We start from the raw sequence: 144,179 nt of genomic DNA on the forward strand, positions 1-144,179 counted from the left end.
TATTATAGCTTGTTGTCTTGAGTTCCCCCTTAAAAAAAAAAAAGTATCTGCAAGTGATCTTGTTCTTGATAGGTTCTTTTTCATGGTAGGTTCTTTTTTCTCTGGTTTGTTTGTCTTTTGAGCTTTTTGTTTTATTCTAGCTTGTTGTCTTGAGCTCCTCCTTTTTTTTCAAAATAAAGTATCTGCAAGTGATCTTGTTCTTGATATAAGCTTCAATATAAACTATCATTAAAAAATTACAATTTCCATTGATTTTTGTTAGCAGCAAGCTAACGTGGACACCATTTTTTAGAGTTCTCCTTGTAAAACAATTATTATTTTGAAAAATCGAGAATATTGTAACTCCTGTTTTCTTGATAAACCTTGTAATTAATGAGTCCGGGCTACAAGCTTCCAGATTGTATCAGCCATTCAATTCCCAGCTTTGGTAGAACTCAGATTATTACTTTTGACCACCCAAAAACCTTGGCTAAGGTATAAAAGCCAATTTTTGTAAGTTTTTTAGAAGTTTTTGGATAAGAAATACACATCGTGAACTGACGGCGCTCACTTCTCTCCTTCTCGTGCTTCCTACTCCCTCTCCGGTTAACACATTGCGAATGCGTTTGTTGCATTGCAACCGCAAGTAAGAGCTCTACGCATTGACTTAAGCCATTCATAGTATTTCGTAGCTTTTGGCATCGCCGACCGGCGGCCTAATTTCATCATAACTAGGAATTTACACTTTTAAAACGAAAACTAAGCATAGGCGGGGTATTGGGGCATCATTTGCTAAGCATTTAGATGCATTTTGGGTCGAAAACGACTAGGTAAAAAATTCACTACTGCTGTTAATAATCGTGATTTTGGAAATTGACCTAAAGTGGGGTTTGAGGCCATAGGCATGTGTGCTTAGGTCTTATAAACTTGTCCTAGAAGTTTCGTTATGTTTGGATGTCATTTGATGCTATAACGGATGTGATTTGCTTGCTGATGAGCGATTGGCTTTTGGTGATTTCAGTCACTTGAGTATAGCCCGAGTTAGATGCGAGTTGTTAGTTGTTTTCCAAGAGATTGACAACCTCTTGTAGCCTCTATGCACTAGTCGAGTCAGCTTCGTCTCATGGTTTGACAAATTAATCGTGGTTCTCACTAATACTGCAATAAGATAGGATGGTGATGTTAGACATGCGTCCCACATTTGGCGCCGCTGCCAGGGATTGAAGAGACCTAAATTAGGAAAAAATACGAGCGTCTTGTGTAATTGTCCTTTAACTTCCTCTAGGTTCGCCTAGAGTTCAAAACTCTCTTTTAGAAACCGCATAGCTTAAGATTGTCGTCTTTTGTTGTTTAGAGGTAGCTTGGAAGTAATCGTACTTGTTGAGTACCTTTAGGACTGTAGGATTGTAGATTTAGATTAGGATTTGGAGAATGATTGGTAGACGAGACAAGTTTTAAGATCAAGACTCTGAAAAACATAAAAAACACAAGAAAACGAGTGTTTGTGGACACTTTCCACAACCCCATTGCATGAGAAACTAGGAGTAGGGTAAGTAGGATCCGAGGTGGATTTCATAGCATTGCTCTCTTTGAAAGAATCAAGTGTGAGTTGTTATGTAAAGTTGCAAAATTTCAGGTCTACGGCTAGAAATTAGCACGAAAAGACTCGAATTCACTCAATCCAACTAGGGAGTAAGCCTAAGAGTTGTCCGAACCAGTGGGTAAGCTCAAGGACACTTCGAGGTAAAAATATCAAGAAGTTGACCAAAATTCAGATTATTTACTTTTTCTTGACATTTTAGGTCAAATTAAGTTTTGACTTGATTTATGGGCTTAAAAAACATCATAAAAGGACTGTCTTTGAGAAAATTGCAAAAAAGTGCTCATTTCAAGCCTCAAGATAATAATCGCGATTATTAACTTTTTGCTCTAAATTAGCTAAGACTCATATCATTGACTCATTGTATGTGTACAAACAACTTTTGTAAAGGCCCAAGAGATTTGGATCACTAAACTGACAAAAAACTGGGTGAAAACTAAAGTTTGTACTGACTTTTTGAATCTTGAGTGTGAATTGAGGAAAAATTTATCCAAACTTGTTGAAAATTGATTCATAGGCTTATATTGATGTGATAAACATGTGTATTTGCTGGATTGACCAAAAACTTGCAAAATTTTGACAAAAGTAAATAATCGCGATTATTTACTTCTGTCCTGTTTTTGAACTTTTTTGACCAAGTTGGCATACCACTAGCTTTACCATGTTGTAATAAGCCCACAAACCAAATTTGGTAAGATTTGGATCACTGGAGTGAAAACTGTGACAAAAATTGCAAAGTTAGTCTACGGACAGATAATTGATGACCATTTGACCAAAAATGTCCAAACTTGATGAAAATTGGCTAGTGACCTTAACATAAGGTGCTTAACAGATCTGTGTCAAAGTTGGGATAAAAATTTGCAAAAAAATTTCAAGAGTAATAATCGCGATTATTTACATTTGCTTCAAAACTTGGTGATTTTGCAAATTTGAGTATACCACAAGGTCAATCACATCAATTGGACCCCACAAATCAGTTTTGGTGAAATTTGGACCACAAAAGTGAGACTTAAGCCAGATTCTCGAAATCAGAGTCTGCGGACATGGAACAGCGGGTAATCTTGATCAAATTTTGTCCAAACTTGTTGAAACTTGCCCAAGGGCTATAACAAGTTATATACTTGCCAAACCAATCCAAAAAGTGGAAAAAAGTGACAAAAGTAAATAATTTTGATTATTTACTTCTGCCATCCAGAGACTTCAATTTTGACCTTTAGGCTTATACAATGTTAGACCAGCATAATATAAGGCCATAGGGAAATTTTGGGTTCAATCGGATCAAAATTGGTACAGATAAACTCAGTTTAGAGATTGCAGATTAGACCTTTGATTTTGCTAAGCTGAATCTGAAAGTCAAAATTTTGACTTACATAGCACGAATTGAAGTGAAATACAAAGACTAGTCTTTTGACTTCTCAAGAGCTCTACTGTCCTTATAGAAAAATAGCTAATTTGATAAATTTTGTACAGGAATCAGGTTGCAGATGAGGAATCAGTGGCTTGATAGAAAGTTGCAATTGAATCAAGTGGACATCGACGACAAGTCAATCCCAGGTGAGTACTCTATCCAGGGCTTCATACGTCTTTAGATCCGGTCCTGTAATAGGAAATCAAGGCCTATTCGGGGAAAACACCAGTAGAGTATTCACTGAAGAAAGCGTGAATTAAGGCAATTCCTTGCACACAATTCCTGAAGAAGTCTCGGACACTTTTTCAGATTCAACATCCGAAATGTCTTCTTACTCAACTCACTTGGAAATCGGAACGACAATGCGCTATAAGCATATACTCTCTTTTTACAAGACTAATCGTCATGGAGCCCAGGTTTACTTGGATCCTAACGAAGAGTATGCTATTCGCATTGATGATCATGGTATTGAGTTCGAAGAAGAGGTTAGGGCAAACAAACAAGGAAAAATGTACATGGATCGAAACGGAACTCAATATGTACAGGTTGAAAATCCTGATGTGATAGACAAATGGGGCTTAGAAGTAAACACTATAATCCCAGGTATGTCAGCAAAAGAAGAACCGCCAACTTTGGAATTCGAGGGATACAATCAAGTAGACTTGAAGCCTTTGAAATGGCTTAGTATGGATAATCCTAGGATCAGAGTCTATTGTTGGGAAGATAGAAACATAAAAGATCTTTTGTGGACTTCTCATGCTAGACCAGGGCAATTAACGGCCATGAAGATCATCTATATCTTCAAAATAAAAGATAAGGGATCTGCGGATCTACCAACTTACTTGTTTAGGGATTGTTATAACAACAATTTTGCTATGATGACTCCTGAGGAAGTAGAACAAACCAAATACCAGGGGTATTCCATACGGGATTAGATATTAGGTCACGGACTAGAAACCACTCCAAGAGACAAACATCGTGAGAGATCATCTGAGAGTAATGTGAAGTAACAGAAACACCTCATCACCTAGAAAAACGAGTGACACTAAGGCCAACCCAGGGCTACATGAGTCACTATTTTCGACAAACTGGTTTGAAGGACTCGGAACAGGACCAACTCCCAAAAGACTTGGAGTTGAACCGAATAGACGTGTCAGACCAGCTGATTTCCAAAAATGGGTCAGAAAATACAGTGGATCAGGAGATCCATATGACCACTTAGCAAGCTTCAAGCAAGTGCTAAGAGCAGAGCGTATATTCGACTTTCATACTCAATTCGAGGGGTTTGGAATGACATTAGAAGGAAAAGCTTTGACATGGTTCCAAAACATTCCACCAAGGTCAATCATGGATTTAAATACATTGGTTGAAGGATTTGTAGTTGCTTGTTCTAAAATGAGGATTAAACATAATACGGTAGCTCAAATCTACAGCTTCAAACAGAAACATGGTGAGTCTGTTAGGGATTGTGCAACTCGAATGAAACAATACATTGCCAGATGCCCAGAGATTGAGATACCTGCAGAGTAGCAACTTGTATCATTGTTTCTGGAGGGATTGCTAAACAAAGAACATTTATGCTATACTCTATAGTAAAAAGCATACAACCCTAGAGGCGTGTGTGTTTGATGCTATCGACCTAGGAGACAATTGTGAAATCTTTAATGAAGAGGATGTCCCTAAGTATAACCAAAGCGAGAAGACTGTATCCACAAAACCAGCACAAGTGGGAATGGCTGCTGCGGCACCACTCTCAACCATAGAAGATATGCTAAAAAGGATGAATGACATGATGAACAATATGCAAAAAGCACCTATGAGAGGACCAGGACAGGGGATATTCCCACAAGGACAACCAATTAGGCCACAAAAATGGTGTGCAATCGAGGGTAAATGGACCAACCACGAGACCCACGAGTGCTACTTCAGACCAAAGTATGATGGGAATGTTCAGTACTTGCCCATGAGGCCACTGGGACAACCCATGTACAGATATCAGCCTAATATGGCTCAAGTTCAAAGACCACCAATGGGTATGAGAGACCTTAATTTGTATTGGGACAACAATATCCTTATCCAGGACATAATGCGGTGCCTGTAAAGTACATGCACTCAGAAGGAGTCATAGATGAACAAGCATTAGTGCCTGTTACAACCTATGCAGAGTCTAGTCCATCTATAATAATGGTAGAGGGAGATTGGTATAGCCCACAACCACCACCAATGGAGGAAACCATGAATTATGCTCCACCAGAGCTCTCACCAATGTATTATGTAGCTAATCAAGGTGTCAGACCTCCCATGGGAAGACCCATGATGAAGCCCAGAACAGGAAACTGTCATAACTGTGGTGCTGATGACCATTGGAAGAACGAATGTCCAGAGGCTGACAAAAACTTCAAACCAATTGAAGCCTATTGCATACAATGTTGCAAAAAGGGAGGACACTTTCCGGAAGATTTTCCTAAGAATCCTTTGAACAAGGGAAAAACTGTAGTCAACGTAGTCCAAGTGATGCCTAGTAGCTCATCAGAGAGCGAACTGATTGTTCCAATCAAGGTAATCACTAGAGCCCAGGCAAAGAAAAAGAAACACAATTCCTCTGATTCGGAGAACACGAAAGTTTCTTATCAAAGAATCAAAAGGACCAGAAGCAAAAGATATGAGCAGAGAAAACAAAAACAACGGTTGAAAATGAAGAGAAAGCAAAAATTCTAGCCCAAGACAAGTTGAAAGAAACTGGCAGTGAATTCAAGGAAACAACCGTGAAATCTGGAGGATCAATTCTGGTTGATAAAATTTTTGAACCTATCAATGCTGCCTTGGAAGCCTACCAAAAGCAGGATTTAAAGCAAGCCAAAACATGGAAAACAAATGGAAAAACTATCCATCCCCAGACATGGAAGCAGCTAAGCTGGAAGCTTATCAAAATTTGATAAGAATCACACAGGAAATGCTGGATAAACAGAAACCCAAGCTTGAAAGTATTGCAAAACCAGAAGAGCTTGTGGTAGAAGAAACGAAAGCAAAATCCGAGGTGGTGGCAGAACCCCACCTTGAAACAAATGAACCAGAGCTCATAGTGCCGGACAGTGAAGATGCCTTAGACAGAATTCCATTCGTGGAGGAAGATTGACCAGGACACTCATGGGAAAAGGTAAGGGAGATCAATGATGGGAGCCTAACTTTAAAGTCGGCTCCTATAGAGGAAGTCTGGTTGGATAACCTACCATCTGATATAAACATGGATATACAATCCTTATACGGGGATTGCGGATCAGAGGCTTCAGGGATATCTAAACCAATGACATTAAAAACATTACCTTCTTACTTGGGAGATAACGAAGATGAATCTATCATTTGTAAAACCACTCAAGTCAAAAGAGCCAAACAGACCCTAGAAGTGGACAACATTCATGAAATCATGTCTACACCTATCCAATGTACTCTTACTTTGGGAGAACTGTTGAAACTTAGGCCATACTTATGGAATGATTTACAAAAAACCCTAGAAAAGGTGGGGATAATAGGGTTAATCTCTAAGAATCTGGAAAACTTGAAAAATGGAACAGAAAACAAAGATATATGATCAGTTCCAACGAACAAGGTCGGAGAATATTACGAAGGGGAAGAAGGAAACACTACCCTCCTAGTGAAATATAATGACATTGAAACCATGGCAATACTAGATAGTGGAGCGGGCATAGCCATAGCAACTAAAGTAGTACGAGAATCCTGGGGACAGCCAGCCCCATTAGACAAACGTGAATGAAATTACAGTTGGCTGATGGACACATTGAAAGACCATTAGGGCTACTAGAAAAAGTGATAGTCAACTCCTGTGGAATTGAATATCACCACACTTTTGCCATAGTAGACTTTGGGAAAAAAACTCAACTATGAAATCATATTGGGAAGACCTTTCATGCGACAGATACAACTTATCCAAGATTGGGGAAACGACTATCTGTACTTGAAGCAGGTGGGATCTATAACAAGAGTCAATCTAAAGGACCACACCTATAGAGACGTCTTGAAAACACCCATCCAAGAGTTTGATTCAGTCTCTTCGGTTGAAACTAAATTTCCATCTTGGCTAAACAAAGACACTCCTATTTGGATGTGCGGAGCTTCAAAAAATGGAAGCTTAAGATGAGAGGAATGTATCCTAGAAAGGGATTGTACAGACGAAGCCTACATACCAGAACCCTTTCCAGAACATTTATTTGAACCATTTGAGTGGACTCAAATCTTAGCGACAATGGATGTATGTGTGAATACGTCTATGCCTACTCAATTTTGCAATGAGGATGGCTATGACATAATTCCCATCCAAATGATGTCAGTCCTTAACATTGAACATAAGGATGAGGAAAAAAGGATTTGATAAAAGCTCAACAAGTCTTTTCCAATCTCTATTATGATGCAACTGATGAGTTGGATGAACACTCAGCTACCTCCGAAGATTCGGGATCCAAAAAAGAACATACGAGAGCTCAACTACTCTTAAGGGGAAGGGAGGAAAAGTTTTTTGACTTTCCAAACCAGAAATCAAGACGACAAAAATGGTATAGAAGAAAGAGGGACACTAAAATTGTGAAAGCACGACCTATGCCATCAGTCTCCAGTTAAACACAATTCCTGATGCAGATAGATGCTAATGATTGTGTTAAGGAAAAAATGACTAGCAGATATCCTTCAAACGGAGACTCAAAAATGTCTCAGACATCGAGAAAAACAAGGAAGGGTACTCAAGAAGAACATCAGGATAAAAAACCACTCATGACCAGAGTCGACGAGCGGAAAAAGAAATATCAAGAGTTGAAAAAAGATCTAAAGGAGATATACACCACCGAAATGGAAACCACGGAAGAGGATGGGAAGGATGTAATGTGTATTCCATCCCATTACAAAATGTATACTCTCCAAGATCGGAAAATCATAATCGAACAACCTGTTAGGGAACTACGGAAACAAGGCGAGTCTTACGAAGGACCCGAAAACGCTAAAAGGGTAGACTTGGTTGAACCAGGAGAAGAGCCTAGACCAGCTTACATTGCAAATGACCTAACAGAAGAAGAAGAAAATCTTTTACTAAGCTTGTTAAAGGAATACCATGATATCTTAATTGGTCTTACAAGGATCTCAAGGGTGTTGATCCAGAAATACCAAGCTTGTTAAAGAAATACCATGATATCTTGCTTGGTCTTACAAGGATCTCAAGGGTGTTGATCCAGAAACATACTATACCCATGAGAGATGATGCGAAACCAAGTAGACAGAGACCATACACTTATAACGAAACATTTTCCAGGAAGATCAAAGAAGAAATTGAAAAACTAAATAAAGCTGAATTCATTTACGAAATTGAACACACTGATTGGGTGTCCCCAATTGTGGTAGTACCTAAGAAGAATAGGAAATTACGAGTGTGCGTTAATCTCAAAAAAGTGAATGCAACTACCATTAGAGACAACTTTCTTCTTCCGATAACGGAGCACATTTTAGAATGAGTGGCAAGAAAAGAAGCTTACAGCTTCCTAGATGGTTTTTCGGGATACAATCAACTTTAGTTGACCCAAAAGATCAGCATAAAACTGCTTTTGCAATAGAATGGGGTATATTTGCCTATCGGGTTATGCCGTTTGGGTTAACTAATGCTCCAACCACATTTCAAAGATTGATGAGCCATGCTTTCAAAGAGTATCTTCAAAAATTCTTGGAGGTATACATGGATGATTTATGTGTACATTCGTCAATCTGAGCTGACGATTTTGAACACCTCAAAAAGGTATACGAGAAATGTAGACTTTACAGGATTTGCTTAAACCCTGAAAAGTGCAGTGTCATGGGAAGACAAGGAAAAATTCTTGGACATATAGTGTCTAAAAATGGCATAGCTACCGATATTGAAAAGATTCATGTCATTGCTAATTTGCCTAGACCAACAACAGTCAAAGGGATACAAGCCTTCATGGGAGATTGTGGATATTACCGACGGTTCATCTACATGTATGCCATAATTGCAAAATCCATGTATAGCTTGATTACGCACTTTGAATGGACTGAGGCATGTGAAGAATCCTTTATGAATCTTAAGCAAGCTCTCACCTCAGCTCCAATATTGGAGGCACCCGATTGGGATAAAGTTTTCCACGTGCACGTAGATGCTTCAAACTTTGCTATTGGTTGTATACTAGCCCAACCAGGAGATGGGAAAATTGACTTCCTTATTTCTTATGCTAGCCGACAATTAAATATGGCAGAAAAGAATTACACCATCACTGAAAGAGAAGGACTAGGAATGATCTATGCTGTTAAAAAGTATAGACATTACCTATTGGCCAACAAGTTTGTGTTCTTTGTGGACCACCAAGCTTTGTTATATTTGGTCAACAAACCATGCAGCACAGGGAGAATAGTGAGATGGTTCATCATTATTCTTGAATTTGATTTCACTGTGGTTGTTAAAAAAGGCACTACACATCAACGAGCATATCATTTGTCCAGGATTGTTTCGGGGGAATCGCCTAAAGGGGTAGATGATGATCTACCAGATGCCTGTTTGTTCTCCGTGGAAATGATACCAAGATGGTCAGAAAAAATTGTGTCATTAATGACGATAGCTCAAGTGGATTCACCACTTCCTATCACTTTTGATTTAATCGAGCAATCGGCTACGTATCAATTACTAGCTGGGAGGCTATATAAAAGAAATCAAGACGGGATATTACTTTTATGCATTAACCCTGAAGAAAGGGATTAGTACCTAAGTCAAGCACATGTTGCCATAGTAGGACTTCACTTTGCGGAAGACCAAACTATGCAACAAATCTTAAGACTTGGAGTATTTTGGCCGACTATGAGGAGAGATGTTCGATCTTTTGAAGAGATTGCCCTCAATGTCAAAAACAACAACCCATTCCTCATGTAACATTGTTTCAAATGTCACCTGTTCCTAAGTGGAGTAACTGTATGGTTACTTACTTATCAAGTCAAACATTTCCTGAGGATATGAGTAAACGCCATCAATTAGCAATTGAAACGGAAGCAAGAGACTATGCTCTTATTAGGAACCAATTATATCGGTGGGGTAAAGATCAACATTTGCGTCTTTGTGCAACTGAAAAAAAGTATATTCCAATTATAGAACAAGCACATGCTGGATTAGCTGGAGGTCACTTTTCTAGTGAGACCATCGCAAGAGCAATCTTGATGGCAGGCATATGGTGGCCAACACTTTTTGCAGATGCCAAAGAATATGTTTGAAGGTGTGATGCTTGTCAATGAGCAAAAATGCCAACACGAGTAGACAACATGCCCTTAAGACCAACGATGGGGGCCGGAGCCTTTGCAAAATGGGGTATAGATTTTGTGGGACCGACACAGCCACCTGCTTATAGAACCCAGGCTCAATATATCATTGTAGCTACGGACTATTTGACCAAATGGGTAGAGGCTAAAGTGACTCAAAAGAATGATGCCAGAACCATTGATGCATTCTTATAGGAGTATGTATTCATAAGGTATGGATTGCCAATAGAGATTGTCAGTGATCGGGGAACTCATTTCCTCAACGAGGTAATAGAGTATCTGCTAAATGAGTTTATGGTTATCCACCATAACAAATCAGCTCCCTATCACCCATAAGCAAACGGACAAGCTGAGCATACGAATAAAATTCTTAGCTCAGTACTGACCAAAGTGGTTAGTTTAGGAAGGACCGACTGGGAAATGAATCTCCATGCTGCTCTATGGGCTTATCGAGTTTCATTAAAAATAGCTTTAAATGCTACACCCTTTAATCTTGTTTATGGTCTTGATGCCATACTGCCAATAGAATTTCTATTTACGACATTAAGGGTAGCACAAACTCTTGAGTGGACTGGACATGAATTGTCAGAAAGACTTGAAGATTTGGAAAAGCTAGACGAGCAAAGGCTAACTGCTGTAGCTCATATCTATGCACAAAAGTGGAAACAAAAACAGTTTTTTGATTCCCACTTAATCACCAAAATTTTCAAGAAAGGGGACTTAGTTCTAGTCTATTCCCTTAAGTAACACATTCCCAAGTTTAAGAAAAAGGGAAATGGACCATTTATCATTGAAGATGTATCTCCAAGTGGAGCAGTAAAATTGTCAACCTTGGATGGTGAACCAATGGCTAATTGGATTAGTGGATGTCGTTTAAAGAAATACAATTTGCCACTAACCAATGAATTGCTAGAGAGAATGCATGCAACCAAATAAAGAAAGATCAAGCGACAGCAGGTTATTGATGAAGCCCAAGAGGAAGCTAGACTTCGGGTACTCAAGCGTAAAGCTGCTCTCAAGAATCAACAGATACCGATTCTTATCAACACTTTGGAACTAGATGATCGACAATGGGAATTACCTAAAGACGCAGTTTCAACAGATGACGACTGGCTAGATGGAATGGATCTGTGCATCAAAGTACATCTCAACAATCATAGCACCAATGCTTTGGTAGACACGGGAGCTAGAGCGAATGCAGTCAGTTATTCCACATACAAGAAAGCAACAAGTCAAGCATTGACCATAGGAATAATGACAATCAAAGGATGCAACAAGAATCCGACTCCAACATTGGGAGTGGTCAACTTGAACGTGGTAGTACATGGATGCTCATGTTCACATCAGTTTGTATGCTTGCTAGATGAACACATGAATGAGACTATGATTCTCGGTATTCCTTGGATGCCAACATACAAAGCAGTACCAGATTGGGATACAAATCGGCTAAAGCTATCACTTAAAGGAGGGCAACTCATTGTTCCCATTGCACCAAGTAGAGAAGAATGGAAAAGGTGCAATCAGAGGACTAGCCCACGAAGCAAATCTTATTCATCCCCTCGACAAACAAATGCTACAAGTAGCATGCAAGGAGTCAGAAAAATTTGGGTACCAAAAGCACACCTTGTGGATAAACCAAATCAGATCTGGGTACCTAAAACTTCACCAAAGAAACAAAAGACGGTTCCAAGGATTCGAGCACAAAATCAAGCATCTGTGAATAAGGAACCTAACATGAAAAAATTTTGGAAGAAAAAGGAGCACTTATCTCTCCCACACAACGCAAAACCAATCAAACAGTGGCGAGTTAAGTCTCAACAGACTCTCAAAAACCATGCACCAAGCAGATCGAGCTACCAATGGCGAGAAAAAGCTCAACAACCGTCTAAAGTGCTCCCAACAGCTCAAGCAATCATCGTGCTTAAACACCCTGATGGTACTATCAAACATAGAGCACAAAGGCTACAAGATTTTCTCTTTGGAAGATACCAACAGCAAACCTCGACATCGGAAACCCTTGAGTTATTAACTCAAGACCCAGCTTTTGCACAACATATTGAGTTGAATTGCATTGATCTTCATATCATGGTAGAGCCAATCACGGCTATGCATAACAGTTGTCTTGGAGAACGCCATCTAGGAGGGGTGGAAGGGTACTACTAAATACTAAGTAATTAAGGGCAATGTTTTAAGAGGGAGGAAAAAGTTCATGTTAACGTGTGATTTTTTGAAAAATTGCCTAATAATGCTCTTATAATTCATCAAAAAGGAAAAATTCACTGATAATATGTTTCCGATGAGTGTAAATAGTGTATATACTATCAAAAAATCATCAAAAATAGTCCTTTTTTGGGTATTTTTTACCATTTTTGTTGAAGAGGAGGCTTAGAAACAGAGAAATCCAACAAAAAACAATAAATCTGTGTTTTTCAAGGGATTTTCTTAATTATTGGATTTTCACTTTGCTTTTTTAGAGCACTTTTCTATTTTCTTTGATTTTTTCAAATCAAAAGGTCAAAAATTAATAATAAATAGCACGGAGGCTCAAATGGAAAAATGGAACACACGCTAGTGATCAGAAGGGCAAGGCGGATAAGCACAAAAAATTTCAATGAATTCAGAAGATGGAAGCGGGAAGCCCAAATTAAGCGGCCAAGCTTACTTTTGCAGAATTCTTGCAGAATGAGCTACAGGAATCCGATTTTGGAAATTTTTGAGCCTAACATAGATTTCATGGCCTAATAGGACTAACGGGGGAATCTGGGAAAAAATTGGTTCGACAAGTCCAGGTATGGATATCCAGCTTAGTCTAAAACCACCTCATTTCCACTTGGAGCTTTGCAGAGAGAGCATTTCGGCTTCTTTCGCGCGTCATTTTCGGAGCCCACAGTTGACCTTTTTCAGCGCCGTCTCACAAGAGACATGAGGGGTAAGCTCCTTACTAATCAATGATCCATTTTGTACGGCTGGTAGCTAGTTTAAAGCCCTAGAAAAAACCCTAGAAGCCGAGCAGTGCACGAAGACCTATGACCTAAAAGTGACCATAGCAGCCTGCCAGCTTGACCAAATCAGATGGGATTTGAACCATAGCATGCCCTAACATAATAGAACCATTCCATACCATCAGATGATCATTCGGCTGGGGTCAAGGGGGTCCTCAGTAGAGAATTAGGGTTTTTTGGGAAAGGCTAGAATTCCGACCTGACTCCATAGATGGCTTGCTAATGAGGTTCATATACAATGTATATGATTGGTTTGGAGACATCCATCAAGTAAAGCCCTCGAAAAGCGGAAAACGGCTCGAAGGTTACAAAGCATCAAATTCAACATACGAAGCCAAACTGACTCCAAATGAGCCAGAAGTGGACATGTAGCTTCACGATGATGTTACGGACAAGTTCAAAGCCTCAAAGTTGACCGACCAACCCAACAGACAAAGTAGTCACAAAAAACGGTGATTTCAGAGTCAACAGAGCACAAAGTGATGCCGGCATGACCAAACTTGACCAAATTCAATTTAGGACTTGTATTAGGTGTATGAAACATGTTTAGGTCAAAATTTATGTGAAATGCAAAGTTTTTGTCACTGTTGTAAATAATCGTGATTATTTACTTTTGCAATATTTTTGCATGGAAATTGTCAATTCACCTCACCTATCATGTGTACAAAAATCAAGTATGAGCCAAAATGACCACCCATTACTTGCAAAAATGCCAAAAAATGCAAAGAAGTCTGTGAAAGCCAAATTTTGAATTATGGACAACTTTTATTGATCCAAATCACCTCATATTTCATACTCAAGGTCTATACCATGCCTAGAACCAATCTATGCCAAAAAATGTCAATTTTGGAAGAAAAGTTAATAATCGTGATTATTTACTTTTTGGCCAAAAAATGGGGCAATTTGGAAAATCTGTCATCATATATCCAAAGAGCATGTTGAAATAAGCCCACTAACCAATTTTGAGTCAATTTGGATTTCAAAATCTCAAATTTTCTTTATATCTACTGTTTCAGAAACCTAAAGCCAAAATCTGGTACCATTTTCACCCTGTACATCCAAATGAGCCCATATTTCCCTCAAAGCATGTAATTGGCATATACTTCAAGCCTATAAAGCCAAGTTTGCAAAAAAGTTGAAATTTTTTCCCAGTTGTAAATAATCGCGATTATTTACTTTGGTTGCAAATTTTTGTTTTGACCATACAGTTTTGTTCCTTGCATGATTTTATGCATCTTTGCTTGTTCAAAAATTGATTTGAAGCAATTTGGACCAGATTATCGGCATTTCAGTTTAAAAGGACATTCTGGAGAAAAATCTGACAACTCAGCTAACTTTGCACTCTATTCACTGAATAGGAGCAATGCAAGTTGCGGAGAAGGCCAAGAAGAAGTTAAACCAAAAGGAGAAATTGCAAGAACTGCCCCCGTATCAACTGGACCCCAAGTCAGTAAAGGCATCTTACCTTTCTAAAGAGTAGTTAGAAGAACACCACACCACAGTCTTCAGTGGCAGGTTTAAGAGTGAAGAAGGGCATCCGATGGAGTTACAGCTCTTGCCTAAAGAGGTTTATGATGTCGCAGCAAAGACAGAAACCAAAGAGGCTAACCGCGGGTTGGGACTCCGCCACTTCTATGAAAAAGAGCCCTACGGAGTAGACTTTCAGAAAGCTTACGAGCTTCTGTCCACCATCAAGGAAGACGGAACTGCCCAAATCTCAAACAACCAAGGAAATAAGGTAGAGGTTGTAATTACAAAGGAAATAGTGGCAGAGGCACTTAGATTGCCCACTGAAGGGATAACCATGCGGGCAAGCAATAGGAAAATAGCCGGCACGTTTACAAAGGAAATAGCTACGGCACATTTGGCAATCTCATCCACAAGCAGGTGGAAGAGCCAGCCCATCTATACCACCAACATTTCCATTTCCTTGCGAAAAGGCCACCAAGGTACATGACACCAAATCACGCCGTGGCCACCACTTTTACACAAGTTCTGAAGTCAACCACCACCAGACAACCTGTGGACCACGCACAGTATGTGTTGACAACATTGAAGGCCACCAAGAAGGAGGGAAAGATAACATACTTGGGCACGCTGGAAAAATTCACTAGAATAGCATATCATGCCATCGGCATGGCCGACAACCTAGCGCCTGCCCCGGATCAGAACACATGGATCTTGGCAGCTCAACCCTCTCCGAGATCTACAAGATCTGGTAAGCGATCATTTAAATCAGGTGATGAATCCGATGACAGTTCATCAGAGCAGCATAACAGTGAAAGCTCTGACAACGAAGAAAAAAGAGCTAGGAGGGAAGAGATGAAGAGGAAAGAAGTGGTGGCTGCCCACCAAGAGGAGCCAGCTCAAAAGCAAGCGAGATTTGAAAGAGAAAAACAAGCGTATCAGTGCACTAGGCAAGCACAGGGAAAAGACTCAGAAAAGTGGGTATCTATTGGCTTGAAAGGACTTCGAATGAAACATCATTCAAGGAAAGAGGCCGAGGATCCCAAGGATCATTTAGAAAGAATGTACCAAGAGGCAAAGGCCTTGAAGCTGAAAGAGGTTGAAGAAGCGGCCAAGAAAGCTGAAGAAGCGGAAACTCAAGAGCAAGGCTAGGCATCTCCCCGACCCACCTCATCGCCGCCGGAACAACATGACACTCCACCATCATCACCGCCAGGCCAAGAGACCACTGAAGAGGCGGAGATCGACAAGGAAAAAGAGTCTGATTTCACCCACCAAACGGAAGCTACACAACAAAAGGACCACGCCGAGCAACATGAAGAAAAGGAAGCTGAACCAACACCAGAACAGACAGTCGAGGACACTCACAAGGAGGCGGATGAAACTAATAAAGACCTTGCAAGATATAGAAAAAGAGCAAACCACTACACATGAGGAAGAAACCGAGACTGAGAAGGCAGAAAGGCGTACAACTGAAGAAACTGTAAGGGTTGAGACCACACAGCTTGTTTCCACTCAGCCAGCAACTGCCGAGGTTTCAAAACCTCAGGATGGCCAAGGAAAAGCAACCATCTCTATAGAAACACCAACAATAACAGCACAGCACGAATCGACACAAGAGGCTGCCGGCACATTTCAAGTTTCAAGATAGGAGGAGTGGCAGTCCAATGATGAAGTCATTCTACAAGTGAACGAGTATGCAAGGCAGATGCAAATCATGACGAAGAAACTCCGCTCAGCAGCCTTTAACTACAGTACTAAAGCAAAAGAATTAGAAATGGTCATTGATGCTCTTCAAGGCAAGCTCGACGACCAAATGGCTACTATCACTGATCTACAAAGGCACTTAAGTACAAGAGCTAAAGACTGAAGCCGAACAACATCAGATAGCCAAGGACAACCAACAGAAGGAAATGGAAGAGTTGGACGACCTCCTGACTAAGTTATCTGATGCTTGCAAAGTGAAAGATGAGCAGTTGACAGAGGTGACAAATGAACTTCTTACCACCTCTCTGTCCGCTCAGAAGATTCAAGTACAATTCGATGTAGCAAACGCATCTCTGCAGTATTCGAAACAAAGAATTAATGATCAGACCACTTTCTTGTGGCAATTAAGAGAAAATTCAGTTGTGGCCTCGATCAAGGGAATAGATGAGGTTTATAAAGCACTTGAAAAGAAAAACAAAGAGTTAGAACTTGAGTTGAAGCTAGAGCAGTCACAACGCAGAGACCTGGCGCTCATGCGGGTCCAAAGAGAGGAGGAGCTCCTTAAAGAGATTGCAGAATTGAAAAGAGTGAACCAACTCATCAGAGATGGAAGGCCGGATATACAGGAAGAGGCAGGTACTTCAGAGCTACCTCAAGTGGAAATCCCCTCAGTCTCATTTGCTGACTTTGAGACGCAGTCTACAGCAGAGCCAAGTGAAAGAGAAGATTTTCAAGTCCAAATCACAGAGGAAGACAAAGTGCCGATAGTCCAGCAGTCAAAGGCTGAAGAAGATGCACTGAAGGAAAAGATCGCCTTGGAGGTAGATGAGCAGTGGAAGCCGGCTGTGGATTGGGAGTTGAGAGTTTTACACTCTGTCAACATCACATAGCTCACTCCCAATCAAATCAATGCTCAATGGCACCAACAATCCCTACCATACCCTCTCATCAAGGTTGAACTCTTACAGGTAAAGGAAAGATTATACAAGGATATGCAAGAAGATGGCGCGGATCAAGACCACCCGAAGTGGAGGCTCAGCTGGCTGAACAAGAATCCAAGATATTTGATTCTGTTCACAAGAGCACCTGCAACCATACAGAAAGATCCCACATTTTGTCCTGTATCGCAAGTAAGGACGTGGCAAGCACACGAAGCACTACAGAAGAAGAGGCCAACATGGCTGAATTTTCCTAAGCTTCCAGCTCCACAGAGAGGCCAAGCAACAGAAGAATACATGGTGAAAACCCTAACGAGCGCCATGACATTCTTCAAAAGTCTGTTAGATCTCTCCTGCACAATGCTATACAAAATCTTCCGGATGCTACTCACCTGCATACAAGTCTTCAATGATCCTGAGTAGAAAGGAGCCCCATGGATCTCATTTTTGGAAGGAAACAAAGGCCTCTGCTATGATCTAAGTGGGCAACCCTCGGAAGAAGTTCTTTATGGATTTTTCGCCCAATGCATGTTTCTGCCCGCGCACAATATGCTAGCTTTTGAGGAGGCATTTTACACTGGCTTCTTCACCTGGCGAACGAAGATATTTGCACCGATGATAAGCAACCTCACAAAAAGATTTGTAGGCTACTCGGCAGTAGAACTAAAAAACAAAGTCACCATGCAGTTTTTGCAAGTGCCAGACAAAGAATGCAAAATCAAATATGAAAAAGCACTGGAAGCACTAAAGGACCGCCTCGCCCACCGTCAACCCGAAGAATACTTCAACCCATAAAGCTGTGTCAAGGGACGACACAGGCGAGGAGGGGGGGAATGTTAGTAGCAAGCTAACGTGGACACCATTTTTCAGAGTTTCTCCTTGTAAAACAATTATTATTTTGATAAATCGAGAATATTGTAACTCCTGTTTTCTTAATAAACCTTGTAATTAAAGACTCGGGGCTACAAGCTTCCAGATTGTAGTAGCCATTCAATTCCCAGCTTTGGTAGAACTCCAGATTATTACTTTTGACCCCCCAAAAACCTTGGCTAAGGTATAAAAACCAAATTTTGTAAGTTTTTTAGAAGTTTTTGGATAAGAAATACACAGCGTGAGCTAACGGTGCTCACTTCTCTCCTTCTCGCACTTCCTACTCCCTCTCTGGTTAACACATTGTGAATGTGTTTGTTGCATTGCAACCGCAGATAAGAGCTCTACGCATTGACATAAGCCATTCACAGTATTTTGTAGCTTTTGGCGTCGCCGACCCGCGGCCTGACCCGCGGCCTAATTTCATCATAACTAGGAATTTACACTTTTAAAATGAAAACTAAGCATAGGCGGGGTATTAGGCATCATTGCTAAGCATTTAGATGCATTTTGGGTCGAAAACAACTAGGTCAAAAATCCACTGCTGTTAATAATCACGATTTTGGAACTTGACCTAAAGTGGGGTTTGAGGCCATAGGCATGTGTGCTTAGGTCTTATAAACTTGTCCTAGAAGTTTCGTTACGTTTGGATGTCATTTGATGCTGTAACGGATGTGATTTGCTTGCCGATGAGTGATTGGCTTTTGGTGATTTCAGTCACTTGAGTGTAGCCTGAGTTAGATGCGAGTTGTTAGTTGTATTCCAAGAGATTGACAACCTCTTGTAGCCTCTATGCACTAGTCGAATCAGCTTCGTCCCATGGTTTGACAAATTAATCGTGGTTCTCGCTAATACTGCAATAAGATAGGATGGTGAGGTTAGACATGCGTCCCACAATTTTTGACACAAATTTGTTTCTCTACACTTTAGTCTCTTGTTTCTTTCTTTACCTCTCTTGTTGCCTATATCATTGATTGAAAAAATCAAATCAATTTTCCTATCCTCCTTGTAACAGTGGCTTTGGTCTTGTGTGCTCTTTCTTTGATCCAAATTCTTCTGTCATAAGAGTTTCCTTTTATAAAATTTTTGTAGCATTGTCTAGGCCGCTTTCACTATCAGGTACTATGATTTTAAGTTTCCCATCTCTAGCTAAATATTTCCTCAATTCTTTAGTGTCCTTTATCTCGATTGATCTAGATTTCCAATTGTTTAAAGAAAATTTTCTCTAGCTTGATTTCACTATCAAGTATTATGATTTCAGGTTTTTCATCTCTGGCTAAAGATTTCATCATTTCTTTAGTGTCCTTTATCTCAATTGGTCCATATTTTATTTTATCTTTGGAGAATTTTTAATCGTTTCAACTTTTGGTTTTTTCACTTTAGGCATCATTTGTGCTATTCTTACTAGATTTTGATAGGCTTTTAATTTTGTTGCTTCCATATCAGGGGTTGGATAATTCTTTCATTTGGTTTCCATGGTTTGATCCGCTTTCAATTCCGCTTAAAAGGCTTTCAATGTTGCATTGATGGGTTCATAGATTTTTTCGCAAGTACTAAACCTCCTGATTTTGATGAACTTTGTCAAAGTTAACTTTATTCTTTCCTTGAACAACCTTTGAGCTTTCCCTTCTCCATATTTAGTTTCCTACACTTATAATGCTAACATGTGCTTCTCTTGAAATCTTTCGAGAATTTTCTACTGCTTTTTGACTCACTAGCATTGTTTTGCGTGTTCTTTTTGGCCCATACTCTCATAACTACTTTGACTGGAATTATTAGTTCACTGTCAAGGAGACTAGCTGGAAAGATGTTTGTTATGTTTATTGTCATTTCTCCTTTGTTTGTTGTATTCGTAGAGCAATCCTTGAGATTATGATCCCCTTTTTTGCCACATTGTATGCAATAAGCCTCAATTGAATTGCTATTTATATCAAGTTCTAGGAAATCATTTTGCCTCATCAAATCCACAATTATGGTAATTTTCTATCCTCATTTAAGGCATTGGTTTCACCATGGGTGGCCTAGCCCCTTGATTGGAAATGAAGTACACAGGTGTTGCCTTTCAAGGTGCTTGATAAACTGGTTCAACCATGGTAGTTTGTGGTTGATTATACTAATATTCTTTTGCTACCACAATAGATAAACTAGCTTCCTTATTATCCTGTAGGATGCATATACGTGACTGATATTGCATTGCTTTCTTGTAGTGGTGGTTGCACGAGGCAATCACTCATCAAAATCTCTCTATATCATTTGCATTCAAAATAATATTAATAATACCTCAATATATATGTATAAATATTATATATATATATATATATATTACTTTGAGTCTATTAAAAAAACCCCCATCTCCCTTTGATATATACATTTTGAATAATTAATAATGGAAAAATTTGTTAGCTCACATGATATCATACACATTTTAATAGTGAACGTCTGAGGGGTGATTGTTGACCTAGCACAGGTTGTGGTCTCTCCATAGCTATGGGTGGCTTTTGCATTTGGCCATGTTAGGTGGATACCTATACATAGGTTGTTGTTACAATCTCATTGGCATGTATTGAACATTTTTATCATACTTTGGTCGATAATAACACTCATTAGTCTCATGGTTTGTCCACTTGTCCTCAATAGCACACCATTTAGGTGGTCTCATCAGTCCTCTCATTGGCATTCTTTGCATGTTGCTCATCATGTCATTCATTTATTATAGCATATTCTCTACGAAACATTTACAGAAGCTACTATAGCCGACCTTACCTGTGATGGCTGGCATAATAGATGTAGTTTTCTTACTTTGAGTATCTCTCATAGTGGTCTCTTCATTGAAGATTTCACAATTATCCCCCAATTCTATTGCATCAAGAATGCATGCTTCCAAGGTGGTGTATTTCTTGCTATAAAGCATAGCATGCAAATTTTTAACCTTCAAAGAATAGTAAGACAAGTCTTTTCTCGATTAGGATTTTCAAATTTGGGCATCCATCAATGTATTGTCTCACACAAGACTTTCCTTGTTTTTGTTTAAAACTATAGATTTGTGCTACCATACTATGCTCTGATTTCCATTTTTAAACAAGCACAACAACAAAGCTCTTAGCCAATCTTGTTAAGTTTGTAATCAATCCAAGAGATATAGTTTGAAACCAAGTCAAAGCGTTACTCTCTAAAGTCATTTCAAATCCCGCAATTGAGTATGGAAATCAAAAATTCTTTTTGCCCTTAACACTTTTATAAAGCTTTCTACATGGTCATACAAATCTCCAGTTCCATTGTATTTTTTCGATCCATTCTTGAAAATCTGCTAGTTCGACTCTTTGATTATGATTGACATTTACTCTCTTAGTTAATGGTCCTCCATCTAAACCTTCTGTTAAGTATGGAGCCTGATTTACCCTTGTAATTTTCTGTGGTAAAAGCGCACATTTGTAAGGCCCCCATTATGAGGAGAAGCCATCGTGCATGAAGGAAAATCACTCACCGGAAACCAAAATTTTCACGGACAAGAATCAGGGGCAACTTTAAAGGCCTCGATACTTTTTTTTTTCGTCGGAATATTCTTTTTCGTTGGAATATTATGGCCGGACGGCGGCCGAAAAGTGGTCGGAAAACAACCGGTCGGTTGGCCGGTGGCCGGTAGTCAATGGCCAATGGCCGGTGGTCGGAAGTCAATGGCCGGTGGCCGGTGGTCGGAAGTCAATGGCCGGTGGCCGGTGGCTGAATTCAATGGCCGGTGGCCGAATTCAAAAGCGGACTTGTCTTCTCAAGGGCGGCCACACATGGGCGGATTGGAGGGTCCGATTTGGACTTATTCGCACAAGGGCAGCTACACATGGCTGTCTCTCATAAGAGAGGGCAACCCTTTTGGCCTATAAAAGGAGGCCATTTCTACACACATTATATAGTGTGAAGTTGATGCAACAAGGTGAGTGTGAGGTGGTGAGAGTGAAGCAAGGCGGGAGCTCCATTAAGGGTATAATCCCTTTGTAAATTACTTCTTGTTTTGAAGTACTAAAGCCATTGAGTGGGTGCTTTCCCGTGGATGTAGCCCACATTGGGTGAACCACGTATATCGTGCGTACTCTCTCTCTCTCTCTACTCTATAATCTCGTGTATATAAATCTGTCTCTCTCCATTAAGTAATCTACTCAATTATCTATTTAGCTACGTCTTATTTCCTAACAACTGGTATCAGAGCAAGGTTTGCTCGTAGCTAAATTATCTCAAGGAAAGGATTCCTTGAATTGAGTGGGAGTTATGGCGGAGGAAGGGAAGCTCAAGATTGAGAAGTTCAACGGCAAAAACTACCAACATTGGAAGATGCAGATTGAAGACTATCTCTACCAAAAGGACCTCTATTTGCTACTAGGCGGTCTTGCGAAGAAGCCCGCAACAATGGCAGATGAAGCATGGATTGTCCTTGATCGAAAGGCACTGGGAACAATTCGGTTAAGCTTGGCGTCAACGGTGGCCTTCAATGTTTTGGAGATGAAGACCACGGAGGACTTGATGAAGTCACTTGACGACTTCTACGAGAAACCATCGGCATCCAATAAGGTATTTCTTATGAAGCGCTTGTTCAATCTAAAGATGGCAGAGAATGGTTCAGTTGCAGAACACCTAAATGACTTTAACACAAATATAAGTCAACTTCGATCAGTGAAAATCAATTTCGATGACGAAGTGCGAGCTCTCCTTATACTATCATCTCTACCGGATAGTTGGGACAGCCTTGTGATGGCTGTAAGTAATTCTATCTCTGGCACAAATACTCTTAAGTTTGATGATGTTGTGGGTGTTCTCCTAAGCGAGGAAATGCGAAGGAGAAGCACAGGAGAATCATCAAGTGCTGCACTATCAGTGGAAACAAGAGGAAGGCTTAAGGAGAGGTTCAAAAACCAAAAGGGTTGTGATCGCTCAAGGCGGAGCAAGTCACGCACAAAGTCAGTTCTTGAATGTTGGAACTGCGGCAAGAAGGGCCACGTCAAGAAGGATTGATGGTCCAAGAAGAAGAAGGAGACAGAGTCTCAAGACAACAAGCCAACATCGGAGGCCAATGTGGAAGGTAAAGTAGAGCAAGATGCTCTAATTCTCTCATTAGATAATGTGTCTAATTCCTGGATAGTAGATTCCGGGGCTTCATTCCATGCGACACCACACAAGCAACATTTCCAAGACTACACCAAAGGTAATTTTGGGTATGTATACTTGGGAGATGATGAAGCTTGTGAGATTGTCGGCAAAGGTACAGTTTCTGTCAAAACTGCTAACGGAAATGAATGGAAGCTTAAAGATGTTAGGCATGTTCCTTCTCTCCGCAAAAATTTGATCTCTACAGGACAATTGGACGATGAAGGTCACAACATTGCATTCGGAAACAAACGGTGGAAGAACTCAAAGGGATCTTTGGTGGTTGCCAAGGGTGAAAAAGTCGGTACACTTTACTTGTGTACTGTTAGCACGCAACCTTCAGCTTGTGCAGCAACTACAGAAGTTGACAGTGCGGTGTGGCACTACCGACTTGGGCATATGAGTGCCAAAGGAATGCAAATCCTTCAAACAAAGAAGCTTCTACCAGGTTTGAAAGAAGTGGACTTAGAGTTCTGTGAAGATTGTGTTTATGGTAAACAAAAGTGGGTAAAATTTCAAAAATCAGGAAATGAAAGAAAAAATAAAAAACTTGAGTTGGTTCATTCTGATGTTTGGGGTCCTGCAAGTACACCATCACTTGGTGGCTCATTGTACTATGTAACATTTATAGACGATGCGACTAGAAAAACATGGATTTATGTCATGAAGAATAAATCTGATGTATTTTCCATATTTCAAAGGTGGAAAGCCTTTGTGGAGAATGAAACAGGTACCAAGGTTAAATGCCTCAGATCCGACAATGGAGGCGAATATTGCAGCCAAGCTTTTGAAAGCTTTTGTGCTAGCAATGGCATTCGGAGGCAAAGGACAACCCCAAGGACACCTCAACAAAATGGGATTTCGGAAAGGATGAACAGGACAATCATGGAACGAGCACGAAGCATGCGGCTACATGCAGGCCTACCACTTGAGCTTTGGGCGGAAGCTGTAAGTACGTCTGTGTACTTAATCAATCAGTCACCCTCAACGGCATTGGATGGGGGAGTTCTAGAAGAGGCATGGACACGTAAACCGGTGAATTATGCATTTTTCAAAGTGTTTGGGTGTGAGGCTTTCATGCACATAGATAGAAGCCTAAGATCAAAGTTAGATGCAAAGTCCAAAAAGTGTTTCTTCATTGGCTATGGAGAAGGAGACTTTGGGTATCGCCTATGGAATCCTGAAGATGGTAAAATCTTAAGGAGTAGGGATGTAATTTTTAACGAACAAAATATGTACAAAGATTACTTGGAAAGAAAACAAACAAAAGAAACAGGTGATGAGTACATGGAGCTTGAGGACGGTGAAGACTCAAGGACTGCAAACGGTGACAATGTGCAACAACGTCAACCAAATGAGGAGCCTCAACCTATTCCCCGAAGATCTACAAGAGCAAGTAGACCTCCAGAAAGGTTTGTTGCTTCCTTCAACCATCTCTTGATCTCAGATTCTGGAGAGCCGGAATCATATGAAGAAGCTATGCAACATGAATCCAAAGAAGAATGGACAAAGAGCATGCAAGTGGAGATGGACTCACTACATCGCAACCAAACATGTGAGTTGGTTGAGTTGCCTAAAGGTAAGCAGGCACTTCAAAACAAATGGGTGTACAAGCTAACGGAAGAAGAAGGTGGGAAGAAAAGGTACAAGTCTAGGCTTGTGGTAAAAGGTTTTTCTCAAAAGAAAGGTATTGACTTCAATGAAATATTTTCTCCTGTTGTAAAAATGAACTCAATTAGGCTTGTCTTAAGCCTTGTGGCTGCTCATGATCTAAATCTCAAGCAAATGGATGTAAATACGGCATTCCCTCACTGTGACTTAGAGGAGGAAATCTACATGCTTCAACCAAAGGGGTTTGAAGTAAAAGGTAAGGAGAAAATGGTTTGCAGATTAAAGAAGAGCTTGTATGGTTTAAAGCAAGCATCAAGACAATGGTACTTGAAGTTTGATCGATGGATGTTGGATCATGGATTCACAAGATGCAACTCAGATCACTGCGTCTACACGGAGAATTTGGGAGATGTGAAATTCATCATCCTAATGTTGTATGTATGTTGATGACATGTTGATTGCAAGTGCTAACATGCAGGACATCAAAGACCTAAAAGAGGAGCTGTCCAAATCTTTTTCAATGAAAGATTTAGGTGCTGCAAAGAGGATACTTGGTATGAAAATATCAAGGGACAGGACGAAGAAGACAATAAAGCTATCTCAAGAAGATTACATCAAGAAGGTACTAGAAAGGTTTGCAATGCAAAATGCAAAACCAGTTTCTACACCTTTGGCTGGTCATTTTAAACTAACGCAGGATATGTGTCCAAAGACACAAGAGGAGTTAGCCTATATGTCTAAAGTTCCATATGCTGCAGCGGTAGGTTCTCTAATGTATGCTATGGTCTGGACAAGGCCAGACATTGCACATGCAGTGGGAGTTGTGAGTAGGTTCATGGACAACCCAGGTAAAGAGCATTGGCAAGCTGTGAAGTGGATACTTAGGTATCTAAAAGGGACAACAACAAATGCTTTGTATTTTGGAGGAACTGATATTTTTCTAGAAGGGTATGCTGATGCAGATATGGTAGGTGACAAAGATACTCGAAGGAGCACTACTGGCTATGTGTTCACGGTTGGAGGCACAACAGTAAGCTGGGCTTCAAAGCTGCAGAAAGTGGTTTCACTTTCTACCACGGAAGCAGAGTATGTAGCAATGACGGAGGCAAGCAAAGAAATTCTGTGGCTTCACAGATTCTTAGAAGATCTTGGATTCAAACAAGACAATTATGTCTTGTACAGTGATAGCCAAAGCGCTATCCATCTTGCGAAGAACTCAGCCTTTCATTCAAGGACAAAGCACATTGAGGTGAGATATCACTTCATACGTACTCTTTTGGAAGAGGGACAACTAAAGCCGTGCATACAAGTGCATATTTCGCCGGAATATTCTTTTTCGCCGGAATATTATGGCCGGACGGCGGCCGGAAAGTGGTCGGAAAACAACCGGTCGGTTGGCCGGTGGTCGGAAGTCAATGGCCGGTGGCCAAATTCAAAAGCGGACTTGTCTTCTCAAGGGCGGCCACACATGGGCGGATTGGAGGGTCCGATTTGGACTTATTCGCACAAGGGCGGCTACACATGGCTGTCTCTCATAAGAGAGGGCAGCCCTTTTGGCCTATAAAAGGAGGCCATTTCTACACACATTATATAGTGTGAAGTTGATGCAACAAGGTGAGTGTGAGGTGGTGAGAGTGAAGCAAGGCGGGAGCTCCATTAAGGGTATAATCCCTTTGTAAACTACTTCTTGTTTTGAAGTACTAAAGCCATTGAGTGGGTGCTTTCCCGTGGATGTAGCCCACATTGGGTGAACCACGTATATCGTGTGTACTCTCTCTCTCTCTCTCTCTCTCTCTCTCTCTCTCTCTCTCTCTCTCTCTACTCTATAATCTCGTGTATATAAATCTGTCTCTCTCCATTAAGTAATCTACTCAATTATCTATTTAGCTACGTCTTATTTCCTAACACCTTCAAACAACTTGCTTGGTGGTGGTGACACATGTAGTCCTATTTTGGCTTTAGTGTCACACAATTTTTCTTTCTTTAAAGGTGATTTTTGCTCCTCTCACCCAATTTTTATCCCTAAGATGAGTTCCATGGGCCTTACTACCCCGTTGATTGGATATATTGCAAAAGATCTTTTCAGTGGCCCAACTCTTGATCTGTTTCAAGTTCCATTTTCATGATCATATCCCTAATTGAATGGACCTAATAGTTGGTTTGTTCTACCTCTCTTGGAGTCATCATATCAAATCTGTTGTTTAAACAAACTCTAAAGAGGTGTACGAAAAGGTTTGTTGCACCTTTCTCCCTAATCTTGAAAATATACATAATCTTCAAGGGTATTAAGTGTCTTGGTTTAGCATGTACTATCCACAACAAGTATCAAGAAGTATATTTCTCCCAACAATAAACTCCTGGTTGTGGATTATCATTTGGTATATACTTTAAAGGCTTCATATCAATCCGATCATAACCTTATAACTCTAGTACTGGTGGTCCCTCCTTATGTTAAGAATTAGTGTACTCAACTTCAAGTCTCCATTTGTTCACAATGTTAAGATTCATAATTTTCAAGTATTGTATTTTGTTTTGATCTGTGTAGAAGGTTTCTTGCTTTTTGATCATAAACTCATCTTCAAATTTCACACTATGGTCATCAACTCTAACCACATATTCCTCATTAAGATCCAGATAAAGAGATCCATGAGTATTGATCTCGTAAAAAGTCAATATATGCTTAAACCATAGCAAGATTACAAAACTCAAATGAGCGGAGAAGGAAGACATGTCTGAGGTTGATTTAGAGTAAGTGTCCAGCACTTTTTGAACTATAGTCCCCCCTTGATTGACACTCTCTTTAGTTGACACTCTACTCTCTATTTCTTAGTTGAAACCCCGATTTCCTAGTACACAACCAGATGCAAGGTACATAAAGGCCGACAATGCTTTAATGTAATCAAATACATGGTCTTTTGATTTAATATCAACCCGTTTTAGTTATCACAATTTTCCTTTTTAGAACTACCACTTAGTTTAAGTTTGATTTCACCAAGCCCTAAAAAAACCAAATAGTCTACTAGTTGCAAGTATGTACAGTAAATAGTAATGAGAAATAACTTATAGGACAAATAGACAAAGACCTCTAGTCAATTTTGGTCCAAAATGCACTTAGAAGCTTAGATTTGATGCCCCAATACCCCTCCTATAGCTAAAATGCTATTTTTATTCTTAAATCTTGAGTTATGGATTGACTAGTAAGAGGATTAACAACAAAAATCTCAAATAATCATCAAGAGAGACTTATATTGTAATATAGAGATTTCACCTACTATGAATGCATAGAAGCAGACGACACCTCAAACAGACAATCCACAAGGGAGATATGAGTATTTAGGGAGAATATATAGTGCTCAGAGAAAGTGATGTATGTTTCATTATCCAAAACCTTAAAAGGTTTTTATAAAAAATGTCTTTTATACTTCAGTCAAGGTCTAAAAAGGACCATCTGACTCAGATTGGGGTAGAATGAAACTAGAGATCACATCTGGGTAATATAACTACTTACAATCTTGAAGCTCATAGCCCCACCTACCAATTATACGTCTTTTAAAAAATAAAAGAAGAATTTGTTTTGAACTCAACGAGGTTTACATTTAGTAATAAAATGAACTCACAATCCTTGGGCTCAAAAAATGGTAGCTTTCTTAACTTGTTTCTAACAATTACAATGGGAAAGACAAGGGCATGAGCTATAATAGAAAGATGGAGAGAGTATATTTAACTAAGAAAACACACTCATTGTAATTGGGACTAAAGCCTCTAGCTTGGGTTTGGGGATCAATTGTTCAATCTCTCATAAAGTAACTATAGTGTGTATCATAGGTACTTTCATAGAACATGTCAAGTTACTCTAGTGTACCTTTTATAGACAAAAACATATATTGTAAAATACCTATTTGAGTACTTTAAGTAATTATATTGTATCCCATGGTAGTTCTCTGATCAATACAGCTTTTCATCACCTTATATGATTGTCTCTCTCATATTTGAGTTATCTTTTATCTCCTGTCCTCTTCTCATATATATCTTGACAAAAAATTCCAATTATTCAAATTATATTTGTTTCTTCGCACAAGGACCAAGAAAATATATCCCTATATTCCTTCAATAACTCCTCAAGATATGTTTTAAGCTTGTCATCCAAATCTACACTCATCCATACTGGCTTAGGATTCTTAGTTGTGCCAAGATTCAAGTTTATAGATTCTTCTTTCTTGACCCTTTTGTAGAGCTCCCATTCTCTTGGAAAATCTTTTTCCTTGGCTAATATCTTGTTCCACTCTCCGATCTTTGTATTAGAGGTTCTATGGATATCTGCTTCTTTAGTTGGTGTTGTGGCCCATAAGTTATCATTGAAAATGCTAGCCACACTAGCTTTGCATTGGACCAATCCTACAATTCTTTCTTCACCTTAGACTTATTTAAGTCATCATCTGGTTCATCTCATTTGTATGTAGATTATTGAGCATTGGACAAAGTGCCAAGTCTACCTTTCGTCGATGGGCTTGGCTCTTCCTTAGACATATCTCCATCCTTGGAAGCTACTTTCTATATTGGTAAATTCCCAAGACCCATTGTCATCCTCTATGTTATACTTATGCAATATTTGACAACATCCATTTCAAACAAGTCCATCAAGGCCAAGAGTACGTGTCTTGACCTATAACTTTCATGAAAGAGAATCAAAAGGCAAGGTGCACCCAAGGAAAAATACAACACCATTGTTTTCACTTCGCGAGAAATTGGAAAGAAATAAATATACCAAAATCATTAAGTGGAATGTGCCACATTTCCCTTAGATACAAAGGATCTTTCTTGTTCACAACATTGAGACAATCTTGAGGGACTGTTAATGAATGAACATAGCATCCACGTGAACTAAGCTAGGATGATGGAGACTTTCATGACATAGAAAATGAAGGAGCTTTACTCAGCTTCACGGGCCTTAATGGCAACAACAACATAAAGAGGGGGAAGGGTTGGCACTCACCAGCCTCTCAAGAATAAGGTAGTTCTCAACCCGTGCAAGAGAGAACTAACGAAGTCTTCAATGGCATCCGTGGAAATTGATGCCCTTGAATAAGAGCTTATTGAGTGAAGCATGTGTTGATGAGACACTTCCTACTCTTTGAGCACCAAGCTTATATTAAGACACACCGCGTTTTGTAAACTCGACTCTCCTGAAGAAGAGACAAAGGAAAGGGAGATTGTGCAACAAAAAATGTGAGAGAGAGATCCATGATCAAGGTAAAAATGAGGGGTCTGGGGCGTGAAGGAGATACAAAAGAGTAGTAGGTTGAGGTAAGAAGAAAGAGAGATCTTGTGGTGTGAAGTAGAAGCGACAGAGTCACGGGTTGAGGTAAGCAGTATGCCAATAGGGGTAAACTAAAGGTATGCTAATAGTGGAAAGTGCAATGATTAACATCATTAAACTGCAAGCTTAGTACAAAGAAAAATTGCAAAGTACAAAACTATCCACAAGGAAAAGGAGAGAGAGAGAGAGATTGCAACCCATCGAGGGTCTCATCAGGGCAAAAATTACAATCTCTACTCAAGTTTATATAGAGGGTATGGGATTGGGTGATGATATAACTATGGTTTGGTGAAGTGAGAATATCTATGTGAAGAGGCTAGGTACAAAGGGTAGCTTTCAAGTGTTTAATACGACCTCTAAGTAGGCCTTTCATACTCCATAGCTTGAGTATAAAAAGTCTATAGTTGACTTTTTCAAGATCAAAGCCTTTAAGAGACAATCAAGGGAGGCCTACTCCCAAATTTAAGAGTGATTAAGATGGGTACTACACTTTTGTAAGGGGAAGGGTTGGGTAGTGAGGGTAGGACCGTAACATTTAAAAGGAGGGTTGGGTAGCGAGTGTAGGACCACAAAATTTTAAAAAGGAGAAGGATTAAGTATAGAATGTTTCTATTGAGAGGGTGACACTTTTAATGCGGTGATAGATTTTGGTTAATGCAAAAAATATTCTGAGGGGTAGTAGGCTATAAGGACCAAAGCGAATTACAGTTAGTCATGAGGGATTGGTTGTATGGGTAGGGGACTTCTCAAAACTCGTGGCTTTATTAGGGAGTAAATCACAGTCAAACACCTTGGCATATTTAGTTCACCAAGACGATGTGTGGGTTAGGCATGGCAATAGTTCACAATCAAGGACTTTGGCACATTTGGTTCATCAACACAATGTGTGGGTTTGGTAAGCTAAATATGGGTAGCCTTGAAAGGATAAGGGATATGTTAAGGTAGAGAGAGTTAATGTAGTGCTGAGCTTAGCCTAATGTCTATAGAAAAAGACATTATCACAAGACTTGACTTAGGTTGAGGGAAAGTAAAATTGTTACTATAAGATGCTTCACTTTAAAAAGTTCTATCACTTGAGAAACCATGCAATAAAAGGTAGTAATGTGTTTGAGGAGTTAGCAATGGGGCACAACACCAACACTCCTAGTGACGTGCATTGGAACTGCCACCTTCTCTTTGGCCACTTTAGCCTTCAGATTCTCTAAACATTGTGCTACAGAGTGTTCATACTTTACACACGTGTAATAATTGAAAATTTCCCTAGAAAAGTTATTTTTTCTTCCTCGTCTAGAAAATTTTCGTACCTCCCTCTTTCAAACATCCTAGACGATCTATTCTCTACATTTTAAGATATCTTCAAGATCTCTTGCTTCCTCGTGTTGATCGTCGTACATGTATTGTGAAAGATTGATTAAGTCCACGTTCTAATTGGAAGATTCATTCTTGTCAAGGGCTTTAGCTCATCATAGTGATCACCCAAAATGGAATGAGCTAGATCACTTTGATAGCTATCCTCAAGGCTTCAGATGTTCAAATGATGGATTCATACTTAGAAAATGAGATGACAGATATAGACTTCATATCATATGTTCCAGACACAAAATAAATTTTAGATAACAGACCAAGAATTGAAAAGAAGAGATTCAGAGGATAGACAGATGGAATGAACAATTAGATGTGTATTTAGATTTAGATAGAACTTTGAAATACAAGAGCTCACAAAATATAGCACAGAATAATGTTTTGGTATATTGATTAATATGGGCATTACAATGATAGAAACGTTAGCACTGAGTGTTCCTGAGTGCCTAGCATATAGAGTTCCAAGATATATAAGAGTCAAAGTCCTCAAAATGAAATAAGTGGGTCCTAGTTATCAGTGTTCGCAATGAGGTTTGATTGGTTGCACAGTCACACAACATGGGATACTATCGATAACTTTTCCAAGTAGCTCATCCAAGTAAACCCTCATGCATGCACAACATTCCTAGAGCTGATTCCCACCTTCTACAATCCCCTCTTGCTCCCACTCTCCCAAGGGACATTTACTTGGAGATGATATCTCTATCAAGATGGACTCCACTTGGAGCTACCAACATAGGTGCTCGGTTAGATGGACACCATGGAGTCTCACACCCTTCTCTTCCAAGCCAAGAAGAGAGTACAAGTAGTAAGCCCTCACTCACCCTCTCTACTTCTCAATCTAGAAAAATTCAAAGAGATTTAGAAATAAATGTCGCGAGAAGATTTTGTAAAGCTCCTTGCTTTGTATTGATAAAAAACCTATTCTTTTCCTTGAGGCCCTTTAGTGCAAGGTCATCTCATGAACATAGAAGGAACTAGCACTAGGCTACAATTCAATAAGAGTGGTTGTAAAAAATATGTCTAGAATGCATATAATGTATTCTAAGAGTTCTATATAAAGATGCCTTTAATTTTTCTTCTACGTTACAATGAGGTTTTGTCTCAGAAACTTCCCAATCACAAACCTAACAGTTGGCATTTGTTGTATTAAGCATTATCTGTCCACTTTATTAATGTAAAGTTGCTTTCTAGAAAATCTTCACACTTAAGGCCAACAAAAATAAATTGGAATTCAATGATTGAATAAGGTTAATATTACAAGAAAACTCATAGAACAAAAGCTAAGAGGGATCCCCATAGACCTTCCAAATTAGAGGGCCATTGTAGGGGCCCTCTTATGATGGTAAAGCAGCCCTATATACCACCTACAAAGCATACACAATGGGTTGTATTTTCAAATATCAAGCTTGTAGGTAGAAGCAAGATTTGTTATGGACCATGGAAGGTCATAAAAAAAGCTAACTTGCCCACAATTTCCTTGGAGGGTAGGGGGTGGTTGAAAGAACCCTACATTAGAGATGTCACACTTTGAGAAAATGTTGCTTTATATATAACAAGCTTGTGTGGTGGGCCTTATTTGCTCTCATCACCGGGCCGCTTCGTAGCTCATTAACGGACATTTTGCGATGATCAATCTTATATAGTTTTTCAAGATCACACATGAGCACACATAGAAATGTACACACTATATCTCTCTCATTTCTATATTCTATCTTTTGAATCTATCTATATATGCATGCAAGTATGTATGCTTGTGTGTACGTTCAGAGGTGTGTGTGTGTGTGTATGTATATGACTACCGCCTTAGGTGAGAGAGAGAGAGAGAGAGAGAGAGAGAGAGAGAGAGAGAGAGAGCTTTTGGAGAGGGAGAATGAAGAACAAACAAGAGACAAAGAGGGAATAGAAGAGAGAAACTTAAAATTTTTGAAAATTAAAATGCTACTTTTGGGACAGAGTAGTTACAATCAGATCTAATAAAATTTTCATATACTTTGCAAGAAAAAAAGCAAAAGTATTTTTATATAGATATATCTAGGCTATCTATCCCACCATTCTAGCCTTTGGTCAAATCTTGATTAACTTTTAACTTTTTCCTTAAATTGCTAAATAAAGAGGCCTTGCTATACCCCATTCTCTTCCTAATGCCTCTACTCCAAATCCTGACTGATAAGAGATGCAAGCATCCTTTGTTCCCACCACTCATCCATGGACTTTTCCTTAGCCTTTCATACAACCCTTTTCGTTTCCCACTTATGAGCCTTTTTTCTTTGCTTCATTTGATTTGCATCCTCATATGGTAATTCTTTGATGACAACACCAACACTCTCCTCTTCCTTTCGAAGAGGTGTACTGCTTTTTAAATGATTTTATGAAATTGGTACGGCATAGCTCGTAATCTCAAGCTTTGGGCGTGTTACCCTCAACCTGTTGCCTATCTATCTACCATAGCCCGTGTGAGCCGATGGTAACTAGTTGCAACCGAATGCATTTCCAACAACCTGTTACCGACAACAACCTCTAGATATACCATAGCAAGAAGTTAGACAAAGGTTGCCAATCGTAATGCCACGAGAAAAGCAGAGGTGAAGTAATAAGGCTACGGATCAATGGCACGTTTGGAAGAGGAAGAGCTCATAGTCCACTGACGTCTCCTATTGATCATGCTGTAGGGATCGTAATCTCTCTGTCTCTCTCTCTCTCTCTCTCTCTCTCTCTCTCTCTCTCTCTCTCTCTCTCACACACACACACACACACACACACACAGATCACATGCAATATACCTGCAAGAAGGAAACGGTGGATAGAAATCCGTAGGACCAAGCTCACCTTGCATAGGTGTACTCCTCTCTCTCGAATCGCCCTTACCTAGAAGCTTGGTTTTTTTTCGTTCCTACCTTCTTCTTCTTCTTTTTATTAGTTTTTATATATTTTTTGCGTCTTTTTTTGTTATTTTCTCTCTTTCATTTTTTTTCATGTTTTCTTTCTCACCTAGTTCAAGCTTCACCCCTCAAAATCGAAAGCCTCTGGCACTCTTCAACCTCTTAGCAATGCTTCTTCCAAAACACTCACAGCACATACAATGAGAGAGAGAGAGAGAGAGAGAGAGAGAGAGAGAGAGAGAGAGAGAGAGAGAGAGAGAGAGAGAGAGAGAGAGAGAGATGTCATGTCGTTTTTAAAAAATTAAACTCTCCTTCGTCAACTTCAGCCAAAGAATACGGGAAACAGATAATGCAAGATTTGAGCAGGTGAAGGGGTCCAACTAGAGCGTCTGCAGTCGGTGGAGGCATAGGTGGAGCTAAAAAGAAGTTCTAGCCGGTTCAGAGCAAAGCTGAGACATAATTTTTTGAAACATTGAATGGACCCATAAAAAGTTCTTAAATGAAAGAACTATTTGAGTCTCTCACCTTGAGAAACCCTAGCGATGGGAAGTTAAGCCTGTGAAGATGTCAAAGTGACAAACTAGAGTAGGTGTTAGGGCGTGCCCTTTGAGGCCACGCCCCGTCCACTCATTATGCCAAGCTCACCCCTATTGAATGCACACCTATCCCCTAATGCATGGCACCCCGCGAATCTACTCCCTCATCGAACCCTCGTCCTCCCAAACTCTCCTTGCACAAGCAAAGCCCTTAAACTTTCCCTGTTCTAAGAAGTGTTGTAGGCGCTCCCCCAAGGCCTGACGTACAGGCTCAAAGCCACCATCACTGAAGGAAGAGATGGAACTCCCATGCCGTCCCTTCATCTCAAGACAACAGTAGAAGAGTGTGGCGAAGCTCATCTCTCAGGCCCCCACAAACAGAAAGATATATTGCCTGAGGACATTCTTGAGGAAGAAAGCCTTGGACCTGCTGCAAGAGGCCCTGTGCCAAGTCTCCGAAGTGAGCCCCGTGTCACACTCCTTGCTTCTCAAATTAGGAAAAAGCAGAAGGGTCTGGAAGAACATGCCCTAATCGGTTTGCGAGCTAGACCTCGCCCGCCGCCTATTGATATCTTCAGAAGCTGGATTAGAAACCAATGGGGTATCTTGGCTGCTGAGGTAGAAACTATTCAGGCTCTACCCAAGGGGCACTACCTATTTGTCTTCAAGACAACAAAGATGGCGTTCTCTGTCCTTAGTCATGGCCAATGGATAATAAGATCCTCTCCCTTGAGTCCGTTCTGCTGGAACAAGGATTTTAATCCTGACCGTTCTGCCTTAGTGAACTACCCTGTGTGGGTTGAGTTCCCTAACCTCCCGACGCACTATCACTCTCATCTAGCCGAAATAGGTTCTTCTCTGGGTAAAGTCCTAGAGGGGAGGCAGAAGACCAACTACATCCCATCCTGGCATCCTCAGGTCCTTATAGAAATGGACATTTCTGTTGACCTCCCCACCTCCATCGACATCTTCACTGATGATGGTGAACTCTTCGAACATGAGATACTCTACAAGTATCTTTCTAATACTTGCTTCCTTTGTGGAGCCAAATCTCACTTTGAGGAACTATGTGATAAAATTCCCCCCGACCCCTTATGAGTCAACGACATATAAAGCAAAACAAGGCAAAGAAGGAGAAACTGCGGGCTTCACTACGATAACCCACGCTAGAGGTAAAGCTGTTTTGCAGAATAATGAGAAGGGAAGGGATAACCGAGGGATAAAGGCAAGAACTGGCAGCCAAATCGTTTCGCTGTGCTTGCTTCGTTGACTGGCTTCGACGAGAACGACTTTCAAGAGTCAAAAAGTATCCAAATCAAATGCAGAAGAATCGTTGCCCACCAAACAGGAAACCCAGGTCAACAAAATGGATGCTGACATGATCATTGATATGAATCCAACCTCCCCCCTACCAGATATTGCCAACAAAGAGAATGCCCCCCCTCACCCCTCCCGACACCTATGGACATTCAAAAAGACAGCAAAAGGGCCCATGATCAAGCCTTGCAGAAGTCGACCAAGTCCCCGGATGGAAAAGACAAAAAGGACAAAAAGGTGCATAAATGAAAGTCTTAAATTGGAACATAAACGGTCTAACCGACCCCTGCAAGTCTCGCAAAATCAGAGCATGGGTGGCAGATAATCCAGTCGACATCATCTTGCTGCAGGAGATCAAGGTCAATGGAAATGATCTCGATAGGCGCTGAAGGACGTGTCGATGGCCCTCAGATGGTATGCCTCCTCCCACTCAAGGGGGTCCGGTGGCACAGCGATAGGCATCCCTATTGGGTGGCTCTCTCAGAATCCTAGCGTTCGGGTGGGGGAGCATTGGGTAGCAGTCCCCATCTCTGTTCCGTTTCCAGCCACACTAGTATCAATTCATGCTGCAGGTTCTTTAGCTCAAAGAACCAAGATGTGGACAGATGTCTCTCTCTCTCTCTCTCTCTCTCTCTCTCTCGCTCTCTCTCTCTCTCTCTCTCCTCTCTCTCTCTCTCTCTCTCTCTCTCTCTCTCTCTCTCTCTCTCTCTCTCTCTCTCTCTCTCTCTCTCTCTCTCTCTCTCTCTCTCTCTCTCTCTCTCTCTCTCTCTCTCTCTCTCTCTCTCTCTCTCTCTCTCTCTCTCAGGGGGGCATCATCTTAGTCGGTGCCTTCAATATGGTCGAAGACTCGCGTGACAGGTTTCTAGGCAAAGGTATAGTTATCAGTGGTGGAGAGAAGATGGCCTAGGATAGGATGAAGGACAACCTAGAGATGTGGGATAGTGGTGATTTAGGAGTTTTCTCATGGCAGAACTACTCTAGAGGGAGATTGTCAAGAAAAGCTAGATTGGACCGCTACTACATATCTCTTCCGTTGGCTAATTCCTTCAATACAATCAAATGTAGGATCAATTATAACTCATGTCTGTCGGATCACTACCTAGTGACCACTGTCATTGATAAGAAGGCGATTAAGATTAGGAACCAGTGGTTCCACACGGACCCTTCCCTATTTCACCTCTCTATTGTTCAAGAAACCATGGAAAGAATCTGGAAAGAACACTTTGCTAGAACAGTGAGTCCAGCTGCAGATTTTGGTCTTAGCCATCAAGGAAACTCAGAGCTGTCTGTCAAAATTTCGCAAGGAAATCTCACAGATACGTTGGAATCAGAGGGATCGAATCTACAACTCCCTCCTCCTCCTCGAATCAAGGCCACAATGTGAGACTACACAGGCCTCTATAACCGAACCACGAGCTAAACTTAAAAATGAAGAAGACATAGCCACTAAGCATGCCTCTATCTTCTTCATAGAGTGGTGGGCAGGTAAAATTGACAGGCCCTCTAAGCATATGTTTAAGATCCTTAAGAAAAAGCAAATTCAAGAATCCTCCCCGCTGTTTGTGGCATCTGATGGCTCTATTAAGAATGAAACTAAAAATCTTGAGTTCACTCCGGCCCACTTCGAAAAATTGTTCAGTCCCAAGAAATCAATCTCCCCCCAAGTGTTACAAGCTAGAGATGAAATTTGGAAATACAGGTAGAAGGTGGTCCTTGAAGAAGACAGCTTCTAAGTTGATCTCACTATTTCGATTTTCGAAATCAAGGCTGCAATTGAGTCACTAGCTCCTAACAAATCTCCTGGTATAAATGGCTTGCTTGCTGAATTCCTTCAAGTATTTAGTCACCCTTGCCCCCTGTCTCTTTAAAGTATGGGAGGAAGCAGTTCGGTTCCAGGAAATCCCTTTTTCTATAACATGTCACATTTAATGCACTAGTAACTTGTGTGTAGCGGAAATTGATAACATAGTGAGCATTTTATCAAGAAAAAGATCCTAATGAGCATAGAGAGAGTACTTAATTTGAGAAAGCAACATAGCAATTTACACCTAACTAATTTGGCATTGAAAATACTTGAAAAGAGAGACAAATAGAGCAATTGACAACAGGAGGACCGGATTTACATGGAGCTGGTCCCCCCTTCATAAAGGCTTTGTATTATAGCTTCTCCCATCAAAGGAGACTTTTGTACAATACAATTCTTGTGTTCCTTGACAAAACTCGTTGGTGCAATGAAGATGGAAGCTTCATACACCAAATTATGCTTGAAAAACACACCTAGTGTCCCTAGCCTCAGTCGCAAGACCTCACACACCTTAAAAAATGCTGAGAGCTAGCAGGGAATGAGGAAATATTGAGAGGAAGAAGGTGTATCTTATGAGAAAGAAGTATTCTCCTCACATTATCACTCTAATAGCATAGCTTAGCCTAGTAATTAGCATGGTAGAGGAGATGAGCATGTCATTGAAGCTTGGCTCTTGTTTGGATTTGCATTCTATAGCCAAGAGTTGTTGGTGTAGGCCTCTACTTCTCAATGTTTGGAGAAGGAGATGGAGTTCTTCTTGCACACATGAGTTGTGTGTGTGTGTGTGTGTGTGTGTAACATTGTGTTAGACTAAAATGCAGCCCTCTCTCTCTTCTTGGTCGACCCCTCTTACTAATTGCTCATGTTGGCCTCCCATTGGCTCTTGTAAAGCTTAGCCAATCACAAATTAGAAGCATAATTGATAGCCTTGTGACATGTGTCCCCCTTTCCCCTTTTGTGAGAGCTTTAGGTAATTAAATAATTCATTTAAACTCTCATTGGACCTTTAAGGCTTCTGGCCAATAGGAATCAAGCAAGCCATTGGGCTAATGGATGCTCATTGGACCCCTTGGTAGATTGTCCAATAGTCTTCTAGGGAGCTTAATTTCTATTGGTTCTTTTATCAATCATTTTTAAATTGATTAGACTAATTTTACTCTAGCCTAATTCTCATTGGTCCACCTCTATGGCCATCTAATAGGATTTGGGGGGAGATTGGGGGCAATTGGCCTAGGAGCCTAACATGTGTCCAGTATTCCCTTTGTGTAAAGGGGGAGATTTGGGGAGTGTGTGTGTGTTTCTCTCTCATCCCCTACTATTAGGGCTCGCTCCCTCCTTCCTAGGGATGTGGGAAGACTTTTTAGTCTTCCCATGACCATCCAATTTTCCCCTACTTTGGCCATTGGACAATTGAGTTAATTTTAGGAACTTTAGCCTATGGAAGTCTTAATGGAGCTGAACCTTACGTCTTTTAAGCCCCATTGAAGCACATTGCTCTTTTGCAGACTGTTCCCCTTTGGATCCCTATTTTTCCTCCTTTGGATCCCTGCAGAGACCGATATGGCAGCCTTACCAATATTCTAGCTTTTACTCCCCTGATACTTCTCCATATTAAATTATCAATTTAGCATGAGAAAATCATTTGGGAGAATAAGATATTAGTTTTTATGACATTACCTCTCTCCTGAAATCATAGTTGTCCTCGACTATGAGGTAGAGAAGATAAAGCCTAGTCATTAGTTCGCTGGCTAGCGGGTAAAGGATCCCTATTTTACCCTACGAGACCGTTCAAGATAGGATGACTAGGCCATTTGGTGCTTGAGAGCCTTAGCTGTCGCAAGCATGTCTGCACTTTAGTCCGAATGAATCTTCCATAGTAGAGTGACAAAACTCTACTTGGTGTTTGGAAGACATCGTCTCCACAAACATGATCCTAAGCATGCATACTTATTAACATTTGTGCACAATAAAGAAAAAGAGAATCTTATAAGACAAAAACTTTGTTCATTTAAATATATTTACAGTTGCTTACTCTAGGGAATCATTGTAAGTGTTGACAAGGTTTAGGTTATCCTTTAATTGTATGCCTTGCATCCATCTAGCATCTTTAAAAGGATAATTTTTCAAATTGATAAGGTATCGTCGGATAGTCTTACCGCCTCGTAATGCCTTGTCTTCATGTCGGACAATGGACTCAGGCTACAGCACCTCTTCTTGGTTCTCTATCTCCAGTGGGTCTTCAATAATTGCTTCTTGAGGTGCCTCTCTTTTGTAAGGATTTAGTAGGCTCACATGGAAAGCATTGTGTATGAGCCAATGGTTGGAAAACTTAATTTGATAGTTCATCTCATTGATGCCTAAGAATCTGAAAGGGACCATAGTACCTTTTTGCTAACTTAGCATAGTACTTTTGGTGTCCTGTAGGATTCTTGCCCGTTGTGTGCCTCAATCAAGCCTTGGGAAACTTAAGCAAGTCCCAATCATTTTGTTTATAGGCTAGGGCTCTTCTGTACTTATCAGAAACAACCTTTTTCCTTTGTTGAGAGATGGATATAGCATCCTTAATCTTTTGGAAAGATTCTTGCAGGTCTCGGCTATATTCATCTGCAGCAAAGATCTTCCCATGTACCTTGAGTAGCAGGGGACTTTTTGATCTTCCCTCTATCACCTCAAAAGGTTCTTTTTCCATGAAAGTATGTATAGTGTTATTTTACGCATACTCCACTAAGGGTAAGTACTTCTCCCATTGGGACTTTTGATCTACTTGTGTGACATAAGCTTTTAGTAGATCAAGAATGGTTAGGTTAGCTATTTCACTTTGGCCATCCGTTTGGGGAGGATAGGCCGAAGAGAAGTTTAGCCTTGTACCTAAATTCTCAAAGAGACCCTTCCAGAAATTACTAGTCATTCTAGGATCTCTATCCGGCACTATAGACATTGGCAAGACATGGTATTTGAAGATTTGTGATATAAAGAGGGTTGCCATTTGATGGGTCTTGATAGTCTTTTCGACAGGTATGAAATGTGCTTGTTTGCTAAACCTGTCTACTATCGTCCATATTCCTGTATTCCCATTAATAAACTTGAGCAATCCAAAGATAAAATCCATGGATATGCTCTCCCCATTGGTGAATCGGGGATTGGCAAAGGTTGAAGCAATCCAGGTTGCCTCCCTCTATCAAACTTTGTCTTTTGGCATACCACACATTTTGAAACATACTCTTGTATGTTTGCTCTCATGGAAGGCCAATAGAATTATGTTTCTATCCCTTTTAGGGTAGACTGAATCCCTCTATGCCCCGCATAAGGAGGAGCATGAGATTCATACATTACTTTCTCACATAGTGACTTGGTAACGCATAGTCTATTGCCGTATAGAAGATAACTATCTTGTAGATTTAAATGGTGCTTCCTTCTTCCCTAGTGCAAGGGCTGAAATCACATCTCTAAAATCGGGATCGATAGCGTACTTATCAATCATAGAAGATAGATCATTGTGAGTTGCTATGGATACTGCATTTACTTGTGGTCGTCTTGAGAGTGCATCGACCACTTGATTATGCTTGCCAGCAACGTGAGCAATATGAAAATGAAATTGCGAAAGAAAATTTGCCACCACCTCATTTGTTTGTCGAAGAGCTTGGTCTGCGTCATGAAGTACTTAACGCTTTGGTGATCCGTTCGCAGAATGAAAGGAGTCCCCAATAAATAGTGCTTCCACGAGTGTAGAGCATGTAGAACTGCTAAGAGTTCCTTCTCATATATGCCTAGATCTTGCTCAATAGGGTCGAGCCTTCAACTTTCGTAGGCTATGGCATGCCCTTCTTGGAGCAAAACAGCTCCAAGGTAATCACCACAAGCATCACATTGGACCTCAAATGGCTTTGAGAGATTCGGCAGTGTAAGCACAGGTTGAGAGATGAGATTCTCTTTCAACTTTTCGAAAGCATTGTTCTCCGTGGTGGACCATATATACCTAATTTTTTTCTTTGTAGATCATGTAATGGTCCTGCGATTTGTGAGAACTTTTTTATGAAGTTTCTATAGTATGCACACATACCTATAAAGCTTCTTAGTTCATGCAGATTCCTTGGATTAGGCCATCCTTATATTACCTCTAGCTTTGATGGATCCATTTGGATGCCATCTTAAGAGATAATGTGACCTAAATATTGAATCTCTTCTAATAAAAAATCACTTTTCTTTCGATTAATATAAAGTTTATTCTCTCGTAAAACTTGAAAATATACATAGAGGTGTGTTGCTTGCGTTCATCTAATGAATTAGAGTAGATGATTATATCATCAAAGAACACTCCAATAAAAGTTCGGTGAGGCCTGAATAGCTTCTCCATCAAGCGGTTAAATGTGGCTGGTGCATTGATCAAGCCAAAAGGCATACAATGTACTCATTAAGATCAAACGTAGTGTAAAATGCGATGTTTACAATTTCTTGATCAACTATCCTTATTATGGTAGCCACTTTTTAGGTCAATCCTACTGAAGTAGGTCGACCCCTGTAGCTTATCAAATAGGTCTTCTACCCGTGGAACGGGAAACCTATTCTTGATAGTGATCCTATTTAGTGCTCTATAGTCGACACACAATGGTATGTGTCGTCTTTCTTTTGCACTAATAACATTGGTGAACAAAATGGAGATGAGCTAGACCTAATCATGCCTTTCTCAACCAACTCATGCACTTGCCGCATAATCTCCTCTTGTTGAGCTTGAGAAACTTGATAAGGAGGTTTATTAGGCGGTGAGCTTCTTGGAATAATTTCAATTGCATGGTCGTCATAGCCTCATTTGGGAGGTAGTTCACAAGGGATATCGTCAATAAAAATATCTTGGAACCCCTTGAGGAAATTGGATAACTCTAATTCCGATTGTTTATAATTTCTTTTGCTAAAGAATTAGGTTCATTTTGGTTCTCTTTAACAAAAATCATGTACACAGAAATAGAGCTCTTTATTGACTTATTAAAATCCTGCTTATGTACAATGGGTATGGTACTACCCAACTCCTTAGCATTTATGTATTTATCTTTTTCCGTGAACCTAAAGTAGATTTGCCTTTCAAGGAATTTAACATTGGCAGCCATGCGATCAAACCATGGTGTCCCTAGGATTACATCCTCGTGCTTGAGAGGAGAGATGAAGAAATCCTCCTTGTCCACATAGCTTTGGACATTGAGCCTCAATTTTCCAATTAAGGGAGTGACTGAGGCTTTTTGCCTCTTGAAAGCACCATCGGCAAGTAGGACATCTCCCATCTCATAGGCTTGGATGCCTAGCTTGGTGGCCAACTCTCCGGATATGAAATTGTGAGTAGAACCAGGGTCAAAGAGAATAAAAGCATCATGTTCTCTTACCTTTCCCCAAGCATGACATAGAGGAGATCCTTTGTGATGAGCATCCTCTTCTTGAATTTCGACCAAGGTAGCTCTAGAAGGCTCATTACGTGTATTCTTGTGGGGGCAAGCATGAGAGAGTTTATTTTTGCCTTTATAAACTCCCTTCTCTTTAGCTTTGTTGTTGTTGGCGTTGCCTTTGGGAGACTTTTGGACATTTTCTTCCCCTTAGGCTCGTTATGGTCCTTGTTTTCCGTGGGCTTGAGATTTCTCTTAGCCCCTTGTTGGAAGTTAATTCTTGAAGCCACCATGGTATGGTGTATGACCGCAGATATGGTGCGTGGCCTTTGGGAGCTAGAATACTCCGCTATATCCTCAGTTAAACCCGCACAAAATTGTTGTTTTTGCTCTCCAAAATCCATCATTTTGAAGACAGTGGCTTTGATGTGTAAATCCCAAACTTGTCTACATATTTGTGGATAGATTCGTAGGGAGAGAGCTTCAAGATTCACCATTCAGTGAGTACTTTGTCTTTGGCATCGGTAGCCAAAACTGCTTCATGATGGAAGCTCTTAAATCTTTCCATGTTCGTGGAGCTTCATTGTTTGCTCATAGGCTAGACTACCATTGCCTGGAGGACTTTGGAAAATGTATAGCTACATACGTAACTTAAAGGACTCCATGAAGCCCTCATCTCCAAACACCGCATCAAATTGTTGGATAAAGGCCAAGATTTTGTCCATAGCACCAAATGTGCCATCGTAGGTAAGATGTTCTTTCCTCCCTCTTTGAACTTTTTGAGCTTGGACAATCTTTTCTAGGTGGCAGAGAATTTCCTATGGCCTCTTCTTTTGGGTGGTTCAAGAGCTGCACCATCACTTTCTTCAGAAGAGGAAGAGTATGAGGAGGATGGAGAAGAGGGTGACCTCTTTCTCGCCTTTTTCTTCCCTTGTCCCTCCTTGTGTGCACCATCACTTTCTTCAAAAGAGAAAGAGGATGAAGAAGATGGAGAAGAGGGTAACCTCTTTCTCGCCTTTTTCTTCTCTTTTTTTCTCTCTTCTGTCTTTGAATTATCTTGTAGAGAAGTATGCGATGGTCTTCTCCATTTAGGGGCTGTTGGAGAGCGTTTTTCATGGCGTATTCATGGAGCCATCTCCGCCGAGGTGGAAGGAGACTCACTTCTTTCTCGTTCTTTCGGTGGGGGCTCTACCGTTGAAACTTGGGTTCTCCTTTGGGAGAGAGATGCCTCATCGAATAGCAATTTTTTGAGCCCTTCGTACGGATCCTCCTCTTCTTCCTTATTAGAGAGATCCTCTTTTGAAGTTTCACTAGGAGGCTTCCTAAGTACTCTCTCTTCTTGGTGGGGAGTTTGGAGAATATCATGAGTGCGCAATTGCTGTAGCACTTCAACTTGGAGGGATGGATTGCCCAGAGCTTGTTGAAGCTTAGAAACAAGATATTTACAAGCATAGGGACATCATTAGTTTCTCTTTCATTAGCAAAATCAAAGCTATCAACATTCATTTCAATCTCTTTTCCCTTGTCAACCATACTAGCAAGTTTTATGTGTAAATTTTTGCTTGTACTTTGGCACTTCAAGCCCTAGTTGCTACTCTTCTTTACCTTCAAAGATAAGCACTCAAGCATTTATACTCATGGCTCGAATATTATTAATTGCAAGGGATAGAAGATAGGGTTCAACAGAGCCAAGACAGCACCGGTAATAGCTCAATAATGATTCAGCCATAGGCAAGCCCCGTAGGACTCCACTATTAAGACCATAGCTCTCGACGGTATCCGCGTTAACTACATAAAGCAAGCGCACTTCAAGAATGAAAAAATCCCTATTCTACGTACTCTTTTGCAATTAATAACACCAACCATTTGTAGCAAGCTTGAGGACCTCTCTTCCCTGAGCAAGAAAAGAGAAACCAATAGCTCTGATACCAATGTCACATTTAATGCACTAGTAACTTGTATGTAGCGGAAATTGATAGCATAGTGAGCATTTCATTAAGAAAAAGTTCCTAATGAGCATAGAGAGAGTGCTTAGTTGTTGGTGTAGGCCTCTAATTCTCAAAGTTTGGAGAAGGAGATGGAGTTGTTCTTGCATACATGAGTTGTTTGTGTGTGTGTGTGTGTGTGTGTGTGTGTGTGTGTGTGTGTGTGTGTAACATCCCTCTCTCTCTCTCTTCTTGGTTGACCCCTCTTACTAATTGCTCATGTTGGCCTCCCATTGGCTCTTGTAAAGCTTAGCCAATCACAAATAGAAGCATAATTGATAGCCTTTTGACGTGTGTCCCCCTTTCCCCTTTTGTGAGAGCTTTAGGTAATTAAATAATTTATTTAAACTCTCATTGGACCTTTTAGTCATCTGGCCAATAGGAATCAAGCAAGCCATTGACTGATGGATACTCATTGGACCCCTTGGTAGATTGTCCAATAGTCTTCTAGGGAGCTTAATTTCTATTGGTTCTTTTATCAAGCATTTTTAAATTGATTAGACTAATTTTACTCTAGCCTAATCTCATTGGTCCACCTCTATGGCCGTCCAATAGGATTTGGGGGAGATTGGGGGCAACTGGCCTAGGAGCCTAACATGTGTCCAGTATTCCCTTTATGTAAAGGGGGAGATTTGGAGAATGTGTGTGCGTTTCTCTCTCATCCCCTACTATTAGGGCTCGCTCCCTCCTTCCTAGGGATGTGGGAAGACTTTTTAGTCTTTCCATGACCATCCAATTTTCCCCTACTTTGGCCATTGGACAATTGAGTTAATTTTAGGAACTTTAGCCTATGGAAGTCTTAATGGAGCTGAACCTTACGTCTTTTAAGCCCCATTGAAACACATTGCTCTTTTGCAGACTGTCCCCTTTTGGAGCCTTATTTTCCCTCCTATGGATTTCTACAAAGACCGGTTTGGCAACCTTACCAATATTCTAGCTTTTACTCCCCTGGTACTTCCTCATATTAAATGATCAATTTAATATGAGAAAATCATTTGGGAGAATTAGATATTAGTTTTTATGACATTACCTCTCTCTTGAAATCATAGTCGTCCTCGACTATGAGGTAGAGAAGATAAAGCCTAATCATTAGTCCATTTGCTAGCGAGTAGAGGATCCCTATTTTACCCTACGACACCATCCCAGAATAGATGACTAGTCCATTTGGTGCTTGAGAGCCTTAGCTACCACAAGCATGTCTGCATTTTAGTTTTTTTTAATTTTAAAAAAAATGGAGTTTAACGATTCTTTGTTTGAGAGAGAGAGAGAGAGAGAGAGAGAGAGAGAGAGAGAGAGATGAAATAAAATTAAGATCTTCAAATTAAAACAATAGATTGGCCTTCTATCATATCAAAAAGGTACATCCATGTGTGTGTGTGTGTGTGTGTGTGTGTGTGTGTGTGTGTGTGTGTGTGTGTGTGTGTGTGTGTGTGTGTGAGAGAGAGAGAGAGAGAGAGAGAGAGAGAGAGAGAGAGATATGAAATGATATATTGACGTGTTCAAGAGGCCAAAATGACCAATGAGACCAAACTGTTACAAATCGATGAATCTGATACCATGCCTAGGGTAGCTGGAACTGTGTGGGGTTTGTGATAGAGATAGAGAGAAATTTAGCTAGAGGCAAATAGAGAGAGAGAGAGAGAGAGAGAGAGAGAGAGAGAGAGAGAGAGAGAGAGAGAATGAAATTAAAATGATAATAAGAGTCTTCAAAAGGCCAAAATGACCTATGAGACCAAACGGTTACAAACTGGCAAATCTGATACCGTCTTTGGGTACATAAAATAAAGTAAAATAAAATGAAAATAGAAGAACTACTAGGGTAATTGGAACTGTGTGGGGTTTGTGTTGTAAAAATATATATTGTTTGAAAAAAGACTCTTTATAATGTGCTTATGTTTACTCTCTCTCTCTCTCTCTCTCTCTCTCTCTCTCTCTCTCTCTCTCGGATTGAAGGTGAGGTAGGACAAATTGATTGCTAGGCCATTTTGGAACACCATGTATGTAGTAGATAATGGCTAGTTGGGAGGGCCTATGCCGTGGCAGGTTCCCATTCACCCCTCTCTCTTTCCAAAGGCTAAAATGACCTATGAGACCAAACGGTTACAAACTGGCGAATTTGATACCATATTTGGGTACATAAAATAAAGTAAAATAAAATGAAATAGAAGAACTACTAGGGTAGTTGGAATTGTGTGGGTTTGTGTTGTAAAAATATATATTGTTTGAAAAATGACTCTTTAATGTTGTGCTTATTTTTACTCTCTCTCTCTCACACACCCAAATGTGCAGATGCTCCCTCACCCTCAGTTTCTTCATGTGCATGAGTTTGTATCATTGGATTATTGTATTGGCTAGAGAGTCTCTAGTCAATGCCCCCCCCCTAGCTTGTCACTACAGCTTTCAGTCTAGTCTTTCTTTCATAGTTTTTTCATCTTTTCAGCTCTACAGACAGTGTATCAAATACACCATTTTGTTACCGTGATGGTCTCATAGGTCATTTTGGCCTTTTGTAAACGTAAATATATAATTTCATTTCAATTCATTTCTCTCTCTCTCTCTCTCTCTCTCTCTCTCTCTCTCTCTCTCTCTCTCTCTCTCTCTCATTGAAGGTGAGGTGGGACAAATTGATTGGTAGGCTATTTTGGAACACCATGTATGTAGCAGATAATGGCCAGTTGGGAGGGCCTTTGACCTGACAGGTTCCTGTTCACCTCTCTCTCTTTCCAAAGGCTAAGTCATACACCAATCAGTTATGGGTTTAGAAGCTCTAAACCCAAATATCACCTTATAAATACCATTTGTGTCATGCTAAGAGCGAGCGAGACTACACTTTCACCCTAATCTCATACGTGTGGTCTTGATAAATATACATACTAAAATTTCCAAGATTTGTTAGCTTTTTCACCTTCAACTTTATAAGAAAGGTGAATTTAAAGTTACCGAGGTGGGATTACACTAAACCTATGGCGAGAGGGGGGGAGGGGGGCGAGAGAGAGAGAGAGAGAGAGAGAGAGAGAGAGAGAGAGAGAGAACTTTTCTTGATATGCCTTTATGAAATTTGTCAAGAGCAAGGGGTTTGACGGTAAGAGGGACCATGCCGCTACCGAAAGCGACGTCGTTTTACTAGTAAATATATATATATATATATATATATATATATAAAATCAAATATCAATACCTCACATCAACCGTGAACTTTCCTTCTTCACTATGGCCTATTTTAGAAGGCCAAAAACAAAAATTATGCAAGAACCTCTAGAGATTCACTCACTTGCTCCTTTTTCTTGTCCTCAAATGGTTAACGACGCCAACCGGGGAAAATGCCCGCCGTGTTCCTTGATCACACCGCGGCCCGGGGCCAATGGTGGTGCACACTGCCAACCGTGCAATAGTTTTGAGAGTACGAACAATTGGCTCGACCTGTTGATAACTAGACGGCATGTGACCTGCGCAAGACCTATAACTATGAAGGGCTGTTGTATAGCTGTTCCACGGAGCGCCCTTTTCTTTTTTTTGAGGGGGGGCGCACGCAAAGGGATTCTTTCAACCTAGTGGATGCTAATGAATATGAATGATAGCTTTACTCCCAAGGGCTACAAACAGGATATGTTGCTATTGCTTATAATGGTCCCTATTGAGGAGCACGATATACGCTTTGCAGCTCTTCAAGCTGTCAACACGCATCTTCCTCTCTCTTTGCCTAAGTTACCATGTGCATGACAAGGTACAATGATGACAACTCACCCAGGAATGTGAGAATCACCTGTAAAGCAAGTATGGAGCATTTTCTTGCAATTAAAAAGTGTGCTTTCCACACTCGAGGTGCCAGGGGACCTTGAAAATGTGGCATGTGGGTGCTGATAATCATGGAAAAAAATCAGTCGTTTCTTGTGAATTATTCACACAATAAGTCTAGGATTACTGCCTAAATCCCAGTGTCTCACATTACACAGGTGTAATCACCCTCTTCTCCATCAGATCAAACAAAGCCGCACCACCCTGATGGCAACCAGGCATTTTCCCTGCCGCAATCGTTAAGTCTTCCTGCATAGCATTCAAACAGAACTTGAATTGGCTGGTTGAATTAAGAGGGGGGAAAGTGAGTAACGCGATACTTGACCTTGCTGATGCTAAGCAGTTGAGTTGACTCAAACTTGTGCTCTGCATGTTTGTAGAATTGCAGTATATCGGGTGATGATAGTGCGCACTTGACAAAAAAAAAGGCAGTGGGCCTGGCATTCAATACGCGACGAGAAACTCCAAGTAATAATGGCTTGCTCTACAACAACGTTAAATACAGTATTTAGTGAAGCTTAATGGAAATCTACAGCCTTATCTTTTCTGTGCAGATTGTAGCCATTTATGCAATAGGGAGATACTCACAAAACAGCAGCATACAAACCTTTTCACTCACCAAAACCTCGAGCTCGGAAATCGGCTGACGAAACCTCTCGAGACGAACTCTTTAAGATCCCAAAGAAGGGTGGTTTTTCAGCCAGCCCCTTCTAAAAAGCATGGGGAAGCTGTGGTGACTGAGCTTGAGCTACCCTGGGATGAGAGAACGCTGCCTTCATATGAGGCTTTCACTGCAGTGGTGAGGCATCACTCACTGATCCTATCCATCCTTGATGGAGACATGACGTGCTGTAGTCAGCTCTTGAGTTTTGGGGCTAAAAATCAGAGCCTTGACATGACATATTTTTGACACTATTTCAGCTTCATTTCCTATTTCACATCGATTTTAATTAAGTTCAGCTGGAGGCCAATGTCACCCCATACATGGGGTTTGGCATCATGCCTTGCATACCCCAAAAAATGTTCTGGCATGTATTGCTGGTTTCTAGGCGCATAACCAGCCATGCTTTGAAACACATATCCACCCCCGAAATACCTAGGATGAACCATAGGTGGTGGAAAAACCTGATGCATAGCTTGGAAATTTACTCCCTGTCCATTTAATCCAACATTTGTGCTCTAAAAGGTGGCTGGCTGAACTGGTAAAGCTTGTTGAATAGGCGTCCTACCACTTGTTTGTGGACAGAAGGAGTTTGTCTTGGAGCCCCAACTGACTCCGCAACATATGAGTGCTCCCTGTCTGCTGAGACACATAAGGAACCTGGGTTTGAGCCTCAACAGACTCTACTGCATGAGAAAGTTGCCTTGTTTGCTGTGACACTGGTGGAGCTTGCAGAAATTCCATAAACCTGGGATTCTCCACCAACCGAGAAAACACATTCACAACAGCAACCAACTGTGTCCTTAACGCATCCTTGTCTAGTTGCCCAGTCATAAACCCTTGAATTTGTGGAGCATTCACATCAACAAAAGGTACGGATAGGGGCGGCCGTTAACTCTCGCCAACCTCGAACACATTGGAGGAACAACCTATCTGTCCTGTGAAGAGGAACCCTCTTCCCTGGTGTCATTCGCTCTATCAGCCATAGTGTAATTCCAAGTTCCTGAGCTTGTGTCTTCGCCAAAAACCAACCAAGGCTCACTTCTTGAAGAAAAAATGATGATGTATTGGCGATGGAATCGTGTAACCGGCCGTAGACTCGCTAAAGGACGGTAGACTTAAGCTTTCAACCGATCTTTACACTAATTAACTTTATGACACAAAGGAACTGTGACTGGAATTCAACACTACAAACAAACCACAACTTGGTAGCTAGAGTGCTTCCAAGCAGATAGTGACACCGCATTGGCCCCAAAGGTTGGTGCCCCTTTTGGTATTTCTTTATCCAATTAAACTTTGGAGAAAATCTTGTAAGTTCCTATGAGCTATCCCACTTTTATTGGGCTGAAAATGACCTACTCTAGCCCAATTTCGGCAGCATAACCGCGGTAGGAGGTTTCACAGACAAAATTCCCATGCAAAAAGGTGATTTTCCGGGTGAATTTGAGCACTTTCCCAAACCTGCCCGCCAGTGAAGCAACAATTCCTTCCAGAGCTCCACCCCTGGAGGAGACCTCTGACATTGAGCTTCCCAAGGAGGGCTCTACTCCGCCGTGCTGGGTCAATGATCCCTAACCCTCCCTGAGAGCAAGGTAGAGTAAAGACCTGCCACGAAACTTTGGCTCGAGCAGACTATGTGTCTTGTCGTGACCACATAAAGTTCCTAATCAGCCTCTCCAAATGGTTGATGCAAGAATTCTAGAAGATCCAATAAGACGTGATGTACCACATAGTAGCCACAACATTGGTTGGCCACAAGAACCCTGCCAGCAAGAGAAAGACGTGTCGAGGTCCAATGGAGCAATTTCCTCCTGATGGAAGGAGGAGAGAAGCAGTTTGTTGCTCTGGTGACACATCCAAACCAACCTGATAGCCTGAGTATTGAATTGGTGTCCCTAGAGGGATCCACCTAAAGCCCTCTCCAGGCAACCAATCGGACATGGGAGCACTACTAACCCAGAGAGCCATTGTCTTCCGTGAATTAATCAATGCTTCGAACACTCAATAGAACACCTCAAGAGACTGCTCACACTTGTGAAAGCTGGCCTCCCGGCCCTCCAGAACCATGCCTGAGTCATCAGAAAAATCAATGTCCAAAAGCTCATCTCCCCGCAAACCAACCTCTTGTGAGGTCACTCATCGCCTTAACATAGGAAAGGATAGGAAGGGAGCAAGAGGGCAGCCCTGTTGTACAGACCGTGTGAGAATGAAACATTCCCCTCTTCCCCCTACCAACGGTGCCTGATTGTGTGCACACCTGTAAAGAGCTGACACTCCCCTAATCCAAGCATCTGAAAAGCCCATCCGATGCATACTACCCTCAAGGAAGCCCAAGTCAACTCTGCCCCAAAAGCATCAGGTCCAAAAGCATTCACACCCAAAAGCCCACGCAAATTCTGCTAAAATCTGCCAGCACAAAATGCGGAAATTCCTACAGTCAGCACGTCATCACTATTAATGCAATTTCGAAAATCGGCCCAGAGTTCAAGCTTTTTATATTTTTGGGTTTTAGGCCCCTCGGCCGGGGCTCCATAAGTTGGGTAGGGCTAGGTTTATAAAAACCATAACCCTTTCTGTTTAGGCCCCTTCCACACTTTTTGGGTTCAGTTCTTCAGGTTTCAATTCCTCATGTCCACCCGGCCATTTCTCTTCCAATGCTTCCACATCATGAGCATGAGTTTGATCGATGGCAAAGTCTTGTGTCTGCTCCTATAGCCATCCTTGAGGAAGTTCATCCTGAGCAGGAGTTTGATCGATGGGAAAGTCTTGTGTATGCTCTTGTAACCATCCGTGAGGAAGTTCATCCAGAGGCAAGTCATCTCTACTTTGCTTGGAATTGGTCTACCGACTCTCTGGTGGGGTGGGGTCAATCCTAGCCTTGCCCTTGGACTGGGGAGAATCAGTTGTGTCATGCTCTAAGTCCTCTTCTTGTTGCACCTGTAGGGGATACTTCTTACTGCGCCTATGATGAGTGATGGGCTCTCCTAGGCCATGAGACTCAGGGCAGAGCACATCATCACTTTGTGACACAAGGAAGCTACGCTCGTTAACAAAGCCCCTTTGTGCCTCATGTATGATGCTCTCAAGTAGCGGTTGAATTCTCCAACTCAGAGCCTTTGCTAGAATTTTGTAGGCTGAGATGAGGATGGGTCGCCACTACCGAATCTCGTCCAAAGAGCCCCCCTCCTTGGGGATAAGATAGATCAAACCCTCACTCATACTATGTGGCATCTCCCCAGTGTGAAAAATGTGATGGTATGCACTACATAGTTCTCAACCAAGAACCTCCCAATACTCCAAGAAGAAGCTCAAATTCAAGCCATCCTCACCTAGGCAGCTAACCCAGGGAAGTGCCTTGAGAGCCTCTTGAAGCTCTTTTGGCTTTGTCTCCTTAACTCGCAAACATTGGTATGTGAATGACGAGGATCCACCATCTCAAAGAGCTCACCAATAATCTTGTCTCCCACCTGAGTCCACTGAGATGCCTAAGGATGAAAGGAAAACTCGTGGCACCGCTCCTCAATGGTGATCATCTCTTTCCGAGTTTGTTGCATCTACTCCTCCATCCAAGGGCTACCCGGGTGATGCTCCTGCATCCGATGTAGGGAAGCAATGTCCCATTGGAGCCACTTTTCCTCTCGGGCCGCAACCAAGCAGGCCGCCGACTCTTGGAGGAAGAAACAACTAAGCCCCACCAGGCCAATGGCCGCGCTAGTAGCAGGATTCCCCTGTGTGTCCAGACTCACTGTCCAAAGCGCCACAACCTACTCTTTGAGCTCTGTATCCAACAAAATCCTTTGGAATGTGTAGCATGACATTGCCACTCATCTGTCTATCTCTGACAAAGCAGGAATCACTCGCACATGATTGGAAATGGTAGTCGCTGCCAAAATGCATCCTGAACCGCCTATGTCACAGATGTGGTCACTAGCGTAAAAGCGATCTATCCTGGATAGATTCACACCTCCTACCCTCCAGTTAGACCAAGAGAAAGAGAGGTTGTTTGAGGGCCGTGCAAAGCCTCCATGCTGTCATACATCCAAAATCCTCAGTCATACATAGGCGCTCCCAGAAGCCAACTCAGCCCCGTGTACACTAGCATGGCTGCCCCCGATTGTATCCAAGGGGAACTCAAGTATGTCCCCCCCAATGCACCACTGCTCTGCATGAGGCAAGGACTCCACAATATGTGACCAGAACTGTCACAAACGGCAGCGCACACAAGCAATTAACAAGCGGAAATAAATAGAATTTGACCAAAAGAGAGAAGGGAGAAGATCGCCACAGTGCTGGGACCAGAAGATCGGTTGTTCCCCTTAAAGAGAATCTTTATTATGGGGAGAATCTTTTTACAAGCACAAGAACCAGAGTAATAGATCTCAAACTTGATGGTCATTTCCTTTGCATTAGGGAACCTGAGAACTAGCTCTCAACTTAGATTCCTTCCAATTTGTACTCAAAGCGTCCAAGCTCTGCAAACCGTCCCGGATTCTGTTTTCGCAATCCCTGAGCATAGGCAGAAGCCTTCTTGCTCCTTCTCTGTAATGGAGTACCTGCAAAAAGCACAAACACAATGGCAAAAAAGCGTAGATCTTATGCACAACCAGTACCTATTGCTCCGAGCACAGAAAAACAAACCTCCGTACGCCAACTTGTCGCGATCACTTGCAGTTCTGTCACGACAGAGTCTCCTTGTCCTAGCGTTGGATTATCTGCTCAGAGTGGGGGGTGCTTTGTTGTTTTAACTTTTTATAGGCCTAGGGCGGTGGCAAGAATAGCAGAGAGGCTGTCGATTTTCTCTCCAGCAATAGCAAGAGAGGGGGACGCTAAAATAGCCACACACACACACACACACACACACTTTTTTTTTTGGTAAATCTGCTTTGATTAATTTACAAGTGGGAAACCTCAAAACGAGGAAAACCCACGAAAAGAAAGGGATACAAAACACGGAGCACTATGAGGCTCCGAAGGCTAGAAACAGTCAAAATAAATCCTGTAGGTATCAAGAGTGATGTCTCCAACGTCATAGGCAAAATACAGTGCTTGACCAAGAGATAATTTGAAATAGGGAAAGGGGTCAACAAGAGTGCCCTGGAACATTAAGGAGTTCCTATGATGCCAGATGGCCCACATAGTCCAAAATCTGACCCAGGTGAAGAACACCGCAAACTGAGATTGCTGTGACCGAAGCACCCCAAAAGGCAAAATCGTCTGTGAAAAGAGCCGGAAGGAAAACGCAGCCGAAGGGCAGTCGACACTTGCCGAATGAAGGCTCTGGAGTGACGACAACACCACAGTAAGACACACACACACACACACACACACACACACACACAGTTGGTGGTAGTTCTAGATAGAGAAAAGAGAGAGATAGCTGGTCGACTACTGTTTTTAGCCAGAAGGGGGCGCCATCTTTTTAAGTTGCTTTATTTTAATAAGTGGGTTGTCCACTTGACCGGTAGTCACTTATTAAAATAAGTGTGAGCCTGTTCAAAAACATAGTAAAAGACTTGTGAGCTGAAAACTAATGCTACACAACACTTCCTAGAAAAAGCACTCAAAAACATCCCGCTTTTAATCAAAGCTTCTCAAAACCCATCTGTATTCATGTGCTTGCATCCTTACGTGTAATTCTTATTGAGTTCGCATTTCCTCCCAAACCAGCAGGATATTCCCCATCCGATGCTCCCGTCACCCATCCTGTGACTCAGCACGAATATCTGTTTCCCAGTCTCTCCCACCAAACTTACGAGACAACTCCTTCGTGATGCTTAATGTCACCCTTCATATGACAATCCAAGAGACATCATATGACACCTGATGGATTTTATCAGTTCTTGTAGATCTATTGTTTCTAGCTAAACAGTTCAAGTGCACCCATTTGAATGTCCTAATTTTATTAAATAAAAATTACTAAAAATAAGGAAATAGTCAATTGAGCAACAAAAACTTAGTCGGGGCACTTGCATGGCGCACATAAATGTTTAAGAAACCCACAAGGCTACCTTGAACCTGCATAGTGACCCATTGGGCCTTGCCTAGCACAATAATACCTCTGCCCACAATTGCCTGCTGCCATGAGTCCGCAATAGTTAAACATACACCTCCCTGAATGCCTCGAGGCCCAAAACTAGTTGACCAAAATGTCTCATAGCGGCCATGCAAGATCTGTCCACAACACTGAATGCGGCTCTCACAAAAGTGATACTCATGAAGCATAAGAATATCTATCACGACACCCACAAGGCATCTCTGAAGCTCGTGTCTCAATCGAACCCTCTGGCATAAAAATTGGGGTCAACCAAGCCCCTTCTCATGAGATCAGTAAGAGGAAACCAATGTTGCTGCAACAACCAACCTCACAATCTTCAAAGTCGTCTTGGATGGGAGTAATCCGCATCCAAGCGACCCCGTTGCTGGCCTGTCATAGGTCAACCACCAGGGGGTCCTATATGGTAAGCTCTCTGACAGCGATGGCCATGTACCTACTACCAGCCATCAACTGACTGGCGCCCATTGCTAAGGAGGTGACAGCCTCTGCACCCCGGGTCTCTATCTGCTTTGCTTGCCAAGCCTTGGGAGGTTGAATGTGTGGCGCGGTCGAGTCCTCCTGTGAGGACATGCCTTCGCAAGATGGCCCACCTCTCTACATATGAAGCACTAGTTCAGGAGTCCTGAATACTCCACGCTCTGGCAGAACATCCACCACTCATGCTAATAAGCAAGACTACCTTTGGGAGAGAGTGGGTGTCCTGAACCAAAACCAATATTATAGGTATACATGTTGCAATGGCAACGGCTGAAGCTGCTATGCACGGGGTTTCCAAGATTGTCCTAATCTTGGAACCAATCCGGGATAGAAACAAGAGGTATTCTCTCCTTAGACCGAGGAAGTAGACCAAAATGGGAAAATCTACTTCCTCGACAAGAACATCAGAAGTTGGGTCGAAACCATGGCGCCACTGTAAAAAATGAGCCCTGACTGCTCGGATGGCTAGCAGGCTCATCGAATTGACCTTGGAAGCCATCTTGGGAGTCTCAAACTTAATCTCGTCGTAACCACGCCCGAGGAGTTATACATCGATGACCTTTCCCACCTCCACGAGAAGTCGGGCCTGGAGGAGATCGCGCACCTCGCGTCTACTAGGCCGGTGCGGATAATCTTGCAAATGACAGAGGTGGCTTGAAGGCGCTTCACCTCTGCTGCAAGGCTCACTTGCTCCGTAGGAGATAGAGCGAGTCGGATGGTGGGCTCTGCAGGGTACGGCGACGGGCATCATCTGACCTTGGAAGCCATCTTGGGAGTCTCAAACTTAATCTCGTCGTAACCACGCCCGAGAAGTTATACATCGATGACCTTTCCCACCTCCACGAGAAGTCGGGCCTGGAGGAGATCGCGCACCTCGCGTCTACTAGGCCGGTGCGGATAATCTTGCAAATGACAGAGGTGGCTTGAAGGCGCTTCACCTCTGCTGCAAGGCTCACTTGCTCCGTAGGAGATAGAGCGAGTCGGATGGTGGGCTCTGCAGGGTACGGCGACGGGCATCATCTGACCTTGGAAGCCATCTCGGGAGTCTCAAACTTAATCTCGTCGTAACCACGCCCGAGGAGTTATACATCGATGACCTTTCCCACCTCCACGAGAAGTCGGGCCTGGAGGAGATCGCGCACCTCGCGTCTACTAGGCCGGTGCGGATAATCTTGCAAATGACAGAGGTGGCTTGAAGGCGCTTCACCTCTGCTGCAAGGCTCACTTGCTCCGTAGGAGATAGAGCGAGTCGGATGGTGGGCTCTGCAGGGTACGGCGATGGGCATCATCTGAGTTCCTCTGGGGCCGAGTAGGAGCCTCCATTTGTCTCTGTTGTTATCGAAGAGAAAGAAGACGAATCGATGGCAAAGGGGTGAATCAAAGATAGCCCGAACGGTCAATGGGGGGGGGGGGGGGGGGGGAACTCAAAGGCGAGCAGGGTCACAGAAAAGCAGCACGGGAGGGAGGGAAGCTTGCGGATAGGCAAGAGGTAGGGGAGGTAGCGTGAGGAGGAAGGGGGGGGTGGTTGGTTGAAAGAGACAACGCGAGGGGGAAGGGGGAGAGGCGCACAGCAGCAGTGAGCTCCTCTACATTGGCAAACTTAAGTTTCAACTCTATGATAGCTTCACATCTCTTTTATCACATCAGTTGTTTACATCATTAAAGTTGTACTTGACAAAGAAAAGGTGCCAAGATAATTCTCTATCCTAAAGAATATCATAAACATCTGTAGCCTGAAGCACACATACACTTTCCTCTTTACCATGTGTTTTTGTGAAAGCTGGTACCAGGTTTATCCACGTGGAAATTGAAAAAAAAAAGCTATGATGCTGCTACAATGCTATGAACAGCACCTCCGTGAATGCTATTGACGTCTAAAAGTGGAAGAGAGGCCCGGGCCAAAGTGGGAAATGAACTGCTGCCTACGCCGGACCCAATAACCCCCTCAAACTAACACTAAAAAGTGTTTGAAACCGACTGAGAGAAGACACTGAGAGAGAGAGAGAGAGAGAGAGAGAGAGAGAGAGAGAGAGAGAGAGAGAAATGAAATGAAATGTTATATTAACGTCTTCAAAAGGCCAAAATGACCTATGAGACCAAACTGTTACAAAATTTTGAATCTGATACCATGTCTGGGTACAAAAAGACTAGAACAAAAATACTACTACTACTAGAATCCATCCTCATCTGCACTCTGGATGTTGAGAGAGTATGGCTCGAATCCTCTGCTGTAGTCTCCGTTGATGTTGTGTAGCCCCTCCCCTCAATCGTGGCCGTCTGGATTTCCATAGCTCCAGTGCTCGGTCGATGAGAGTGCTGGTAGTGGTCGAATAAGTGTGGGCCAAGCTCTGCAGATGGCTGCTCCTCTGGCTGTCCCATATCTAGTGAAAAGAAAACTGTAATCCATCTCTAGGACTATCTCTCTCTAGCTCTCCCCGGTAAAGTGTCTATATCTGTGTAACTCAAGTAGATATAGCCCAAGAAATCTCTGATCCTCATAACTCATGACCCTAGAGAAAGGACCGAAACCCTCTCTGAATAAGCAGTGGAAACGGCCCCGAATCTCATAGTACACTCTGCAATGACATTTGTAATGTAGCTCTCTCTCTCGCTCTAGCTGGCATAAGCGGAATATCCTGTTGTTTGTTGGTATCCCTCTGAATCTACCAGTCTCAATCTCCAGCTGATGTGAGGATGTGTGTATCTGACCAATGGCACACCGCAAACCATGAGACATATGTGTATGCATGTAGCTGGGTCGAATCACAAACCCATCTCCTGTGAGGTGAAGAAGATGCTCTCTATAGAAAACCATCTTCGTGCCCAACTCCTGTGGCGGCTATATCCATGTCCTCCTGGTATCCCAGTTGGATCAGGTCCTGACGAATGAGTCTAGTAATCTCCACCCGTGTAAGAGACATCGAGGGTGTGAAGAGAGTACTGGAAAGGGGGCAACCTGTCCATGGTGAATCCATGCATCTGAAACCATGATGTCATCTGTGCATACCAGCATGAAGTGTCCCCCTGAAGAGCTAACTGTTTGGAAGACTCAAGGGCCAGTCTAGCATATTTGTCTCTATTAGTATCCCACAAGCTATGCACAAAGGAAACTGATATGGTAAGTGCCTCAATCTCCTAGGAGGGGCAGCTAGCTCTGCTCGAATGATAGCATGGGGTACGGAGGCCTTGGCTCTGATCGGTCGAGAGATCATAGATACCAAGGGCCTCTCCATACGTCTCCAACCATCTTGGCCTACAGAAGGTCCCCATATCTGCATTGCATGCATCATAGCTGAGGCTACTAAAGTATCAAAGAGCCATAACTTTGTCCGAGGTTCCTAGAACTGAACCTGCTAACACATCCTCTCCAAGCCTCCCAAGGTTGCATAAGCTCTAGTCAGTCTAGTCTCTGCTGCTCTCCCCAAAGAAAACCTCGGCCCAGTGAAGACAACCCCAAGGTAAGTGTATGCATCTGTATACTCTACAATCTCCTGACCATATGTGAAAGTCGGTGCTGATCTCTTGATCCAGTGTGGTGTGGTGTTAAACACCATAACCTTGGTAAAACCAAGGTTTACAGACAATCCACTACTACTCTGCAAAACTGTGTAATGCATCCAACTGTCGCTCGTACCCTCCGGTGAGTCAAAGATCAACACAATATCATCAGCATATAACAACAATGGGATCCACGTCCCTGCCAGCTGGGCACCTCTATCACCCTCTCTATCAATGTAATCAGACACCTCATCAACATACATACCAAATAGAGTAGGAGACAATGGGCAACCCTATTTCACCCCAATGGTGGAGTGAACTAAATGAAAGAGAGAGAGAGAGAGAGAGAGAGAGAGAGAGAGAGAGATGAGATGACCTATGAAACCAAAAGTTACAACCAGAAGTGGGACATCATCTGAGATAAAGCATAATAGGAAACATCCTAGATCCTAAAACAATCCTAGCAAGAAAGGTAACAAAGTTGGTAGGCAAGTAGGATACAAACTCATGTTACAAATTGTAAAATGCGGATATGGCAATGAGGAAGACACACTAATAGGGAGGGGGGAAAATGATGAGCCCATGAACTCTTGCATAGGCCGTTGCAGCATCGCATCAATCTCCTTCATGGTGAAAATCCGGGGAGGTCTCACTCAGTCTCGAGCGATGATATCCTGTTTCCTCATGTATGCACACCACCTCTGCATAAATCTCCGAGGCCTTGAGCATCTCAAACGACCAAGCTAGACTGCTTGATCAAGCAATATACCCTGTTGAGGAGGTATATAGTACTGCTGCTCAACACCATCTTGAGTGGTGCTGGTGATAAGGTCCCTAATCTCTCTCTAGGCTGGATCTTTGTGTATCAACTTTCTGCTCCTTAAGAGTGTCTCTCTAAACTGGCAGATCTCTAGCAGAACGGGCCCCAAGCATCTCCAGTCCATGTAGTCGATGATCCAAGAAAGTGGTCCAAACCCCTCTTTAAAGAAACACTGAAATCGTCCTCGGATCTCATAATTAACAGTGCAACGGTATATGTACTACTACTCTGCCTCAGGCTCTTGCCGACATTTCTGACTTATCCGCTTCTCTTGAGGTGTACCTTTGTATCTTCTAGTCTCTATTTCTAGCTGATGTGAGGTCCGTTTTTCCAATGCACACAAACCATGTGAGAGATGGGTACACACACGCGCGCACACACACACACAGATGAAGTGAAATGAAATGTTTATATTAACATCTTCAAAAGGCCAAAATGACCTATGAGACCAATCTGTTACAAAATAGTAAATCTAATACCATGTTTGGGTACAGAAGAACTAGAACAAAGATACAACTACTAGAATCCATCTTCATCCTCAGTCTGGTTGTCGAGAGAGTATGGCTCGAATCCTCTGCTGTAGCCTCCATCGATGCTAGAGCAGAGCTCACGCTAGAGTGAACACAGAGCATGCTCAATCTGGTAAGCACTCACATGCATGTATCGAAGCCATGGTGCCACTGTCGAAAATGAATTATGACTACTTGGATGGCCAAGGGGCTCATTGCAATGACCTTGGACACCATCTCGAAGGTCTCAAACTCTATTTGATAGTAGCCACGCCCGAGAAACTGAACGCTAATGTTCTTTGCCACCTCTGCTAAAAGGCGGTCCTGGAGGAGGTTGCACACCTCTCCTCTGCTAGGTCGGGTACCAATTATCTTGCAGACAATAGAGGTGGCCTGAAGGCGCTCCACCTCTGCCTCTAAGCTCGCTTGCTCTGTCGGCGAAAGAACAAGTCGGATGGTGGGTTTTGTGGTGTCGAGTGAGGGGGCTTTTGTCGAGTCCCTCTGTGGCAGAGCAGAATCCTCCATCTGTGTCTGCTACTGTGACAGAGTATGAGGATGGGAAGAGCAGAGTTCTACTTACTACAAGCCCACCTAGGGGAGGTGGCCCAAGCAAGTAGGGATGGGGGAGGATGCGAAGATCAAGGGAGGAAAAAAGAAAGGGGGGGGGGGGGGGGGGGGGGGAGGGGGGTTAGGAGGTAGCAAGAGCAGGAACAGCAGCAGCGAGCACATACCAGATGATATGGTTGACAGTTTACCCGTATTTGACTTTCAAATGCAATTGTACCATTACTTGCACTCCATGTATAGCTGCCAATTGAATTGAACAGTTTCTCAAAGTAACTATGACTCACTAGTTCTATGTATGTGTCTGACGTACATGAAAGCACGTGAAGTATCAAGTTCTTTGAAAGCTGGGCTAAATTTTTTTGTATGTATGTAATCTTTACAGTGGTGTGTTGCCAGGACTTACTCCGTTGAAATTTTAATGCATACCCTATTCTATTGGAGCCTGGTACTACAGGATTGTGTACACCTCTGCTATATACATAATTTGCATTGTCTGGATCCATAGATCTTATGCTTCTCTACTTAGTAGCTTGGAACTAAGATAAAACATAGCATAACCTATCTGTTCTTGATTGTCAGCTTGCAAATGCTTGATGCACAAAATTCACTCAAAAAGAATTTAAAAAGATGTGAAGAGTTACCAAAAAGGTAGCTGGCACTCCTGTCTCCTCCACAATTTCTCGAACAATGCCACTATACATTTCATCAACTATCTTCACACTCAATTCAACATTATTGATAAGCTCATGATGACCAAGGATCCCTATTTCCTGAGGCTGCCAAGCAACAATAACATAGCAAACACCCTTTTCCAAGGCACAGAACACGACAAATCCACAACAAAAATGACAAACTTCTGAATGTCCTCCAGGAAACACAAGATGCCCAGGAAACTCTCCAACATGGTCACTTCTTTTGAGCACCAGGATGCTATTATCGTCAGTCTCCACAATAGCTCCATTACCAAGTGGGCTTGATGTATGTTTACATCTCTCAATGTCATCTGAAACAGCTTAAAAAAAAAGAGTGATCTTTACCTTGGTTTGCCTTTTGAAAATGCTAGCTACTTATTTTTGCAATCAAAAGAGGGATAAAATAGTGGATTCAAGCTATACTGACACATTCTTTCTTTGGCATGTGTTTCTTTTGCAAAACTTTGGAGAAGACAATAGACATTGCTTCATTATTTGCCCTCTTGCCAAGAAGATGTGGGCCTTTGTTTCATCCAACTGATTTCATGTTGCTGGTGAATCTTTTCCCCCTCGTGACTGGGCTTTCGGAAAGTGCTCTCATGCATGCCACCCTCAGCATTTTTAGCTGCTTTACGATATGCTCCGTTACTTGGCTTTCTGGCATGATTGGACCACGAGGAATGCCTTAATTCTTCAATCGTCCAAGGTGTTCAAAAGTTTCATTCCGGTTGAGAGGTATGCTGCTTTGGAATGTATCTTCGCTCACCATTGCTAGGGTCATTTCTGTGGCAAATGCACGACTCTCGAAGGATGGCATCTTGGTAGTAACATTCATTAATTGATTCTCTAGCATGACTGCCCTGCCATCTTGTGGGCTTTCCACGTTCATGTGCAATAATGGGTTTGTACATACTACATAGTTGTTGCACTGGTCGTTTAACGATGTACACTGCTTTTTGGTGATCAATATGATTACACATTTGGGGGGGGGAGGGAGAGAGAAATGAAATGTTATATAAATGTCTTCAAAAGGCCAAAATGACCTGAGAGAGAGAGAGAGAGAGAGAGAGAGAGAGAGAGAGAGAAATGAAATGTCATATTAACGTCTTCAAAAGGCCAAAGTGACCTATGAGACCAGAAAGTTACAATGCGGTGTATCTGATACAAAGTCAGATTAACAAAATAAATTAAACTAGGATAACAAAATATAAATACTGCGGGATCCTAAACTAAGCAGTACAATGTGAAGATAATATGGGAGGGGAGTAGAGATCCATCTTCATCTGCACTCTGGACGACGAAAGAGTATGGCTTGAATCCTTTGCCGTAGCCTCCTTCGAAACTGTGTAGCTCCTCTTCTCCATCGGGGTCGTCTAGATCTCCCTAGCTCCAATGCTCGGTCTATGAGAATGCCAATAGTGTGGGTAGACCTCTCCACCGTTGGCTGCTCCTCTGTCTGATCTTCTGGGTGTACAATATCTAGTGTAAAGAAATCTGTGATCTGTCTCTGGGGATGTCTCTCTTTAGCTCTCCTCGGTAAAGTTTCTCTATGCCTGTGTAACTCAAGTAGATATAGCCCAAGACATCTTTGATCCTCATAACTCATGACCCTAGATAGAGGCCCAAAACCTTCTCTAAATAGACAATGAAAACGGCTCGTATCTCATAGTACACTGTGCAATGACATATGTAATGTACTTCTGTCTCTAGCTCTAGATGGCATAAGCGGCATATCATGATATCTGTTGGTGTCCCTCTGAATCTGCCAGTCTCAATCTCGAGCTGATGTGAGGACGTGCGTATCTGGCCAATGGCACAGCGCAAACCATGCGAAAGATGCGTGTCCATATAGCTAGGTCGAATCACAAACCCATCCCCCGTGAGGTGGAGAAGATGCTCTCTATAGAAAGCAATCTTTGTGCCCAACTCCTGTAACGGCTCTATCCATGTCCTCCTCGTGTCCAACTGGATCAGATCCTAACGGATGAGTCTATTAATCTCTACCCATGTCAGAGACCTCAAGGGTGCCTGTAGAGAGTATTGAAAAGGAGGCAACCTGTCCATGGTGAAACCATGTGTCTGAAACCATGATGCCATCTGTGCATACCAGCATGATGTATTCCCATTAAGAGCTAATTGTCTGGAGGACTCTAGAGCCACCCTAGCATATCTGTCTTTGGTAGTATCCCACAGACTGTGTACAAAGGAGACTGATCTGGTAAGCGCCTCAATCTCCATAGGGGGGGCAGCTAATTCCGCTCGAATGATATCATGCGGTACGGAAACCTTGGCTCTAATCAGCCAAGAGATCATAGATACCAGGGGCTTCTCCATACGCCTCCAACCATCCTGGCCTATAGAAGGTCCCCAAACCTGCACCCCATATAACATAGTAGAGGCAACCAAAGTAGTTAGTCTAGTCTTTGCTGCTCTTCTCAAAGAAAATCTCAGCCCAGTAAAGACTACCCCCAGGTAAGTGTATGCATCTGTATACTCCACAATCTCCTGACCATATTTGAAAGTAGGTACTGATCTCCTGACCCATTGCGGTGTGGTGTTAAACACCATAACCTTGGTTTTACCTAGGTTTACACACAATCCACTATCCTCTGCAAAACTACGTAGTGTATCCAAATGTCATTGCATACCTTCTGGTGAGTCAGATATCAGCACAATATCATCAGCATATAGCAACAATGGGATCCACGTCCCTGCCAGCTGGGCACCCCTGTCACCCTTTCTGCCAATGTAATCAGACACCTCATCAACATACATACCAAATAGAGTAGGAGACATTGGGCAGCCCTGTTTTACTCCAATAGTATAGTGAACTAAATCACATACCCCTTCAATCGAGCTCTTGGTACCATGTCAAATGCTTTGCGAAAATCCACAAAGCTACAATAGATCCGTCTCCCATGTGCTCTGCCCTCCTCAATGATGGCCCTGAGTGTCAGAATATGATCAAGAGTGGAGAAACCCCTCCTGAAGCCGGCCTGACCCTTTGCTCGTACACCCTCGCCCTTTGCCCAATTACTCAAGTGTTGCTCCAGATTAGATGCATACAACCGTGCCAATGTGTGTCCAACCATAATAGTGCGGTAATTCCCAGGCTCTGTAGGGTCACCAGCCTTGAAGATGGGCACAATATTAGACAACCTCCCAAGTCTCAGGTAATCCCTCACACATGGCACGATTGAACAACACTGCGAGAACCTCCATCAGCATATCCTTGGCATGTATAAAGTGCTCCTCTACTAGACCATCATGATCATATGCCTTCCCGATCCTCATCCTGTCCGATGGCCCTTTGTACCATCTCAAGTGTAAAGAAAGTGCTCGTAGCTGGGCAAGGCTTGGTAGGGTCTAGAAGGGGTTCCTGTCCAGGAACCGTATATAATGATGTCGCATATTGGCCCCACACATCAGGTGAAGTAATCACTGGGGGAGGGGAGTGCTCATGGAAGAGTCCCCATGCCTCTCCTGAGTCCCTACTCAAGAACATCTGATATAAGTCTCGCTCCATCTGAGCTAGGTAAGCTCGCTTCTTCCGTCGCACAAGGCGTCCGAAAGCAATCCAAGACTGTCTGTAAGTGATGACTCCTAAAAGAAGATCCCTCTGAAGCTGGGTTCTCATCTCTCTGCACTCCTCATCATACCAACTATTCTGGGGCACGCTCCCAGAATGTCGTATCTTACCCGGATGAGTGTGTGGGTATGCCACTGATGCAGCCCCATGCAGTGTCTCAGTCAGTAGAGTGGTGCATTCCTCCACTGAGAGGCCTGTACCATTTGTGCCAGTTGTACCTTCCAATAGACGGTCCCAGATCTCCTCTGTATAAACGAAATCAATCTCTGGTGTAAATGTATAGTGGGTGTGTGACCTGCCTCCTGATGTCTGGGTTGTACTATACTGAAATTTAACGGACAGTGTCAAGAGAGCATGATCTACTGCTATGCCCACTGGCCTGGCTCCCACTGTGAAATCCTGAATGCAGGGGACAAAGCTCGGTTGTGTCATAACATAATCCACTGTAGTGGCCCCATGTTTGTGTGGAAAGCATGTGAAACCGGCTGCTTCGGGAAATCGCTGTAAGCCATTAAGTATGGCTAATCCATGTGTAGTCGTCATTTCCATGAGGTATCTCCCATACTCCGTCTGCTCTCTGTCATCTGAGCATCTGTCCAGTCCCAACTCACCCACATCCAGCTCTCTAAGCATCTCATCTGAAGTGTCGTACACGACTGTCTGCGAGTTGCCCGTTCGGGCATTGAAGTCCCCTAGGAGAATGATATCACCATACCTAGAAAACTCCCATATGTCATCATCTAGAATAGAGAAAGGTGACTGACCTCTGGATGCAGTACACGGATGTACTGGGAGGAAAGTAACATATGGCAATATATAGGAATCGACCAGTGTCAGCTCTCAGTCTCACCCACATATATCTAGCATGATCATCTCTTCGTACAATATGCAATGATGGTTGTAGTTCCTCTCTGAATAGCACTGCTACTCCTCCTGAACCTTTACTCCCATGCTCAGATCTCGCATTTGTCCTATGAGCTGTCTCCCATCTGTATCCCATCACATGTGGCATTACCTGTCCAAGGGCTTGATGAGTCTTTGAGAAGAATACAATATCCTTGTCTTTGAAACTGTCCTCAAATGCACCCACGTCCAACCTCATAGACCCATTACAATTCGAGGTAGCCATCTTCAGTGTGGTCCCATAGGCCTCGCACCATCATGCAGTGCGTCGCTCTAAAATCACCACCCGTCCATCTCTGTAAAAGGCTATCTTTCCCTTCTCCCTTACCGCTATAATCTTTGGCATTACCTCTCTCATATGTGCGAGCTGTGAGAGAGTCAGGTCATCCCCGAGGAAAATACCTGTCTTTTTGAGAGTAGGCCTCTTCCTCAAGAATTCCTTCTTCTCTTCCAACGAGTGGAAGCGTAGTATGAGAGCTCTCCCCTTTGAAGACTCTCCCGTGCCATCACTTTTCTTACCTACCCTCCATGCCTTTGTGTGCAAAGGCTTCTCCATCCCCATCATGGATGTAAGGCTTATGACCTCTTTCTCTACATTGTTCATGTCCTTGAGGCCGGTCACTCTCACATGCAGTGCTCGCATCCGCCTTCTTTGTTCCTCTTCGAGGGTAATGTTGATAAGCGTCGGTGTACAAGGAATTTCTTGACCTTTCCCTTTCTTGGCGACCTCAATCCATTTTTCGGCCTCGTCCGCCTTTTTCTGTGTCCTTGTTATCATCTCCGCCCATGAAGATGTCTTTGCCACACTCAGTTTCTCTTCCTTTGTGATCATCCTTACCTGTTCCTTGATTTCCTTGATTTCATCTATTACCGAGGGCTGAAATTCTCCTTCATCTAGTCCACTGCTTACTTTGTCAACAAGCTCCTGTTTAAGGGCTGAGACTTCTTTTTTGAGTGTCCGTATCTCGGCGTTTGGGTTCTCCTGTTTGAGGGCTAAGACTTCTTCTTTGAGTGTCTGTATTTCTGCGTTAAGCCTCTCTTTCTCCTTCTTCCACTGTGCGCCTTCATTGAAGACCATCTGAAGGAGGTTGGCATTCTCCTTCCACCATCCTTCCATCTCTGTTTTCCACTCCTTCATTTCTCTCTCCATTTGCGCCATCTGCTTGTTCGTGAGCATGAAGGTTGCCTTTGCTCGCGACTTGCAAACAAGTGAGACATTGACAGCTTCCGTGTCCTGTGCAGGGGAGATTGCTTCCATGTTTTGTCGTTCAAGAGATGTATCGGGCTCACTTACCATTTCGCACGCAGAATTTTCCGTTGAATCCTACGCATATGATTTCCCGTATGATGCCCAGCTCAGCTATGCGTATGATGACCCTCCTACGCCTAATGAGTAAAAGCGCCTACCTGAGTGAATGATGTTGCCGCCTACGCGTATGATGATGCCACCCGTGCGCTCTTGCCGCCGTCTACGCGTATGATTTCTCTGTCTGCATTGTTTTCGCCTGCGTATCTGACCGCCAGCTTCTGCTGTCCGGCTAGGGGACATGGGGCAGCATCGCGAAGGGAGGCAACTTCAGGGGGCAAGGGGCTGCAGCGCACAGGGGGCGAGGTTGCAAGGGGCAGCACGCAGGGGGTGACGCGAGCAGGCAAGGACAGGGCAGACAGGGCACGAGCAGGCAGGTAGGGGCAGGGCAGACAGGGCGCGAGCAGGGGGTTAGGGCGTGAGCAAGGGTTGACGCGAGCAGGCAGGGGCGGGCACAGGCAGGGACTCCTGTCTAAGGCGCACACATTAGGGTTCGCGTCACCTGCTGCCTGTGTGCGCGTTGCCCAACTTTGTGACCTGCTGCCTGTGCACGCCTTAGAGTTCGTGACCTGCTGCCTGTGCACGTCTTAGGGTTCGCGACCTGCTGCCTGTGCACGCCTTAGGGTTCGCGACCTGCTGCCTGTGCAGGCCTGAGAGAGAGAGAGAGAGAGAGAGAGAGAGAGAGAGAGAAATGAAATGAAATGAAATGATATATTAACGTCTACAAGAGGCCAAAATGACCTATGAGACCAACTGATTACAATGATGAGTCTAGTACCAAGTCTGGGTACAAACAAGAAAACTACAAACAAAGAACTGATAGGAGTGCTACCGACTCCTATGGGTGGCTGGTAGGCTGAGCAATGGTATCACCATAAAGGTACAAAGTGGGGATAAGTGTCACCATGATACAATATAACAGTAGCATGAAGCCTATCCCGATCGACATTCTGGGTGTCGTGCTAGAATCCTGTGGATCCTCTGCCGCAATCTCCGCCGGTGCTGCGTGGCTCCCCTCCTCAGTCGCGGTCGTCTCGATCTCCCTAACTCTGTAGCTCGATCAATGAGAGTACCGCTGATGTGTGTATGGGTGGGAACCGAGCTCTCTGGTGGTGGTGTCCCCTCTGACTCTGTGGTACTCAGACTGAAGAAATCTGAGATGCGTCTCTGGGACTGTCTCTGTCTTTGCCCATTCAATAGAGCGTCTCTATGTCTCTGAATCTCAAGTAGGAATAATCCGAGACATCTTTGATCCTGATATCTCATGACTCTGTCTAACGAGTCAAAACCATCTCTGAATAGACAATGAAAGCGTCCCCGTATCTCATAGTAGACTGTGCAACGACATATGTAGTGAAACTCTGTCTCTGGCTCTGCATGGCATAACTGACATATCCTATTGTCTGCTGGTATGCCTCTGAATCTACTTGTCTCAATCCCAAGCTGGTGTGAAGATGTGCGAGAGATGAAATGAAATGAAATGTTATATTAACGTCTTCAAAAGGCCAAAGTGACCTATGAGACCAAAAAGTTACAATGTGGTGGATCTGATACAAAGTCAGAGTAACAAGATGACAAAATGACAGAATGACAAAATAAAATACTATGGAATCATAAACTGCTAGGTGTGGACTAAGGAGCTAAACAGCTAGCTGGGATAGCTAGATCACAGGAGATCCAGCATCGGTCGCTGGCGGATCTCATCAATCTCCTCCATGGTCAGTAGTCTGACCGGGCGTCGTGCATGTCGAGCCAAAGTGACCCGAATCCTCTAATGCAGCCTCTATTGATGCTGTGTAGTCCTCCGCAGTCGTGGGCGTCTGGATCTCCCCAGCTCAGTCGCTCGGTCGATCAGTATGCCTCTGGTGTAAAGCGACGAGCTTTGCTGTGGTAGTAACTCCTCCGGGTGTCAAGTGGCAGCTCTAAAGAAGTCTGTGATCTGTCTCTCAGATTGGCTAGCCTCTCCTCTCATCAGGCTCTCTCTGTGTCTGCGTAGCTCAAGCAAAAACAAATCCAGGCATCTCTGATCCTCGTACCGCATGACTCTAGAGAATGGTCCAAAGCCCTCTCTTAACAAGCAATGGAAGCGGCCTCGTATCTCGTAGTAGACGGGGCAGTGGCATGTGTAGTGCAACTCTGTCTCAGGCTCGATGTCACACAGGGGGCATGTCCTAGCCTCTGCTGGTACTCCGCTGTATCTCCCAGTCTCAATCCGCAGCTGGTGTGAAGATGTGTGTATCTGGCCAATGGCACATCGTATCCCATGAGACAAGTGGGTGTCCATGTATCTGGGCCTCGTCACAAAACCATCCTCCGTAAGCTGGAGGAGATGCTCTTTGTAGAAAGCCATCTTCGTGCCCAGCTCCTGTGCTGGCTGTATCCATGTCCTCTTGGTGTCTAGCTGAGTCAAGTCCTGGCGAATGAGCCTGGTGATCTCGGACTGTGTAAGAGTCAGAGAGTGCGCATCCAGTGAGTACTGGAAGGGGGGCAATCCGTCTATGCTGAACCCATGCGCCTGAAACCATGATGTCATCTCCCCATACCAGCATGCTATATCTCCCTGCATGGCTAACTGTCGAGAGGACTCAAGTGCAAGGCGTGCATATCTATCTCTCGGAGGACTCAAGTGCAAGGCGTGCATATCTGTCTCTCGGAAGTTCCCATATGCGGTGTATGAAGGAGACAGATCTGGTGAGTGCCTCAACTACCAGTGAGAGAGAGAGAGAGAGAGAGAGAGAGAGAGAGAGAGAGAGAGAGAGATTATGTCTAGCGGTTTTCTTGATTTGACTCACCTCCCCCACCATTGTTAGGGTGTCAACACTCCTTGAGGCCTATAGACATTGTCTAATTCCTTTAACCTATGCATGGAATTTGATTAGAATCTCTTTTCTGGCAGTTGAGTGTGGTTCATCCATTGTGTAGTAGGGAAAGTATGTTGTGCTCTCTACTATTGGTACTCTTTAGTGCAATGTGCAAGAAACCTCACTCCAACAAAATCAAAACACAATACCATAGAGCAATGGGACCAAGCAAACTCAAAGACACAACAATAAACTCCAACCAATGGAACTTGACTAGCTCATGGAACCAGTACAGACTCTGGCTAGTAGCACACTCAGCTCCAAGCTCAAGACTCATAGGTACAATGGGGGTGTCGGCTCCAACTGTGCACGGAGAGTGCACATGTGCATTGCTAGACTGAACACACGACTCAAGACTGCAGACTCATAGAATGTCTAAAAAGCATACGACAACTAAACCAACTGAGCATATATACAAGCATAAGAGTAGCCAACGGCTAACAAATAACTCTGAGAGTCCAGCGCCACAAGACCGCTCACCATCCCGGAAAGTGGTGGTATAGCTATCTGTAGACTCTGCAAAAGCACTACTAGTGATATGCACATGAGAAGATGAAGATGCTGCTATCTATTGGTGCTCCGATGGTGGCGGGGGCAGATAGAATGGTACGTATAGGGATGGAGACCATGCATATGGTGGAGGATAGTGGCCATACGTTAAATGAGGGTAGATCGGATATGGCGAGCCGGCCCCATGGGCAACAGGTGGAGGAGAGGCAAATGGCAAATCATAGTAAGAGGGAATGGCCGTTTTCAGGTCTCCGTTCCCTGTTCCCATTCTAAGTTCCCGTTCCGAATCCCCGTTCCGTGTTTCAAACGTGAGTACCCATAGCAAGGAATGGCATTTTGTGGCAGTTGCCGTTCCGCGTTCCCCGTTCCTGGTAACTATGTGGCAAATAGCCTGGAAAATCATTATAAGGCGAAGCATAATGGGATGAGGGCGGTTGGGAGAACATGGATACTGATGGTCCCCCAAACTGAGATGAAGCCGAAGCGGGATGCAGAGACTTTGTGGTTGCAGGCTTCTCTATACCCAAGGAAACCAAGTGATTATCTGTTAATGACTGTTCTTGGACTGCCTGAGCAGCAACGCTTACAGTACTCGTAGGGACAAAAACAATAGTCAGTAATGCAACTGACTGACTGCGAAACCACTATGGAATGCACGTGGACGCATGAGGGACACACATGAGCGACCACTGAAGGATGCTCCTGAACAGATGCAAGATCATTGGCTTCTCTAAGCTGCATATGTAAAGTATTGACCACTTTTTGAGATCTTGCACCCATCTCTTTAGAATTCTCATGCAATCCTCGATCTGTACAATCAGTACATCTTTGTCCATTGATCTCTGAATGTGGCTGCGAACCTCCCTTTGTATGTTGTCATACACTGCACGATACAAGCAGTGAGTAGCCCACAATGTAAGCGTTGTATCTTCAATACTCTGAATTGCATTTCTATCTACCTCAAGAAGTCTATCAGCCTGGGCCAAAAAGTTGACATATGGATCGCCTTGCCCTGCAGTAGCTGCCTCTGCAGTAGTAGGCATGCGAGTAGTAGGATGCAGTGGCAGGGCAACTCGAATTTGTGGCTGGGCAACTAAAACAGTGACAATGGGTGGAGTGAATGTAGAGGTGGCCAAAGAAGTGGACCCTGTAGCAGTTTTAGGAGCAATAGAGGAAACTGAAACCTGGAGCCCAGCCTGAGACTCAGAGAAGGGTCAGGCTGATAAGACTTCAATCGAGTCTTTGAGTACTTTTGCTCTTTTGCGTGGGTGGCCTTTCCCTTGTGGCTTCTGGGATGTACCCATCTTAGCATTGGCATCATCTCGCTGTGCCTGTGCCTCAGTAGAAGCGGTAGCACTTACTGTTTTCTGCATACTCCGAACGACCCAATACATGATGGGAGCCGCATTGACCTCCCATCTTGTCTCATGCTCTTGTACACTCACCTCGTCCCTGCCTCACTGTCTCACGCTTCTCTCAGCTTCACCACTTGTCTTCTCGCCCGCTGCTTGCCTTTGGCTGATCGATCGCCCCTCGCCGCCCAGGCTTGCCCACCCATTCGGCCTTCTCTAGCCTTTCATGCAGCTTACCCATCTTTGACCCTCGCCCTTCCTTGTCATCCGCCCTCTCTCCCCTTTCGTCTAAGCTGCTCGCCCTTCAGAATTTGCTCGTGCGGCTTACGTGGCTTGATTTTAGTGCAAAATCTGCAAACCACCATGTTATTAGTCTAAAAAAGAAAATCTCCACGTAACATTTCTAAGCAATTAGCTTATTGGCCCGCTCGCTGCAGACCCTTACTGCATACTCTGCACGCGAAACGCCTAATGTGCAGCTTCCACAGCGGCTCCACTTGCTACATCCCTAGCAACACGCCCCCTCCCACCATCAGAGGGCAAGGTCTTGGTGGCATTCTATTGCACACAGGTCCATTACAAAATACAGCAGAGGAAAAGAGGAAAATTGCCGGACACATCTGTCAGCCTCTTTATGAGATTAGCATTTGTAATTGATTGTGGGTGAAAAAAAACATGTATGACGTTGTGGAATTTGTTGATTGTGGGTGCGAAAGGACGTCACGACATTGTGGAATTGTCTGCTACAGCTTGTTGAGGGCATCTGTCTTCAGTTTTTAGTGCCCTTTAATGATATTCTCATGCATTGGAATTTGAGTTGGAAAACAATTTGTCATTGCACTCTATCAACTATCATAATTATGGTCCTCGCTAGAAACATGGAGCAAGATAACCCCTCTGAGCAGGAAACATCAGGCTCTTTTTCAGACGGCAGTGATAACGGATCCGAATACATAGCCAGCTTCGAGCAATTGTCAACTGAAGAAACATCAGAAGCAGATTCGCCCCAGTCAGCACCAGCTCTCCTTGAGAAAATTGCAACCCTCAACTTGCCTCAACCATATGGTGCTCTCTCTCAGACGCCACTGCTAATGGTCTATCACCTACAGGTGTCCAAGCCATTACTAAAGGATATTTTCTCTCAACAGCAGCTGGTACACCTTGGTCTCCAACATCTAGCACAGGCCGACCTAGCTGGCAACATTTCAAATGTTAAACTGTGCGCACTATTGCTCACTTTTCCAAAGCTAAACAAGGCGACTCTTATAGTAAAGGATGTGGGGCAAGATATGGGGATGACAAATGCGCCGGACCTTTGCCAACCACAAAAACATTCTCAATTCTCATTGCTGAGGATACCGTTAGTGCTTTCCAAGAGCTGTTGATGCACTCATATGTGGATTATCTCCAGAACCAACAGCTCTACTCCCTTCTCCAGTATTATTTCTTACTGTGCGTACTCGACAAGGCAGTCACCTCATCATCTGCAGTGGTACGCAATGACTTTTTTTGTCTTTGCCATTGTCTGCCATACCCCTTTCACCACCTGCTCTTTAAGGCGCTGCAAGATTGGGCCAAGCAATTCTAGAGACACAGAAAAGGGAAGGCAAGGCAGTTCAATTGCTATGACCGTGGAGTAGGCCAGGATTCACATGAAAAATGCCAAGCAGTAATCTCTTGAAGGTGAGCCCATATGCCACTTGATACTCTTGAAGATGTGTTCATTGAGTCCTTCTAATTATGTTAGTGCCAAAAAGGAGCTAGGGAGGGTGTGCACGTGGAAAGCTAGAATGAGTAGTACATATCAAAATAGAGTTGTCACCAGATGCTGAGAAGTGTCTGGGAGAGAACACACATACCACACATAACGCACAGACTTGAGCAGTGTTAGGGAACAATGTCAGTTGTGGCCAGTACCTCCGCCCACTTGGAAGTACCTCCGCCCACATGGAAGCATAATTTGTAGCGACTAGAATATACTTGCGATTGCCTGGTAGCTAAGGGAGAAATTGGACCAACAAAGTCTAAACCCATCGTTCAAAGGATAACCATGCCATTGAAACCTATAAAGAACAGTTGGACTGCCTACTGGGTTTAGGTGCACAATGCTGATACACAACATAAACCTTCACATGAGCAATCACATCCCTAAACACATAGGGCCACCATAAACCACTCTGTAGAATTTTTTGTGTTGTGATGTGACAAGGATAATGGCGACCTGTGGGACCACTATTGGCATCTTCTAAAATATGCTCTACTTTATAAGGAGAGACACATTTGTGCAACACACCATCTGGTCCAAACTTGTAGAGTTGACCTCTAATCAGAGTACGGTCTAGACTTCAACAAAATCTTCTTTTCAAGGGAGAGGTGTTCTCGGGGTAGAAGCCGATGGACAGCAAATGCAACACATTGCCATACCGTTTCGAGGTCGTTTCCACTTTGAAAAGACTGCTATCTAGGAAGTCATCCTCAACACTTGTAACTTCTTCGCCTATTTGTAATCGAGAGAGGTGATCAGCCATGACATGATGCTTTCGAGGACAAAGAACTACAAATCAAATTCTTGAAATAGAAGTAGCCACTGCCAAACCCTATCTACAACTTGTGGCTTATTCAGCAGATAACGCAAAGAATGATGAGCACTAATAATTGTGAATTTTTGCAATGCATAAATGATATCCAAACCTTCCCTCTCTATTAACTTTAGTGAACAGGCCACTTGCATAGTGAATGAGGCGATTAAGGTTGAATTTTTTGCTAGTCTAAGTCATAACAGCACCCACAGAAGTCTGACTAGCATCAATATGCACATGAAAAGTGAGAGAACAATCTGGGGCAACTAAAATCCTAAACAGGAATCCATGGAGTAGCTAACAAGCATTCTTGCTAAGGTGAACATCAAGTTTCGGACTTTCAAGGACTTTCCACCAAGGATGCAGACAACCACGCTAGAAGGTTTGTATCCCTCTGTAGAGGTCAAGGCCTAAACAGAAAAGATGCTCTTTTCGTCCACCTTGAATGGCTTAGCAGACAAATGGTACAGTCAGTTTGTAAAGAACCACTTTACAACTTGGACAACTCTGAGGAGGCAACAGTTCTATGAAGCTTCCAGACCAGGTGACTTTCAAGAGAATGTCTTGGATGAGTTGGCAAACTTGGTGCTCCAACCTTTTTTTTTTCCGAGAAAAAGATCCTTCTATCAGTTAATGAAACTGCCCATAGGGCTACAACCACCTCTACAAGAGAGGGCTACAACAATCATGATGGGGAGACTCTCCCAATGAAAAAACAGCATATGTACAATGAGGCTAAATCAAGAGATGGGAGGAGGGAAAAGCCACACAGGTGGACGGTAGTGCCGTCTGAGCCCACCCGGGACCATGGTGAAAAAAGGCCCAGAACTCCAGAGTCGAAGAAAAGCCTCTCTGCGCTCCCGCATGCGGCCGGAGCTGCCCTGGAGTCTCTCGAACTGTCCTCTAAGAGTATGGATCATCAGCTCTAGCCAAAGATCCCGAACAATCTCAGGGCGAGCCTCGAAGATGCATAAGCAGCGGGCCCGCCAGATGAACCAGAGTGTCAGGCCGCTGATGAGCTCCCAACACTCCTCTCTCTCACTGCACCACGCCTGTGGAGTAAGCTCTGTAGCAGGCTGGAGTGCAGGTCGACCCCCCTGCATCACTATCATCCTACTGGTGGAGGATAACTCAAACTGAAGTGTCGGACCCGTGAGAGTGGACCAAGCAGCCGCCCCCCAAGTGTACAACCGAGCTGTGGAAAGAGCTCGCATCAGCCAAAGAACACGAAGCCACACCTGCTGAGCCAAAGGACAGTCCCAAAGACAGTGACGCTGACTCTCCACCAGATGGTCACAAGCTGCACATGCGGCCGAGAGACCACCATGTACCAGCCAGCTCCCAACTGTTGTAGCTCGGTGTGCAGCCAGCCATTGGAACAAAGTGACTCGCCTCGGCTGTCTGGAGTCCCACAACCTCTCCCAAAAAGAAGTCAAGAACTCAGCTGTGAGACCCTCCTCCTGCCAATGAGGTGCTGCAGCAGGACGAGCATCTCTCCGCGCTGCCAGTATGTGACGTCCCCGTCGAATAGTGTGCTGAAAGAAAGGGACACCTAGATGGTCTGCTGAGGAGAAAGGGTCCTTCCAAAGCCACTCTCCAGGATCCCACTGTGCTCGTGTCTGTGGGAAGCTCTCCCAAGCCCATTGTCTCCAGTGGCCAGTCTCAAGAGCTGTTGGGTCAGGATCTATGACACAAGTCCTCCCACAGATGCCCACCACTCGGATCTTCTAAAAACAACACTCTGCCACCTATGGGGCCTCTACTGCAACTCGGTGTAAGCGTCCCTCACCCTATAGCTCGAAAAACAAGGAGGGTATAGTCTCTGAGCAAGCTTGAACTGAGGTGAGAACCTCCAGTCACGTGAAGGCCCCCATCCATCCGGGCGCTGTTGACTCGAGAGGTGTGAGCCACTCAGCTGGTACTGCCTCTGAGATGTCCCGACACATGCTCTGCACTCCTCTCATGCCCTGTAGCTGAATGCCCTGAAGCTCCTCTGACAAGCCTGAAAACTGTAGCCAGTCACCTAAAGTGCGTGTTGAACCCTCTGCCATGGGGCCCCAGGAAACATGAGGCCGACTACCAACCAAGTGGCCTCTCTGAGAGCTAACTATGGGGTTCCAAACAAGGGGCTGTCTCAGGCGCTCCTCTGTGCAAGTAGACTGACGCTGCTCCAGGGCTCACCGCAGTTGCTCCCAAGAACGGAGCAGACTCACAGCGAAGCGGTCCTCCAGTCTCCTGCTCAAGCCAACTCTACGCATCTATGTGAAAATCCATCTAGTTGAGGGTCGCCAGGGGCCTCCAGCCTGAGGCACCCTAGCACTAAGCCGCTTAAGCAAGAACTCCTTCTAGGGCTCCTCTCTTGGAAGAAGTCCTTGTTGGTCTGGACTAGCTTAGTCCAGCTTGGTCTGTCCAGCTCCATACTAGACCAGGTAGTCTAGTCACTCATCCTGGCTCGTCTTGGTCTAAGTCTCTCGTCTTGGTCTAGTAGTCTCTAGGCTAGGTCTAGTCCTCTCTCGTCCAGGTCTAGCTAGAGTAGACTGGGACTAGTCCTCTCTCGTCCAGGTCTGGCCAGGAGGTCTAGTCACTCGCCTTGGTCTAGTGGAGTCTGGACCAGTGTGCAATACGTAAAGGTCTTCGTGCTCAAATCTTGGGAGGGCTTTTGGTTACTGCATGACACATACAAGGCAGTCAAAAGAGCGACAAAGCCCACTACTAAGTCCTTTGAAGTACTACCACAGGAAGCGTCCACCCTTTTTGCCAACCAGAAGTCCACCAGCTCCATTACCCCTACCTTCCCTCTCAACCAGTTCTACACGTCCCCAGTCACCCCCATCAATAAACTTCTCGTCCACTATGTTACAGCAAGCTTCAGTGCAACAAGCTCCTGCATGGAGGAGCTTACAAGCGTTCTAGCTAAGGTGAATATTAAGTTTCCGACTTTCAAGGGTCTCTCCACAGAGAATGCTCACGACCATGCCCAGAGGTTGGTTCTTTGCAAAGGTCGTGGCCTCAACTGAGAAGATGCCTACTTAGTACTCTTCCCATCTACCTTGGATATTTTAGCAGACAAGTGGTACAGTCCCTTTGCAGAGAACTAGAGAAGTCCTCGTCTCACCGTGTCCGTCTTGGGGCGAACATTCTAAGGAGCAACGTAACCGCGAAACGTTTCAGACCCGAAACGTTTCACTCTAGGCTAAGGCCTCACTGAAACGTTTGACCAAAACACCAATTTTGTGTATATATAGAGTTATGTATTGACAAAATAGGTGTTCATAGTGCAGTGAGTAGAAAACACATGCTATGTTAACCTTGAAATAGCATATACATAATAAATAAATAACTATTTAATGGCCAAATTTCTAAAGGATTTTTATTTCAGGCGTTTCACTCCAAGCGTTTCACCTTGCAGGTGAAACGTATCAGCCGTTTCACCCGTTTCGCATTTTAGGCCTGCTGAAACGGGTTTCGCGGTTACGCTGCTCACGAGTGATAGTAGATGGTGGATCTGGCATCAACCTGATGCCCGAGTTCACTATGTTGACTTTAGGTCTACAGCCTACTCGACCTGACCCATTCACAGTGACTTTGGCTGACCAGAGGACTGTTTATCCTCTGGGCATAGTCGACAAGGTGCAGTTGCAACTGCAGGATTTTACATTTAGTCTGGATTTTGTGGTGGTTCGACTTCCACAGGTTGAGGGAGGCTTTCCCTTGCTCATTGGCAGACCATGGTTGCGGCACACTAAAGCACTTCATGACTGGGGCAATGATTCTATGTGGATAAATACTCCAGGTGCCCCAAGGAAACCCATTCGCCTTGAAGGTGGTATAGATCCAGTAGTTCATCATAGTTCGCTTTCAGTAGAGTCCAATCCCGAACTGGAGCAGCCTACACCACCCGAGTCCGACGACGACCTCTTGTAGTGGTTGGAGGCTACTACTTCTATGCCCTGCTATGGGGTCTCCATTCAATGTTTCCCTGAGGATACACCCTCTTTCACAGTTCCTACACTACCTACGCTCAGTGAGCCACCTGAGCCAACAGCACGTGTAGAGGATCTACAGGAGTTCACACACACCTCAACTTCAGCCCCATCCATGTCGGACTCTTTGACCTAGCTAAAGTTCTTTGTGACAGGTGTACTACCCTTCAGCAAGATTCTTCAAGGTGGATTACAACAAAAAGATGTTGATTTCAACGTAGATGACCCAACTCAGCATGTCTCGCTACTCCGAGACGACGCTACAAATTCTTCACCTACAATGCAATCTTCGGCGGTGCTAGCTAGAGATCCAATAAAGGGAGCGAACTGCAGTGTTTTTGATACCCACCTTGCTTTGCTGAACCGTATGCAGAGCAGACAATCCAATTTGTTGTCAACGAAGATCAAATTAACCCCTTCTGAAGAAAGGGAAAAGTCAAGCACTAATGATTTTAGGGGGTTTCAAATCACCGAGCAAAAAAAATTGAGCAAAGACACATTCCAAGTAAGTCTGAGAGAAACTTTATACAAGAGCAACAATTACTAAAGAAAATAATTATACAATGCATGTTATTTTTAGTACCACAAATCTGTGAATCGATGGACACAAGTTTAGATTTTAGAATCATCCATAAAATTGTATACTCGATACATGCTGCAATTTTAGGTGTCAATACACCCACTCCAAAAAAGTCCACCAAAAAGTTGACATGTATATTTTCCGAAAAAAGTCAACACATGAACTCTATAACCTACGATGCTATCCGAGAACCTCCCAAAGCCTGAAACAACTCCACCTTTGTAAGTGCAGATTGATGCACAAACTCATGGGCAACGGAGTCCAAGCCCAAGACTCTGAAAAACACAAAGTAGATATGCTTGCAAGGCACATATGCAACACGTTTGCTTTCACGTCTCTGAAAATCCTCACATGAGCACCGAGGAAAGTCTGCAAGTGTGATAGCATACGTAACACCTCTCTCCACTAACCCAGTTGTACTAACATGAAACATATGTGATACATTCGGGACCACAATTACCTCCCTTACTAATTTGGTTGTCATAGTTCTTCCCTGTGCAATCCTACTTGAAAATCTCTTGTAAGTTTTGACCTCCATCTGACAAGTTTTCCATCCCTAAATTTTGGACGAAATGAACTCAGTGTGCTACCACACGCTCTAACATTGTGGCTGCACTCAGCACTTACATGGGCTTCTTTGAGAACAAACCCGTTGCTCAACAACATTTCAACTTCAGAATGGCACAGATTAGTGCCCTCTGCCACAACCCAAGTCCCAGGTGCAGGGCCAGGAGGCCCGACAATCATGTCATCCACATTCCAGGTACGAGTGTTACTACTATTGCAGAACCATACAAACCCCTCTACAATGCCTCCTAGATTGGATCCTCTAGCACGATATTTTCGCCTTCCCCAAAAGATGGTGCAGGAACTCCGTGTTTCACAGAAGGTCCCATCTCATTAAAGAACCTCCCACATCTTGTAGTACTATCGGCAAGAACACCAAAGCATGTCATTTTTCTCCCAGGCTCAGTACGCCTAATTGCCCACACAGTCCGAGATATTTTCTGCTCTAACCACATGAGAGGAGCTGTGGAATCTTGTTGCTGTCTACTCCCTTGAAGTCCATTTGTTGTTGTGACTGTCACATACTCAGGTCTATGACTGTCATCTTCTAGTATTTCACGAGGGTCCACTAATATTGGTCTAGATCTACGAACACTCTTTTCCCTCATTGTTTCCCTGTTCATCTCAGGACTTGGCATGTGCATCTCCTGCATAGAAGAATGAGCTAGATCTATGAGCTTCTTACCAGACCCACCAGCCGCTTGCTGACTCATAAACCTTGCAGCCAAATCTGCCACTACTGGTCCAGTGCATGTGTTACTCCCTTTTAGGTATGCATTGTACCTCACACTCTGCAACATAGCTAGGGCCATATCTACGCAGGTTGCTTCACACAAACCAATGCTAGACTTGTATCCAATAGATGCACGCATGCTTGCATGATTTGCCTCGGAGAGATTGATTCTTGGCACAAAAGAACCTGTTGCATCTTGACAAACAAATCTATCACCCCAATGAGGCACTCTTACATCCCACCAGGACAACCATGTCTCTAATGTTGGAATCTCTGACTCAATGGCATGCCCTACCCATCAAATTTGTTTAAGCTCCTCTTTACAAACATTTGCGGCATTTTTTGTGGAGGCATGCATCCACTTTCGGCATTTAAGTTTGTGCTCTTCTTGGTAAGAGAGACGTATACACTTTGAAGTATGCCTAACCATACTCTGCTCCCAATGGAACACGCATGATCTTTCTTTTTCAGGAATTTACTTGCACCACCAAAGTAAATAGTACGAACAGCAATCCAATTGGCATTAGCTTCATCTGCCCTAAAGTCTGGTTTCTCGAATCCCATATCCATCACCACCTTCCAAAATTCAATCTGTGCATGTTTATTTTCAACTGTAAATTCACATATTGCAAAAGTTAAAAGTTCTCGAACGTAGGGATCATATACATGCGTTGACATAGTAGGTCATCCATCCACTCTATGCACATGGTCAAAGTGCACCCACATATCTTGCAAGTTACCTCCAGGACGCATACGATTCACCAAGTCTACCCCACTACCAGGGCCCATTGTAGACATTTTGAAAACATGTGGTTGTTGCCCCTCCCCTAACTGGCTAGGAAAAAGAACACTATGTAGGTATGGGAACCGGCTATTGCTCTTTAATTTCAATATGGACTTAAACCCCATTGAAGTGATACCCTTCGCTTTTTTGGTCGTTTCCGAACTTTGCTACACACGAGGCTTATTAGAGAGTGGAGTCACTGTGTCAAGAAATCTGGCAAATTCATCTTCGGCTAAGGGAGTATTATTAGAGGAACCTAGGCCCATGAGCCTATCCATGACAATCTCTTTTGTTGTTACTCTCTCCAACTCTTTGGCTACAGTCAAAGGATCTAATGCGGCCCGTACAAGCAGAGCTTGGGAAATAACTTTGTCAATAGCTCTACTTTTTCCCTCAGCCACTGGATGCTTGTAGTAACCAAGATGAATCGCACATCTACTAAGAATTTTCTTTCCAATTGGGATGCAGTAATAAATGACTGCAGCACAAGCATTCATACATTCTGGTATCTGATGACAGTGGGCACACACAAGCTTGCCAAATTCTGCTCCAATCAATCCCTTTTGTGGTGCTCGTGATAATCATCCATTCCATTGACTCTCATTTGGAAGCTTTGTTCTCAAATGATAACTGCAGTCAAGATTAACACACCGCAAATGGCCACAGCATCTGCTAAAGCGGACCACGCATATGAACAAATCATTGTTGCAAGTCACGTATTCCACCCGGGAATGTCCATCAAAACGTTGTTCCATACCATTCATACCTGAGCTTTCACCTTGTGGTGACAATCCAGAAGCAATATATCCATCATATTCCAATGGGAGCTCAGAGACTTGCACAACTCTCTGAACTTGACTCAAGGCCACAACAAGGTTAGTTTGCAGTGGAAGGTTTCTAATGATGTCAATGACACTCGCCATTGGACGCCTCAAGCCGGTAATTTCTTCTTTGATCACTATCGGTGAAACTTTTGTGCCAACAACATCAGACAATAAACCAGATGTGACACCAATCTTGTAGAACTGCGAGACTTCGTGGTCAAGAGTGTAAATCTGGTCACCACCATTGTTCTCTCCACGTTCAAGATGACCATTATCTCCGGCCAATGTTAGGGGACACAGAAAAAAATCTCCATTCTGAATATCAAAATGATGTTTAAGCGTATCAACCTTGATCTCCTGAAATCTACTGTCAAATAGAAGAACTATCTTTTGTCCTCGTTGAGGCCCGAAGATTGTAATGTGCCTGGTCATTGCTTCTGGAAGATAAAAGAAGCTATGTCTTGCAAGAAGCAGAAGTAAAATATGGAGAAAAGCAAAGATGATACTTGGTTTGTTCAATAATTTGAAATTTGACAAATATAGTTGGCAGCGACTACTTTTGCAATGAGAAAAATATATATTCTCTCATGATTTCTTTGGGAATCGAGTCGATGTCGGCGGTGTTTTTAAGACGTAAATGCGGTGTCTTCAAGTCGTTATTGCACTCACTCGCAACCAAAAAAATGGTTGGGATGGGATTGAAAATATGATTTTTACGATTAACCATTGGATGTCCGCTTGTGTATGAAACAAGCTAGCTTAAGACGTAAATGCGGTATCTTTTAGTCGTTATTGTACCAACTTGAAGCCAAAAAATGGGTTGGGATCCATGTTCGGGAAAAATTGTTTTTCCAAACGTACAAAATTCCTTTCTTTAAATTTGCCAAGAGGAAATTTCAAAAAAATAGGTTTATTTTTGAATTTTTACACTGTTTTTTGCTATTTTGAAAACGGCACGATATTAAGCTAAGACACGTTTTTCTCAAACACTCGCTAGTGTCCGCTTGTGTATGAAACAAGCTAGCTCAACCTATTGCTAGTAGCTGACCCTATGTTAACGATGAATACTCGAAGCTCTGCCTCTGCCGCTGCAGCCCCTGCTCCTTTGATGTGCTCAAAACAGGATTTCGAGGCTCTGCTTTGAACTGCGAACACCATGCGGTATGCCGCCAGTAAGCTGCAGGTTGTTTTCGCAGCTCATTCGAACACTGTGCCGCCTGTGATAAAGCCGAACTGCTGCCTAGCGCCACAACATGCAACCATTGCAGGTCCGTTGCTGAAACCAGTCCGCACCGGCGCGGACTGGTTTCAGCAGCCGACCAGCATTGCTTGCAAATTGTGGCGCAGGCGGCAGAGGAGCGTGAGTTTTTTTTTAACGCTTTGCTGTGGTGTTTTACACTGCGCTGTGGTAAATGTGTTTAAACGTCGAGTTAATATTTTAAAATGCTTTGGTATGAGTAAAATGGACACACCTTATCGAAGCTGAGCTTAGCAAAGCTAAGGAGATGAGGAGCTTATCCATTGTTAAACCACTGCTCGCACGAGGCCTTCCCTAACGTGATGCCGCCACGTCGTCGTCCCCCTTCCACGTAAGCTTTATAATACAATCTCCGTCGCCTGCACCAGCCCTTGGGATGTCTTCTGCAACAGTAGATGGATTGTTGCCACAACCAGTCCACCGGCGCGGACTGGTTGTGGCAACAATCCATCTACTGTTGCAGAAGACGTCCCAAGGGCTGGTGCAGGCTATGGAGACTGTATTTTTTTATTTTTCTTCTTCATTTTAGCATATTATCTTATGCACCAAAGACAATTATGTGTTAAAAAATAGTCCAAAAAAAAAAGGCCCCTGCCCTGCCTTTGGTGCCAGACATCTGTCGAAACTGTCCCACGACGGCGCAGGACAGTTCCAATAGCTGTCCGGCACCAACGGCAGGGCAGGGGCCCTTTTTTTTTTACAATTTTTTAGTTTTCACTAATGTCCTTGCTGTTGTATTCAAATTCAAGTTCATGCACCGCAAGCGGCGCGGGACAGTTCCAACAACTGTTCAGCACCAATGGCAGGGCAGGGGCCCTTTTTTTTTGGACGATTGTTTAGTTTTCACTAATGTCCTTGCTGTTGTATTCAAATCAAGTTCATGCACCGCAAGTTAAAATTGTTAGGGTTCCACTGAAGATATTTAGCCAGGGAGGGCCTTAAGTCAAATTGTTTCATTAATTGAACCAACCTCAAATCCTTCAATGAGAAATCTGTAGGTTCTGCCAAACAACTTGAGCTAACTTGCAAGTTCAGAAGCTGATAAAGAAAATGCATAGGATGCACTAATTTTCACTAGAAAGCAAAGCCCAGCACACTGCATGTTTAGCAAAGAGTTGCATCCACATTGCTAGTTGACAAATGTATCTATTATAACTTCTGTGTATAAGCCCGAACTTAATTTGCTAAATAGCCACTCTAGCAAGGATTCCTTTAATTTTCTCTAATAAAGGCCTTTTCCTAACACAAGATCCTTATCCTTACAATGCAGCAAAAAGAATCGACTGCATGCATACGACTGACCATCGTGGCTACTGCCCACTCGCTTTGCCTTGTTAAAAACATCGCTTCTCACTTAGCTTTTGCAATGTCTTGTATTTATCCCAATGGGCCAAACCTGTTTTCCTCTTTTTTCTTTCTGCCAAAACTTGTGGAGACCCTTTAACACCTCCATTGCAAATTACCTTGATCCTTGTGTTTTACACGGCCTTCTCTATGCAGCCGAGGGCAATTTTCTCCTGGTTTTTTCGAAGTTGGTCAGAACCTAATTCTTTTGAGAGCCTTGAGAATTGTGTATGGAATTGAAAACCGAAATTGTTGTAATTTTGAACTCCTCTCTTCTTCACTTCAGTTAACCATGGCATTTTTTAATAGAATAACATTTTTTGCTCATCTGCTACAATAATAGAAGGGTTCATTTATTTGTGTGTAGTCCCGGAATTGGGAGATGTTCTCGTCCAAAGGGGAAAGGGTCCAAGGCTCCCGATCCTATTTGTAGTGATCAAGTGAGCTCTGTGTCAGCCACAGAGGACTTTGACGACAATGATCTTCATGATGATGAGAGCGAGAGTACAAACATAGGCTTGGGGTCAATGAATAAAGTAGATGCTCAAACAGCTAGACAAGAGGCAGCTTTGGAATTGGGTCCATTTCATATTGCCCCTGAAGTTGGGGCATCTGCTGATGATGGGGATGATAGTCATTTGCATATGGATAGAGGAGAGGACATTCTCAAAACCACAAGGGTTTTTAGTTGTTTTGGGTGCCCTCCAGTGCCTTTGTGTAGACTCATTCCATATACTCGCGTGCATGGCCTTTTATCGGATATTTCTCGCTTGAAAGCTGCATTTGCCAGGGAGGGTTATATAAAGGAAAAAGGTGCCTTTATAGTTTCGCTACAAACCTGTCAGAAAGATCAGACATTTGTGACAGGTAATCATTGTTATTTAAAAACTCTTTAGTGGACTTTTAATCTCCTTTTTGCTTTAAAATGTTTAATGATGTTTTGGGGTCTGTTTCTAAAACTAGACGATATTATTAACACATGGGATCCTTTTTGGAAAGACATAAACAAAGAGTATGAAGAGGAGTTAGCATCGCAACCACAACTAGAGTCATTGCTAGGCAGGATGTTCTACGTGTGGGAAGGAAATCACAGAATAGTAGCATGGCAAGCATCAATTAAAGAAATGTTTTCCAATAATAGAGAGAAGCATTGCACGGTTTTGTGCACCATCATCGACCCTACAAAGGTTTCCGAAATAGCATTATTGACAAGCTTGCAACGCATGAATTTGTGAGTGACACTACATTTTTTTTAATTGTAGATAAAGTTTGTGTTTGAAGGTTAATTAATCTGCTAATATTTTTATCAGTATGAATACCCATGCTCTTGTTTCTTCTCATCTACGTGATGAGTTGGTAAATTGTGCAAACATTTGCTCTGCGGATCATGAGGATTATCTTCGTGCATTGCCGGAGAATGATCAAAAATTGATGGACACTCTGCGCAAGAGAACCACAAGGGGAGAGGAGCCATGGCATCCTCTTACACGAAGATATTTAGCTAGACTTCTATTTGCCGTGAGTATGTTAGAAAATATATCTCTTGTTTGTATGCTTTATTTGAAGCTTTTTGTTTTGAAAAGTATTAATTTATTTTGAAAGGTTCAAATGTCAAAAGAACTACACACTAGTACTCAGATCGTGTAGGAAAGGTATAGAACAATCTCTTGGTGTTTTCTTTTATATATGGTAAGAGGGGACTTTAATTGACTAATGTTGTGGTTTGATAGATTCTCAACATTGTTGATCCAAAGTTAGGGAAGGATTGGTTTGATCGTGTGATGAGCCTTCAATGGGGGGAAGATAGTTGGTCCACTCTAGAGAAACTAAACTTGATTGCTCTACATGATGCTTCCATAGAAAATAAAATATTATGGGTTTCCTTGTTGGAGGCAAGCAAGATTACTCGTGCGGCTTATTGCATGGTGAAAGGGGGACCACAAGTTTCGAGGGTAAGAACTTGATGCAAATGGTTTATTAAGGAGCTTGTAAATGTTTGTGTTATTTGTTTGATTTTTCTACTTGCTTGGTGTGAAAGGTGACTGAAACGAGAGGGAGCTTTGCAGAGGATCTTGGATAGAAGCTCCTTGTAAACTATGTGGCTGTGCTTGGAAGGATTGATATTCCTCCCTCATGCACCATGGATATGTACTACACCGAGATTGTGGTGAAGGCAAGGAAGTTTCTATTTCCCCTTCAGGTGGCTTTAGAAAACAAAATGAAGGATGTAGAGTTGCAAGCCTTGAAGAGGATTGACTACTATCGCATGGCTTCTCAGCGAGTAGTTTACAGGTAGGTGACGGTTTGACCATTTTTATAATATAACATGTTCTTTAACTAGTGCTACATATGGCTTCTTGTTTGAGTTTAGAATAATTCTTTATTGGCTTTTGTAGATACTTTGCTCACCTCCTGACTATGCATCACATTGCTGCGATACCTGTGCTGGTACGTTCTTGGACTCACATTGAGAGTGGTGAGGGATGCATGTATCCACCAACCATGCATCAACGCTCGATGTGGGAGCTTGAGCATTGTCCTTGGTGGATCGACATGGATAGAGGCCATGTCCTTGCTAGAGAGAGAGAGATGCATAGTGCGCAATTTAGAGGAGCCGCGTCCACAAATCTGCCACCACCCAAAGCCACAAATGTTGTTGCTCCATCGTCTCGTCCTCTTCCATCTCGCCCACCTGTCCATACTTGTAAGTTGAAGTCATTATCTCTTTTGTGATACCCTGAATTTTAATAGTTTTATGCAATTTTTTATTACTTTTGCACTTATTTTTAAATTGAAGTAACAAGCTTTTTGGATAAGGAGCAAGATGCATCTGCTATAGTAGATCATGTGATTGATGATCTACCGTTTGTCTTGGGTATGATATTGTATTTTTTGTTGTTGAAATCTTGTTGTTACAGCTTGGTTGGTTTACCCATATTTATATAGAATATGTGTTTGTTCTTGTAGAGAGTGGGGGCACACAAAGATTGCGACGTGCCCTTCAGTTTATCTACGCACCATTGCATATTCAGCATGTTGTGCAGTTTGGTTGTAGTGATGCGAGGTGTGTCGCTTTGCTTGGTGACTATATTGCGATTGTTGGGGATTTTCGTAGCGGTGTGTAGTCTAGATCGTGGATGCCTGTACATGAGCATATGATTAGAGCTCGTTCTACAAAGACTATATATCGGAGGAGCGGTAGATCAGTGTCATGGGATGCAGATTTCATCTTTGTTGACTTGCCTTTCAGAGGCTATTTACAGTTGCCATCACCTCAGCCTTCGTGGGATACGTGCACTGAGGATCATGTACGATCAGCTATTCATTTGAGCCATGGTACTTTGGCGGATTCAGGGTGGCTACTTTTGATGGCGTCTCTTGCAGGTATAAAACCGGCTTTAGATATTGATATTGTTATATATGTTCATTTTTTGTATCATTGATGGCTTTTTTCTTTGTAGGAGACACAGCATTTTGGGTTGAGAGATTTTGCAGGGCATCGGAGTTGATCATTCATCGACGTGTGGTGGTTTTGCATCATGCACCTTATGGATATGTAGAGTCATCCGGCAAGCGACTTGAGGTGACCTCTCTATTTTGGATTTCATGGTAAGCAAGCATAAATGTGCAGTTTTTAAAGAAATTTTATGTTTCATTGTAGTACGACACTTCCATTATGTTCCTGGTCCACAGACACGGACCACCCCCACCGCTTTACATTGTCGAGAGTGCTCCCTTGTTTCATGCACTAGGGATGAGTGCCATGGATAGCACTATGCGCCACTATTTACCGATTCAGGTCGAGCCCTTATGGACTCAGGATTGCCATGGAGAGGGTCTGCACAGAAGAGCTATACTTTTATGGCATGTTTTATTGAGTTGTGTCGTCCTAGGGGGTTATGCCTTGAATTTGGATGTGGGACGGCTCTTATTTTGACAGGTTGTTTGGCATATGCATCTCTAGATTTTGACGAGGCACTTATTTTCACTTGCTTACAGCCCTTGCTTCGACCAAGGAAGCGAGGGAGAGAGGATGCGTCCACATCCGCAGATGTGGTGGACGACAGAGATTGACCCGTGGATGGGAACCCTTTTGACTCTTTGTGAGATTCCCATTCTCGACTTAACACAAGACATTCATAGTGTATTTCTTTTGTTTGGGTTATATTAGTGGATATTTGTGGTTGATTATCTTTTTGTTGTCTTGCTTAGCAACATTGTATGATTCATCGATAAACATTGCTATTATCACTTCTAGGTTTTTGTGCATTTGATTTTATGAGCCATGGTTGTTTTGTTGAATTGAAATTCTGTGTGTTTTGTTTCATTGAAGTGCATTACCAAAATACATTGAGGCGGAGGCAAGACCTATGACATTGGACCCACGTTACGATGGTCGTCCAAAAGATAGGTCGCAAAGACGGCATCTCTTCATAGATGATGAGTGTGCTTCAAGTTAATAATTTGTATGCAACTTTGAACAATGGTGTAATGTGGCTTTGACTATTGATCCAGATAGAGATTTAGAAATGTTTTCCTTCCGAAAAAGTTTCACTTGTATTATTGTTTACCTACTTTTCTCTCTCATTTATGCAAAGATGTCTCTATAATAGTGTGAGTTGGTTTTTTGAATGTGTAACTCTCTTCGTTGTCATGTTGTTTACAACGTCTCTTTCATTGTCATGTACACAGGGATGTCTTCACAATAGAGAGAGTTACCCATGATTTTACAAGCGGTCACCTTCACTACGGGACACAGGTCCCCTTTAACTTGATCCACATCCTCTCCATCCTTTTGTGCATCTTCTACTTAGCTTCTCCCAGACTTTTGCTCCTATTTACCCCCTGGCCCTACCCACCGGGTCCCACCCCCCTCTCTCTCTTTTTCTCTCCCTCGCCCTCACCACCCTCTCTTCCCCTAGACCTTACCCACCTCCCCCTAGACCCTATCCACCTTCCCCTAGACCCTACCTACCCCTCCCTAGACCATATCCACCTCCCCCTAGACCCTATCCACCTCCCCCTAGACCCTACCTACCTCCCCTCGTCCCGACCTACCCTCCCTAGACCCTACCCACCTAACTCGCCCCTACCCACCCCCTCTCTTCCCCTCGTCCCTACCTACCCTCCCCCTAGACCCTACTCACCTCCCCTTGGCAAATCTAACACGAGTTAAAAAGATTTCCTTGATTCCGTTTATCTTTTCAGTACTTCGCTATTTTAATTCTAACTAAATATGTGTGGTGTGGAGAAAATCACTAAGTACTGGTTGCCATGCTATTGTTACCTCAATCGAGCGAAGGCAAAATACCCTACCTACCCTCCCTCGCCCCTACCCACCCCCTCCCCCTCACCCCTATCTAGACCCCTCTCGCCCGTATCCCTCTCCTCTTGCCCCTATCTAGCCCAACCCCTCACCCCTACCCACCCCCTCCCCTCGCCCCTATCCCCTCTCCTCTCACCCTTATCTAGCCCAACCCCCTCACCCCTCCCCTACCTACCCCTTCCCCTCTTCCCTAGCCCTCACCCACCTCCGCATTCAAGTTAGATTTTGACCATTTCCTTGAAGAAATCAAGAAATTTTCACAGGTTTAATCGCTGCGGCAGCCCCTCAAACCAATGTATTTCAAGGTTGGCTGCATTTACAATAGCTTTGTGGGATTTGTTCATCTTGGTAATCTTCAGTTTCTACTTTCTGGTCAACTTACCTCATTGAGCCGGTGTCATTACTTCTTCAGCATATCTTGCAAATATCGGCATTGCTTCCTTGGTACTTCCTCCTAGGAACTCAAATCTTCTCCAAACATCCCTTTCTTAAGTCAGAGTGTACTGTGTTTTTCCTGGTTCTTCACTGTTCTCTCTAAATTCACTGTTCTATCTCACCGGGACGGTGAGTGGTCTTGTGGCGGGCAATCTGTAACAGGGCTACAGTGTCATTGGCATGGGACAAGCAGTTAGTTGCAGTTGAGCTTGAGTTCACACTGGGCGGACTCTTGCCTGAGCAGTGATACGTGGAAAGTGTTACGGATGGTGGTCCAGTGGACATCGTGGCCAAATCACCACTACCTCAATTAGGAGATAATCTTAGCTGGATTGGGATATCTGCCAGCTGTTGGTGACTCTTTAGGAGATACATATGAGTGGTTGATTCCAGTGGTGGGTACGCATCATCGTCTACTTTTGTCTGGTCAATCGTCTAGAGTCTATCATCTTGAGTTGTACACAGCACGTCTGCACCATCCCTGCACGGTTGAGCCTCAACACCCCCAGTGTACCTATGAGATCTAGGCTGGAGCTGAGTGTGCTGCCATGCCAGAGTCTGTATCGGTTTCTTTGACTTTGTCGATGTTCATGATGTTCATGTTCAGGTTCTGTTGAGTCGTATTGTTGTTGCTCTGTTGTTCATTCTCTTAGGTGTTTGCATTCTGTGGAGTGAGATATCACGCACATTGCACTGAGGAGCACCCACTATAGAGGGCACGACACATTATCTCCGCTACATTCCCCCGTGCATTCTAGGGCTATCTACTCTCTGTTGTGTGCCGTAAGCTTCCTTCATCTTCTCCAAGTTGTGTTTCTCTGCAACCCTATTTTCCAAGAAGGAGAAGTCCCCACATCAAGAGGCTTTAGACCAGATCAAGCGGGAGCTAGAAGAGCTCAAGGCTCAGCAAGAGTCTAAAGTGGTGGTCTCGTGTAGCTCATGTCGCTCTCTAGGGCATCCTCCACACGAATGCCCTCTTCTGGCATACTGCCACCTTTTGTGAAAAATCTGGACATGACGACAAGGATTACTACTATCTAAAGGGATTATGGCACCTTCAACAAAGCCTTCCTCCTTCTCTTCAACAAGGGTTGGCACCTGCATCTAGCCTGGTTTCCCCCTATGACCATCCAAACTACATGCCACCTTTGCTGAATGCACCTCCTATGCAAGGTCTGCAGAGCAATTTTCCATCTCAGAGCTTCTTTCACGCTAACACCCCCTCAGACCCTCAGAGCTTCTACACCTCAGCCTCCACCTCCATGCATCAGGAGCAAAGACCACCTCGTCCTGTGTCTCGCCCCTCCAATAGGCCCATTTTGTGCTACCGATGTGGTGAATATGGACATTACCAAAGCAAGTGTCCCTTGCCTGAAGGATCTCCTCCTTGCCGTCATTGCCCTGAGGCTAAGGATCACTACAGTAAGAATTGTTCTAAACAACGGGTATCCACGTCTTCAAGCCCGAATCAGGACCAACCAGAGTTCACATTTCCAAAGATCAACCTGATAGCGGTGAGCAAATTCCTCAGCCGTCACCTACACCTACTCATGTGGTTACCCCTCAGAGCAAGCTATAGTAGGTGGAGGAGCCAGCTGATATTCTCACTTGGGCACAAAGGGTAGCTCTCGGCCTCAGTCTTTCAGGAGGTCCAACTCTTCCCCAGTTTCACAGCCTAGTCCATGCTCTACAAAAATTCCGCCACTATTTATTAGGGGTTCACTTCACAATTATTAATAATCATCATGCTCTGTGCTATCTGCTAAATAAGCCACAAGTTGCAGGTCGGGTGTGGCGGTGTTACTTCTATTTCAGGAGTTTGATTTCAAGGTAGTCCTTCATCCAGGCAAGCATCACATCATGGCCGACCACCTCTCTCGCATTCAAACAAGTAAAGAAGCTACATAGATTGCTGATGACTTCCCAGATAGAAGTCTCTTTAAGGTGGATATAGCTCCAGAGTGGTATGGCAATGTATTGTATCCACTTGCCTATACCTAGAGAATGCATCTCCTTTGCAGAAGAGAAGACTTGTATTAAAGTTTAGACCATTCATTCTAATTGGAGGCCAGCTCTATAAGTCTGGCCCACATGGCGTTCTAGGCGATGTATCTCCCCACATGAAGTCGGACATATTCTAGAGGTTACCCATAGTGGTCCCACTAGAGGCCATTACCCTCATCACATCACCGCCTAGAAAGTTCTACAAAGTGGACTGTGGTGGCCATATGTGCGTGTCGTCGTCATCGTGTCGTCGCAGCACCAAGCATCTCCAACAGTACCCATTAGCAGCACTGCAGAACAAGTACCCCTCGTATTCGTCGTCGTCGACACAGTACCCCAACATCTAGCACCCCTTGTGTTTTGGGTTGGCTCCTGCCTAGCTCAGCATAGGGATCTTCAGGACCTCCGTGTCCTTAGCACCCAAAGTACCTCGTAGCACCAACAGTACCAAAGTACTCCGCACTACCAAGCACCAAAATACCCGCAGTGCCAGCACTTAGCCTCTCAAATACGAAGCATCCACCGCAGTACCCCTCAGCTTCTCAATAGTACCCAGTATCAATAGCATCAATACCCATTAGCATTTCAACAGCTGAGCATTTAGCATCATTGTGTCAGCATTTTGTGCAAGTACTAAAGTAAGTACTTGCTCTGGTAACAAAGCAAGGGGGCCCTTGAGGGTGGTTGGGACTGTGACGTCTCTCTCTCTCTCTCTCTCTCTCTCTCTCTCTCTCTCTCTCTCTCTCTCTCTCTCTCTCTCTCTCTCTCTCTCTCTCTCTCTCTCTCTCTCTGTCTGTGTGTGTGTGTGTGTGTGTGTGTGTGTGTGCGCACGCGCGCGCGTGTTTCTCGTTCATTGTCTTCAGTTCGGTTTCTCCTTTCAAGTGAAGTAAAGTAACCTTGTGTTTGTGCAGAGTACTAGATCCGAGCTAAATCCTTAAACACTTCCGTTGCACCTAACACAGAGTGCGGGAGATTTTGCCCCAGGGAGCAGTACAGTTATCCACCCTGGAAGGTGTTCCTCTACCCCTAGTCAATGGGTCTAGAATCAAGTGCTATCATTCCACAAATTGACAATCTCTACTAGCTCCGGACTTCTTCACGTAGGAAGACCCTCAAATATTCATCTGCAGAAACCCATCTCCCTCTCACCATTATTCTATAGCTTGCTCTGGGTACCTCGGTATTTCTACTATTGTTGCTCGTCGCTATGTGTTCTAGCTTTTGTATGTGGTCTCTCCGTCACTGTTGAATTTCGATCATACCAAGTTGTATTCTGTTCTTCTTCATGACTTTGTTTGCTTCTCTAATTTTCTGTCTGGTATGACTCCCTTTCAAACTCAACTCTTACTAATTCTGTGCCTCCCTTGTGATCTGCACCACTCATCCATCTCAATCTTCTCTCGAGCTATTCTTTGTTTAAGCACTCCCTGAATTGGCAATCCTCACATGTTACTACAGTCCCCCTCTTCGAATATCAGTGGATAACGTGTATCTAGCATAGTGTATAAAGTGTGGTCATGCTTTTCAAAATGTTCCTTAGCCACTTAACGCGCCAAGTTTCTAGTTTCTAGATTACATAATCAATTCAATAATTCACAATGGCTAACCTGTGAGCAGATTCTGCTTGGCTTCTTCAGATAACTGGAAAGGCTTAATTAATCCACCTTCCATCTCTCGTGTTTCTGTCTATCACTTCTCTCAGTTCCAACGGTTTTGAGTTCCTCACCCTTGTGCTGACTCTCCTGCCTTCCACTTTAGGTTTCCTGATAGCTCGCTCGATTCCCTTTTATGTTGGGCTACTCGCCCTTTTCCCTCTCCTTCTCGCCCTTTTAGCTTGCTGGTTGCTTACCCTGCTTGTCTCTCGGCTCTCAGCTATTGCCCCTCGCCATTCGCCAAGGCTTGCCCCTCACCGTCCCCATGGGTCAGCCTCGCCCACTCTTCCTTGGTAGTCGCCATTCACCCTCGCCCACTCTTCCTCGCCAGTTGCCATTCGCCCTTTGCCACTGCTCGGCATTCGCCCTTCGGCATAATTTAAAACATCCTACGTGGCATTTTTTTTTTAAATACGAACCCCTCTCCCAGCGCCCCTCTTATGCAAACCTCCTTAAAACTGCAATCGTCGAATCTTCTCGGTGCCTTTTATGTTAACTACTCTCTTTCTCTGTAAAAACTACAGGTCTTCACATTTTCTCAGTACTTTTTCTCCCAGCCAACGTAAGCCTGCTACACAGCTTGTAGCAAAAAACGCGTGCACATCAATCTCCTCACCCACTCCCATTACTTCCTTGCATACAGGAATTGCGCTAGGCCCAGCGCTACACACATAATCCACCTGTGCATGTATTCTTGTGAGGGTCTGATTGGTGCGGTAATACCAGATTCTGAATGTAAAGAGGGAGGTTTCATGCACATTGCACTCAGGAGCACCCATTGTAGAGAGCACGACACACTATTCCTGCTACAGCCTTGTGGAAACTCGTCGAAGGGTGGTTTGTCAGATACCAAAGAGAGCGATGCCATGGTTGGGTAGTCAGACACAGAGGTGGCAAACTCTTGTAAAGGAGATTTCTTGCCTCTTCTACGGTCCTTTATAGGCTTACAAGCCCATAGGCTTCCACTAGGCAGCACACTGGAGCCAGCTACTGGAAGGACATTGTGAAGGGGTATCCTCAGGAAAGGATTGGATAGAAACCACATAACAAGGCAAAGGCTTTGTAGCTTCCAACCACTCAAGCAGATCTTCCTTTGGGCCGTTAGGTGGGGTGCCTTTGAAAAGGACCAATCAAAGCATGTGAAGGGTATCCTCCCATTTTAAAGATTTCACAAAAGGCTGGTATTCTAAGGCACCCAAATACTTGCCAGTGCAGAAAAAATTACCGCTGAGAAATGCTCCTGCATGGTTTTTAGACATTTTGGCTGCCAAAATTCGTCTTTCCTGTTTGAAACTAGGTAGCCCAAAAATGGACCAGAACTTAATACGCTACTATGAATCGAGGAAAAAAATTCTGCTGCTCTACAAGAATCAAGTGTTGCAAAATTTCTGAAATGGTAGCACAGGAAAACTGAAAGGTGTACAGAATTGTCACGAAGAGACCATAGTACCTTGAGAGTCCTTCAAAAATGACTTCCATTTTGGGCTCAGATTTGTACCAACAAAGGTCCTGCAAAGATTTTTTCTGCTTAACTATATAGCAAGACAAGATATCGCCACACCACAAATATTTCCTCAGCAGTTGTCAGTAATTGAGCACATGGCTTACTTGTAATCTGTAAGGCCAAGGCAAAGACAAACATCATTGCCCCCACTTTGTTCTGAAGACAGCAATTTGTATCCTCCATACTGCAAATTAAAATACATAGATCATCCTAAGTTCTAACTATCAATTGGACATGAAAATCACGTTAAGGACCTTACACACTAGCATGTTTCCAGAAAATTTCATCTTGTGTGCTCGAGCGTAAAGCACTTGCCTTAGAGATGCATGTAAAGTCACAACATAAGGTAATGCACATTCATGCTATTCAATCATGCCATTGCTATTTTATAGAGAACATAAAGTTTTCTGCAGTTCAATTTTGAGTATTCAGAGTGCCTTCACTGTACTCGGAATTTCAAACCATTGAACAAAGCTGGATTGTCCTGTAGGCGTTCTCGCCAGGTCTGCAATAAAATGACAAAACAAAGGTCTTTGTCTGTTTATGAAAAGAAGGCCTTGATGACTGTTTAAACAACACTGAGCCTTAAAACAAGGAACCTTTTCGATGCTTCTTTCAAGTTCACCATCAGGATGAGGTTGTCTGTCATATGACGAACCAAAGTCGACTTGAAGCTGCAACAAGAATTTATGCACATGGAAAATACAATGAAAAAGCAATCATTTACATAAATAAAAAAGGGGCCAAGGAAAAATTTATAAATGTACATAAAAAGCATTAATTGATTCACCAGAACCTTTCACCACTATGAAAAGTAGATTATCATCCAAGTCAAAAGGAAAGATAGAATCTCACCGCGAAAAGAAGTGAGAATCTTTTTAAGCTGTGATTTGTTTTCTGTCCATGTTTTATCCAAGTAATAGACTATTTAGAATAACGGATAAAGAAAACTGAGATGTACCTCAAGGGCATGGTCCGCAAGATAAAATATACAACATGCCAATTTACTCAAAGGTGTGATCCCAAATTTTATAAAATGTAAATCAAATACCAAGACTATTTCTAGGTTCTCAATCTCTCAAATCTCTTAACAAATACATTTTTATCATGTCCAAAAGGTGGGAAAAAGTCTTCTCATAGTCTGTCATGAGCACAAGGACGGGAATTTTATCTTTTTTAGAGCCACGTCTGAGCACGACATAGGAGCCTTATTAGGCTCTCGAGAAGCAAGTGGTATAGCTGCTGAAGAAGAGAGAACCTGAAGAAGTGGATCCTCTGAAGTAGGATTCTTGCGCCTGTAAACTTGTATAATCTCTCTACCTCTTTCTTCTTCTTCTTCTTTTGTTTTCTTCCCCTCTCCTAGCTCTCTCTGCATCTAACCTTCTAGAGCATGTCGAAGACTCCCCGTCTCTCCTAACCATCTGTCTACTGTTGTCTCTGCTCTAGACACTCTACTCTCCGTATGCATCCAGCTGCCATATATCTACTCTAGCACAGACAAGGCAGTGTCTTGGAAGCCCAATAAAGAACACTAGTTGTTGAATGTCCCCAACATGTATAGTGGGGGGAGAGAGAAACTGTAGTGGAGATAATTTTCCTGCCCTCTATAGTGGGTGCTCCTCAGTGCAATGTGAGTGAGATCTCACTCCAACACAAACACAGAAGACAATGAACAACAGCACGACTCAGCAGTGAACCTGAACATGAACAGCATGAACATCGACTAACTCAAAGAAACCAATACAGACTTTGGCATGGCAGCACACTCAGCTCTAGCCCAGATCTCATGGGTAAAGCGGGGGTGTCGAGGCTCAACTGTGCAGGGATGGTGCAGACGTGCTGTGGATAACTCAAGATGATAGACTCTAGACGACTCACCACACAAAGTAGATGATACCTAAAGCCACAAACAACTACGGATATATACAACCATAAAGAGCCACCAACGGCTCACAAATATTTAATCCAACTAAAACGATCTCAAAATTGTGGTCGTGGTGGTCTGGCCCCGCGTCCGCTAGACCACCACCCGTATGCCTGTCACGTCACTGCCCAGGCAAAAGTCCGTCCAGTGTGGACTCAGCCCAGCTGCAACTAACTGTCTGTACAGTGCCTGCGACACTGTAGCCCTGCTACAAGTTGCCCTCCACAAAACCACTCACCGTCTCGGTGAGAGTAACACTATGCTGCAAAGAGGACCAAGAGATCACTATATGTACAAAAAAAGACTGAGCAGAGCAGATCCGTCTTGTCACCCAAGAGAAAGAGTCATCGCCACTGCTGGACCTAAAGTATCCGCCTCTAGGGGAGGAGCCATCAAATTGATGGTGGAAGGCTGCTGCTGATGAGCTCTGCTGCTCTGGACAAACTGGCTCTCGGTGACTAGAGTTGCCACCTGCTGCGCTGATGGAAGCATCTAGCTTGAAGTGTACTCAGGGCGTCGACTAACACAGCCATGTCGGTGTGCACCAACAAGGCCGTAGCAAGGAATGCTCTATGTCGACTGTATATGTGATAAGGAAGCCGATTGCTGAAGCCTCTGAGGATAGTAGGTAAAGTGCTGAGGCTGGACGTATCCTTTCTTTACTTACTTTACAGTCTCTAACCAGAAAGTAATACTTGAATATAGCCAAAAGCTTTTTATTCCTTGCATAGTCAGTAGTCAGTAGATCCTAACATGCTTGAACGGTCGTATCTTTGGAAAGTTGTGAGTATGTCCAAGTGGTTGGTTTTACGGAGGGAAAGCTTGTCATCCCCAAGGCATGACCAATGCGTGTAGCTGTAAGTGTGTGACCTCATACCTTGGGGAAAAGCTTCAGAACCTCATGGACCATATCCACATGAACATTCTTAGGTATATCTGCTTCCGCCAATGCTGATGTAAGACCTAGCATGGTGCAGTTGATCTCTAGATAGAACTTGCCCAAGTAATGGATGAGGCAGTTATAGGTGAAAATTCAAGATGAATTTGGTGTGACTTTTTGATGTCTCAGGCCTACTGATCTGATGACTTAGCACCCGAGTGTTAGTCTTCTTTTCTTGTTTAGGACGTTTATTCTGACCACTAGAAGACTCCGACTCCGACTCCGACTCCGACTGGGACTCCGAGGACTTTGTAGATGCTTTGTAACTGTCATCACTGGGATCGCTTGAAGACATATCTGTTAGGCCATGGCTGGTGTGTTCGACATCTTCCTCAGCAGAACTTTCAGATCTATCAGACAAAGGCCTCTAGCGCAAGGTCCTTTTACGCACCTGCTTGCTTCTTCCAGCCATAGGGAGTCTCCGTATTCTCAAGTACTGGTCTGGTCACTACCTATGTGAACAAGCGTACACTCCAAGTAGATGAAATTTTACAGAAGCATACATCAACATGTCTGATATACCAACATGTGCTGCACTGTATCCTCAGAAGCAGTTCTCCATAGCAAAATTTTCCACAATAGCATAAATAACTGAACGAGATTCTCTCATGCAGTATGCACGTCAATTTATCTCTGTAGAGGACGCTTTCTCTATGATGTGTTCTGTGTGACTCAAGATTGATATTGACAATGACGGAGTATACTCTGATTCACGGGTTTCTGACTAGCAGCACGGGAACGTTCGTGCTGCATGCGAGGCTAGGGAACGTGCGAGGTGTAGAGAGGGTGAACGGGGTGTAGGGTCGACGGTGGTTTCCTGGGCCGAAAAGGGTAGAGAGGGGCATGGGGGTTGGGCTGGGCTGAAAAGGGAAGAGAGGGGCGAGGAGAGGGGAGGGTAGGTTGGGGTCGAGGAGTAGAGAGGGACGAGGAAGGGGTGGTGAGGGGCGAGGCCAAGAGGATAGGGATGAGGGAAGGGTAGGTAGGGGCGAGGACTAGAGAGCAACAAAGGGGGGTGGTGAGGGGCGAGAGGGTCAGGGTAGGGACGAGGCCAAGAGGGTAGGGACAAGGGGTAGGTAGGGCCGATACTAGAGAGGACGAGGGAGGGGTGGTGAGGAGTGAGGCCAAGAGGGTAGGGACGAGGGTGAGTACTAGAGAGGGATGAGGGATGGGTGGTAAGGGGCGAGAGGGTTAGGGTAGGGGCGAGGCCAGGAGGGTAGAGGCGAAGGGAGTTTCAAAGGGATATGGGGGAGGGTAGGAGTTACGGTAGGATTTCTATAGAGTGCTGGTAGAGCAAACAGGATGGGGAGTTTCTTAACTCTTGCTTTAATGGTGAACCAGGCTTTGTTGGTGTGTATGAGAGTACAAGATTGGTTGTGAATACCAGACTTGTGGTGAGGATAGAACTTGCTAGGGAGAGATAGATGGTTGTGTAAAACCTTGGCAAAGTAAACGCACCCTACTATGCTCACAAGGTTCCACAAACAGAAACTGAATTCCATATTTGAGTTGAAGACAGCGACGAGGAAAGGAAAATAAGAGTTTAACATAGCCTAGCCATTTTTTTTGGAAAAAAAAACACTAGGAAGGGAAGTGTACTACGCAGTTTAAGATGAGAAGGCTTTACGAGAAAGTTCCATGAAAAAGAGAGAAGTACTCAATTGGATAGATTGAGACCTCGATAAAGATACTGATTCAATTAACCAAACCAAATAGGAGAATGCTCAAAGAAAGAACACCAAGATATAGAGCGGGAATCAATTGAAGAACTTGTGGGAGAGAAGATAGACATAATCAGCAAGAAGAATATGTTTAACAGTGGGTCAAAGATGAAGGTGATGCAAGAACTGCGATGGGATGAAGACAAAAGATGAAAGTGAGGTAAATAGGTGGCAGGTTGGCAGGGAGCACAAGGCGGGGCGAAACCAAACTGAATGAGTTAAGAGGACACTCTGAACGCAAGTTAAAGTACTAGTGGGGAAAGAATCTCTTTTGGCTTATTGCGAAGGATAATAGCTTGATCCTGGAGCCATTTACCAGCGGCAATGAAACACCTTCCGGAGTCAGCAACTGTACTGTCCTTGTGGTAAAATCTCATGTACTATGAATGGTCCTTGCCAGGCTGGGACCAATTTCTTTGCTTTTGTTTGATATAGAGCTTGATAAAGTAGCACCAGTGAGCCTTGCATGATTTTTGGCTTTCGGAGATGGCAATCATGCCACGCCTTGCGACGAAGCTTCTCTACTTCAAGAGCCTGAGAAAACAAACGGCGGCTTCCTTCCAATAGGGAGAGACAAGAGATAGAGGCAGACCCCATACCCCCATTGGCACGCAGACTGCCTACTCGAGGAGATCCTGAGTTGAATTCAAACGGGGCTATGGCTTCCAAACCGAAGGCTAACTCAAATGGGGTGTGCTTGGTTGTGGCTTTGAAAGAAGTTCGGTATGCCCAAATGGTGCCGTGGATAGCTTGAGCCCAAGACGTCGGATGGAGATGACATGCTTTCCGCAGAAGGGCTATCAGAACTTTGTTGGTGCTCTCGGCCTGCCCATTTGCTCTAGGGTAATAGGCACAAGATTTATGATGGAAAATCTTGTAGTTGGCCAGCAAGGTTGAAATCATTTCATTAACAAAGTAACTGCCCCTATCAATGGTGATCTCCAGGGGACATCCAAACCTTCACAAAATATTTTCATACAAAAACTTGGCTACAATATTGCAAGTGCAATCAGTTGTCGCCAGTACCTCTGCCCACTTGGTTGCATAATCTGTAGCCACCAGCAGATATTTCCGGTTACCTGGTTGGGCCGGGGGAGCAATAGGACCCACAAAATCCATGCCCCATTTCTCAAAGGGTAGCCATGCCATAGAGGCCTACAGAAGAGGGTTGGACTACTTGCTTGGTTTAGGTCCACAGCGTTGACACACATCACAGACTTTCACATAGGCCTTGCATCCCGAAAAACATAGGGCCACCATAGACCACTCTGTAGAATCTTCTGGGCGGTGATGTGACCAACGTAATGGCCACCAATGGGACCACTATGGACATCCTCCAGAATATGCTCAACTTCATGAGGGGAGGGAGACACACCGCCTCATAACACCATCTGGTCCCGACTTGTAAAGTGGCCTCCAATCAGAGTGAACGGCCTGGACTTCAACAACAATCTTCTCTTCTGCAGTGGAGACGCATTCTCTGGGTACAAGCCAGGAGATAGCAAATGCAAGACATCGCCGTACCATTCCGGAGTGGTATCCACCTTAAAGAGACTGCTATTTGGAAAGTCATCCGCAACTCCTGTAGCTTCTTCACCTATTTGAATGCGAGAGAGGTGGTCAGCAATGACATGATGTTTATCAAGTCAGAGTACCACTTCGAAATCAAACTCTTGAAATAAGAGTAGTCACCGCCATACTCGACTTGCAACTTGTGGCTTATTAAGCAGATAGCGCAGGGCATGGTGATCAATAATAATTCTGAAGTGGACCCCTAATAAATAGTGAAGAAATTTTTGTAGAGTATACACAATAGCCAAACCTTCCCTTTTTGTGGTGCTATAGTTACGCTCTGCTTTGGTGAGCAGTCGACTTGCATAGTGAACAAGGCAATCCAGGTTGAACTCCTTACTTGGCTGAGTCAGCACAGCACCCACAGCCAGTTGACTGGTGCTGTGCCAATTGACTAGCATCTGTATGCACATGAAAAGGGAGAGACCAGTCGGGGGCAACTAGAATAGGTGCTTCAGTGAGACGTTTTTTGAGGTATGCAAATGCTTCAGCCTCGGGTTTTGACCATTGGATGGGTACATTAGCACAGGTGACTCGGGTCAATGGTTGAGCCACTTGTGCATACATGTATATAAATCTGCGATGATAGTCAGTGTGCCTACAAAGCTCTGAATACCTTTGGGGTTGATAGGAGGAGGTAACTTCAGGATGCCTACTATCTTCTCTGGGTCAGGCGCTATACCTTTAGCAGACACCACATGGCCTAAAAGGGTACCTTCCGTGACCAAAAAATAACATTTGTTCGGATTGAGCTTCAAGCGTGTCTCTGCACCTGAGGAAGACGACAGAGAGTTGACCGAGGTACTCTTCTAGATTTTCCATTGGGCTTGAACATTGAGCTCTCGAGAAAGTTGAAAAATCGTCCATGAAGATGCAAAAGTGCTCCACAAGTACAATGATCCCTGCTTCTTGCATTTTTTCTAGCTCGGAGTTGACAGCTTCTGCATACTTTGGGTTGAGCTTGTAAGCTCGGCTTCTGACCGGCCTAGCCCCCTCATGAGACCAAAGGGATAGTATGGACACCCAATTCTGGTGGAATCCCTTCCAAATCTTTGTAGGACCAAGCAAAAACATCTTTAAAAGAGTGCATGAAAGAAACTACCTGATCGAGTAGCGCAGGACGCTACCATAACCAAGCGGCTAAGAGGATGTGCTGAGGGTTGTCTGGGTTGCCCAGGTTGACTTCCCTTACCGGGTCAGGAGGTGTAGCTGGGGAGGGTGCATCGGAAGATGAAGAGTGAGCTACCTCTTGGAGCTTCAAGACATCATCGGTTGGTGTCTGATCGATTGGAAACTTTGCATACTCTTCTTGTAACCATCCTGGTGGAAGCTCCTCGAAGGGTAAGTCTTCAGACACAGCACAGTGTTTTTGAGTGGGTGGGGCGTCAGACCCACGGGAGGTTAAGGGAAGAGGTGGAACGTTGGCGAACTCCTGCAGAGGAGATTTCTTTCCCCTTCTATGGTGCGTTATAGGTTCACCAAGGCCGATGACTTCCATCGAGGGGACACTTAAAGCATGATCATCAGGGACTGACACACTTGCTTATGGGATTGACACACTTTCTACTGGATGACTTGGGTCACTGGTTTCAGCCTGAGGATGTAGATCGGTGGCTGATCTGTGGTGAAAACGCTAGGTCTCCTTGGGGGGTTTTCTGCTGAGAAGGTGCCTGTTGAGCATGGAGCTCCTGCTGCCTCTTCTGCCATTTAGTGCTAGCTTTGGTTTGCTTAAATATTTTCTTACCCAAATTGCCCTACCTACTTTTGTTGGAAAGTCACTTAAATTAATAAGTGAAAAATGTCAAAAATAGGGAAAATAGGCTAAATGCACTGGAAAATTCTCCTGATGGAATTTGATGGATTCTGATGGGAATACCGATGATCATGCTGTGTGCAACCAGAGGATATCCATCTATACTAAGTGATTGGGCATGCACGGTCTACGAATAGACTCACAAAAGTGCTAGATCACTTCTAAATCTAGACTGATTGGACTGACTGAACCCTAATCATGCTGTAGCTTGTCCACGGACACATAGGGTTGGATGTGTCACGTGACATCCCCTCCTTTTCAAAGTGAAGTACTAGTACCGAACTGTATGGCGTCGAGGGAGATCGCCAATAACATCCGGAATCTTGGAAGGGACTCTTCGCCGGTAGACTCTGATGTGTGGGTCGTGCGGTACTTGAACTTCATAAAGGTCTGCAACGCTTGCTTCTTTGGGCCGCGCCGAAAGCGACACAAAGTCTTCTGTGGCTCCTTCAATGCTTCAACTTCGTCTAGAGTCATGCTTCTTTCATCTTCAAGAATCTCCATGGTTGAAAATTCCTGAAACCACTTCCAACACAAAACCATGAACATACCTATTCCATGTAAAGTGAGTGGGAAAAATCTTGTCTTTTCTAAAGACTGTGCATGAAATGTAGATGAACAAAGAAACGGAGTGCTAAACCGTTTACCACATACACGCAAACACTGAGATTGAATCTTTCTCTTATGATCTAGAGCAATCAACTTTGGCAATTCACAAGTGAAATGCCCATGCTTGGTGCTCATACTTTCAGGTGCTCGTTCTACGAATGTGTCATGCCAAGGAAGAGACATGGAATGTGACTTCCTTGAATGCATACTTTTCAACTTTTCATGAACAATCCGCATACATTCGTGCTCATTCATGAGTGAAACGTGCTCAACGTACAATATGTCATGCCTAGGAAAAGGAATCACATAAAAACACTGACTAAAATACAAAAAACGGTCACGAATGAAACACTCGAACAATGCATGCGTATCAATCATGCGAACACATAATACTTCCTGTGAGGGTTCTTTGGACCTAGGCTCGAGAGCCAAGATCGGTGCTTCCTGAATGATCGAATCGTCCTGTGGGGGTTCTTTGGACCTCGACTCGAAAGCCAAGATCGGTTCTTCGTGATTGATCGAATCTACAACGAGGTTAGCTTAGCTAGAAAAAGCATCCACTAACACATCATCCTCGTGAACAATCACATCATCTTCATGCAAATTATCATGCTCGTGAGAAATCACATCTTAATCATGCAAATCATCATGCTCGTGAGAAATCACATCTTGATCATCATGCTTATCATTAACATCCAAATCATCATGCTTATCATTGTCAATCAAATCATTATGCAAATCATTGTCATTCAAATCATCATGCTTCTCATAATCATGCAAATCCTGTGTGTCTTGCTTTGGAGAAGAAGAGACTGAGAAAGTCTCCTTTTCCCGAATCTCTTGCATCTGTGCCTGAACTTGAGAAAAGAGTCGCAAGAACTCTTTCATGTGTTGGTCGCTCTTTTCTTTGATGGCTTTATTCTCGCGATCAAATTCTGCTTGTCTTTCGTTGTTCTCGCGATCAAATTTGGCTTGTCTTTCTTTTTCTTCCAAGTCATACTTACGCTCTATGGCTTCCATTCTTGCATCGTATTCACGATCTATGGCTGCCCATCTTTCTTCGTAGTCACCATCTATGGCTACCCTTCTTTCTTCGTAGTCGAACTTCCTGTCCATAAACAACTGCGGCAACTCCTTCATAGGAGTTAGTGCCATCCTTGTCGTAGATGGGGAAGGGGGAGGGTCCGAAAAACCTCCTGGTGGGGAAAATTCTTCTTCGCCTCTCTCATGCTCATCACCTGTATGCGAAGTATCCATTCCGCTTCGGGTGATGACCATCCACTGAAGTCGAGGGTTCTTGGGGTTCTTGGGGTCTTGGGTTCTTAAGTTCTTGAGGTTCTTGAGGTTTTCTTTCGCTTGCAAACCGCGTTTGAGAAGGATCTTCTCTTCACGCGAGTTCTACTCCTTTCCGCGGGGGCACCCCTTGGCGGCCTTGCGCTCACACCAAGGTTTCTTTTTCCCACCTCACCTCGATTGGCCGGCCGCTAAGTGCACGTGTCACAAAGTGATGACGTGGCGGACAGCAAAAACCCTAATTTCTGCCAGAAACCCTAAAATTCCTGCAAACCCTAAATTTTGCCAAAAACCCTAATTTCCGGAAATCGCGGAGGCGGATTATTTATTTTTATTTTTATTTTTTTTTTAAAAAAAATTTTGGAAAATGATGAGCGACGCGAATTTTGCTTTTGTTTTTTTTTTATTAAAAAAAGAGAAAAGACTCTCTAAGAGAGAGAAAGAACTGATGCTTCTGATTTTAAAAGCTTTTGGGGCTCTGCTTTTGGGCATCCCTTGTAACCTTTAAATTAGTGGTGAGGGCCTCACTTCTCAGAGCATCTGGACGCAGAGTCTGAGAGTGAAACCCTAACCGCTCTCTTGTACTTTGATGATTGATTAATACAAAAAGAAATACCGAAAGGGGCGCCAGTCTTTGGGGCCAATATCTCTAGGCACGAAACTCCGCCGGGCCAGTGCAAATCTATTGTGATCTGTGAATTGTTTTGAAGTGGTTATTTGGTGCTGTCGCGGTTGATTCTTGACTTGGAGTGTCCAAGTCTGTTACAGTGGTATCAGAGCACGGCCGATTTCTCTTCTACGGGAAATCCGATCCCCGAATTTTTTTCCGCGGCACCTATGGCTTCAGGCAATGATCATTCGACTCCCTCTGCATCTGGAGATGCGGGCTGGGATCACAACGAAGATTCAGGCAGAGAGTATGGCCCGCCTTGGCCTACTTAGGCGGAGCGGCAAGAGATAGAGCGTCGCCAGTTGATCAGCGATGCAACAATGATGATGCTCAATTTTGCCAAGGACCCGAAGATGGCAAAATATATGAACCAGACCTCTTTGGAAGAGGTGCAGATGGAGTGGCAGAGAACCACAACACCACTCCCAAAACCCGCTCTCAAGAAACCTTCTGCCTCCAAGAAATATACGGAGAAGGAACTGGAGAACGTGGTTGATGCACGGATTGCTCAGCTTTTTGACGCGCAAAAGAAAGCCAAAAAGCACGGCAAAAAGCAGAAGAAAGGCACTGACTTCCCGGGATATTTGGGTCATCGGTTGACATTTGACAAGGCAAAGAAACGGAAGAAGCGTGTTCGATTTGAAGGAGTACCCAGTTCTTCTTCTTCTTCTTCTTCTGACAGTTCTTCTAGCTCCTCGGATTAGGGCGAAGAAGACAGAAAAAAGCAAAAAGCGAAGCAAGACACAAAGCTTCGGAACGGGCAAGAAAAAGGCAAAGAAGGCTACATCTCGCCCAGAGACTGCCAGTTCTACTGAGGACTCGTCTACAGACAGCTCAGATTCCGATGACGGAAAGTTTTATGCGAACAAGAAGAATTTTTACAAAGCTAACTAGTATGACTTTCTCGAAGATAAAAGCAAGAAAGTCCGAGAGTTTAAGGAAGGTGGCCACTCGATCAAGTTTGGTACTTTTTCAGGATACTCAGATGCTTCGAAGGCTTTGTCTTTTACACAACAGTTTGACATCGCTTTCGCGGGAGGACGCTATTCAGAGCACTCCAAGATTCGGAGAGATGCCTCTTACTTTAAGGGGAATGCTCGTACTTGGTGGTCCACGCTTCTATTAAGCAAGACTGTGCCAGTTACATGGCTGAAATTCAAGAGGCTTTTTATTTCTTCTTGGTTGACTCAAGAGTTTGAGCGAGATATACGAGCTGCTTGGAACCATCTCCGGATGACCAAGAGCAGTACAGTGAATTCTTATTGTGAAAGATTCTGGAGCTCTTTTCTACCCACCTCTTCATTCAAGAAGATCTCGTTCAGAGAACAGATTGAGCGGTTTACCTTGGGTCTACCTACAGAGATCCGAGATCACTGCTTGGAACAGAAGTCAGCTTCTATTCAGGAGTTGATGAGTCATGCGAAGCGGGGCTTTGCCATTCACTCTGGCAGTCTGACCTACCCCACAGATGAGGCCATGACACAACGAGCCGAACAAACTTTTGGGAATGAAAGTAGAATGAAAAGAGCAACCCAGAGAAAAAAAAGAATGCACGACCCAAGCTTACTCCTGAGGAGAGAGCTCGCTTCATCAGAGAGGGGAAGCTTTGGATGCGGGGAACATGGACATATTTCCGCAAAGTACCCTGATAAGGCACAGAAAGAACAGAATGATAAAGACGACGACAGGTCTGAGAGTTCGAGAGCAGTTGAGGAATGTGGCAGAAAAGGCAGATAGAAAAGCAGAACTGGTACCACAGGCGTGGGACCTGCACCGAATCTAATGAATGAAAGTACAAACTTTGCCGCTTTCGGGGCAAAGCGAAGGATCAGGAAGCTCTTTTGAAGGAGCCAAGGCCAACTTCTTTTCACTTGGAATTGGCGGCTCGATTTGGAACTACGCCCGACAGACTGACGCCACAGGCGGAGGTAGTTCGACTGGCACCCAGATGGGATGTTGCCATTACACCGAGCATTGGCAAACTTCGTTTGCAATGACAGGGGTGTTCAGGGCACGTGAGTGACGTTCTACTCGGGATCCCTTGGTACCACAAGAACTACGCCGTGGTTGACTACCGGGCCGAGAAAGCGACTTTGATAAATGAAGGGCTTAGAGATTGTACTTGATGAACTTCAGTTTTCTTACTCATTCTTTTGGGAGAACTGAACGATGGATAAAGGTTGAATATGTTTTGACCTGAAGAAAAGAACGCCAAGATTTTTTTTTCTCCACGCTCATGCCGATTGCTTTTGAGAGGGCCTGAAGATCATACCATTGATCTGATATCTGGAAGCACGCCACCGAATCGGCCACCTTATCGTGTGAGCCGAGTACAGAATGAAAAGATTATGAACTCAGTGAAAGACCTCTTGGAAAAGGGTCTTGTCCAGCCTAGTACTTCACCGTATTGCTCTCCAGTGTTGTTGGTTTTGAAGAAAGACGGATCTTGGAGAATGTGCATCGATTATAGCACTCTCAACGAAATCACCATCAAGAACAGATTTCCGATTCCTAGGATCGATGATATACTCGACAGGTTACAGGGATCCTCGTGCTTTAGCAGGATTGACTTGAAGAGTGGATATCATCAGATCAGGATAGCGCCAGGAGATGTCTACAAGACAGCTTTTCGGACGACTTTTGGGTTATTTGAGTTTTTGGTGATGCCTTTTGGCTTAACCAATGCTCCTGCGACATTTAACCGGATGATGGACAGGATTTTTCGAGAGTACAGACTTTTTTTTTTTTTTTTTTGACACTTTCTTTGACGACATCATTGTTTTCTCCAAGAATGAGGCACAACACAGAGATCATCTGCTTCAAGTCTTTTAGGCATTACGAGATCACACGCTAGTGATTAATGCAAAGAAAAGTGAATTTTTCCTACCATGGATACACTTTTTGGGACACATTGTGTCAGCAGCAGGAGTGCAAATGGACCCGGCCAAGATAGAGACTATCCGTGATTGGCCCGATTTGAGGAATGTCCATGAAGTTAGAAGCTTCTTGGGACTGTGTTCGTACTACAGGCGGTTCATACGAAAGTTTGCAGAGGTTGCTTCCCCTTTGCATACCTTGACACAGAAAGGAGTACCTTTTTCGTGGGGACCCACAGAGGTGACTGCCTTTCAGACATTGAAAGAGAAATTCACTACAGGACCAGATTTGACTTTGCCGGACTTGCAGAAGTCATTTGAAGTATTTTGTGATGCTTGTGGTCGTAGTCTGGGTGCGGTCTTGATGCAAGAAGGCCATGTCATAGCTTACGAGAGCCGTTTGTTCTCTAGGCCGGAGATGACAGCACAGATCTATGGGAAAGAGCTTTTGGCGGTTATCCACGCTCTTACTCAGTGGTGGCATTACCTACTCGGAGCGGATTTTACTATCTTTACAAACCATCAGAGTTTGCGCTACTTCTTGTCACAGAAGCAGCTTTCGGAAAAGCAGATGCGGTGGGTGAACATCTTGTCACAGTTCCACTTCCAGATTGTCCATGTGCAGGGTCAGAAGAATGTGGTGGCAGATGCTTTGTCTTGGAAACCGTTGGTTCTAGCTATTTCCGCGATACATCATAGGAGCTTCGAGGATATGGTCGATCAGTGTGCCACAGATACAGATTTTGCAGATATTTTCACACGAATACAGGATGGGGAGACAGTAGCTGGATACTCCCTTCGGGAAGGCTACTTGATGAAAAAGACTATGTTGTGCGTCACACAGCCGTTGAGGGAAAAGGTTATGACTGATTGCCACTGTCCACCTTTTACGGGTCACCGCGGCATTGCTACCACCATGAAAGGGGTAGAGAGAGATTTCTTTTGGCGGAGACTGAAGAAGGATGTGGAAGAGTTTGTGCGCAGTTGCTTGGTATGCCAGAAGGTCAAGTTTGACAGGCATAAGGCACAGGGATTGTTACAGCCTTTACCCATACCCACCCGCCCCTGGGAAAATATTGAAATGGATTTCTTTTTTTTTTTGATCTCCCGAGAATACAGATTGATCACGATGATTTTCCGATTACATGGCACGCCTGAGACGATTGTCTCCGACAGAGACCCCAGATTTATGAGTTTGTTTTGGAAGGCAATTTGGGAGAACATTGGCACGCGGTTGCAGTTCTCGTCATCGTTCCACTTGCAGACTGACGAGCAATCTGAGATTGCCAATTCAGTGATTTTAGATTTATTGAAGTCTTGTATCTCGGATCAGAAGACTCAATGGGAAAAGAACTTACCTTTGGTGGAATTTGCTTATAGTAACACGATACACTCTTCGACGGGGAAGACACCATTTTAGATTGTTGAAACTGCTGCGAAGGTTCCATCCTTCCTGAGCACGAAAGATTAGAAATTTGAAGCGGATGAATATTCGCGAGATTTGGATACGGCTTTTGCCAAGGTTCGCGAGACTTTACAGAAGTCTCAAGAACGACAGAAAAAGGCAGCGGATCGCCATCGTCGCGACTGGAAACTGAAGGAGGATGGTTGGGTGCTTTTACTTTTGAGAAGGCACGCCTAAGAAAGAAAAAGGGAAAGGAGAGGCTTTTTCTAAAGCTTAGTATGTGATACTACGGACCTTTCCAGATTACTAACAAGATAAATGATGTCTCCTTCCGATTGGAACTGCCAGATACTTGGAGGATTCATAATGCATTGCATGTGAGTCTCTTGAACCCTGTTAAGGGTGATGTGCCTGATGATGAGGAGCCTGATGAGCAACCCGAAGTGGAAGAAAACGAGGAGATCCTTGTTCCTGAACAGATTTTGGCACATAACAATACGAAGAAAGGTAAAGTCCGAAGGCGGTTCTTGGTTTAGTTCAAGAACTTTCCTGCATTTGATGCGAAGTGGATGGAGGAGGAGGACCTAGCAGATACTCCTCGGATTGTGAAACTTTACCTCGATGTTTTGGTTTAGCATAGTCTACTCCAAACGGAACCCAGAAACTCAGCTTGACCGAAGATCTGGTGCAGTGGGATGCACAAGAGGGGAGTTACTCCGCTCCTTTGTCAACAGATGCCTCGATTTTGATACTAAAGTCACTGATGTCTCTTTGAGCTTCAGGGATACTGAGAGCTGACAGTATTCTGCTGGATGACTTTATGAAATGGAATTCCTGATTATGATACTGATTTGTTCTTGACTTCTTGTGAGTGCAGGAACTGATAGCCGAAATGACTGCAGCATTTTGGTCTGATTGATCTCGAATAGACATGGTTGCAATAGGGGTTAGTCAATCGGACATCGATGAGGTCCCGATTGGACCTAGATGTGATTGCTAGCTACATTGCCGATAAATCATGGTCTAAGATCCGAATGAATGTTGAATGTCATGTGATGTCCTGTGATGTCTGGTGATGTCCTGTGATGTCTGGTGATGTCCTGTCGATTTTGTACATGTGCTAGATGTGTGTTCCTAGTACGTAGGTACTAACAGTCAGTGTCTGCTAAGACGGTTTATGGCTTTTGTCGGTTTTGCAGGCGTAATCGCGGTCGATTACAATGCTTTCAAGAGGGGGGTATGTCACAAAGTGATGACGTGGCGGACAGCAGAAACCCTAAAATTCCTGCAAACCCTAAATTTTGCCAAAAACCCTAATTTCCGGAAATCGCGGAGGCGGATTATTTATTTTTATTTTTATTTTTTTTAAAAAAATTTGGAAAATGATGAGCGACGCGAATTTTGCTTTTGTTTTTTTTTAAAAAAAAAAAGAGAAAAGACTCTCTAAGAGAGAGAAAGAACTGATGCTTTTGATTTTAAAAGCTTTTGGGGCTCTGCTTTTGGGCATCCCTTGTAACCTTTAAATTAGTGGTGAGGGCCTCACTTCTCAGAGCATCTGGACGCAGAGTCTGAGAGTGAAACCCTAACCGCTCTCTTGTACTTTGATGATTGATTAATACAAAAAGAAATACCGAAAGGGGCGCCAGTCTTTGGGGCCAATATCTCTAGACACGGAACTCCGCCGGGCCAGTGCAAATCTATTGTGATCTGTGAATTGTTTTGAAGTGGTTATTTGGTGCTGTCGCGGTTGATTCTTGATTTGGAGTGTCCAAGTCTGTTACAGCACGGTCCGCTCTCAATGAGTGAAAAGAGGCACAAGGGAAGGCTGGACAAGCCCTTCTTTCTTGGAATTCATGTCACTCTTCAAAAACACGATTAGGAATCGACACGCCCGAGTGAACTTGGGTTCGTGCGACCTCAACAAGCAAAAAAATTCTTGTGATTCTTGTGGTTCTTTCCTTGAGTGATACAGAACACTGCCAAAGCTCTGATACCAATGTTAGGTGCAGCGGAATGAATGTTTGCGCTTTGCTCAAGATGAGTGCTCCGAACTGTGCTCAAGGTTCCTTTTGTTCTTATGGAAGGTAGAGGCTTCCGTTCTTAGTGAGAGAATGCTATGATCACAAACAAAGTGAATGGACACTATGCGTGCAAGTGTATGAGACTGAGAGATAGAGAGAGAAGAGAGATACGACACCAGAGACGTTGTAAAACCCTCCTACGAAGGCCCCACTCTCGTCGGCGAGAGTGGTCTACTTATGATTGCACAATCTGGTACAAATGGAATGCATGGGACTGATGCAAGTCTAGGCTATGTCGGCGATGACGACGGTGATGACGTAGTTGACCTAAGGGCTGAAATCTGCAATCTTTCTACTACTGTCCAAAACGCTATGGGCTGAAATCTGCTAATCTTCTATCTCCTAGATTCTGACTCTGTCGGTGACGATGTCGATAACGACAATGCGACGACAACGCGCTGAAAACGCAGATGCTGAAATCTGCGTTTTCCGGGCTGAAACTGTAAACCTTGCGGAAACTGACAGTGCGGCGAGGAACTGTTGCGGGAAGGTGAGATCTACGAGGTTCGGGACTTGATCTACGGGTACTAACTACTGAAAACTGAAAACGCTAATGTTCCTTGACTTTCCGTCGCGGTAAAGCTGCAAAACGCCGGGGCTGATCTGCAACCAAAAACGCTAGGGCTGAATTTTTGCTGCTATCGCCACTTGCTCTACAAAATGCAAAATGCTAGGCTGCTCTGAGGTTCTGCTGTCGCCGGAATCTGCAAAAGCAAATCGCTGGCTGATTTGTGGTGAAAACACTAGGTGATGGCTCTGCTTCAAAAATGCTAGGTCTCCTTGGGGGGGTTCTACTGAGAAGGTGTCTGTTGAGCATGGAGCTCCTGCTGCCTCTTATGCCATTTAGTGCTAGCTTTGGTTTGCTTATATATTTTCTTACCCAAATTGCTCTACATACTTTTGTTGGAAAGTCACTTAAATTAATTAGCGAAAAATATCAAAAATAGGGAAAATAGGCTAAATGCATTCGAAAATTCCCCTAATGGAATCTGATGGATTCTAATGGGAATACTGATGATCATGTTGTGTGCAACCAGAGGATATGCATCTATACTAAGTGACTGGGCATGCACGGTCTACGAATAGACTCACAAAAGTGCCAGATCGCTTCTAAATCTAGACTGACTGGACTGACTGAACCCTGATCATGTTGTAGCTTGTCCACGGACACATAGGGTTGGATGTGTCAAGTGACAACAACGTATCCAAGAGAACCCATCACTAAAATTAGTAGTACCTATATGATCTTATGACATGATGCCTCAGTTTGACTGAAGTGGACGATTGTTAGGGTCGGCCCAAATTGGGCGGCCAAGATGAAAATGTGAGCATTGCAATAGCCTATAAAGGCCTCAAAAACCTAATAACAAATCCTCTTTTTCATTGTGCTTCAATCGTGCAACCTCTCTCTCTCTCTCTCTCTCTCTCTCTCTCTCTCTCCTACACACTCCTCTCCACTACCATGTCCATCAAGGATAGGGATAGCATCCGCTTCCCAACACAAAGTTGTCTTTAAGAATGTACGGTCCATTTCTAATCATTAAAAAGACAAATGACGTGTCTATGAAATTACGGTTAACTAATCCGTGGTCAGTGCACAACATATTCCATGTTTCTTGGTTGAAGTTGTTTTAGGAAAATCCTCCAAAGGAGATTCTTGAAAAGATGAACCCAAGATCGTAGACGAAACCGAAGTCATGAAGCCGCAGTAGATTTTATTACATCACTTTCGGCAAGGTTCCAAGAAGCAAGCACGGCAACAATTTTTGAAGTTCAAGAATCAAGAGACCCACGAGGCATTGTGGGTCGATGAAGATTTATTCTGGAATTGATAGCAGACTACAAGGAAGCCATGCAGCTCGGTACCAATACCTCATTTTAAAAAGGAAAATGTCACGTGCACATCTAACCCTATATGGATATGGACAAGCTGTAACTCCTGCTTCTAGAGTTTCGTACAACCTAAAAAGTGTTATAGCACCTTTGTGAGCGTGTTCACAAGACGTACATATCCAAGCACTTTACTTAGTTGCATACCCTCCAAATGCACAAGAGCATCTATCAGTGCATACTAGGAATAGGCACTGAGGGAGTGTTCACATATACGTCATTAGTTTATAGAATTTAACTAGGTAGTTAGTGCATATTAAGCAACTCTTATTAATAAGTGACCTTGCAATTAGGTCTCCCCAATCTCAGAAAATTAAAAATTATTTACAAACATATTAAGTGCATATGTGAAGGGTGAGTTTAGGAAAGTCAAACGACATATGATGGTGGAAAGTCAAAAGACATATGAAGGTAGAAAGTCAAAAGACCTTATGTGTCCATATAAAGAGGTGTTTCTCTTTCTTTTTTTTTTCCGAGAATGTTTCTCTTCTTTTTTATTTTCCCCTTAACGTTTTCTTCTCTTTGAAATATACTCTCTCTCTCTCTCTCTCTCTCTCTCTCTCTCTCAATGTCCTTCTTAGCTAACACTATTGCAAATCTACGTACTTCGCCATTGCGTGTTGCTATGTGCTATAGACTAACGCATCGTTTTTGTTGGTATTGAGGGAATCTTTGAATTAAGAATTCCTTTTAATTTTTTTGAGCCATTAGGAATACCTTTTAATTAGAACTTAGAAGTCGTGGGTCTTGTCCTAGCTACTGTTCAACCTCACCTTGTAAAGTTATAAAAGTGAGCCCGTGGCTCACCGGCACACAACACCCTAGCACCTTCAACATCCCTATCATTTTCCATCAACCTCAACAAGTTGTAGATCTAGCATTTTTGCATCAACATCCTCAGATCAGCAGATCAATCCTCAACATCAGATTCAGCCCTAGCATTTTCATCACTCAACTTCTTCTCAGCAAATCCATCAGCGTTTCCAGATTGTAGCCATCAACCTCATCAGCGTTTTCAGTTTTCAGCCCATCCTCATCAATATCGTCATCACCCGCATCACTAGATCAGGTTCAAGGTTGCACATCTAAGCAAGATACGCTAGCGTTTCCAGATTTCAACCCATAGCCTTTCAAGTAGCATCAACATCTAGCATTCAATGCATAATCCTATAAGCATCTAGAACCACTGTATCAGAAAATACCACTCTACCAGTAGAATGGGAGGCCATTGGAGGAGGGTTTGGGACCCACCAGGTCTTCTATCAAATGGTGTAAATAGAATTTAGGAATGACTCGAGCACTATGATCTATCCTTTTTTTCTTAACCAGCCATGTTTTTGCTTCTCTAGGCCATTTGCGGGCCGCGGCTTCCTGACAACTTTGTCCTATAGGTCATGTTCGGCCCTTACACGACGTTAATACACCATTTCTTCTCTTCTCACAAGAGAAACAACTGCACCGAAGTTCAAACTTAAAATAGCCTTGAGAGACGACCTGGCATGGCGCGAGACCCGAGGGGCAAGCCAGTAATATCTCGAAAGCCAGACCGGCAACGCATTCGTACGTCATCTCGTGGTTAACACTTTGTCCATATGCGCCTACAAATTCTGAGATTTACCTCTAAATTTTACATTTGAAGGTGAGACAAGTTGACAACCTACAAAATTTAAAGAAATTTAGTGTAACACTCTGGCCTGCATAAGGCTATTGAAAAGAATTTTATAATAAGAGACTTCCTTGTGACAGAGGACAAACAAAAAGAGACGCTAGTATCGCAAAAATAAAAGGTAACAATGAATTGTTTAGATTACAATATATTTCAAAAGCATAAAAAATAATGTTTGACATAATACTCAATGCCCCTCTGTAAAAAAAGAGGTACACAAATGTCAACACCCTCTCACAAGGGCCTAGAAGAAATAATAATAAAAAAGTTTATTATCATTAGTCTTCCATGTGGCACTAATTCACAAGCTTTATCCGATGGTCCAAAGAAGCACCCAAAATTCAACCCTTTACTAAGGACTAGTTATGTAGTCCAATAAATATAGCCATTGTATTTCTAAAACATCAAAGTTTGTCAGAAAAGGTTTATTTCAAGCAGATGAATAATTTTGTCTTGTTCATGGCTGGTCACCTATATGTGCTTAAGATTGGAGATATTTAGCCAACCAGCAAACAACTACCCTTCGTCTCCGAATCAGTGGCCAAAGCCAAGGCTAAGAGCCAGAGGCAGCTGGACTCCACCTTTCCTCTTTCCCCTTTAGACTAAGCTCAGAAGGCTCCAAGGCCTTCTTTACCTTCAAAATCTGCAAAAGAAGTCCCAAAAAAAACTAGGCTACAAAAGAAACCCATGCATGAAATTTAACAAAAATGTGCAAGAAGTCCCAAAACACACCAAGTGGTAGAGAAAGCTCAAATACAAGAACACTAATAATCAATCCTTAGAGTGCAAGAGAGAGGGGGAGAGGGCGGGTACTAGGATCTCATCCTACCAGCCGTATAGACAATATTAGCACAAAAAATCATTCACACTTCATTAACAAAGAAATAAGCTAATGTCTAAAGTATGGCCGGTCACTTTAAGAATTGCAAAGCCATGGCCATAAAGCTTGAAAGTTTTGGGTAGCATGTGCCATATTTGTAGTTACATCTAAACTTGGGGGGCTAATGACAGTTGGTTTTTTAATGTGTGAAATTGGGGCCTACCTACCTATCTACCTATTGCATGTTCTCTAACATGCATAATACAATTGACATGCAGGGGAATGAATAGCTTCTTTGCTTGACCTATCTACTATCCATGTCGCTATGCCTTTCTTAACATCCAAGTGTCTCAATCGTAGCTACAGCTACTTCACCTACAATTCTACGCATTCCAAAATTTCCTAGGATGGTTGGGCCATAGTCTACATTCTCATGAGCAAGCGCTCTTACATGTGCTCAAATGAGAGGTTTAGCAAAGTTCCATAGTGCCAAACAATCCTCAAAAAACACCTGCTACCCGATGAATTTTGTGATTCACCTCCAATTCCATATTAACAGGTGAAAGATAATGTAGGCTAAACATATTAGGGGCGAAGCAAGGAAAATAGCAATATAGTTATACAAAAAAGAAAAACCGCAATATATCATGACCAACTAAGTTGTTTATATTATTTCTCTTTGGCTTCAAAATCACAATTCTAGCGCTATTGTTAAAAAGAAACTATGTCTCCAATGTCACGGTTAATTTGTCTTATTTCAGTAGGTTTTGGTTTGTTAAAGCAAGCCTTAGTGATGAAATCTGAGAGGTCTCTTGTCTCTTGTTGGTGGACAAGTGTCCCTTCAGAAGACTTCAAAGTATTGAAAACCAAAGGAAAGAATCTCATTTTTGACAATGTGGTATGGTCTTTATTTAAGATCTGCCTTCAAGGATCCATTTGCGTTTATGGGTTTTTCCCTCGCCTTTCTTTTCTAGGTTTTATAAATTTTTTACCAAATTAAACATTTGGGTAATGGACTCCGCATCATCGGGCCTTTTTATCTATAAAATAAGTATCAACTATAGTATTTAAAAACTTCTTATTTTGAACTCATGTAATATGCTTACATATTTGTGAACCCCCTCACCTCCAAGTCTACATCATCAAGATGTGTGCAAAGTCTTGACAGCTATAATGTTGGATTGCTATTGCTCTTTTCTTCCTTATCATTCACGTCACGGAAGCTTGGTCCTCTCTTATTTTCCCCTCCTCTTTCTAGCTCACATCCCGGAGTGACACCAAATAATTCATTCTTCACTCATTTCTCTACCACACCGGTAGGTTGGTTGGTCACTAACTCCATGCACCCAAAAGAAAATTGTTGCCTCAGTAGCTCAATCAAGGTTCTTCATTGTAAGAGAGAAGATGACACAAGTTTGCACCACATACAACGTGGAGATTTTTGCAAGGAGAGCAAGAGGTAGAGGGTTTCACATATACGAAAAGTGAAGAAAGAAGGGGGCGTGGAGAGAGAGAGAGAGAGAGAGAGAGAGAGAGAGAGAGAGAGAGAGGTTAGCATATGCACCTTAACCATCTTAGGCATTCAAATTGATCATATGTCAACATCATGCATGTACTTTTTTAAGAAGCACAACTGCAATGAATATTGTGGATTAGAACTGAGCTTGATTATAATTAGAGTTGCAACTCAACTATTGCAAAGGACTAGAGACAGCCCAACGAAGTGACAAGGTCCCAAAATGAAGTAGCGAGTCCTAGTTATAGGTGCCCATACTCAGTTTTGACTGAATGTGCACTGTTACAGATACTTGCCTTAATTACTACTGGTAACTTCTAACCTGACTATGTACAAGTGCCTGTATAGAGGCAATTCCCACTATCTACATCCTCCTCACATTTCTTTAAATTTTGGCATATTTTGAAATTTTAGATGTTGCATCGATGTCAGTGTTTGGGCTTGCATTTATCTAGAGCCTTCTTCAGAGTAGCCTTCTGGACGTCTGCATGAAATCTTAAGTGCTCTAGGTTGGCCACTCACTTGAACATTGGAGCCAATGTTCTACTTCTGGATGATCCGATAGATGGGGGGCGATTACAATTCTTTCAAGAGGGCTCAAGCATCTCATTAAGATCAAGCTTTGCGCAATCTCAGGAACATAATTCACATGTCATAGCATATAAGATGCACCACTAGTTAATGACATACAACTCTTGCACCCTCAATGTCATATTTTGATGCATTAGCTAGATGCACAGGACCAAAACTCCTAGTAGCAAGTGTTAAACCACTCATGATATGATGTGGTGTGGAACAGTCCATACTCATGTAGCCACCATCGAGAGCAAGTTTCATCTCTATCAGACATAAAAGCAAGAGGAACACTAGAGGTAAACGTGATATCACTATCACTTGTTACCATATACATATGGTAGTGATGTGTGTGAACACACTAGGACCGCCGGGGCATTTTTTCCCTCTTTAGGAGGTTTTTCCCCCCGTGCATTGTATATATGTCCATTCATTTTAGAGCTATCTATCTTTCCATTGCACACTAAGTAATACACTCTCTATTATGTGCCTTGAGCTTCCTTCGTCTTCTCCAAGCTGTGTGTGTTTCCCTACAACCCTAATTCCAACAATTGGTATCAAAGCAGGTTGCGTCCTCCCGGGCTTTAGCTGCTCCAGCACACACCTGCTCACTTTCTCCGATTTTAGTGAGCTTTAGCAAGCGTTCGTAGGTCTGCTCAGATTTTTGATTCGGGCTCATTTCGACCTCCATTTCCACTACAACCAAATCTACCTACTCTTTCGTCATTTTGTGCAAAATTTCTATCAACGCCAATTACTGCATAACAGGTCCCAGACAGTCTACTGCAGGTTGTGCTATATAGCACATGCTGGTCTCACTCAGTTTCTCCTCATTTCAGGCAGTTTTCATATCAGATGCAGGCATTTTCCATGGCTGCCAACAACACAGATGTGTTCAAGATGTTTGCTCTGCTAAGAACAGATTGGATGGGGACAATTACCTTATGTGGGCTTACATGATGCAATATGTTCTTATGTCAAAGGGCGTCTTGAATATTGTGCAAGGCATTGATGTACATCCTGGTTCCGAGGAAGTAGGCGATGTTGAGGATGTTGCAGGTCTTGCTGTTGTTAGAGTTGTTTTGCCTACGATAGAACAAGCTCCTTGGGATGTAAAGGATGCGCACGCTCATGCGTTGATTGCATTGTCTATGAAACGCACCATTACTCCTCACATTCGTTCAGCGAAATCTGCAAAACAGACTTTGGATATTCTAGCTGGTCTTTATGCAAGCCGCTTAAAGCAAAGTCCGAAGTTTTTATGTGCTTCAAACAATTTTTGGCTATGGCTGAAAATGTCTCAAAATGTACCATGGGCATCCTCCATTTCGATCGAGGGGGGGAGTATATGTCTCATGAAGTTAATCCATTTCTAGCTAGTCATGGGATAAAACACCAATGTACAGTGCCTTATACCCCTCAGCAAAATGGTGTTGTTGAGATAAAAAACAGGCCACTTACAGAAATGGCACTATGTATGGTCAAAAGTCAAGCTGTGCCGCATTATTTCTGGCTTGAGGCCATCATGTGTGCCACTTATGTACTAAACAGGTGTCCTACGAAAGCTTTGCAGTGTATTACTCCATATGAAGCATGGCATGATAGAAAGCCTTCTATTGAGCACATGCATGTTTTCGGCTATATGGCATATGCTTTGGTGCCACAAACACAACACATAAAATTGGATGATAAGGCTATCAAATGTATTTTTGTTGTTTATACTGCTGAAAGCAAAGGTTACAGGTTGTATCATCCAAAAACAAAGCGTATCTTGGTCTCACGAGATGTTGTGTTTGTGGAAGATTATGTTCAACCCTTGCTGTCATGTACTAGAGACAGTAATGTCAGGTCACAAGACATTTATGACACTTTGTTGCCTCTTTTCAGTGGTGGAAGTACGAATGTAAATTCCAATGACGCAAATGTACAGCCTTTGGGGGTTTCGAAAAATGTTACAGATCAGCCTATTATTGATGCAGATGTACATGATGTACTTGATGAGGAATGGGCTGAGAATGAGCAGGCTAGAGGTATGCCAAAATGGCTGGTGCATACTTTGCGTGACAGTAAATTGGATGCACCTTTGTCTAGTCGCACTCATTCAGGCTCTCGCCATGCATCTTATGCATCAGATTGTTATGCTTTGGCTGTGTCTAGCTTACATGATGTTGAGGAACCTATGTCTTTTGATGAAGCACAAAATTCAAAAAATTGGATGGCTGCCATGCAATCAAAATATGATGCACTTATAGAAAATGACACATGGACTTTATGTGATTTACCTCCTGGAAAAAAGGCCATGGGTACGAAGTGGGTTTACAAGTTGAAACGCAAGCCGGATGGTGAGGGTGATCGCCTTAAGGCTCGACTTGTTGCAAAAGGCTATTCACAACAAAAAGGCATAGATTATGAAGAGACTTTTGCCACTTGTCGTATGACTACTGTGCGTTTTCTATGTGCATTGGGAGCTCATTTTGGTTGGGATGTACATCACTCATACGTTGTTACTGCTTTCTGAATGGTAACATATTTGAGGAAGTTTATGTAACTTAGCCTCGCGGTTTTGTCAAGAAAGGACAAGAGGAAAAAGTGTGCAGATGTAAGAAGGTTTTGTATGGGTTGAAGCAATCTCCTCGTGCTTGGTATGAGAAAGTTAACACTCATTTGTTCAAATGAGGCTTTTGTAACAGTCCAACAAAAAGCACATTGTATGTCAAGCGTGAGCGCGATGTACTTCTCATTGTTGTTCTTTATGTGGATGATTTGTTGATCACTGGTCCCAATGAGACACATATTGCTAAATTTAAGGCTAATTTGAATGCTACTTTCAAGATAAAAGAGTTGGGGCTGTTGCATCATTACTTTGGCATACAGTTTAAGCGGTGTGATGGTGGTATTGCCTTGTGTCAAAAAAGTTACATAGAGACATTGCTATGTAAATTTGGACTTGAGGATTGCAAACCTATTGCCACTCCCAAGGAAATAGGTTTGAAGTTGAGTCTACATGATGTTGGTGATCCTGCTGATCTGACTCTTTACCAAGCTGCTGTTGGTTGCCTCATTTATGTATACAACACGAGGCCGGATATTCAGTTTGTAGTTTCACAGGTCAGCAGATTTATGCATAGACCAGGGTCTAAGCATTGGTAGTCTCTCAAGAGGATTTTCTGCTACTTGAGTGGCACTTTACATCTTGGCTTGTTTTATCCCAAGGGGGATCATTGTCGCCATACTTACATGCTTTTTCAGACTCAGATTGGGCTGGTTGTTTTGACACACGAGTGTCCACAAGTGGTTTTTGTTTCATGCTTGGCAGTTCATGTATATCATGGTTGAGCAAGAAGCAACCTACTGTGGTCACTTCTAGTTGTGAGGCTGAGTAGAGGGTAGATTGTGTGCCTTGAGCTTCCTTCGTCTTTGTTGGTATGCAAGCCCAGTGTGAGTCTAGCCTATGGGAAACTCCTCTTTTATGAAGCATGCAAGTAGCTTTAGTTGGATTTCAAGTTGTGCATGGCAATTTTGGCCTTTCTATATAAGGTTATTTTTACAAACAATAATCAATATATATAGCATGTCTTTGTTCTGTCAATCTCTCTCTCTTTCTCTCTCTGATGCACGCCATGGATTCTCGCCAACAGCCTCCATAGCCCTGTTCCCAACACATGGTATCAGAGCATTAGGCTCTCAGTCTTGGCTCAACTATGCTCGTGGGAGCAGCCCCTTACAAAGGGAGGAGACAGCGCTGTTGACCTGCATCAAAACGCGCAAAGATGGTATGAACAGGGTCGCCCTAGCTTTCTGATGCGCTCTCGCCTCTTGAGCATCTCCTACATCGGCTTCTACATCCCGCTGCGAAGTGCAATCGACCTGCTCGTCATCGCCTGTCTGCAACAAAAAAATCGTCACTTGGTTTTTTTTATTTCACACTATTTTTTTTTTTAATTGACCAACCTCAATTAACCCCTAAGCAACTGGGTATTCACACCCTACGGTCCCCTTCGAGTCCATGCTCAGTGCTCATAAGCATAAGTAGATAAGCAAGGTGCAGATTGTGGTAGGCAAGCTACTTGCATATCAAACCGTAGCTTTTGGAGATCTTGTTGACAATCGAGAACTTAAACAAAGCTTTTTCAAAACGACCAACGGTGACAGGCTTTCAAGGTTTTTGGTCAAAATCGCGGCAGTCCTAAACGAGCAACCGCAAGATTCCATTATGGAATCAAAGTTCGACAAGTTCAATGGTTCCGGTTTTCATACTTGGCAAATCAAAGTCAAAAGGTTATCTGATGCGGAAAAACTTATGGGACGTGGTCAAGCCTCTCACAACTGACGAAGCGGGCACTACAACTGGAGTAACTTGAGCCCTTTCTACCGAGCAACAGAGAAAAGACGAACAAGCTTTTGGTATCATTCTAACTTCCTTAGAAGATGACTTTATTCATTATTTGGATGATGTTGATTCTTCAAGTGCTGCCTGGATAGAGTTAGAAAAGCTATTTGGTGCAAAAGCTAAGTATTCAAAAATGAGTTTAAAAATGGAATTATATTCTCGTCGCATGCGTGAAGATGAAAACATTGTAGCTTTAGCTAATCGACTGAAGAGCATCAAAACACACTCGTTTATGTTTAAGCCCATGTGCCAGATGAAGATCTTATAGCCGTTTTTCTAAATAGCCTCTCTATAGAATTTTGTCAAATTGTCACTATTTTAAAGGAGAAGGAAGAAGAGAAACGAGCACCATGAATTAGCTCTTTGCAAGAAGAAGAGAAACGAGTACCATGAATTAGCTCTTTCGTATCGACAACATATGTAGCCCGTGGTTGAACTTCAACTGCAAATTCAACTAGACCTACTACCAGCACTAGACCTTGTGTTGTATGTGGATGCAACAATCATCAAACCAAGGATTGTTTCAGCAAAAATCCTTGCACCCACTGTGGAAAGACTAATCATCCGTCAGACAAATGCTTTAAGAAGAATAAGCGACAGATCAATATGGTTGAAGGTGATGAAGATGGTGAAACATCAATGCTTTTTGTAGAAAATGATGTCCTGTAGTTTTCAGTTTGTCTTTATGTTTCCTTTCTATCAGTCATTTATCAATAATTGTACGGGTTATAAACACTGCCACAAATAAAAGTGGTGAGACCACCCTTTGTTGTTTGGTCAGGTTCTGGTATGTCTCACACTGATGGTTGTTTGAGGGAAGTACACACACACACCTATGTTATAGTCAAGGGGGGAACTTCTACTCATGGTTCCAGGTGATTGAACTTTTCCAAGGTCTGTCTCGAGTCCATTGTCAGTTGTTTGGGCTTGAGGGGGGGTTGTTGGGTATGCAATCCCAGTGTGAGTCTAGCCTATGGGAAACTCCTCTTTTATGAAGCATGCAAGTAGCTTCAGTTGGAGTTCAAGTTGTGCATGGCAATTTTGGTCTTTATATGTAAGGTTATTTTTACAAACAATGATCAATATATATCGTGTCTTTGTTCTGTCAATCTCTCTCTCTTTCTCTCTCTGATGCACGCTATGGCTTCTCGCCAACAGCCTCCATAGCCTTGTTCCCAACAATCTTCTCCAAGCTGTGTGCATTTCCCTGCAACCCTAATTCCAACATCATTGGCATACGAAGCCGCCTCTCTAGTTTGTGTCAAAATCGTCTTTGCATCATCCATACATCTAGTGCCCTTCCTCATACATCTAAAACAACGACATCTAATGTGCATTGTGTGACCACAATGCCAACAACGCATGTATCAGCAAGAGCAAGACCATCGTCTCTCACAAATCATCATTGTCAACTCTGATATGTCACACATAATGGATGTCATATTAGTGAAGAAAAAAAAACTCATATGCGTCAAAGTGGGAGATCACTTGATCACTAAACTAATCAAGCATGAAACGGAATCAATGCAATGCTTGCGTATGCAATCCATAGCTTGATTAAGCTCTACCACGGGATGTATAAAAGTAGTGTCCAATGTTTGTTCTAAACCAAGCAAAATCCCTGCATATACAAGCACCAAGTGATAACGTATGCACAGAGAGTATCAACTCAAGACTGGGATAACCAACTCTCAACTGAGCATAAAGAACATAACCATACACGCAAGATGTGAGCAAACATTGTGCTAAAAAATGCATCCCAAAAATATTGCTACGAATCTGACAACTACATAAATCTATACATGTAAGCATGTAGAACATGTAACAAGTGACTACCTGTAAATCGTATGCAATAGACTCACAATCGAAATGTCCGTCAACCAAAAATAGTACATACCATAAATCTACGTGTAGCCACTACAAGCATACTAAATCTAATTCTTGCAAGAGTTGATAGAAAAACGCTAAATTTGTGTCCAAGCTGACAAAATTTATCATAGTGAGAGTAAATACTCTGACGTAGTCTCCTTGACAACCTATTGACATCGACTTAATTCCCCTCCTTCAGTGACACACATTCGAGACATATGGCTCTGAGAGATTTTTTGGAGAGATCTTCCTGGTGAGCAAATTTGACTATCGAACATTCATGACCACATGTACATCTTGGACATCACAAGGATTTGTGTGTGAGATTGTACTTTTCTCAAGCACAAATCTTGGAAGATATATATGCCTTTTGTGGCTACAAGTGGTTGGTTGTTCTATGTGTTTGATTTTTTATCTTGACAAGCTTTCCAACAGACGAGGTAGTGTGCCATGTTTGAGGCATTTTGCTCACAGGTTGCGCTTTTTGCAGTGTGGATTATGCGACACAACCATTGTGCTCATGTATTGTCGACAGTGTGGGTCACTTTAGAGAGTTTTCTAGCATGGTTCTCTGTGATTTTTGCTATATATGCATACATAGCATGGGTGAGCTAGTTACAACCCGTAGGTGGCAGATTCATAGGTTTACAGGGATTTTGGACAAGTGCAGTTGTCCATAGTGCCACTGCAGTGAGCTTGATTGCGTGGCTTTTGGCAATTTATGTATACCTATGTGGATTTGCCTACTAGGACATTGAGTGTCATGGTCTATGCGGTTTTGGTGAGATGTTTTGAAATTTTGCTTAAATTTCAAGGAAACTTTGTCTGTTTTTCCCCAGATTCTTGCCATGCTTTCTATTATCTGCAACTTATTGTTTGATGCTTGTGTTCAAGATTTACTCCCACTTTGGCGTGTGATTAAGTCAATGGTTTTCTCCCTCCATTTTGTGTGCACACAAAAGATTAAGGTCTGTCTGAAGAAAATTGACAGTCAATACTAGATTGTGTAGCAGGTGTGTGTGTGTGTGTGTGTGTGTGTGTGTGTGTGTGTGAGAGAGAGAGAGAGAGAGAGAGAGAGAGAGAGAGAGCTGAATAAAAATTCACTTTCATGCGCACACTATTTCAGGCCGGACTTTAGTTTTGATTGTTGTTGCATCTTCTTCATCATTGTGGCGCGAGTATTTCCATCATACCCCCTTTTGAAGCCATTTATGCTCTCAGAATCTCCATTTGAGCACCAAAGTAGAAGGTAGTTTTTAGCCAAAATTTTAAGCATCCTCTTTCCGGTTTCGACATAGCAAGAGCAAGAGAGAGCATTTTGGCTCTCCTCCGACATCTTGGCCCTGACATAGCAGAAGATAGATAGATAGATAGAGAGAGAGAGAGAGAGAGAGAGAGAGAGAGAGAGAGAGAGAGAGAGAGAGAGAGAGAGAGAGAGAGAGAGAGAGAGAGCGAGAGAGAGAGAGAGAGAGAGCACACATCATCATCAAAATGGGAGATGAGCTCCAGTATGCTCAAGAGACAGAGCATGTAGCTATGCAGGACATGTCAGGGGCATGTCAGTGGACGTTGCAAAGGTAGAGGTGGAGCAAGAATGCTCTAGTGAGACACGACAATTGTTGTTAGAGTTTGTACAGACAGAGGTAGAGCATGTATGCTCCCTAGAGACACAGGCACATCCGATGGACGTAGAGTCCTTTGATATGCTCATGCTAGAGGCTGATGAGGTGATACTAGGACACAAGGTTCCACGTATGGATGATAGGGATGTTGTTATCCCACTGTCAGACATGACATATCCTTCTATCATGAGTGATCCTAATGATCGTGTAGTGTGTGCAGATAGTATTCAGGTGGCTGAGAGAGCTAGGATCGTGCAGATATCATTGACTTTTGGGTGTCTCAAGTTCAACTTGTTAGTGTCAAGTCCCAACTTAGCAACTACAGTGGGAACATTTATAGCATGGATTTTTAGTTCTATGATGACTAACGCTAGCACGACACTTAGTGAAGCTATGCAGACCATACATAGATGTTTGATGGGTTTTCATGTAGGCTCTAGCATGGATTTGCATGCTTGCCTATCACTAGAGTTGATACTATTGCATGTAGATCAAGCGTGCAAGCTAGTGGGCGTAGGCTAAGAGAGTCTCTCACCAATTTTTTTTGTATATACTAGTAGGTAGCTAGTAGGACCCACGTATCGGCACATTCCCCTTTAAGTGGGAGATTGTTGGGGGTAGAGGTGATGTGCCTTGTCCTAGGCTGGACGTCCAATGTCCACCTATTGACTCTTATTCTTTATATATATTAGAATAAGGAGGTAGATTTTGTTTCTCTATCCACCTCCCACATAGAGTGCTCTCGCTTTCCCCCTTCCCTACATGCACACACACATCATGCACTCCCAGAACTGGGCTAATCACCCCTGAAGCAGATCCAGGCTAGAGTAGGTGGAGGGGATTCATTGATTCATCATCTTCTCTCTTGTCAAAAGGGCTCCCCTCGATCTCCTGATCCTTATCCTGCTCCTCATCCTCATCCTCATCCTCATCTTCATCATCATCAACATTGTGGGTGCGTTAAGACCTTGGCTGGAAAAAGATACATCTTATCAATTGTATAAGTGAACACTAGGACTTTATATCATACTAGTAAATTTTGAGATGCATCAATTACTATATTGCCCACCAGTATATTCTTTTGAAGTGCTTGCAACCTACTAACAAATGTCTCGACAATTGTCGATATCACAATGGTGGGCTGCTCAGATATTTTCCTATTTTGGACTCTTTTGCAACTCAATGTAGGTCTTTGGAGTGGTTCCACACAATAAAATCATAGTTTCTACAGAGGTCCCACAAAATTTTTTAGATGTTTTTCCATTTTGGACTCTCTTGCAACTCAATGGCGATCTCTAGAGTGGTGCCAAGAAATACAATCGCAGTTTCTACAGAGGTCCCACAAACTTTTTTAGATGGGGTTTTTGATTTCTTCTCATCAGTTGATGTGGCAACGGATTTCTTAGTGCAAGCCCTAAGTTGATCCCAGAATTAGTAAAAAAAAAATCTTTGTGACCAGCTCATATGTTCCAACTTTGGCCTTTCCCAAATAACCTGTTTCCATGGGAGTGGCAATAGGTTTGCAATCCTCAAGTCCAAACTTACATAGCAATGTCTCTATGTAACTTGCCTAACACAGTCTCACAGGTCAACAGATCCATGCATAGCCCAGGGTCTAACCATTGGCAGGCTGTTAAGAGGATTTTTTTCTACTGAGTGGCACTTTACATCTTGGCTTGTTTTATCTCAAGGGGGGATCATTGCCACTAGACTTACATGCCTTTTTGGATTCAGATTGGGATGGTTTCTTTGACATGCGAGTGTCAAAACAACTGGTTTTTGTTTCATGCTGGATAGTTCATGTATCTCATGGTTGAGCTAGAAGCAACCTACTGTGGCCACTTCTAATTGTGAGGCTAAGTACATGGCAGTCTTTCCTACTACGTTTGAATGTGTATGGCTCAGACACCTTATGGATCATTTGGGTGTTGGATAGGACACTGCCAACACTATCTACACTGATAGTCAGAGTGCATTGGCACTTGCGAGGAACCCAATTTTTCATGCTCGCACAAAGCACTTTGAGGTGCATTACCACTATGTCAGGGAGAGGCTCTCAGCATGAGAGATCAGCTTGGCTTATGTACCAATACAGAACAACCTTGCAAATCTTTTCACAAAGGCATTTTATCGTGAGAAGTTTGAAGCTTTTTGCAAAGTTTTGCCTTTGTGGACCGATCATGTCCTCAGGGCATGGCACTTCCCTATACTCTATGTGCCAGCTCTTGTTCACCGCATCACTTTTGTTACCATATACATGTGGTAGTGATGTATGTGAACACACTTAGGACCGCCAAGGCATTTTTGCCTTGACTAGGAGGTTTTTTTCCCCATAGATTGTATATAAACCCATCACTCTAGGGCTATCTATCTTTCCATTGAACACTAAGTAATACACTCTTTGTTGTGTGCCTTGAGCTTCCTTCGTCTTCTCCAAGTTGTGTGTGTTTTCCTGCAACCCTAATTCCAACAGATACACTATAGGAAATCAAGATAGACTATGTTTTAAGGGGGATGATGGGAATGGAGAGAGTTTTTGGAGAAAGATTCTGAGGATGATTTTCTAATCCTTTCATTGGAGTAGTGTTTGCAAGGAAAAAGCTTTCCATGCCCTCGTTGGAGAGAGCTTTTTGGAAGGATCTTTCTTTGCTATTTCACAATCCAATTGAACCTTCAATGTAACATGTACATTAAAACAATGCTTTGAACATAGGAGCAGGACAAGAAGATACACACCACCCTATTACATCAAGAAATTCTCCAAAAATAGTTACAATATTAAATCCACATCTAAGATATAATAACCAGAAAATATGGTTTGCGCATAGCAGATGAACATTAAGACATGAATTCCCTAAAAAAGAATTACAATATTGAATTAGCAGTTACAACTCGTGTCATACAATTAAATGTGGGCCCTAGGGGATTTGATTGAAACAATTTAATTACAATTCTATTTTATGATGTACGATGTGTTGGAATTAGGGTTGCACAGAAGCGCATACAGCTTGGAGAAGATGAAGAAAGCTCAAGGCACACAATAGAGAGTGTGTTTCTTAGTGTGCAATGGAAAGATAGATAGCCCTAGAGTGATGGGCGTATATACAATGCACGGGGGGAAAAACCTTCTAAAGATGGAAAAAATGCCCCGACGGTCCTAGTGTGTTCACACACATCACTACCACAGGCATATGGTAACAAATCCCCCCATTAGTGATGTGGTGAACGAGAGCTGACACATGAGTAAAGGGAAGTGCCATGCCTTGAGGACATGATCAGTCCACAAAGGGGAGTAAGCCCAAAGCTTTGAGCTTCTCACGAGACAATGCCTTTCTGAAAAGACCTACAAGGTTGTCCCGTGTTGGCACATAAGCCAAGCTCATCTATCCTACTGAGAGCCTCTCCCTGACATAGTGGTAATGCACCTCAATGTTCTTTGTGCGAGCATGAAAAAGTGGGTTCTTCGCAATTGCCAATGCACTCTGACTGTCAGTCTAGATAGTGTTGGCAGTGTCTTGTCCAATACCCAAATTAGCCATAAGGCGTCTGAGCCATACACACTCAACCGTAGCTGTGAAAGACTGTCCTGTACTCAGCCTCACAACTAGAAGTGGCCGCAGTAGGTTGTTTCTTGCTCAAACATGATATACATGAACTGCCAAGTATGAAACAAAAACCACTTGTTGACTCTCGTGTGTCAAAACAACCAGCCCAATCTAAGTCCGAGAAAGCATGTAAGTCTAGCGGCAATGATCCCCCCTTGGAATAAAACAAGCCAAGATGTAAAGTGCTACTAAGGTAGCGGAAAATCCTCTTGACAGCTTGCCAATGCTTAGACCCTGGGCTATGCATAAATCTATTGACCTGTGAGACTGCAAACTGAATATCCGGCCTTGTGTTGCATACATAAATTAGGCATCCAACAACAGTTTGGTAAAGAGTGACATCAGCAAGATCACCAGTGTCATGGAGACTCAATTTCAAATATGTTTCCATGGGAGTTGCAATAGGTTTGCAATCCTCAAGTCCAAACTTACATAGCAATGTCTCTATGTAACTTTTCTGACACAAGGCAATACCATTACACTGCTTAAACTGTATACCCAAGTAATGATGCAACAACCCCAAATCTTTCATCTTGAAAGTAGCATTCAAATCAGCCTTAAATTCAGCAATATGTCTCTCATTTGGTCCAGTGATCAACAAATCATCTACATAAAGAACCACAATGAGAAGTACATCACCCTCACGCTTTACATACAATGTGCTTTCTGTTGGAATGTTACAAAAGCCTCGTTTGACCAAATGAGTGTCAGCCTTCTCATACCAAGCACGAGGAGATTGCTTCAACCCATACAAAGCCTTCTTACATCTGCACACTTTGTCCTCTTGTCCTTTCTTGACAAAACCGGGAGGCTGCGTTACATAAACTTCCTCAAATATGTCACCATTCAAGAAAGCAATAACAATGTCTGATTGATGTACATCCCAACCAAAATGAGCTACCAATGCACATAGAAAATGAATAGTAGTCATACGACAAGTGGGAGAAAAAGTTTCTTCATAATCTATGCCTTTTTTTTGCGCATAGCCTTTTGCAACAAGTCGAGCCTTATGGCGATCAACCTCACCATCCGGCATGCATTTCAACTTGTAAACCCACTTTGTACCAATGGCCTTTTTGCCATGAGGCAAATCACATAAAGTCCATGTGTCATTTTCTATAAGTAGATCATACTCTGATTGCATGGCAACCATCCAATTTTTTGAATTTTGTGCTTCAGCAAAAGATAGAGGTTCCTCAACATCACGTAAGCTAGACACAACCAAAGCATAAGAATCTGATGCATAAGACGCATGGCGAGAGCCTGAACGAGTACGACTAGACAAAGGTGCATCCAATTTACTGTCACGCAAAGTATGCACCAGCCATTTTGGCATACCTCTAGCCTGCTACTTTCAGCCCATTCCTCATCAAGTACATCATGTACATCTGCGTCAATAATAGGCTGATCTGTAACATTTTTCGAAACCCCCAAAGGCTGTACATTTGCGTCATTGGAATTTACATTCGAACTTCCACCACTTAAAAGAGGCAACAAAGTGTCATAGATGTAATGTGAGCTTACATAACTGTCTCTAGTACATGACAGTAAGGGCTGAACAGAATCTTCCACAAACACTACATCCCGTGAAACCAAAATACGCTTTGTTTGTGGATGATACAACTTGTAACCTTTGCTTTCAGCACTATAACCAACAAAAATACATTTGATAGCCTTATCATCCAATTTTTTGCGTTGTGTTTGTGGCACCAAAGCATATGCCAAATAGCCAAAAACACGCATGTGCTCAATAAAAGGCTTTCTAATCATGCCATGCTTCATGTGGAGTAATAGACTGCAAAGCTTTCGTAGGACACATGTTTAGTACATAAGTGGCACACATGATGGCCTCAAGCCAAAAAAAAATGTGGCAAAGCTTGACTTTTGACCATACATCATGCCGTTTCCGTAAGTGACCTGTTTTTCCTCTCAGAAATACCATTTTGATGAGGTGTATAAGGCACTGTACATTGATGTTTTATCCCACAACTAGCAAGAAATGCATTAAATTCATGAGACATATTCTCCCCCCCTCGATTGGAACGGAGGGGGCCGAGAACACATTTCGATAAATTTTCAACCATAGCCAGAAATTTTTTGAAGCATATAAACACTTTGGAATTTTCTTTAAGCGGAAATACCCATGCATGCCTGGAGTAATCATCATTGAAAGTCACGAAGTAAAGGTAATTGCCTAAGGACGGATTTTGCATGGGCCCAAAAACATCACTATGCACAAGCTACAACGTGCATGTGGCCCTAAGTGAACCATCCTTTGGAAACTTAGAACGTTGCATCTTACCAAAACCTTCACAGACGTGTTTGACAGGTGCTTCAAGAGGCAGAAAAGAAGCAACCATATCAGATTTCTGCAAACACAGCACATTGGCAAAATTCAGATGTCCAAAACGTGCATGCCATAGTTTTGCATCTGAAACAGCCCTTGAATTTGCAACTGCATTTGCAAAATTTTGCCCACACTTGTTATACAAAGTGAGCTTATACAGCCCACGACACAAAAGGCTAGATGCAACAATTTCATCACCAAAACTGAGATCATGAACTGTACATCTGTCATCCACAAATTTGACTACAAGTTCAAGTCTAGCAAGTGCGGATAGAGACATAAATTTCTTCTTGATCCCAGGTACATAGAGTGCATCAACAAGTGTGAAAGAACTGCCATTTACAGTAGTAAGCACAATCTTTCCAAGCCCCTGAACCGAATAAGAGGCATTGTTGGCACAAGTGACTGAATTCCTATGAGGGACACACTTGAGAGAGGTGAACAATTCACGAAGTGAGGGAATGTGCTTTGTAGCACCACTGTCGAAATACCACACATGTGAATCTGCAGCAGTAACTGACATGCATGCATCAAGGACAACAGGATTGTAAGTGCACTCTGCACTAAAAGCCATTCTGCATCAACATCAGCATCACAGTCTCCTTTCACAGAAGACTCAACAATGGCTGCATTTGTAGTGGAACCAACATTTGCAGTGGAACCACCTTCTTTCTTCTTAGCCTCTTTGGCCTTCAACTTAGGACACTGCTTGATTAAGTGATCATTAGCTTTACAATAATGGCAACGCATCTTTTTTTTGCCCTTATCACCAGAATTTCCAGACGAATTGCTGCTACCAGAAGCATTAGGAACAAAAAAAATTCCACTCGCAACAGAACCATAAGAAGTGGCTACATTGCTGTTACCACCCTTTCTTTGAGAGCAATAAAATCATGTTCAACCGCACGCTGCCTAGTCTTGTTTTTTCTGGAAAATAACTCTTGCAAACAGCAATGTGCATAATGCATCAAACTTGACAACTTCAGGATTTCCTCGGGTCATAAGTCTCTAAGTACTAGCAAAAGTCTGGTAAGAATCTGGCAAGGCATCAAGAATAGTCAGCACAAGGGAACTATCTGAAATGACTTCACCTACAGAAATAAGTTTCTCATTGTTATCCTTGACACCAGTAAGGAAAGTGTCTATATCATCTTTCTCATGCATAATCTTCAATTCCAGCTCTTTACGTAGCAATGCAATTCTTGCCTCATTGCGGCTTGCATAAAGACCTGCTAGAATATCCCAAGCCCGTTTTGCAGATTTCGTTGAATGAATGTGAGGAGTAATGGTGCGCTTCACAGACAACGCAATCAATGCATGAGCCTGAGCATCCTTTAGATCCCAACGAGCTTGTTCTGCCGTAGGCAAAACAACTCTAATAGCAGTAATCCTTGCAGCAAGACCTGCAACATCCTCAACATCGCCTACATCCTCAGAACCAGGACGTACATCAATGCCCTGCACAATATTCCAGACGCCCTTTGACACAAGAACATGTTGCATCATGTAAGCCCACATAGGGTAATTGTCCCCATCCAATATGTCCTCAACAGCAAACATCTTGAACACATCTGTGTTGTTGTCAGCCATGGAAAATGCATGCACCTGATGTGAAAACTGTCTGAACTGAGGAGAAATTGAGTGAGACTAGCACGTGCTATATAGTACAACCTGTAGTAGACTGTATGAGACCTGTTATGCAGTATTTGACACTGACAAAAATTCTACACAAAAAGACAAAATTGCTCATGCAGACCTGGCTGTAGTGGAAACGGAGGCCGAAATGAGCCCGAATCATCAATCTAAGCAGGCAAAACTCTACGACCTGTGAACGCTCGCCAAAGCTCACAGAAATCAGAGAAAGTGAGGAGGCATGTGTTGGAGCTGCTGGCGACTAAGCCCGAGAGGACGCAACCTGCGTTGATACCAATTGTTGGAATTAGGGTTGCAAAGAAATGCACACAGCTTGGAGAAGATGAAGGAAGCTCAAGGCACACGATAGAGAGTGTGTTTCTTAGTGTGCAATGGAAAGATACATAGCCCTAGAGTGATGGACATATATACAATGCACGGGGGGAAAAACCTCCTAAAGGGGGAAAAAATGCCCGGGCGGTCCTAATGTTTTCACACACATCCCTACCACATGTATATGGTAACACGATGACAGATGAACACACGAAGAAGATCCTCCTTTGTCAACTTTCTCTGATGGATAAACATATTGTGGTTTAAATCCAAGTCAAAGTAGCGAAGGAAGATGAAGTAAATATGCTTGCATGCCATATATGGTTTGCTTTGTGCTACTCATTCAGCAAAGTCTCCACATGTACACATCGGGCTACGTGCAACATGAACTTCATACCTTCCGCCCCGGACTTGTGAAGAAGATGTCTCTAGGTCATGAATCTTTCATGCATACCCGCCTTCACGATAGTGTGTTGCACAATCCGGGCTTCCATGGTTACTGCCGATTCAACTCTCTTGGAGGCTTGTATTGATACTCCTAGCCAATAACACACATTATTAGTTTCCTTAACTGCAACCTTCTTTACTATGAAGCCTCCTATCTTCAATTCTAGCAACTTTGAAGCAGTTATGTTTGTTCCCTTTTCCAATGGCCATATACTTGGGATTGTTGCAGGGCATTGAGTGATTGTGTTATAGATCTTCCACATGTGATCCACACTATCATTGCAGGACCACATGAATTGTGCCTTTGAATCATTACCGTGAGCACTACATCACACCTTTCCCATGTCGGAACACCCCAAAAGGATGGTGCAATAGTGCTTGCACCCGTGTTCATTATTTTTGCATTTACTGATCCTAGATCCTAACCACTTCTAACATTGAACCCTACTTCCCTTGGGTATATGGCAGATTGCTCACATTGTCTTATGAATGTCTCTCTCCTCAACCACTAGCCCATCATCGTGTTCTTCGACTACTTGAACGACCACTCTGGTAGTTTCTTGGAGACCTCTACGAGTTCGCAAGATGTTTTGAGTGAGATACTCAGGTTGATGTGAAGCATTCTCCTCCTTGCAGCTCACTGTCCCAGCCTGTTTTTGCTTCCTTGCTACTGTAATATTCTCTCCCTCCATTCCCGGTTGTTGATAGAGTGTTGTACCTCCGATTCCATCCTCAATCTCTCTAGCAATGGCAGTTGGGCTTGGTTCTCGGTCTTGTTGTGCCTGACAAGCAAGTTGTTTTGGAGCAGAAATGATGGCAAACATCTCGTTGTCACTACAACCCCCCATAATCTTTAGGATTGATCATGGAAAATCTTGCATGGCAATCAAGCAACAAAGGTTCATTGCTATTAGTGTTCAAGAACAGACTCACCTTGCATGACGAGACTGAAGCCATCGCTGGGAGAATTTATTAGAGCTTACAAGTTATCCAGATAAACTTCAGCTAACACCTAAACCTATATTTATAGACAATCTCTATTTGCCCAATCATCTCTCTCTCCTCTCTATATCACCCCACATCTCTTTCTCTCTCTCTAAATTTCTCTAACCCTCTCCCTCCTTTCTTCTTCTCTCTCTCTCTCTCTCTCTCTCTCTCTCTCTCTCTCTCTCTCTCTCTGTCTCTGTAATTCCATTTCTCTTTCTCTCTCTCCCTCTACTTTGTTTCTTCTCTTTGTCTCTTCCCTCTATTTATCTCTCTCTTTTTATTTTTTTGTGCCTCTCTCTCTCTCTCTCTCTCTCTCTCTCTCTCTCTCTCTTTTCCCCTCTTTCTCTTTCTATCTCTCCGATTCTCTTTTTATCTACCTCTTTTCTCTCTCTAAACCTCTCTATCTTTATCCCTCTCCCTCCATCTCTCTCTCTCTCTCTCTCTCTCTCTCTCTCTCTCTCTCTCTCTCTCCATTTCTCTCTTGCTCTCTATCTCTACCTCTCTCCCTCTATTCCCCTCTTTCTCTTTCTATCTTCCGATTCTCTTATTATCTACCTCTTTTCTCTCTCTGTACCTCCCTCTCTCTCTCTCTCTCTCTCTCTCTCTCTCTCTCTCCATCTTTTTTCCTCTCTCTAACTCTATCTCTTCTTCCTATTCCTTTCTCTATCTCTCTATTCTATCTCTTTGGAGCCCTCTGTCTCTTTCTAAAATTTTTAATGTAGACTTTCTTATTCAAGCGAAAAATATATTAAAAAAACAAAATAAAAAGAGCGTGAAAAATACATTAAAAAACAAAATCGCTCTCTCCCTATTGAGCTTGGCGCTAGCGCCCGTTCTGAGAGAGAAAGTGTGAAAGCTTGGCTTGTGCATGAGAGAGAGAGAGAGAGAGAGAGAGAGAGAGAGAGAGAGAGAGAGAGAGGACCCACCTATAAATAGTATATCTCTCACTCATCTCTTTCTTGACCCACCTATAAATAGTATATCTCTCACTCATCTCTTTCTTCCTCTCTCTCTCTCTCTCTCTCTCTCTCTCTCTCTCTCTCTCTCTCTGATGGTGGGCGCTAGCGCTAGGCTGTATAGGAGGGAGAGTTGCGATGAATTACCTGCATCACTATTTATAGGTGGGTCCTCTCTCTCTCTCTCTCTCTCTCTCTCTCTCTTAAAAAAATGGAACACAAATAAATTACAACTCTAGGAGAAAAAAGCCCACAATCAATCACCCTGCCCCCTATGTCAAGTGCCACTATTTACAAGGCACTCTTAGTTTAGCCACGGGGGGAAACACATCAAGAGGATGTTTCAAGCATCCATTTTTATTCCTTAGAACCTTAGAAATCTTAGACTTCAACTCTTCAATATCTCTCACGAATGCCTTCCTACTCTCCTTGAAAAGAAGGTTCTTGTAGACAAACCAACCAGTGTAACCCAAACCTACAAGCTCTAAAACCTTTGGAAGCAATGGCACATAATTTACAGCACCAACGATTGTGGAGGACAAATATAGTGGAACAAGAGCACCCCCACCATCTACAAGAAGATTTGTCTTGTCCTCAATGCTATCCCACTTCGACTTTATACATGCAATAAGCTCATCGGTTTACACGGAGGTTGTTGTAGAGGTAGTAGAGGCCTCATCAATGGAGCTTGCTGGTGTAAACCCAATCCACTCATTCTAACCCTCAATGGCCTACCGAGAGAAAATCCTCACGAGGAAGAAGACACCAAAAAGGAAGATCGAGAAGCAGAGGCTATGGAAGAGCTGCAAAAGGGCACCACAGCACCAGCGGCAACAGCTATTGTGGCGATGACTCCCTTGTTGGTGAGTGTTGGCGCATGAGAGAGAGGGAGTGTTTTAGCTTTAATTGACTTCTCGCTACAGGAGCTTGGCGCTAGCGCCGCGCCCACTATGAGAGAGATAGCGGTTAATATATAGTGCCACATCAAGGCACTGTCAGGTGGCCAAAGCGGGAACCTATTGGTGGCACGACAGAAGTCTGCTAGTACCATCGATGAGGGCATGTAGTTCTGCTTGCAAGAAGGCCAAGTATGGAACATCTTCGTCCATGCTACGTTCTTTTGGCACCAGCCATTGCAATTCCCGCAGCTTCTGACCAGCCTTGCCTTTGATGTCTCACTGGCGAATATGGAGTTGTTCCTTGCCCTTGGTCTCAATGCCAGCCCCCGCCTACTGGTCGTTTGGATGTTGTATATGCTCTCCTCATTGATGGACTATAGTGCTGCTTCCAAAAATTGCAGCTCTTTTTGGTTGTGCACCCATCGAGTTTGAATCGTAACGCGATGCTCTCATTGAGCATGTCTTCTCGAGTCTTTTGTATTGAGATAATGTCATCGAGGTCGTTCGCTAGCTGGCCCAGTTCTACAATACACATATTTAGAAGAGCTTGGTTGTCTCCAAAATGATCTACATGGGCTCCATGCTCAGAAATGTGTTGAGCTTCAAGTGGCACTAAATGAGAAAGAGGATAGAGCAACCTCGTTGTTACCTACGAATGACGAACTCAGCGTCTGCTCGTAATGTAGTGCACATTTCGAGGAGTCATGTAGCACGTCGGTAATTTGAGGAGGTGCTTCCCAGCTGGGCCAATCCATGGTGCTGTTGTCCCAGCAACCCTCTTAAGTCTTCAAGCAACTAAATAATCCGCAAAGAGAGATGGTGCCGAGGTAGGGTAAAGGGGCCAATAACAAACTAGGGCCAAAACAAGGCCACCTAAAAATTAAATGAAAAATATTTCAAACTTTCACAAAAATTAGTAAAGAAGTGTAAAAAAACAAAGATCCATATGACCATTTGGCCAGCTTTAACCAACTATTTTGGGTTGAATCGGTTTATAACTTCCAAAATTAATATGATGGTTTATGACTCTTGACGGGAAGACAATGACTTAATATGAGGGTTTATTACTCTTAAAGGCCCTTAAGGCATTGACTTAGTTTCATACTTTGGGTATGAGAAGTGTTACAAGTCTTTCGACTTTTGCCAAAAGATTTGTAGTAGCTTTCTCAAAGACTAGAATTAAGCACAATATAGTAGGACAAGTTCACATGTTTAAAGGTGAAGCAAGGTGGGACCCTAAGAATGTGGAGTAGCCATAGGAGATAATAAGTAGCAAGATGCCGTGAGTGAGAAATTCAAGAGCAAGAGAGATTGATCTCATTGTTTTGGAAAGCAATTTAAAAAAAAACTCCATGTGAGTTTATATAGCAAGAAATACCACACTAGAATCATGCATATTAGATGCAAAAGATTTGAGTGATAATTGTGAAATCTACAATGGGAAAGAGACTGTGAGTGACAAAAAAAAGCTGAAAGGGAGGTGTGGTGGAGCCACACAAGTTGGTCCTATTGTAACACCTCCTATAGGTGGATGTGAAGACATGCTGAAGAGAATGAATCAAATGACCACAAGTTTGAAGAGACAAATGCCATTGAGAGCACTAGAACAAGGACCACTTTTGGGGAAACAAAATGGGCCAACCAAAGTGACCGAAGTGTCAAGGGTAAATGGAATAATCATGAACCTCATGAATGCTACCCTAGACCAAAGTATGATACTGCAATATGTGCCATTGAGATGACAAGGGCAACCTACGTATAGGTATATGCCTCACACAATTCAAATGCCAAAGTTGACAATGGGAATGGATACTCACCCAATCGTAAGTCAACAACCTCCCTTACCAAGTGGTAATGCAAGTTTGATCAAACTTATGCAGCAAGCTTTAGTTCATGTGACAACATATGAGGAAATTACCTCATGGCTACCTATGAAGTGTTGTAGTCCACAAAGCCTTTATCATGCTCTACCCACTCTACCAAAATACTAAGGTAATACTCCTCTCTTAGATCAAAGAGATTTGTATATCATGTAGCAACAAATACTCTTTAGTGTTAAACTTGTAGGTGGGCATGGTTGTTGTGCACAGCAAGGGATCGAGCTCTTCTTCTAGAATATGAATGGACTCCTCCATCTTGATGATGTTCCTCCTTGCCTTGAACTCTACCACATCCAAAATCTCTTTGCTTTAAATCTTCTCCATTTCCTCTCTAAAATCTTTAGGTGTTTCCTCAACATTCACAATTGTTGTGATTGGCAAACATTTGGACTCTCCTTCCTCTATTGGAATAAGACTTAAAAAGAGCAAAAATGCAATGTCTTCAATCACAAGCTTACAACCATGCTTTCCATGCAACTCATAGGGGTTATGAACGTTCTTCCAATCCTCTTGGAGTAATTCCAACTTCTTGGAGTTTGTGCTCCTTGTTAAATTACATGCTTTAAAAATAACATTAACCAGATATATCCAACAAAGTTTAGACTTGATGATAATGGCAATTTTTTAATGAGCTCATTTTGGGGTGCCACATGCACTTTTTTTCACCCTTCTGGCATGAGAATTGCATTGTTTTAATGTTTGGGAATGCAAATTGTAACTGTATGCTGTTTGATGCTTTTATATGCTTGCAGTTTGCACTTGAGAAAGAATTTATGAGCTACAAATTGCATTGGGAATGCGTAATTATGCTTGGAATGCTTGTGAAAGTGCATGATTACTCATAATTTTGCATGCGGGTGATTATGTTTGCAAGTTTGGTCACTTGTGCTCTCGTTTATGCTTGTGATGCTTATGATGTACATAAAAGTTGTTTTTTGTGAAGTTTGTAAATACTTGGGATGTTTTTTTTCGCAAAAGAGAAAACATAATAACCAAAAAAAAGGGGGAGTCCAATGAGCTATACAACGATGATGCTATTGTCCATGAGGACATGGTTCCACAAAATGTAGCAGAGGGTGATGATAGATGGATCTCCACTCTTGAGGACACTTTAAATGCTCTTTTGAAGTAAATGGTGCGCTTCTTTTCTGGGATTATGGCCTTTGGCCTAGACCTCTCAACTTGTATGGGCATAACCTCTTGTGTATAATCAACAGTTTAGTCACCTTGTGAGCACGTGAGGGCACATGGCCAAGAAGTTAGTTCATTTTTTCTAATCTAGTTGTCAATTTAAGTCTACTCTCTCTCTCTCTCTCTCTCTCTCTCTCTCTCTCTCTCTCTCTCATCAATAAGCAATTATCTCCTATGTCATTATGAATTCTAGTCTTGTTGATCCACCCTAACTCTACATTCTTGAGATGCAAAACAAACAAATGCAAATCAAAACTTAGGAATTGTTGCCACCCAAGCCGAGCAGGCATGAACATGAGCCATGTTCAAGTGACGAGCAAGCCCAGGGGCTGAGATGACAACTCAAAGATCTTAAGCCACCTAAATTTAATGGATATTTGCACAATTTTACGAAAGATGCGATGGAGCAATGGCTCTCTAAATCGAAGCAATGCTAAAAATTGTGCCACATTTATCACAATGATGGGGCCAAGATACAACATGCTACATATAATTGTTTGGATGTTGCACCTAGATGGTGGTGGAAGATAGAGCAAGATAAGCTATTGTCTATGACTTGGATAGATTTCAAAGTGATGTTCACTAGAAATTTTGTGCCTAATGATGATTGTACTCATGTCCTTGATGCATGATTCTTTTCTTCTTAGAAGAACATGATTGTACAAGATTATACATATAACGACTGTGAGGTTGTTTTGAAAGTGCCAAACCATATCCCTGACATTTTGCAATTGCATAAATTGCACTAGGATTGAAGGAGGCTTTGAGGAGTCTTGTGTGCAAAGAAAAATGTAATGCATTGAATAAGGCCATTGTAATTGCTCGTGTTAGAGGATGGCAAAAAAGAGTCGGTCCAACTTAGCCAGAGACCCTCATGGAGTAGGTTTCCACGTTCTCCGCTCTACTGCACTTGCGCTACAATAGTTTAGTTAGATACGGGGGAAGGAAGCCAAGGATCCTCATATAATCACTACCCTTAGTATTAAAAATAAAGTTTCTCTTATGTCAGAGAGAACATTTAATCGTTCGGTGCTAACCTTGCAACGAAGGAAAAAAGCTATGAAGGAAGGCTTATGCTATAGTTGTTTGGACAAACATAAATTCAAAAATTGCCCTAAGAAATTCATGATGGTTGCCACCATGGTCTTAAATCCTCTAATTGTTGAAGATGAGAAGGAAGATAAAGGTTTTCTTGATGAGTTCGATTGTCCTCAAATTATTTTGGTAGTGTTTGTTGGAAAGAGAGTGTAGTGTGCAAGATGTATACTTGTCTCCAGGTGCACAAAAATGACATGAATTCCTAGATACTACACTTATTATCATAATGGATATGGCAAAGGAAAGCAAGTAAATATTGTTTGGCATAGGCTCCACTGTCAAGCTTGTCAAGAATTTGAAGCTCCAGACACAGTCATCACAATGTAGATATACTATGGAGCTAGCAAATGGCAAGGGAGCTAAGATTTGGGATCAACAAGTGGGTGATCTACCTCTGAAAATTCAGTCCTTCGGGAAGAAGTTGGATATTGAGAGTACATATGTAGCACAATTTGATATTGTGCTAGGCAAGTAGTGGCATGCTAGAAGGAAGCCACTTATAGATTGTTTGACTCATGTATACTAGTTTCAGGCTGATGACATGCAGGTGACGATTTGTAGGGAGCCAAACTTTCCAGAAATGATCTACTCAAAGCTACTAAGTTGCTCAAGATAGAATGTAAGTTTATGTATTTGTATTACAATTCAAATATGTCTTGTGTACCTCCTAAGGTGGACATGACGCAAAGTGGAGGTAAAATAACTGCTCCTCAAGCTTGTTTTAAACAGATATGAGCAGAATGTCATAATGTCTTTAAATTTGACTTGCCTTTTGGTTTGCCCCCGCA

The 144,179-nt window shown here is 43.1% G+C and overlaps 1 protein-coding gene and 1 pseudogene across 4 annotated transcripts; both read right to left on the minus strand.

Annotated features, from left to right (window-relative positions):
• Window positions 1-49,367: 49,367 nt before the first annotated feature.
• NUDT9 (nudix hydrolase homolog 9) lies at window positions 49,368-117,210 on the minus strand. Of its 4 annotated transcripts, none has more exons than XM_086527560.1 (9): window positions 117,055-117,210; window positions 97,369-97,443; window positions 97,218-97,274; window positions 96,874-96,953; window positions 96,716-96,774; window positions 62,838-62,986; window positions 62,625-62,759; window positions 49,722-49,880; window positions 49,368-49,645 (listed from the first exon to the last, which is right to left on the minus strand). In XM_086527560.1, exons 1-9 carry the CDS (start codon window positions 117,127-117,129, stop codon window positions 49,547-49,549), a joined length of 888 nt encoding a protein of 295 aa, XP_086383686.1. In that variant the 5' UTR covers window positions 117,130-117,210; the 3' UTR covers window positions 49,368-49,546. The 4 variants fall into 4 exon arrangements, with proteins under 4 accessions (XP_086383686.1, XP_086383685.1, XP_086383684.1 ...); XM_086527559.1 differs by having other exon boundaries at window positions 62,838-62,995; XM_086527558.1 differs by having other exon boundaries at window positions 62,625-62,986.
• A 21,723-nt stretch (window positions 117,211-138,933) lies between these two features.
• On the minus strand, window positions 138,934-139,977 carry LOC147445072 (uncharacterized; annotated as a pseudogene).
• Window positions 139,978-144,179: the final 4,202 nt, after the last annotated feature.

The sequence above is a fragment of the Adiantum capillus-veneris genome, chromosome 13 (assembly GCF_014529385.1).
Source record: "Adiantum capillus-veneris isolate H3 chromosome 13, ASM1452938v2, whole genome shotgun sequence".
Lineage (NCBI taxonomy): Eukaryota > Viridiplantae > Streptophyta > Polypodiopsida > Polypodiales > Pteridaceae > Adiantum > Adiantum capillus-veneris.

Bases quoted from the DNA above. Each gene is read 5' to 3' on its own strand.
- NUDT9 (XM_086527557.1), bottom strand. From the start codon at position 117,129: ATGACGTACGAATGCGTTGCCGGTCTGGCTTTCGAGATATTACTGGCT. The intron at 96,775-96,873 runs GTAAGCCATGTG...AAATCTTTGCAG, and splicing joins CTTGGCCTTACAGATTACAA to GACCTTTGTTGGTACAAATC. The intron at 62,996-96,715 runs GTACTATGGTCT...TTTTTTTTTAAG, and splicing joins ATTTTTGAAGGACTCTCAAG to CTGTTTCAGATGACATTGAG.